The sequence below is a fragment of the Diaphorina citri genome, unplaced genomic scaffold (assembly GCF_000475195.1).
Source record: "Diaphorina citri unplaced genomic scaffold, Diaci psyllid genome assembly version 1.1 scaffold391, whole genome shotgun sequence".
NCBI lineage: Eukaryota > Metazoa > Arthropoda > Insecta > Hemiptera > Psyllidae > Diaphorina > Diaphorina citri.
The window spans coordinates 1-125,132 of NW_007377826.1; the positions used below are offsets into that span (position 1 = coordinate 1).

General features: G+C 38.1%; 10 protein-coding genes across 11 annotated transcripts; 4 read left to right on the forward strand and 6 right to left on the reverse strand.

The window, feature by feature from the left end:
- Positions 1-232: 232 nt before the first annotated feature.
- LOC103508355 (phenoloxidase-activating factor 2-like) lies at positions 233-5,404 on the reverse strand (the record flags this gene model as incomplete). The annotated part of the gene is made up of 6 exons (XM_026822986.1): positions 4,379-5,404; positions 4,001-4,076; positions 3,644-3,785; positions 2,982-3,084; positions 1,876-2,044; positions 233-396 (listed from the first exon to the last, which is right to left on the reverse strand). Coding segments are annotated over exons 1-6 (1,242 nt in total), but the record flags the coding sequence as incomplete, so codon positions are not given.
- Positions 5,405-8,151: 2,747 nt separating this feature from the next.
- LOC103508357 (putative fatty acyl-CoA reductase CG8306) lies at positions 8,152-9,978 on the reverse strand. Its single transcript, XM_026822982.1, has 4 exons — positions 9,851-9,978; positions 8,920-9,071; positions 8,341-8,483; positions 8,152-8,177 (listed from the first exon to the last, which is right to left on the reverse strand). The coding sequence occupies exons 2-4, from the start codon at positions 9,063-9,065 to the stop codon at positions 8,152-8,154; spliced, it is 315 nt and encodes a 104-aa protein (XP_026678783.1). The 5' UTR covers positions 9,066-9,071; positions 9,851-9,978.
- Positions 9,979-10,754: 776 nt separating this feature from the next.
- Positions 10,755-23,572, forward strand: LOC103508358 (nose resistant to fluoxetine protein 6-like). Its single transcript, XM_026822987.1, has 8 exons — positions 10,755-11,003; positions 18,675-18,775; positions 19,190-19,383; positions 20,071-20,231; positions 20,659-20,827; positions 21,545-21,747; positions 23,013-23,139; positions 23,354-23,572. Exons 1-8 carry the CDS (start codon positions 10,804-10,806, stop codon positions 23,555-23,557), a joined length of 1,359 nt encoding a protein of 452 aa, XP_026678788.1. The 5' UTR covers positions 10,755-10,803; the 3' UTR covers positions 23,558-23,572.
- A 397-nt stretch (positions 23,573-23,969) lies between these two features.
- On the reverse strand, positions 23,970-31,113 carry LOC103508360 (fatty acyl-CoA reductase wat-like). Its single transcript, XM_017443732.2, has 9 exons — positions 30,780-31,113; positions 27,695-27,799; positions 27,309-27,388; positions 26,823-26,974; positions 26,311-26,420; positions 25,681-25,870; positions 25,036-25,290; positions 24,490-24,753; positions 23,970-24,182 (listed from the first exon to the last, which is right to left on the reverse strand). Exons 1-9 carry the CDS (start codon positions 31,111-31,113, stop codon positions 24,089-24,091), a joined length of 1,584 nt encoding a protein of 527 aa, XP_017299221.2. The 3' UTR covers positions 23,970-24,088.
- A 6,073-nt stretch (positions 31,114-37,186) lies between these two features.
- On the reverse strand, positions 37,187-75,384 carry LOC103508361 (protein Skeletor, isoforms B/C). Its single transcript, XM_026822983.1, has 13 exons — positions 74,971-75,384; positions 56,537-56,774; positions 53,886-53,997; positions 48,149-48,186; positions 47,544-47,724; positions 46,176-46,196; positions 44,400-44,578; positions 40,341-40,350; positions 39,973-40,211; positions 39,616-39,692; positions 39,064-39,339; positions 37,843-37,998; positions 37,187-37,443 (listed from the first exon to the last, which is right to left on the reverse strand). Exons 1-13 carry the CDS (start codon positions 75,065-75,067, stop codon positions 37,271-37,273), a joined length of 1,797 nt encoding a protein of 598 aa, XP_026678784.1. The 5' UTR covers positions 75,068-75,384; the 3' UTR covers positions 37,187-37,270.
- Positions 75,385-82,845: 7,461 nt separating this feature from the next.
- On the forward strand, positions 82,846-88,143 carry LOC103508352 (pyridine nucleotide-disulfide oxidoreductase domain-containing protein 2-like). Its single transcript, XM_008472899.3, has 9 exons — positions 82,846-83,024; positions 83,526-83,713; positions 84,085-84,237; positions 84,649-84,808; positions 85,144-85,454; positions 85,757-85,961; positions 86,369-86,525; positions 87,014-87,275; positions 87,780-88,143. The coding sequence occupies exons 1-9, from the start codon at positions 82,979-82,981 to the stop codon at positions 87,972-87,974; spliced, it is 1,677 nt and encodes a 558-aa protein (XP_008471121.1). The 5' UTR covers positions 82,846-82,978; the 3' UTR covers positions 87,975-88,143.
- Positions 88,144-88,624: 481 nt separating this feature from the next.
- Positions 88,625-96,950, reverse strand: LOC103508362 (mini-chromosome maintenance complex-binding protein). Its single transcript, XM_017443733.2, has 11 exons — positions 96,754-96,950; positions 96,072-96,254; positions 94,284-94,369; positions 93,137-93,193; positions 92,652-92,737; positions 91,862-91,979; positions 91,272-91,457; positions 90,658-90,901; positions 90,002-90,169; positions 89,471-89,556; positions 88,625-89,003 (listed from the first exon to the last, which is right to left on the reverse strand). The coding sequence occupies exons 1-11, from the start codon at positions 96,835-96,837 to the stop codon at positions 88,913-88,915; spliced, it is 1,389 nt and encodes a 462-aa protein (XP_017299222.2). The 5' UTR covers positions 96,838-96,950; the 3' UTR covers positions 88,625-88,912.
- Positions 96,951-98,189: 1,239 nt separating this feature from the next.
- LOC103508363 lies at positions 98,190-101,728 on the reverse strand. The gene is made up of 4 exons (XM_026822984.1): positions 101,621-101,728; positions 100,383-100,608; positions 99,806-100,040; positions 98,190-98,597 (listed from the first exon to the last, which is right to left on the reverse strand). Exons 2-4 carry the CDS (start codon positions 100,565-100,567, stop codon positions 98,190-98,192), a joined length of 828 nt encoding a protein of 275 aa, XP_026678785.1. The 5' UTR covers positions 100,568-100,608; positions 101,621-101,728.
- Positions 101,729-101,893: 165 nt separating this feature from the next.
- Positions 101,894-104,610, forward strand: LOC103508353 (trafficking protein particle complex subunit 6B). The gene is made up of 3 exons (XM_008472900.3): positions 101,894-102,126; positions 103,335-103,594; positions 103,948-104,610. The coding sequence occupies exons 1-3, from the start codon at positions 102,021-102,023 to the stop codon at positions 104,077-104,079; spliced, it is 498 nt and encodes a 165-aa protein (XP_008471122.1). The 5' UTR covers positions 101,894-102,020; the 3' UTR covers positions 104,080-104,610.
- Positions 104,611-105,057: 447 nt separating this feature from the next.
- On the forward strand, positions 105,058-110,928 carry LOC103508354 (pinin). Of its 2 annotated transcripts, none has more exons than XM_017443734.2 (8): positions 105,058-105,247; positions 105,624-105,878; positions 106,294-106,354; positions 107,510-107,607; positions 107,928-108,003; positions 108,494-108,788; positions 109,300-109,431; positions 109,823-110,928. In XM_017443734.2, the coding sequence occupies exons 1-8, from the start codon at positions 105,111-105,113 to the stop codon at positions 110,479-110,481; spliced, it is 1,713 nt and encodes a 570-aa protein (XP_017299223.1). In that variant the 5' UTR covers positions 105,058-105,110; the 3' UTR covers positions 110,482-110,928. The 2 variants fall into 2 exon arrangements, with proteins under 2 accessions (XP_017299223.1, XP_008471123.1); XM_008472901.3 differs by having other exon boundaries at positions 105,061-105,247; positions 109,300-109,434.
- Positions 110,929-125,132: the final 14,204 nt, after the last annotated feature.

The following is a 125,132-nucleotide window of genomic DNA, read 5'->3' on the forward strand; positions in this document are numbered from 1 at the left end:
ATAAAATTGACCAATAGGTACACACCCGAAACATAATGCTAAGGTCTTGTCGTCCCAAAATCTAAGAGAGAATTAGAATAGGACAGGAAAAAGCCAGCCGCTCCGAGAACGAACATCATCCGTTCAGGACAAAATATGCCCCGGACGGGAATTGAATCCGTGGCCTAGCGCTTACAAGGCAGACGCACTACCAACCAAGCTAACTTGGCTGACGAAAGTTTATTTAACTAACCTTACAGGAGTTTATTTCGGAGCTCCCATTCCAGGCACAAATGTAGCCGTGTATAATTTCATAGTATTGTCCTAGACTAGATTGTCTTAATATGTTCTGGCACTCATCTCGTGGTAATAAATTCAAACCAACCTGGCGAAGATATTGGTTGTACGACTTGTCATCTGCAATCAAAAGGATTTAAGGGTAGTATTCAGTGAATCAGTAAAGAAAGAAAAGCATCTCTTAAGTTTCAAGGCTGGTATCACACTGCACGCGTAGACGAGTGACTTTGAGTAGCGCCTAGTCGGCTGCAAAATAAAACCTATGAAAATGATATACCTAGACGCAATAGAGGTTAGAGGGTCTATATCATTTTCATAGGTTTGGTTTTGTAGCCGACTACGCGCAACTCAAAGTCGCGTGTACCTTACCGCCTGACTCCTTATCTTACCGCCGGGTTCTAACAGGCCTTGTGGTCCCAGGACCTCCAGAAAACAGCTTTTTCCACTCCACCCCGTCCTGACTTCGCGATACCAAAAGTCACGTGACTCCCCTTCTGATATGCGGGAGACCTAATCGGCCCTAATAATAATTACCTGCACTATCTCTGCCCCATCCCGTGATGACACAGTTCTCACTGTCATATGTCACGTTCCAGTCTGGTAGACATATCGGATGAATGTAATCATCGAAGTCAATGTTTGAAGACAGTTTGAGAAGAGCGATATTGTTCTCCAGTGTTTCCGTGGAATAATTCGGATGTATTCGAACGTCAAGCACATCACGTCGCTGTTCTTCTTCCAGTTCTTCTTCTACGATACCATTGATGAACCATTCGCCTGCTGCGACCGAGTACGTGACATCATACCTGAAACGAAAAGAGGTGGAAGAAATTTAGAGCATGTGAAAAGCAAAGCATTGGCAGTGCAAAAGTCCAATCCGAGAGTGTCCGAAACTAGACACTCTCGGATGGAATTTTTTTTTAGGGAAAACACGAAAAACTCATACAAGCAGCCGATCTAAAGGAATCTGTTGGTATACATAAATGATATTTCTGGCAATGTTGACATTAATTAGATAAAAATATTTATTAAGGTCAAAGTTCCGAGATGTCCAGTCTAGGCACCACAAAATCGACTAGTCCCCTTTAGGAACTGGGCTACTCAGGTATTGAAGGTGTCTTCTGAAATCCAAGATAAGATTTGAGTTATCTGAAATTGATAAAGATAAGTTTTGAATAATCTAAAATCCCAGACAACTTGGATTATCTGAAATCAAAGATTAATTTCGAATTAGCTGAAAGTCGGATTGTCTGAAAACTAAGAGGGAGAAAGAAAGATATTAAGGTGTGGATTAAGACTTTTCGGAGTGTAAATCCCTCCCATCAATGCCTGAACGGTCAAAAAACCAGACCACCAACCTACCAAATGCGAACATTACTGGTCTTTCTTTAGAACAAAAATTATATCAATGCTTCAGTGAGCACCAAAGTTGTGATAAAATAAACACAAAGAAACGGCATTTATTTATAATATTACCTGCACTATCTCTGCCCCATCCTGTGAGTCTTTCTTTAGAACAAAAATTATATCAATGCTGCAGTGAGCACCAAAGTTGTGATAAAATAAACACAAAGAAACGGCATTTATTTATAATATTACCTGCACTATCTCTGCCCCATCCTGTGACGATACAGTTGTCACTATCATATTCCACGTTCCAGTCTGGTAGACATATGGGTCGTATATGATCATCGTAGTCAATGTTTGAAGATAGTTTGAGAAGAGCGATATTGTTCTCCAGAGTTTTTGTAGAGAAGTCTGGATGGATTTCTTTAGAGTGTCCGCTTAGAGACCGACTGGTTTTGGCTAGACAAAATTTTCCGAGTGCATGCCCTTCGCACTCAACCTTCGCTATTGATATCGCATAAGGAAATTTGGACTAGTCTACTCCCTGTTTATAGTCCCCTAGCTAGACGCTGATCTACTCTCTGTTTATAGTACCTCAGCCAGACAGGCAATGGAAACCGCTGGCACCGAAAAGTATGATAAATAGGAACAGAAAAGTTTGATCAGAAAATGTTCCTCCCAGCTGGTATTCGAACAGAGCACCTCTGAGTTGAGAGTCAATGCACTTGGCTATAGGAAGTCTTACCTTGTTTCCTGCACCACCAACTCTCACTACCTCATCAGGTTTCATTGCATCCAGTACTGCTTGTACCACGCTTGTATTGTGAGATCTGCAAAACAATAGATAGGAGTTTTCATTGTTTTGAAGAAGTTTGATAGAAAGAACCGTGAGCGGAAATGCCAATCAATACCGTCACGTGACTATTGCACTCAGAGGAAACTGTAACAATTGACAAAGAAGAGAGAAATAGGACAAGATAAGACAAAGTTAGTCGTTCTAAGAACAAACCCCATCTGTTAAGGATAAAGTTCTCCACGGACGGGAGGAACTGTACATTACATTACATAGAAATGGGGAGACCCCCAGTCTTTTCTTACGAAATTCCTGAGTGAGAAGTTCAGTATGTAGGACTATTGCACTCAGAGGAAACTGTAACAATTGACAATGAAGAGAGAAATAGGACAAGATAAGACAAAGTTAGTCGTTCTAAGAACAAACCCCATCTGTTAAGGATAAAGTTCTCCACGGACGGGACCAGACATATGGGACGGATATGATCATCGTAGTCAATGTTTGAAGATAGTTTGAGAAGAGCGATATTGTTCTCCAGAGTTTTTGTAGAGAAGTCTGGGTGGATTTTGATGGCAGCCACGTCTCGCTCTTGGGGAGGGAGGTATTCTTTCTTCAGATTACCGTCCAAGTACCAGTCACCCGCGCGAACGGAGTACAGAAGTCCATACCTGTTCAGATCAAATACATTCGAAGTTAATAGTCTGGGAGCTAGCGTCAATATTACCTCGACACAAAATTTTCGACCATATACCAGTAAAGGATCTAAAATCGATGCATTTGAAGTTAATAGTCTGGGAGCTAGCGATGTCAATTTTACGTTCACCTCATAAGGTACATAATGTTCGACCAGTATACCAGTAAAGGATCTATTGTAGACGGTTTTGGTGGATGTTTCAAATTTAAGGCGCTAAAGTTCATGAATGCTCGAATGAACTTTAATTTCAAGTAGGTTATTCCCTGGTGTTCTTCTGTTGAACTTCATTGTTTCTCTTGTCTCTTCGCCTGTCACACGAATGTTAAACAAATGATATGTCACAGACTCACAAATTTCAACAGGTAGCTGTGTTAAGGTGTACCGGTGTACCCACTCATAGTAGACCGGCCATCGATCGATGTTGACTGACACGTCCACACTGCCTCGACAACATAGATTTACCTCGTCGATCGACGGCCGGTCGACTATGTTTGGACACACCTTAGAACTGCAAAAAGTAGCGCAGGACTTACTGAAGGTTGACACAGTGGGCTGCGGTCAACGCCACATCAGGGGCAATCAGGGAGGCGCCACATTTGAGAGCATTGTCATTGCTTTTGTTGAAGTAGAGGAGGACCAGCATCCAGGGAAATTCGCCGAAGTAAGTGTTGATACCTTGGAAGGTTAGTTGAAGAGGAATTAGTTAGAATTATTTATTGATAAAATGAGTAAATTCAATTCGAGTGGATTTGGATTGAAACACATCACATGCCTTCAGGCACACTCCATTTGTCAAGAGTCTAGATTTTCCTTGTTCTTGGGATCAATTTAATTTGAACCATTTACCGATGAAAATTTGTAATGAAACAATAAGTTGAAAAGAAGCTTACCTTCGTCGGGAGACTTTGTAGTGTTGTATGGATTTTCTATGATACGTCGCCTTCCACATTGATAGTCTGCATTTATCTCAGGTGTCAATGTTGGTACTGTAGCTTGACTTGGTTTGGTAGGGAGTGGAAGAACCCTGCCACTTAAGAGAAAGCCTTTAAAAAATGTTGGGGAGTTTAAACAAATTACTAAAACTACAGAACCAAATAAATTTAAAAGTATCTTTGAGACTGAACAAATGAATAACAAGAGAGAGATAGAAAGAAAAGAAAGAGAGATGGGAAGGAGGAGGAGGGATTTTTCTATTCGTAAGGAGACTTTGTAGTGTTGTATGGATTTTCAATGATACGTCGCCTTCCACATTGATAGTCTGCATTTATCTCAGGTGTCAATGTTGGTACTGTAGCTTGACTTGGTTTGGTAGGGAGTGCACTCGGTTTCATTGAAACTGGACTGGATGGAAGTTCAGGACTGCTGATCTGCGCAGGTGTTTTGGTGGTGCTGACAACATCTGGTACAGGACTAGTTTCTCCTTGGTCAGGAATGACAGGGGAAGTACCTCTGGTCCGAGTGGAAGTATGTTCCGGGTCTGAGTTTCCAGAGACATTCGGTTTCTTAAAGATCTTCATATGCAGTTTTCGAAACATATTCTTCTGCGGCCTTTCAGTTGAAATCGCAGTTCCATTTCCATCGGCAGTTTCATAATAAGGGTTCGGATTATTGGAAACATCTTGAGGCAACATATAGGAATTGTTTTCAGGAGAGGTATCCGTGTTGGGACTGATGTCGTCATATACGAAGGATACAAGGACGGACACAAGGAAGCAAATGATTAGAAAGCACATCAAAAGTAAGCAGTAAATTTTAGTCTTCGAGTAATTCAAAGACCTTAGCTTACGATAGTCTATGTTAGATGGTTCACCTCCATCATCTAGTTCAAATTTGTACATGGTGTTGATTTGTTCCATCACATTTACTGTTCATGAGTCACATTCTATCTATTGATTACAAAAAGCACTGTTTTTACGACTTTGTAAAGCCGCCATACACATGGTTTTAAAGACATCTTTGTTAGAGGTTAAGATTACGTACCTAGAACTAATTAAAGTCGTACAAATGAATTATTTTTAGCTTTGAACTTCAAAAAGAAACTATTAAAGAATTTATTCAAGGTTACTTTAATGATTACGTGCGTATCTAGCTAACCTGTATTTTATACATGTTGATATATCACCGGTAAATAAATTATAGGTAGATACGTAGGTACACTATGTTACTCCTATGCACCAGCACTTCCTTATAGGTATAAATAATAACCCGCAACTTTAGTTCTTACGTTGAACACTGAAAAAAATAAAGTTAGTTCTGAATTTCTGATGAGAGGTAGGCACCATTTATCTTGGTGCGTTGTGGATAACTACCGGGACTATAGTGCTCATTTGCCCCTCAGTGTTTATAATACGATAATGAGGAGCACCGTATACTGGACATGCTACGTGGTTTGCAAGCAATTTTCATTAATTATCCAAGATAAGTTGTACCTCACTACGTCGGGAAGGCGGGTCTTCACAATGAATATTTTTTCCCTAATTCCTCGTTCCTGATATAACGAAGGGAACTGTGCAACTTTCTATTATACATACTAGGGAACTGTGAATGCGGGACTCAGTTTAGATAGGGTGATAGGGGCTTACCACGTTGGATTAACTTGGCAGTAGTTCCAGATACATCGGAGTATTGGGTACTGTCCGACTGTCGATTATCATAAAACTCGGGGTAATCCCCATTGGTAAGACCCGACCTTGATGTTGTTCTACTTCTTAGTGCCTAAATGTTAGAATCCTTCAACATTATCGAACATATTCAGCAAAAGTAGGTATAATATTTACAAAAAAAGTAAAAGCTGGAACACAATATGTAGCTTAATTTTCTGATATCCAGCAACCCAGCTATAAATAATGCTTGGGGTACAAATCAAAAATGGTACCCAGGTAAGTAAAAAACTGAAATTTATAAAATAAATAAGCAGTGCTTTTGGATTTTTTTTAGAATATTTTACATTTTACAAAGTAAACACCCTGATTATTATTATTATTATTATTATTATTTTAAAAAAAGGAATGATAATAATAAAACAATAGTACCTAGGTGACTATGAAAGTTAGTGTTTTTCCAAGAAACAACAAAAACATCAAAACTAGGTATTATGTACCTACATGCTATAAGTGGTATGCCCACAAATTTGCCGACATATCCATCAAATGAAACAAAAATATCAAATTATTGGAAGAACTTTTTGTTCAATTATATTTCTCGTCTTCGTATTTAACAAATAAAAATATTACGGTTTCCATTCTTAAAGATTACAATATGGCTAAGGTTCCCTGTTTGTTCAAAGATAATACGAGTACCCACAACTCAACTGATATTAAAGAAATGCTAAAAAGGAAATTAACAAAAGTGAAAATAAAATAGGAAGCACTTTTGACTAGAAGTAGTCACAGAATTATAAACGTACAGAATCATAAACATAAAGTGTGTGCGAGAGAAAGAAAGAGAGAAGAAATCACTTAGTTTAACTGGACATTATAAATGACTTTTTTCTGACTGATTTTTATGCCGCTTCTGGGGTTTTTATGCCACTTCTGGAGTTTTTATGCCACTTCTGCCACATAGACATGTGTTATTGGAAGAAGCCAACTGTTAAAGTTAGCCCTGAGCCCTGTATGTTGTGAATCTTATGAATGGCCCTGATCTCTATGTGAGTATGTAGTAAGATTTGAAAAAGGCACCTCTATTTAAGAGAACCTCTCCATAAAAAAAGTGCCACTCCCTTAGATATTATCTATTGGACTGTATACCAATATATTCACCAAGTAGTTCTACATAAAAGAATAACTTCATCATCATTTTGCACATGCATAATTATTATTGATGAAGAAATATGTAACTGATAGAGCTTGAACCATAAAGTAACTGACCTATATGTTATTAATGCAACACAAAGGCTCTGAGCTGATTGTGCAATGTGATATGAAGATCAGTTTTGAATACCTATCACACCTAATAAGCATTGTATTGATTATGTAATCCAAATTCCTCTATAGCTCTACAAAACATACCTCTACAAATTTTCTAGATTTACTTGACAAGGTCTCTGGCACATATTAGACATGTGTTGGCTATTGCAATCATTGCATAGGACTGTTTGCAAGAAAGAGAAAGAAAGAACAAAAAAAGTGCAATACATAAAAAAGAGGGAAAATGAGAGACAGAGAAGGAGATGGAGGGTGAGTTGGATAATAAAATACACAAACATGGTGGCACATATTACAATGTACCACATACTGTGTGTCAAAGAACATGGTCTATACAAGGTAATATGGATAATAGGTACCACATGCTGTGACTTAAAGACAGAAGTAACTAAAAAAACTTTTCTGAGTACTTTGGTAAGTTAGAGTTGTTGATTGACAAATCAAGGGGCAAACCCCATATAGTTCCACCTTGCTTAAATAAATATCCAAATATGTAGGTATCCACATTTTTCAGGATTTGAAGATTCATATCAGCCTCTCTTCTTATCTTAGAGTGTAGCATGTAGCTTGCCTGTGTTGTAAGTGCTAGGCTACAGGTTTGATGCTAATCCAGGGCAAGCTTTACCCTAATCCTAAACATTCTCCTAAAGGCTGGCTTTCTCTTCTCCTGTCTTCACTCTCTTTGATTTTGGTGTGTAGCTTGCCTGTGTTGTAAGTGCTAGGCTACAGGTTTGATTCTAATCCAGGGCAAGCTTTACCCTAATCCTAAACATTCTCCTAAAGGCTGGCTTTCTCTTCTCCTGTCTTCACTCTCTTTGATTTTGGTGTACATTAAGACCTCCAGTGATCCAGTTCCCTGTTCAAAAATTCTAAAAAATATTTAACACACTTTCTTACCTTATAAACAATGCTCAATTCACCTTTTGCCATTACATCACGGATTATTTTCCCAGCTTGATTGGCAATCATAACAGATGAAGCCACCAGCCTCAAAATTAAAGGTGGACTCGAAGCCATGATTCAAATTCTACACAAACTATTTCAGAATAGGTAGCTATCGAAGAATGTGAGATGGGAATTAATTACTGGAACTTCTGATTCTACTAAACACCGGTTTAACTCTGTACAAGATTGCTGATTGCTGATAAGAAGATGAGTTTTCTGTACAATACAAAATTACAAAGTAGGTAAAGTCAGACCGCAGATAATAAGGCAGATTTGGCACTTTGGCAGAAATTAGGGATGGGTAAATATTCTCTGAGTCGATTCAAAGAGTCGAATATTTCAAAAGAATCGTGAATCGCGATTCTTAAATTCAAAGGTTTCGGAAAACTCACCAATGCTGGGTCTAAATATTGCGGCAGGAATGTCCTTTGCTTCTTCATGGATCATCTGTTCTGCAGCAGCCTTGGTCATCGTGTAGGTGTTGATGTTCTCCTCGAATAAACTGGGGATATAAAAGAAATTTATTACATGTTTTGTAAATTATAAGTATTATCGCTTTATCACCAATAAATCCATAGTAAACCGTTTTAGGGAAAAGCGTCTGGTTAGACACATACACATTGGGCTGGCTTATCGGAGGGGCACTTGTTACTTCTGAGTAATGTTGATGTGTGATCCTGGGAGTTCTCAGGCAACTTTTTACCTTGTATTCTTCATAAAAAAAAGTATTCTTCTTCTTTTACTGCACCTTTTCTCAATCATGTATTTGGGGTCGGCGTTACCCTCTTTTACCCTACTCCTCCATATAAAAGTACCTATTCCACATGGTAAAATGGGTTAACCTACATACTTTTTCATTCTATTATTCTGAATTATGAGTGAGTTGGGTTAACCTACATACTTTTTCATTCTATTATTCTGAATTATGAGTGAGTTACCTTTTGACGGCGGATTCATAGGTGTGTTTCTCATCATCCCCCAATTGAGTGAGACTTATCAAGTAGGAGTAGTGAGAGGGTGGGGAGTATATTTTCTCATCTATTGTTTTCAGATAGGCGTTGGAGAAGGCAGTCGAAACGTACATGAACAGCTTAAAAAAAAAATAATAATAAACATAATTTTTTCATGGAAATCGATGTTAAAAAAAGCTTTTTCTCTCAATCAGTGAAATCATTTTGAATCTCTTTTTAACGGACTAATGAGTAAATACAATAAATATTTATTATTATTTTTACGTGAAGGACAACCGGACCCTTTTATTAACTTAATTTTTATTTCGTGTACGAAGAAACATTATCTGCATTATCTGCGAAAAGATTACAATCCGTGTGAGAACTGCCAAAGTTTGGTTTGACTTTTTCTTCCGTATTGGCACAAGGTTTAGGCTTGAATAATTTATCCAAACTCTATTTATACAGTTTAATAAGTATTACGTGATGGACTTGATAAGGAATAACAAAAGTGTTAATTATGTTTTTGTTTATGAGATACATAATTTACACTTATGATTGTTAATTTTGATGCATAGTAAACACCTTAAAAGTTTTCCCATCATTATGATTATGAATTTGATCCTTGGCTTTAAGCATCCAATTTATTAATTATTATTATTATTATGAATGCTGAATAGTTTGTCTAGGATTGGTTGCTCTTCTGTTGGGGATTTCCTTGAAGAAATTAAATAAATTATACCTAGGTAATATTGTAATAAATATTCTCTTTTCTTCTTTTTCTGTGTGTGTAGAATTGTAGATTAAATAGATGAATAATAAAAGTGGAATAAAATTATCCTAGACAGGGTTGGAACCAGGTAAACCTTGAACGTCAAATTTGTTTATGGTGAAGCTCTATAGTTTAGTAGGTACTTACCCTCAAATGGGGGCATTGTTTGGCCAACTTGACCACAGTTTGTGTTGCGCAGATGTTGGTACGAATGGCAATTTTAAGCTCTTCATCAAAGCGTAGTGTTGCTGCACAGTGAAATATAATGTTGATATTGGAAGGAAATAAAGAAATGAACAGGTATGTTCCTCAACAAAAAACATCTATGCCACTTTTCCAGAAAGAAAAACTGGTTCAAACGATTTGCGAAATTTTCTGCAAGTCAATTAAAATATCGAATACCTAGATAAGTCAGGTAAAAACAAGAACAAGATTAATCACAATCCCTCATCTTACGATCACTCGTTGGTAATAATGTTTTAATTTACATTATAATTATAGATATCTACGAGCTACCTACATGATAAACTTGTTACATAAATTACATATTACGTACGTAAACTTACCTAAGGTTACGTACGCTATATTACGTACGCTTTTTGGTAAAATCGTCCAGAGTTATTGATTTCTTTTTATACACTACACTAGTGGTTGACCCGTCCTTTGTACGAGACCACCACACACACGCACACCACCACACCCACCCATCACACCACACACATAAACCCATCACACACACACACACACACACCACACCACACCACACATCCATCACACACACACACTCATCACACCACACACCACACATCCATCACACCACACACACACCCATCACACCACACACACACAGGCACACACACACACACACGGTCGCGCTACGCGCTCCCTGACATGTCCCACAGTGCAGCATAATAGGCATAACTTTGAACCGCCGCCATTAATCCTCATTCTGCACTGTACCCAAGTACCTCCTAACTTTTTTTTTCCTTTCTTCATTTTGCCATCACCATTCGACTACAGCTGAAGCCGCTACAAACAACAACAACCTCCCCAACTAACAATTTGCAAATTTTGTCCTCCGGCAGCTGGAAAGCCCGTACATGGTATCGACAACTTCCATATCTCGCGGTATATGCGTCCCAGGATCCTGTGATTACCAGGACGTTCTTCATCTCCTGGAAACCAGTCTACAGGAATACAATTCTTCTGGTCTCACGACCCGGGTACATGTGGATGAGCATTCCTGTTACAGGAAACAGGACCTGGTGGAAATGGATGCTTCGAATCGAATACATACATTGTAAGTGTCATCTTTTGTGAAAAAAGGTCTAACGAGGTCGCAGTGACAAAGGGCATTTATTAAAGCCGATGGCCCTACCTATACAAATAAAAGTGTGATCTTCTTCTTCATCGCCTTTTTCGGCGTTTTTCGTCAGCCTCTCAATCAGCCCTAGCTAGGGTGATTGCTTTGGGCTGACATATGATCTAACGAGGTCGCAGTGACAAAGGGCATTTATTAAAGCCGATGGCCCTACCTATACAAATAAAAGTATGATCTTCTTCTTCATCGCCTTTTTCGGCGTTTTTCGTCAGCCTCTCAATCAGCCCTAGCTAGGGTGATTGCTTTGGGCTGACATATGTTCTCCACGTATCGTAATTCTGAGGAGCTTTTCCGAACAAGTTCTTAATTGAGTTACTGTTCTAATCTTGTAGAGTGGTACGTCTAGTTTTAGATAATGGGAATCTTCCTCCGGACTAGTTTGAATGGCCAGGTTCTTGTATAATGTACTATAGGTGGACAATTCTATTCTTCTGTTATCTTCTTCCCTATTTGAATCTTGGATATTTTTCATAATTGGGTCTATTTGCTTTCTGGATTCTGGGTCACAGAAAGCAAATAGACCCAATTATGAAAAAAATCACATTATTGGGTCTATAATGTGATTTATGTGATTTTTTTAATCGGGGATGCATAAGGAGTAAGAATAACTAAAAATTTAACGATTGTAAGCAATGTACAGACAAATCTACAATTTTATTCATATAGATGTCGCTATTCGATCACTTAAAAAATAGAAAGTAACAGTGTATCTTAACATGAATGGGTACTTAAATGAAGTGAGAACCAAATAATAGATACGCGTATTAAGTAAGAATAATAACAACAACATAAAACACAGACCAAATCCATGGCCATATTATCACTGGATTTATTGAATCGTCTTGAAAGTTGACCTATGTTCCATTGTATATAAATTAATCTAATAAAAAAAGGTATGATTGTCGGCTTCATTTGCCAAAGCCAGCCTAGTTAGCTTAGTTGGTAGTGCGTCTGCCTTGTAAGCGCTAGGCCGTGGGTTCGATTCCCGCCCGGGGCGGATTTTAGCCCAGGTTGTTCTGCTCAATGTTTCCCTGGAGAACTTTGATTTTGGACTTGAATTCTGGCACTTCTTTTCGCATTTTTTCGAAAAGCTGGCGGGAAGAAATGGAAAATGACCATTAGTACCGTTCTTTAGGAAAACAATTAGGATGGCATATTTAGGGATATGTCCAAAATAGTACCTAAAATAAGTCATGCAACTTGGACCCAACTTGTAACTAGTGATGTCACCCAAACTTATACTTGGATAGGTACACAATACACGCATGCATTTAGACGCGTGCCATTCGTTTCTTCACAAATAAAAATTCCCTTGGTCCTCATTTTTCCTGCTCTATGACTTTGAAACACCACCCAAGTAAGCGCAACTGATCTATTGAAATTATCATAACTCATAACAGAAGGCCGCGGTTTTTTTTCTAAGAAGACGAAGAAAAGGACGGCTAAGAAATTATTATGCATCTAGGTACTCGTATCTGAGCGCATGGCAGTGCGCCAGGCCAAGTTTTATTAAGCACGCCTGTTTATCTTTACACAAACCGATTCGGCAGGGGTTTCTCACCTTCAAAGGTAAACCACCTCTGAAGGTAAACTTTTGAAATTCAGGGCATATAGGTAAGGTAAAAAAAATTAAATCTGTACCCTACACAAATGGAGCCCTGAAGGCATGTTTAATATTTGCTAGCTCTATTAGTATGCCGCTGTGTATAAATGAGTTGAGATAGGTGTAGATACTTAGATAGATACAACGTACAATTTATTAATACCAGATCATTGTTAATCAGAAGCAAAATCTCAAGACAGGAAAGAAAAAAAAGTTTAATATTTGCTTGCTCCTAGCTCTGTTATTATCCCGCTGTGTATAAATGAGTTGAGATAGGTGTAGATACTTATAGATAGGTAGATACAATGTACAATTTATTAATACCAGATCATTGTTAATCAGAAGCAAAATCTCAAGACAGGAAAGAAAAAAAAACATGTTTCAAGAATTTTCCACTTGATGCATTTTTTTTTTTTTTTTTTGCTTTGTATAAATAGGTAGGTAGGTATGTAGGTGCTTTGTATAAATAGGTAGGTAGGTATCTAGATATACTTATCTTAGCAGATGATAAAACAACTCAAACGTATGAGGCGATTATTTTAAAAGGGGTGCCACTTTGAATGCCATATGCCCATATGTGAGGGAAAAGAGCCAATAATAAATTACGGATTTTCTTTACAAGGTGTACCTACTTTGTAGAATTAATCAATACTCATATTCCAAAAAGTTTGATTTATTGGGATGTAAAGTCCTTTTTTTTTTTTTTTTTTTTTTTTTTAAAGGGTTTTCGATGAGTGGACCTAAAAGAGAATAAAATAGTAAAAAAGTTGGTAATTCTTTGATTTTAATTGCGGTTATTTGGGTAATATGTCATAACTTTTGCATTATATGTGGGATGGTCCTTAAAGTACGAGTACGTAAAACAGTTGTAAACTTGTGAAAACGGATAACAGAAAACTAGGAAGATACCTAGAAAAATAAAGCGGATACGTTGTGTTTTCAGTCTTACCAAATTTGCAAAGTCCTTGAAGATGGGTCCCTATTTTTCGGTTCAACATTTGCTCTGTTGTTTTTGTTGTAAGCACAATTCACTTACCTCATTGTCCAACATCTTTTCTATCCTCTCTTGAGGTGACACGCCTTTCCTCTCTCGAACCAGAATATAAATCGAATGAATACTGGGAAATCTTCGGAGTAGAGTATCGAGGAGAACTTTGCCCATGAAACCCGTGCCTCCAGTTAGAAATATAACTCCGTCCTTGTAGAAATCCTCCACGGTGGGGTAGAACTCCATGGTTAATGAGTGGACCTAAACGAGAATAAAATAGTAAAAAAGTAGGTAATTCTTTGATTTTAATTGCGGTTTTTTGGGTAATAATATATGTCATAACTTTTGCATTATATGTGGGATGGTCCTTAAAGTACGAGTACGTAAAACAGTTGTCAACTTGTGAAAACGGATAACAGAAAACTAGGAAGATACCTAGAAAAATAAAGCGGATACGTTGTGTTTTCAGTCTTACCAAATTTGCAACAGGAAAAAATTTGCTGGCCAATCAAATTTTGCCACTCGAGAATATTTGTATTAAATATCCCCTTTTCTACCACTGACAGTGGATAGTGAAGGAGATCTATAGGCTAGGCCCTCGGCAGTGCGCCAGGCCAAGTTCCGGCCTCAGCACGCCCAGTTGAATTATACTAGAAATTGGATAAGTGAATTCGTAGAACCCAATCAGAAAAAGATGCCTAGTGCAGCCTAGTTGCCTAGTATCCCCACGAGCTCTCAAGTTTCACATGGTAGCAAAAATCTCACGAGTTAATTTCGTTCAAGTGTTGAAAATTTAAACATTTTTACCAAATTCCACCAAAATTATAGATTTCTCAAATAAAACAAAAATATGAAAAAACGTCGAGTTGAAATTTATAAAGAAAATGAAATTCACTTCGTTGGTTTAATTAAATTAATTAGAATGGTAATATTAGGTATCGTAATGGTAATAAATAGGTAATATCGTAATACTTCCGGGAGAAAATTGACCGAGATCCACGAACGACAGTCTCTAGTGGAGCAACCTCTTTGTCTCTAGTGGGGCAACCTCTTTGTCAGCCACCAACATCCATAACTTTCTTTATATATATATATTTAACTTTTCCATCTTTGTAATGTCAAAACCTTTGTTGTATTATTATTGATGTTAATAAATGAGGCCTTTTTAAACTGTTGGCATAATGGGACTTTTTAGTCTTAGCCGACAGTATAAATAAGGTATATTAAATAAGACTTATCACTTCAAACTTTACACTTTTTACTCGTAAGTCGTAAGGTACTCCTTGCCCAAGAAAACGTTAGTGGTACTTTGTTACGTAAGGCGAAAAGAACTCTCTGGAATTGATCTCTGGCTATTAAAAGAAGGAGGTAGTTATGTATAAGGTAGGAAGTAGGAACCTACTCAGTTACTCACCATTTTCCGAGTTGTGTCTCGATGATCTTGATCGTTGACACTGAGCAACTTAAGGTAGGAACCTACTCAGTTACTCACCATTTTCCGAGTTGTGTCTCGATGATCTTGATCGTTGACACTGAGCAACTTTAAAAAACGAGATTATAAGGTAGGAAGTAGGAACCTACTCAGTTACTCACCATTTTCCGAGTTGTGTCTCGATGATCTTGATCGTTGACACTGAGCAACTTTAAAAAACGAGATTTTATTTGTTTGTTTAGGTAGGTAATTAGTTGTTAGGTATTTTAAAAATATAATAAAAACAACAACAACAGAAATAAAGAATTTTTTTCCCATTCGGATGTATGCATTTTGACGTATTTCTTCTTTACTCATTATTTATTACCTTTAATATTTTTTTACCTTACCTTCTTCTCAGGGAATAAAATGTTGAGAAAATTGATAATTTATTGACCATGTTAGTTGTTTATACCTACATATTTTACGTTAGATAGGACGTACCTTACGAGAGTATAATAAAACCGAGCTACTGAGCAAACTTGTTCAGTTTTATAGCTACGAATACTTATACTTAATTTTAAGTATACTTTTGTCTAATGTATAAAAAAATATTTAGAAAGTAATAGTGAACGAAATGGAAAAAATAACCTTTCAATTTTTTCTGGTTGTTTTTTGTGTGTCAACTTTTCATTGTACATTAATAGGTAAGTCCTGTACCCAAGAAACTATTTGGTACTTTGCACATGATCTTGTACCTACTTATCTATCCGACTAGCCGAGTGTGGAAAATGGACCCATCAGATTGAAGAAAGAAGAAAATTTGTGCAAAATGCAAATTGTTAAGTGTAGCGTAACTAGCTTTGTGACCCCCTGCTCTATTTTTTTTCTCTCTATTATTTTCATTATTATAATTGTTATTATTAATTTTTTTCCAATGATTCCAGTTGGTTCCAAATTACCTCCAGTGACTTACAATTTTCTCCTCCCTGGTTTTAGGTTCTCCTGATGGCAATGGACTGAAGTCTTATGAAAAGAACATGGTGTATGAATTTCTGACCAACTTTCCCAGCGTGAATTATGACACCAAGTCGGACTTGATTAATGCAAACTGTAGACATGATTTGAACAGATTATCAGTAGAGAGCAAGCAGCTGCATCTTTGGGCATTGAAAAGTAAGTAGCAGTTCCTATGTAAATAAATAAATATTTGGCGAGGGGGGCACACGATAGGGTCCATAGGTCAGTTTGGTTAAAATTGTTTGTAATTGTTGGTAGCGCGTCTGCCTTGTAAGCGCTAGGTTGCGGGTTTGATTTCCGCCAGGGGCGTATTTTATCCTGAACGGATGAGATTCGTTCTCGGAACGGCTGTCTCTCTCCTATCCTGTCCTTCTTCTCTCTTCACTTTTGGGACAAGACCTTAGCAGTTACAGTACCCTTTATCAAACATCTTTAAAAAGAGAAAAGAAATATAAATTGTTTTGTTGTGATATCAGTGCTGGATGCATCAAGTAAGCCCGGGGGATCTGGTATACTCAACGGCAATATCAATTATCTGGGCAGCCTCAACCAATGTGTCAATGTTGGTATCGAGTCCTCCACTGCTAACAGTAATGTCACGGGGAACTATTGTATAGCTACCCTGTATGTGGAACCTGAACAGGAAGTTCTGGCCAATGAAACCGTGAGGCATTTGTTCGACCTGGTATTCGCTTATCATTCCTCCAAAAGTTCTTATCACAAGGTAAGAAAAACCCGTATATTTCCACTCATTTCCCGATTCTGAAAATCAGGACCGAATGCTTTTTCATTGCCTTGTACCTACTTGCCTCGGTGGTGTAGTGGTCAAGACGCTCGCCTGGTAAATAGGAGGGCGTGGATTCAATCTCAGCCGAGGTATGGACTTTTATCCTCAATTTAATTTGAGAATTTCACCACAGTAATAATAGTAGCCTACTCTTTTTATGAAAAAAAAAATCCTCATTAACCGGGACCTCCGGTGTACAAGCCTAGTATGATACCCACTCGGCCACGGAGGTTGCTCGACAATGAGCATTCTATTATAAAAGTGAGGAATAAGAGTGGTTCATAAAAATGGTAAAATAATCAATTCATCTTTCTTTTAAAAATATAGGATGATTAAAAATTCTCCCATTAGTGAAATCTCTCATAGGTCATTGGTGAAATTCACTACAGTTTTGAGTCTTTTTCCAGCGTTTTCGTCTAAATCATTGATGAATTGGGAACCTTTCTGTTCGCAGTGTTATCCCATAACTCATGAATCGGAAACTTTTCTGTTCTCAGTGTTATCCTGTAACTCACTCATTGGCGACCGACATGCAACATTACCTGGTGGCTCCCATCATTCTCACGTTGCTAAAAAAGATGTCTTTTCTTTACTCTGCCAACACCATTCGGCGAAAGCTAAGGCCGCTACACCAACAACAACAGAATAGATCAGGTGCGCTTACTTGGGTGATGTTTCAAAGTCATAGGGCAGGAAAAATGAGGACCAACGGAATTTTTCTTTTTCTTCTACGACTTCATCAGTTGCGCTTACTTGGGTGATGTTTCAAAGTCATAGGGGAGGAAAAATGAGGACCAACGGAATTTTTCTTTTTCTTCTACGACTTCTAGAGCCCGAGATAAATCGATTTAAAAAATACCGGTAAATCTGTAGCCTAATATGTTACCCGGAGTACTTTTCTTAACCCCAAAAAATTTCATCAAAATCGATTGAGCCGTTTTTGCGTGAAAAGAGGACAACCAATGGTCTATTTAGCGTAACAGACAGACAGAAATTTTTCTAATGTTTTTTTTTTTATTTATTTATTTTTTTATTTATTTGTATTAACAGTGTTTTACAAAGATTGGCAATACTTATGTCTAGTTACTAATAAGAAGTTATAATATACTATATGTATATACAATACTAATAATAATTAAATGACAATCTATCCTGAGAGATACAATGAATAGTAAGCAAAATAAGTAGGTATTAGTAATAAAATTAAACTTGAATTTTCTTTTTATAGGTACCTTTTCTCGAAATATTAAAATCCAGTTACAAGTATATCCAGTCAGATTATAAGTACCTGATTTTACCTGGGATACTTGTTTCGATGTTTTATTAAAAGCCTATGTAATAAAACTAATTAGACTATGCTTTTTTATTCTTACTTTTTATTTTCCCACTATACCTTGTTTATCCTACCTAAAAAGGTCTGAACACATGAAATCAAATTTAATTGTATTCATTTATTATTATATCGATTTTTTAAGCATATTTCAGCAAAATTGTATAGATCATTCAATTTTTCTATAGAATTAATATGAAGTAAGTTGATGAGCTGAGACTGGAAGGATACATGAGAACTGATATATTTGTTCAAGTAATGTCTTCGATTTCCTCTGTAGATAGGGCATTCTAATAAGAAGTGTTCGAGTGATTCTTCTTTTGTCAGATTGCAGAGAGTACAGATATTTTCCCTGACATATGATTTTGGCTACAGAAAAAAAAAGAAAAAAAAAAAAAATGAGTGGAAGCCCTTCGCACTCAACCTTTACTATTTTTGTTTCTGCCCCCAGTGTTACTCTTGGGGTATTTACGTCTATCATTATCATCGCTACACTGATCGATTCTTCATATCGGGGCAAAATCAAACGAGAAGCCGTTGATAAAGTAAGAGGTAAACCATAGAAAATTTCTGTCTTAACCTTCGTTTTAATGTGACTTCCGTTTTAGTTTCTAGTCTGTCTAGTTAGCTTGGAGGCTAGCGCTTGCCTTGTAAGTGCTAGGACGCGGGTTCGATTACCGCCCGGGGTGAACTTTATCCTAAACAGATGAGGTTCGTTCTCGGAACGGCTGCCTTTCTCCTATCCTGTTTTTCTTCTCTCTTCGATTTTGGGACGATAAGACCTCTGTTGTTACCCGTTCCCTCTCTAAAGCCTCTTAAAATTATAATCTTCTTCTTCCTAGCCTTTTCCTATTTAAATAGGGTCGGCGTAAATTAAAATAAAATTATGATAGTAAACATAAAGAAATAAACAATAATTAAATGATTTAAATATCATAAATAATAATGTATTTTATTTTTTATCAGAGCCTCCCAAGTCGATTCTCCTGGCGTTTTCACTGTACAGAACTTGGCCTCAACTTTGGGACACTTCCCTTCAACCGGGGGAAATCACTTGTGTTCACGGGGTTCGATTCTTGGCCGTGATTTTCATTTATGTTCAGCACAAACTTTTCTTCGGAATGTTCAATATGATTTGTAACAGAACGGATATGCTCGTGGTAAGTATCTAGGAGGGCTACTTTTGTTGTATTTGATGTTGTATTCGAATACTTTTGTTGTATTTGATTTTGTGAAATAAAAGTCAGTCAAACATGGCTGAACCAATGAGATTCCGCCTTGGACGTAAACACAGTAACAGAACGGATATGCTCGTAGTAAGTATCTAGGAGGGCTCGAATACTTTTGTTGTATTTGATTTTGTGAAATAAAAGTCAGTCAAACATGGCTGAACCAATGAGATTCCGCCTTGGACGTAAACACATTGAAATCTCACAATCTCATTGGTTAAGCCATGTTTGAGTGACTTTTATTTCACACAATCAAATACAACTCTTTATCTTGTTGGAATAAGATTGAAAAGTCCCTTTACCCCCGCAGTCTAACGACAGTCTTATACAAGGTGAACATCAAAAACGTTAACAAAATCCTACGGTAGATTCCTGAGGTCATTTCGTACAAAAAATATCTGAGACATTTTGTTTTTTCTTTGAAATACACGACCTTCCCTTAAGAAACCGGTCACAACTTTTTCCAATTAAACAGAGAGAAAAATAGTTTTCCCCATTAAAATCTACAGTGAAATTATCTTTTTTTTTTCAAGGATGCTCCAAATTTTTGGAGTCCGACCTATAGTAACCCCCTCGGACTTGTTCACCTACTTAGAATTTTTTTCGTAACTTTAACAGGGAACATTCGAGGAATCTATGGCACCGTTACGTTCCTTGAACATGGGTATTGACGTCCTTGTATTTATATCAGGATGTCTGACATCTTACCATGCCACCCAGAAATTAGCCGCCCATGGCAAACTGGATTACATGAAAATGTATGTCACCAGATATATCAAGTACGTATCAAATATTGCCTTTGATTTTATTAGTTTATATGATGTATATTGCATTTTTTGAAAATGAATTTACTAAAAAAACTTGTTGAATCTGAATTGAACCTTTTGTATGAAAAGAAAGAGGAAGAATGGTAATTTCAGATCTTTGCCTTACTTTTAGTTTTTGAAGATCACATCTGCAGCAACTGTGGGGAATATATCTGGAAGTGCATAACCTTTTTTTACCCTCAATACTAGATACATATCTAACAAATGAAACCGCTTCAGAAAGCGTACATTTCAATTAAAAATCATTCAAACACACTAAAACACATCTTCTCTTTGATCAAACGGGGACCGCTCTCTTCATCTAGTCTCCCACCAGGACACTCCATCTTCGTATCCGAAGAGACTCTCTCCCGAAATAAATCCTGAATCTTTATTTCAGAATTACTCCCATGGTGACAGTAATATGTTGGTTGTTCCGAAATCTGAACGTTCATATGACAGGCGCATATTTTCGGATCTCTAATGCCTTCATTCGATCCTGCCGCGACAATTCCAAGTTTTTGAGAAACGTGTTCCATGTTCAGAACACATTAATAGTAGAGGAAATGGTAAGACTTCAAAGTCAAATTGGTATAAGTAGGGCCATCAACTTTAATAAACGCCCTTGGTCACTGCGACTTGGTTGAAAGAAAAATACTGAATTTGGTTTAAAAAACACCAAAGATAGCGTCTTCCCAACCCGAAAATTTCTGCGTTGGGAATCGGAAAACTTCGACAATGAAAAAACCGATCGTGCTGCAATCAAATTCAGTTGACAGCTAACCACTATGAAGCGTGCCGGGAGGTGCGCGACACGATTCTAAACGTCACACCCCACCGCCCGGTCTACGAAACACATGGTGGGTTTCACCAATGACTTAATGAAAGATTTGACTAATGGAAGAATTTTTAATGATCCAAAAAGGAGTTTTTAATTATCCAAAAAAGGAGTTTTTAATGGTCCCAAAAGGAGGAGTTTTTGCTCCTGTTTGGACCATTAAAAACTCTTTTTTTTTAGGATGATTAAAAATTCTCCCATTAGTGAAATCTCTCATAGGTCATTGGTGAAATTCACTACAGTTTTGAGTCTTTTTCCAGCTTCCTCATTCTGCACTGTAGTACCCAAGTACCTCCCAACTTTTTTTTTCCTTTCTTCATTTTGCCATCACCATTCGACTACAGCTGAAGCCGCTATACAAACAACAACAACCTCCCCAACTAACAATTTGCAAATTTTGTCCTCCGGCAGCTGGAAAGCCCGTACATGGTATCGACAACTTCCTCAGTGTTATCCTGTAACTCACTCATTGGCGACCGACATGCAACATTACCTGGTGGCTCCCATCATTCTCACGTTGCTATGGAAACTCAGACGTAATACGTTGACCTTGGGTCTCCTGTTAGGTGTATCCCTGCTTGGTTTGACCCTGTACAAAGGTTACGTGGTGTACACATACAACATGTCTACTTTCTCCTACTTTGGATACGAGTGAGTGAGTTTGGTTTGTGGTATTGTTATAAGGATAAGTAGGGGCATCGGCTATAATACACGCCCTATGGCACTGCGACCTGGTTAGACTTTTTGTGACTTTCCCTTTTTACTTTCCTTATATATAAGTATACATAAGTAGGGGCATCGGCTATAATACACGCCCTATGGCACTGCGACCTGGTTAGACTTTTTGTGACTTTCCCTTTTTACTTTCCTTATCCTTTAGGAAGGAAAGTAATGTAATCGGGTCAAATTTTCGATGGTGAGTTTTTAGTGTCAAAACACGTTTTGAGGTCCCTAGAGCCTAAATCCAAAGTTTCAGCCATTGGTCCGTGTGTGTGTCATTTTTAGTGCCAAAACACGTTTTGAGGTCCCTAGAGCCTAAATCCAAAGTTTCAGCCATTGGTCCGTGTGTGTGTCTGTCTGTCTGTGTGTGTGTCTGTAAACAAAATATCTCGAGAACGGTGAGAGCTAGAAACTGTATGTAGCTGGTATGTAGCTGTCAAATGTGACAAGGATGCGACACGAAACTTTTGGTTAAGACCGGTGCAACGGTTGGCGGCATTCATCTTTCTTTTAAAAATATTGGTGAGGTAGGACTTTATTTTAAAACTCCTTCAATTAAATAAATAAATAACAAAAAGATAATAGTTTTTACAATAAATTAATGTACCTACGCTGCCCTCCTTAATGAAAAGGCAGTATATCCAAATTCCTAACTTTTCAGGAAACGTCATTGAAGTTTTTGGCAGTCATTTCTGAGGGTTTAGTTTGCGGTTCAAAATGAAAATAGACCTGGGCCACACTTTTAGATAATCAATAATTAATGTTGTTAATCAATCAATAAGAATGCAGCATTTTAAACAAAAGTTTACTCCAGAGCTTAGGTTTAGGGCCTCTGAGTAAAATTTTGCTATTTTTGGATGAAAAAATTCCAAGAATTAAAGAGTCTGTCTCTCATATCGAAGGAGATGTTTTTGTGGGTAATCACACTAATCACCATGGAATATGCTTTCACAGTCAGGGTGTTGAAGATGACAATTTTATTAATATCTCCTTGGTGGATTAAAAAAAAAAAAGTAACAATTTTTTTTTTTTAACAAATACTTTATTTTTATTTGAACATACATATGTACATATAAAATGTTAATAATTAAATAAAGTTATCCATAACCAATTTGTAATTTTTAATGATACTTTATTTATTTGTAATAACACCAAGAAGCTATAAAGTACAATGTCCCAACTATGTCTCATTACAGAGTTAAGGATTGTCTCGATAGTATGAACAACTTCCATATCGGTCCTATACATCAGTTTACTACTTATTTGCTGGGTCTGGTACTTGGTGCTATACTTCAATCTGGAAAACGAATCATACTAACTCCTGTAAGTAGAATCTTTCTTCTCTCCGTGTCTTCTTTGTCATTAAATCTTTCATTCCCAGAAATTTGAGACGTAGATTGCCCTCTCATTTTGCCGCAAGGAGTATGTCCTCTCCATTTGGCCGCATAATAGGAGATGTTCAGTGCAGAAGTTTTATCGAAAAACATTCCTAATTATCTCACTCAACTTTCCCCTCCAATTCTCTCCAATTTTTCAGTTCCAAAAATTGATCGGCTGGCTGTTAGTCACCTGTTGTGTTTACTACACATGTTATCGTCTGAGCCATGTGTTACTCCTGGGCTACAAGTACAATGTTATCGAGCACACGGAATACACCATTGTGAGGCCATTGGTGTGGAGTTTCGCCTTGGCCTATCTCATTTATATGTGTCACACGGGACAGGCAGGTGAGTTGATTTAGTAAAGAAATTTTTAATTGTGTTTAACATACTTAAATGCTTGTCACAACTATCGTTCCCCAATTATTACACCTTGATAATTTTTATGACTTGGCTTGGACTCGAACCACCAACCTCCAGATCCAAAGTCCAACGCGTTAACCACTGTAGAACTGAGGTTGGTGGGTTGATTTAGTAATGATGACATGGGGAAAAATAGGAACTTGCATTTATATAGGAATTTACATGATTGTCTTGCTCAGAAATGAATGCTGACCATCTCTGTGTGCCCAGAATTGGGTGGTTAAGGTTAGCTATTCTCCTCCCTGTTTATAGTCCCACAGCCTAGCTAGCTGGCAGTTTCAAAGGGTTCTCCCTGCTTTTAAAGAATAAGCACAAGTCCTCACGATGGTTGACTGCGGTTCAGGAATATCCATGTTTAATTATCTGGTCTCGTGAACCCGTTGGGAATTGAACCCTGAACCACTCATGTACAAGTCTTGTGTGATAACCACCCGGCCATCACCGGGGTAATTTGTCACATAAAATTATTTTCAAAGAAGTTTTAAACTTTTAGCTAAAATCCACAAAAAGAGGAACACCAACAGGTACAGCAATGCTTGAAAAGTATAATGAGCCACTTGTAATCTGAAAAGGAAAGAAGATAATAGAATGTGAAAATGTAGGTTCATCGCCAGCCTAGTTAGCTCGTCTGCCTTGTAAGAGCTAGATTGCGGGTTCGATTTCCGCCTAGGATGAACACAGATAAGGTTCGTTTTCAGAACGTAAAATGGAGGTTTAGTTTTAGAGAAAAGAGAACACGTAGATAGTTTTTTATACTACCTAGTAAAAGTCGACTGTCACTTGATTACAAACCGGTGCTGCGCGGTAGTGGAGTACCCAAATAATATTCAATTGTTTACATAAAAAAATAATATGAAACTAGAAAACTTACCGTTTAAATCGGCGTAGTGCATATTTTCGTGTTTCAGGATCCATTTCATCATGTAGAAGGTGCACTAGAACGCCTTTGACATAAGTCTCTACGTATTCATCCCAATCTAGATCTCGTATGTTGAATGGAAACTTGGCTTGTTCTTGTGGAGATAAACTGTTCCACATTGTATGGACATTCTCGTTGATGAAGGTCCATTCATTTGTACTGAACGGTTCGAGGACCCTCATCACTTTGTCCATTCGTTCATATAGTGGGACCAGTCTGGAAAAGAAATGCTAGCTCTAAATTATTCTATGCAGGTTGCCAGCGTAGTTAGCTTGGCTGGTAGCGCGTCTGTATTTTATGCACTAGGCCGCTCGTTCCATTTCCGCCCGGGGCGGATTTTATCGTTAACTCATAATGTTCGTTCTCGAAACGGCTGTCTTTCTCCTACCCTGTCTTCCTTCTCTCTTCGATTTTGGGACGATATGACCTTAGCAGTTGCAATTCCCTCTATCAAAACTCTTTTTCTTAATAATAATAAAATTAAAAAAAACTACTAACCTGAGCTTGGTCCTAGTGATGGGCGCGAAGAAATCCAAAATATAGCCAAACAAATAGTGGTAGAACAAGCTCTGAATGGCATACGCGGTTTTGTCCCCAACCAAATGATAGCAGTACCACCACATTGTTCGGGAGAAGGGCATTCTAGCGCCTGCTTTGAATACTTTACCGAAGAACTCCACCATAGTAATGGGATTGTCTGTTGAGCTCACATAGTTGAATATGGGGATGGCAGGCCTGGTTTTCTGATGGTATCTGCAGAAGATAGTTTAATAAAGATCGGAACATGATCAGAAGAGCAATAATTATCATGAACGCTGAATGACACATCACTCACTCAATAATAAAGTAGGTAACTAGGTATTAGGTTACTCGTTCATACATAAGTACAACCTATCTGGAGATTAAAAGTTCGATTCTTCATTTTGATATCGGGGCAAAATTAAAGGCAAAATAGTTGGTAAGAGGTAAACATAGAAAAATTTCCATCTTAACTTTCGTTTTAGTTTCTGGTCAGTCTAGTTAGTGTGGAGGGTAGATAAAGAAAACCTGTAACCTCCAGCAAACAATGACTTAAAAGATAGATGCGAATAATTTTTATAAGTAGGCAGAAATCTGTAATATAAAGGAATTAAATAATCTCACCTATTAGCACTATACCAAGCAGAGCAGATCAAAGCATTGATTACCATGTCTGCAGGAACAATGTGCGCTGCTAAAATCGGATTACAATAGATAGACCGGATAATACCAGCAAGACCTGCGGATATCAAACCAGTTGGACCGTAGTAGTTATCGATCCAGCCGGGAGTTGGTCCTTTGCTTGTGGATAATACTGAAATTAAATTAGAAAATGGAATTAGATGCGACTGCCCAGATGATCACCCATCCGGATACCAATCACAGGAAACGTTGCTTAACTTAATGGGGAACTAGTATTTAATGTACAATCTCGCCGCTGCTGGCTTACTTTGTTAGTGGATGTGCAGTTAGCTCGAGTTTGTATGCGCGCCGTGGAATACCAGTGTGTACGCAATGTGCTAAGCTTAAAATTCCATCAGAATATCTACGGACTTTTAAGCCCGCCATTCATCGGATGCGATGATCTCATCAGTCCATCGCATGCGATTGAACTCATCGTGAGTGAGGGATTTTTTTTTTACTTTTTTATAGAATTTATTTTAAGAGGGGACTAACATCTTAGGTCTTTGCCCCTTAGGGATAATTTCTATCCAATAAGCTCGACTGATCTGATGTAATATTTGTTAAGCTTACCACAGCTGGGTCTGAATATTCCTACAGGAATGTCCTTCGCTTCTTCATGGATCATTTGCTCTGCAGCACACTTGCTCAGGGCATAAGTATTGACATTTTCCTTGGCTAAACTGGAGATAGGAAAATAGAATGAGAGTGCATTATTACATGTACACAGGTGGATGCTCCAAAATTCCGAGCCTGGTCTATAGTAAAGGATAAAAATTGAGCTTGAGGGGGGGGGGAGCCCGGGGCCCCTTGCCAAACCCAAACCCTCAATACGGCCCTGCAAAGGATAGTAACTTTTCTAACGAATGAGGAGTTCTGACCCATTGACTACTAATACTCGTCCTGTAAGGGTAGGGGCCTACTTTTGTAGTTCTCTTTTCGTTAGGTACCTACATCATTCATTTTATGATGAGGGTTATCTGCTCCTGCTACCTATCATTTATGTCAAATTGTTTTGACTTGGCGGGGCGGAGAGCTACCGCGCTCCATAATAATAATAATCATCATCATCAAGAGTGTGTTACCTTCTGACGGCGGATTCATAGGTGTGTTTCTCATCATCCCCCAATTGAGTGAGACTTATCAAGTAGGAGTAGTGAGTGGGTGGGGAGTATATTTTCTCATCTATTGTTTTCAGATAGGCGTTGGAGAAGGCAGTCGAAACGTACATGAATAGCTTGAAGAAAACAAGAAGAGAATTACTTGGTGAAGATATGACCATTACACAAGTTTCTATCACGAAGTTGGGCTAAAGAAAGTCGTATTTTTTTTTATTTTGATAATATGATAATATTGTGCTTTTTGCGATACTATTTGCCGTTTATGAGTTTAAAAAAATCCCTGGTAATTTAGGTAGGTATGTAGTTAGGTACCTACCTATAAAAAAAATGTACCGTTCTGCAAATGAACCTCTTTTCAGAGATATATTGCCATTGCACCTATCTACTTATAACATCGGCACCTACAGACCAATTGCTTAAAATCACTTCTCGGACACAGAAGGAACTTACCCTCAAATGGGGGCATTGTTTGGCCAACTTGACCACAGTTGAACTAGTATTTAATGTACAATCTCGCCGCTGCTGGCTTACTTTGTTAGTGGATGTGCAGTTAGCTCGAGTTTGTATGCGCGCCGTGGAATACCAGTGTGTACGCAATGTGCTAAGCTTAAAATTCCATCAGAATATCTACGGACTTTTAAGCCCGCCATTCATCGGATGCGATGATCTCATCAGTCCATCGCATGCGATTGAACTCATCGTGAGTGAGGGATTTTTTTTTTACTTTTTTATAGAATTTATTTTAAGAGGGGACTAACATCTTAGGTCTTTGCCCCTTAGGGATAATTTCTATCCAATAAGCTCGACTGATCTGATGTAATATTTGTTAAGCTTACCACAGCTGGGTCTGAATATTCCTACAGGAATGTCCTTCGCTTCTTCATGGATCATTTGCTCTGCAGCACACTTGCTCAGGGCATAAGTATTGACATTTTCCTTGGCTAAACTGGAGATAGGAAAATAGAATGAGAGTGCATTATTAGTTGTGAATGAGAGTGCATGTATTTAGGTACCTATAAAAAAAAAATGTACACAGGTGGATGCTCCAAAATTCCGAGCCTGGTCTATATTAGTAAAGGAGAAAAATTGAGCTTGAGGGGGGGGCCCGAGGCCCCTTGCCAAACCCTAAATACGGCCCTGCAAAGGATAGTAACTTTTCTAACGAATGAGGAGTACTGACCCATTGACTACTAATACTCGTCCTGTAAGGGTAAGGGCCTACTTTTGTAGTTCTATTTTCGTTGGGTACCTACATCATTCATTTTATGATGATGATGAGGGTTATCTGCTCCTGCTACCTATCATTTATGTCAAATTGTTTTGACTTGGCGGGGCGGAGAGCTACCGCGCTCCATAATAGTACTAAGAACTAAAACCCCTGGCTGAGAAAGAACCTTCGCCCTGATGTTTACGGGGCGAGCATCTTGACCGCAATACCACCTAGGCAGGTAATGGTGTTAGATACCTAGAAGGAAAAGTGCTTCCATTACTTTGAATAAGTTCCCTATACTTAAAGTACTTTTATAACTATTAATGAATTTATTTAATTTTGACATCTTTTGTAAATACTATTTTACCTAGGTTATTTATGAAAATGGATACTTACGAGTTGGTTATTTATCCCGACTCGGAGTTTCGTCTATTTTCATAGACATAGACAAGTTTCCCTTGAAAATGTCTATGAAATAGACGAAACTCCGAGTCGGGATAAATAACCAACTCGTAAGTATCCATATTCATAAATAACCTAAGTAAAATACCTAGTACTTTTATAACGGAAAGTAATAAGTAAAATGCCTATTTACATAAATTTACACATTTAGAAGAATAATGACTTAATTATTAAAATCAAATACAATATTTCCAAAATACATTACGTAAATCTAAAACTAAATAAATTTATTGTCATTATTTCTTTCAAGACCAAAGAGTTTGACAGTTTGACTTATTAATGAGATAAGTACCTACCTAATTAAATATTTACGTAGGTGATTTATATGTATTACCTACCAACCTAAAACGAAAATTAAATGCTTAGAACAAGAAAAATAAATAATAAATTTTAAATTTAATTACAATGTAATTAATTAATTATTTACTTATGTAGGTACTCATTTTGCCTTTTGCTATCAAAATATGATCGTGGGGAAAACGCAGAGCGGGTTCGTAACTACCTACGTATTTTTCTTGTTCGTAAAATAAAGTAATAGGTACCTACAAAACTAAACATGTGTTAAATCTACCTTATTATTTATAGATGGTTGTAAATCGACAAAAATTCCTTTAATAAATTATATTTAACATTAAAATAAACTAGAAGGACCATGATCAGTGATTTTTATCATGAGAAGTTTCTTGCAGTACGGGCCAGCAAGGTCACATGACCAGACAAGTACCACGGTCAACGTTGGTTAACATGGGTGATCCTGATCACACAATATGTTTCTAACGTCCGTCATAAAAAAAATACTGACCACAGTGATTTTTCTTAAGCCTAATCCTTAGAATTTAATTTCTATTCGAAGTCCAAAATTTAGATAGCACATTTGTAATACCTAGCAGCGTTCCGCCTCACCAAATCGAAATGCGAAACCTCTCTCGTAGGTACGAAGTAAAAGAAGATAATAAGTTGGTAACCTAATAAAATAAATTTCTACTCTACTAAAAAATAAAATAACTAATTGATAACAGGAGAAGAGAAGGTAAATGATAACGAAAAACAATTGACTGAGGTGATAATAGAAATAGAATTATTCTAGGTACCTATCTACAACAATAAAATTTATCAGTATTGTCTTTTGTCTACTTATAATAAAAATTGATATTCTATGTCAGGTAACTACCAAAATAATAAAACAATCTATTGAGTAAATAAATACCATCATACCGAGGTAAAATAAAATGTAAAGTATTATTGTCTGAAATTCCGAATAGATACCACTTTAAGTAGATACGTCTTGTCTAATAGCCGAAATAAGTAATATTTGGTACCTATCTACACGTATTAGAGCGAAATTATTATAATAGTAATTTTTATTATGTACCTATAACGAATTATTCAAATTGAACGTAAATCTAAATTAATTGTTCCCACTCTGCACGACACGATTTTTTTCCGAACGACAAATGACAACTACGTACATAGGTAAGTATGTAGAATGCATAATGGAATTTTAAGCTTAGCACATTGCATACACACTTGTATTTTACGGCGCACATAAAAACTGGAGCAAACTGCACATCCACTAACAAGATAAGCCAGCAGCGAGATTGAATACACCAGTTCCCAATGATCACTGAAGTCAAGCAACGTTTATCTAAATTATTGTCTTACATTACTATCTTTTTCATTAAATGAGGAGTAAAAATATCTCAGTGAATAAAACGTAAATTAAAAATGAAATTACCTTACCACTAAAGTGAAAATTATTGTCAGTTTCACATTTTAAAATTACCTAAATAAAAAGATTATTGTCAATATAATATGTTTTTAAAAAAGGGAGGGCAATAATAATAATAAATTTAATCATATAAAACTTAAATAGTTACTGAAGTGAAAATTATTGTCAGTTTCACCAGTGGCGTAGCGTGGTCTAAATTCAAGTGTAAGGCGTGTAGGGTACTAATTTCCATCATCCATGCTCTTCATGGATTGGCATAAATTAAGTACAGCAAAAGTCTTCTTCTTCGACCACATCTGTGGCTGAGTGGTCAAGAGCACTGACTCTCAACCTGGAGGTGCTGGGTTCGAATCCCGGCCAGGGCGGAAATTTTCTCACCGAACTTTTCCGTTCTTGGATCGGCATGGATGTAAATAAGAATGTGGCTTAAAGTAATGCGAAAGCGTTGCCAAGGTACAATCTTTTTTTAAACTCTTCTAAAAAATAAAAAAAAGGCATTCCAGAATATCGTTACACTCACCCACTGTTTTGTCCGGGATCGCGTGGGCGTTCGCCTCTTTCCGCGAGTTCAGCGGACCAATGGCGGCGATCACCGAAGTCTCCCGATCCAAAGGGATGGGTCTATCGTTCACCGGTTCGTTTGTCTGCAGCGGGCGTTTGTACGTGACCGTCGTAATGCCGTTCCGACGTTCCCCCGAGACGAGAATGACGTCGTTTTTGCCGCCAATCCGTTCGTCGGGACACACGCCGTTGGCGCCGTCACATTGGGAGGTGGCAGACATGTAGTAGTCGTCCGCGTGGAAGGTGCGCGTCTCGGAGTTGTAGTAGGCGACTACCACGTCGCCACCCACCATGTTCACTCTGGGGAGAATAGAATGGAATTTCAGGAATTATCAGGGGGGCCGAAGTCTGGCTGAGGGACCATAACAGGGAGTAGATCAGCGTCTAGCTAGGGGACTATAAACAGGGAGTAGACAAGTCCAAATTTCCTTATGCTATATCAATAGCGTAAAATTTGTACCCAAAACCAAATGTCAGCCCAAAGCAATCACCCTAGTCAGGGCTGATTCAGAGGCTGACGAAAAACGCCGCGCCGACCCCGTCTGTACACGGGAAAAGGCGAAGAAAAAGAAGATCAAGTATCCTTCATGATACACTAACTCGTTCAGCATAATTAGTAATACTTGGTTGTGTTCAGTAGATTGTCCTATGCCATCTATTTGACTTCCGTCTTCTCCATGGCTATCATTTGGTCTTCAATGGAGAACAGTACTCCCATTAACTCGACTTTTGGCGCGGTAAGACTATTTGACACCTTATAGGCATACTATGGGATGGACATGCTACGACACAGACCACATGCGTCTAATGTAGCACTTTTTTCTTTTCTACTAAATAAAACGGCGCGGTGACGGTAAAACACTCCTCTTTCTTTTCTTCTTTTTTTATATATATAGAGTAGTCGTATTTTTCTTTCGGAAATTGAGACGATTTGCCCTCCTCCTAAACTCATTTGCCTCTTTTGGCGTGGTAGGGCCTATACTTAACTTTCAATAAATTCAATCACGATTCCCTTCTTCCTGGGAACGATTCAATTATGTATTTAGGTACCTTACGAAAACTCTTTTCTACTTAACTTTCAATAAATTCAATCACGATTCCCTTCTTCCTGGGAACGATTCAATTATGTATTTAGGTACCTTACGAAAACTCTTTTTTTACAGCTGATTGATCTCAATGAGCTGGGTATCACGTTCATTTCCTCGGTCTATTTCACTCTCCTACTTCTCATGCCACTCAATTACAGCTGATTGATCTCAATGAGCTGGGTATCACGTTCATTTCCTCGGTCTATTTCACTCTCCTACTTCTCATGCCACTCAAAGATCTTGTCCCTCTTATTCTTGGAGTGAAGGAGACGAACAGGAAGAACGAATAATATGAACAGACAAAATAAAAGGAAAGAGAGAGAGGAGAAGGAGAAAATTCTCGAGTGGAAGGTAACCACTAGGTGAGGTTAACGCCGGAGGCGTTCTCTACCACCTAACCCTTAGAGCTTCATTATTATATGGTCAAATTATCAAGTAAATGAGGATGAAATTCCATGCCTCGCTCGGTTGGAATCGAACCCACGCCTTCCTGTTTACCAGGCGAGCGTCTTGACCACTACCTACGGATTTATTTTGACGTCAATCGGCTCAGTGAAACTGGCTTAGAAGTTCCTTTCAATAGATATTTGACGCATACCTACTTAATTGTTTATGTACTTACAAAACTCCGTAAACAGATGTTCCTACATAAAGAAATAAATCTATGTACTTTATTTTTATTTTTAGCAGATCGACCATGATTTTATTTATTGCTGTCTTACGTAGTAGGTATGTACAATGTACATAGGTATTATGTCATACCGTTATTTTTTTTTATATATATATATTTTTTTCAACGAATTTCTTTTTCACCACTTTTGTTGATATCACAGCACTGGTCGCTACTCGATTAAAGGAGCTACTGATTTGTCCTCACGAGGCCGAGTGCACCCCGAACTCCAAGCAAAGAGCCGAAAAAACTTCGACCCAGCCGGGATTCTACACCGGGACCTCCGGAGTACAAGCCTAGTATGATACCCACTTGGCCACGGAGGTTGCTTGACAATGAGCATTCTATTATAAAAGTGAGGAATAAGAGTGGTTCATAAAAATGGTAAAATAATCAATTCATCTTTCTTTTAAAAATATGCTCCAGTTAGAAATATAACGCCGTCCTTATAGAAATCCTCCACGGTGGGGTAGAACTCCATGGCCAGCTTCTGGTGCTAATTCTAACAAACTGCACGTAAAAATAAGGAAAATTAAAGGAAAACTTAGAAAGTCACGTAGAAATAAATCTTAACTAGAATTTGTTTTCGAATTATTTTCGGAAACCAGGATATTTTATCACTCGCAATCCAGCCAGGTAATGCGTTGAGCACTGGAAGAACAATGCCTTTAAATTTCCATGAAGATATCAGCAGCGTGGCGTGAGATTTCAAAAGGGGAAGCTAAAAACCCACATAGGTACGTATCGAATCGGGATAGAAGAAGATGAATATTTCCATGAAGATATCAGCAGCGTGGCGTGAGATTTCAAAAGGGGAAGCTAAAAACCCATATAGGTACGTATCGAATCGGGATAGAACCCGGATACAGAATCGGATAATCCAATCCTATCCTCTTTTCTACCCCGATACTATCTGGGTTCTACCCGGATAGAATCCTATTTTGGTTCTTTGGGACACTATGCCAAACTGCTGTTCTTAGAATCCAGGTTGAAAGATTACTTCATCACTTACTACTAAGTGGTAAACACGGGGGTTGAGGAATACCCGCCCTTAAAGAGTAAGGGAAGCGGAGGTTCCCTATAGCTTCCAAGTATTTTACGCCACTAGTAGATAGATATGTATAAATATTTATTTGTACAAGTAGGTAACAAGCTAACAAGAAGGTAATGAATTAACCCTGACAGCCTGAGAACCAACTTTGAGTTTAACGACTCGGATCATAAGATAAGTTAGTATGTTTTATGGCAGGAAGTATGTACGTTGTGCCTATTTACTAGGTGTGCATGAGCTTATATCTGCATAAAAGTTTGAAGTGGTAAACACGGGGTATGAGGAATACCCGCCCTTAAAGAGTAAGGGAAGCGGAGGTTCCCTATAGCTTCCAAGTATTTTACGCCACTGGTAGATAGATATGTATAAATAGGTACTTATTTGTACAAGTAGGTAACAAGCTAACAAGTAGGTAATGAATTAACCCTGACAGCCTGAGAACCAACTTTGAGTTTAAAGACTCGGATCACAAGATAAGTTAGTATGTTTTATGGCAGGAAGTATGTACGTTGTGCCTATTTACTAGGTGTGCATGAGCTTATATCTGCATAAAAGTTTTGATTGATGGAATTTATGTAGGCACGAGTGTACATGATTGAGCATAACCTTCAAGCATTATTCTTGAGGGCTACTATAACTAGATAACTACCATTCTGGTTTACGTATATTATTTTATGTATTTCCAACCGCTCTCCTCGCATCAGGTAGTAGGTAAAGCTGTATGAAGAAAAGTACAAAGAAAAAGGTCCAGTCTTTTGAATAATATTCCGGTCAGTTTATTAAATCAAGAATGGAGAGGCATCAGTAATGATTAAAATTGGTAAATGAATAATAAACAATGGAAATAATTGTAACATCTAAAAGTTTGTTGAAAGAAGATAAGGGAGAAGAAGAAAATCAGTGAGATAGGTACTAGAGATTCTCAACCGGGGGTATGATGGTGGTGGGGGTTCGTGAGATTGAACCCGGGTACCCAAGGGGTATGCGTACCTCCGGTTGAGAATCGCTGTACTAGAGGATATGTAATCTATAGGGTGGGGGGGGGGGGGGGTATATAATAAACCATTGAAATAAGCTGCTGAATCTCTCTTGAGTGAGGACTTGACTTCCAGAATTGAATTTCTTCAATAAATGGGTCATTCGGGCATTCCGAGCTGGTGTATTTAGAAATGAGTGATGTAGTTTGATCTTGCTCATTCAGAAATTATCTCTTCATGTCAACATGAGTACGGGAACCTCTACATTTTGGACTTCTCATAGTGAAAATGATATGTTTGTTAAACACGATATTCGTAGTTGGTTTATTTAAAACTACTGATGTAATAGATATTTCGCTAAAAAGTTAAAATAATTTAAATCTCTAAAATTAATAAATACCTACATTATTATTTCAATCGAAAACAGTTTTACTATGAACTTTTTCAGGTCAACTTTGAAATGAACCCCGCACACCTTGTATGGACCAATGAAACTGTCAGGTGTCAGGATAATATTGTTTGTGAACATACGTTTCTAGCATCAATCTTTCACTAGATGTCTATTGAACAGTTAGTTTTTTTTACTTTCTATTACTACAGTATAGCGGAGCTATACTAGTAATGAAAGTATTGTTTCTTTTCGGTTTAGAAAACATTTCTCATGATATGAAAGCGAACCTACTAAAGTAAGTCTTTCAGGTATGTAGGTATCTACTCAATTGTTATTATACATAGATTCTACCTTATAACAAATCATTAAAATTTTAAAAATATAAACATAATACGTAAGTACCTACGTCTAACTTATTTACGTAAATACCTATAATATATACAACCTATGAGACGAATTGAAGATATTACACGGGGATGTGTATAGGATACGTATAGGTAACTAATAAAATTGAGAGAAATAGATGTGCGTAAGGAGTTGCAAAAAGGGCACCATAAAATGAAACAGAATATAATATATGTAAATGCAGTTTCTTTGTGTTATTATGTCACAACTTTGGTGTTCACTGCAGCATTGTATTTTCCCAATATCTCAATAAGCCTAAAATCCAATGTTTACCTACCATGCTGGCACCGATCGCTATGCGCATTTATATGTCATAGCTACTCATTTTCTATGTAAATGTAAATGCAGTTTCTTTGTGTTATTATGTCACAACTTTGGTGTTCACTGCAGCATTGTAGGATTTTCCCAATCATATCTCAATAAGCCTAAAATCCAATGTTTACCTACCATGCTGGCACCGATCGCTATGCGCATTTATATGTCATAGCTACTCATTTTCCATGTGAATGTAAATGCAGTTTCTTTGTGTTATTATGTCACAACTTTTTGTCTGGCTGGGGGACGTTAAACAGGGAGTAGACCAGCCTGAATTTCCCTTGCTAAAGAAATAGCAAAGGTTGAGAGGGAAGGGTATCCACTCGTAAAATTTGTAGCCAAAACCAAATGTCAGCCCAAAGCGATCACCCTGGTTAGGGCTGATAGAGGCTGACGAAAAACGCCGACCCCGTCTGTACACGGGAAAAGGTGAAGAAAAAGAAGAAGATTATGTCACAACTTTGGTGTTCACTGCAGCATTGTAGGATTTTCCCAATATCTCAATAAGCCTAAAATCCAATGTTTACCTACCATGCTGGCACCGGTCGTTTTGCGCATTTATATGTCATAGCTACTCATTTTCCTCACGAGGCTGAGTGGGCCCCGCAACAGCCAGTCACGGAATCAAAAACTAAACATGTGTTAAATCTACCTTATTATTTATAGATGGTTGTAAATCGACAAAAATTCCTTTAATAAATTATATTTAACATTAAAATAAACTAGAAGGACCATGATCAGTGATTTTTATCATGAGAAGTTTCTTGCAGTACGGGCCAGCAAGGTCACATGACCAGACAAGTACCACGGTCAACGTTGGTTAACATGGGTGATCCTGATCACACAATATGTTTCTAACGTCCGTCATAAAAAAAATACTGACCACAGTGATTTTTCTTAAGCCTAATAAGTACTTAGAATTTAATTTCTATTCGAAGTCCAAAATTTAGATAGCACATTTGTAATCACCAAATCGAAATGCGAAACCTCTCTCGTAGGTACGAAGTAAAAGAAGATAATAAGTTGGTAACCTAATAAAATGAATTTCTACTCTACTAAAAAATAAAATAACTAATTGATAACAGGAGAAGAGAAGGTAAATAAATGATAACGAAAAACAATTGACTGAGGTGATAAATAATAGAAATAGAATTATTCCAGGTACCTACCTATCTACAACAATAAAATTTATCATTATTGTCTATTTTTTTTTATAAACAATTATAAAAATTGATATTCTATGTCAGGTAACTACCAAAATAATAAAACAATCTATTGAGAAAATAAATACCATCATACCGAGGTAAAATAAAATGTAAAGTATTATTGTCTGAAATTCCGAATAGATACCACTACACGTATTAGAGCGAAATTATTATAATAGTAATTTTTATTATGTACCTATAACGAATTATTCAAATTGAACGTAAATCTAAATTAAAAACGATTACAATTTTTTTGTCAATGGTGGGGATCGAACCTGGGAAATTCTATATGGCAAGCTAGCGAGTTACCACCGGGCTAACCGTGCCCTCACTTAACAGTGACATTGGTTATCTTACCTGATAGTATACCAAGTCTGGTGTCTCCTGAGCCACAGTCCAGTTCAAGTAGGCAGGTTCTCCAGGCTGACAGTCCAGGCGTAACGTGAGGAAGTAATCCTCGAATGAAGCGGTCTCTGAGGAGCGGTCGATTGTCTTGTGAACCCACTCGCAATAGCGACCCGCTGAAAAAGTGTTCATAAGGACATAATAATGATAATCATAGAAAAAAATCACAGGAAAAAAAAACGAGGTTGAAAGCCTAGTCAACTTGTTTGGTAGCGCGTCTGCTTTATAAGCGCTGGGCCGCGGGTTCGATTCCCGTCCGAGGTGGATTTTATCCTGAACGGATAATGTTCATTCTCCGAACGACTGGTTTTCTTCTATCATGTCTTTCTTCTCCCTTCGATTCCGGAACGATAAGACCTTTACAGTTATAGCTCCCTCTATCAAACCTCTTAAAAAAAAAACTACTAACTGAGGTTGATCTAACATTCCAATACTGTTTTTTAGGTTCTGTTGATGAGATACAAAAGCTCGAAATATCTGCCCACTGTCCAGAGATGTTCTAACCCAATAGTTACCTGCTGAAGGGAAGGGATAGCCTTCGGAGTCAAAGTTGACTCCTGCAAACACTCGCTGCTGACGTTGTTCTGTCTCTGACTTCTGACCGTAACCTCCTTCAGAGCTATCCGTGATATAGAATGGGTGATACCTGGCCGGTTGAGCTGGCTCGTTGCCTGGAATTAATAATTATTCATTTAAGTTCAATAGAAAAATGGCCTTATGGTCAAAGATCCTAACATTTGCAACATACCTACATACACATTAATTTTTAATAACTTAATGGACCTAGCGTAGTGCAGCTTTGCGACATTAACAAACTAGCGCAGCACTGACAGCTACGTGAAAGTCCCGTTCCCATTTGTCGTGAGTTTCATCCGATTTTTTTTCGAATGTCCTGTAGGTAATGTAATTTAAAACGAGATTGTTCCCACTCTGCACGACACGATTTTTTCCGAACGACAAATGACAACTACGTAAGTATGTAGAATGCATCATGGAATTTTAAGCTTAGCACATTGCATACACACTTGTATTTCACGGCGCACATAAAAACTCGAGCAAACTGCACAGTGCACATCCACTAACAAGATAAGCCAGCAGCGAGATTGAATACATCAGTTCCCAATGATCACTGAAGTCAAGCAACGTTTCACGTGGTTAGTATTCGGATGAGTGACGTATGGACGCACTTAGGTTCAATGGGGGTTCAATAGAAAAATGGCTTAATGGTCAAAGATCCTGACATTTGCAACATACCTATGTACATACTACATACACATTAATTTTTAATAACTTAATGGACCTAGCGTAGCGCAGCTTTGCGACATTAACAAACTAGCCCAGCACTGACAGCTACGTGAAGGTCCGTTCCCATTTGTCGTGAGTTTCATCCGATTTTTTTCCGAATGTCCTGTAGGTAATGTAATTTAAAATGAGATTGTTCCCACTCCCACTCTGCACGACACGATTTTTTTCCGAACGACAAATGATAACTACGTACATAAGTATGTAGAATGCATCATGGAATTTTAAGCTTAGCACATTGCATACACACTCTTGTATTTCACGGCGCACATAAAAACTCGAGCAAACTGCACATCCACTAACAAGATAAGCCAGCAGCGAGATTGAATACACCAGTTCCCAATGATCACTGAAGTCAAGCAACGTTTCACGTGGTTAGTATTCGGATGAGTGACGTATGGACGCACTTAGGTTCAATGGGGGCAGTAACTCACCTCCTTCAACAACAAAAGTGTACGTCTGTCCCCTCTCAACGTAGATCTCGGGGATGAGCATATCATTAATATACCAAGCAATCCCCCAGGAGGGATGTCCAGTAATAGGGGTATAACCTCGCTTTCCCCCTGTAGGGCCAATGCGAGCTGTAAACATGGTTTCATGGGTGATGACTGCAGGGGTCCAAGGCTCTAGAGAAGGGTCCTCAGGAACGTCAGTGAGAGAGACCACACAGGAATGGTCGTTCGTAGAGCTGAAGTCGATTTTGATGTCCTCTGTGAGAGAAAAGACACATTAGGTACAGCAAAAGTCTTCTTCTTCAACCACATCTGTGGCTGAGTGGTCAAGCACTGACTCTCAACCTGGAGGTGCTGGGTTCGAATGCCGGCCAGGGCGGAAATTTGCTGACCGAACTTTTCCGTTCTTGGATCGGCATGGATGTAAATAAGAATGTGCCTTAAAGTAATGCGAAAGCGGTTCCAAGGTACAATCTTTTTTTAAACTCTTCTAAAAAATAAAAAAAAGGCATTCCAGAATCTCGTTACACTCACCCACTGTTTTGTCCGGGATCGCGTGGGCGTTCGCCTCTTTCCGCGAGTTCAGCGGACCAATGGCGGCGATCACCGTTTACAGGCTATTCGTACTGGTATTGTTTGCACTTCTTGGATTCACGTCCGATGGAATCTGATCTGGCATAAGGCGAAATGAATGGTGATGCGATATTTTCAGTATTTTAATTTTTTTTTAATCTTATATTCATGTGATTTATTAGTTATTATTATTACTACCAATTAAATATACATACCTATAGGTAAGACCTTGTTCAGACTACGGGAGTAAAGGGACTTGTCAGTCCTATGCTGGCAGTATAAGCAAGGTATATATTCTATTCTATTTTCTCGTCTTACCTGCCGATTTCGTTGGGGACCTTGATGCCTAGTGGAGAGGGCTCGGACCCGTTCCCAACCCAGAAGTACGCGTCGGGGCCTGCCCCGTCGTAGTGAAGGTTGGGAATATAGAAGGTCCGAGCATCCAGGATTGTGATGTTGCCAGAGCGGAGGCCATGGGCCAATCGTTTAAACTCGGGTAGAACTCGGGGCCGGGGAACGTCCAGATTTGGGGGGATGAAGATGTCACCGAAGTTGACCTGAAACAGAAATGATAATGAAAACCGATGAGGTATAGAAACCTTACCCTGCTCCTTCCACCACAGTGAGATAGGTGCTATGCTCATCTCACGGACACAAAAAGTAAGTAAGTCCAATAGAAATGTCACCAAAGTTGACCTGAAACAGAAATGGTAATGAGAACCGATAAGATATAGAAACCTTACCCTGCTCCTTCCACCACAGTGAGATAGGTGCTATGCTCATCTCACGGACACAAAAAGTAAGTAAGTCCAATAGACATTTATTTTAACAAAACTTATGTGACCAACAAACAAAAAGAAGCAATGTCAATGGAGAGCTGGAAACTTGTAAATAATTTACTTTATTAAGCCTCAACTTTTCATGATAAAATTATAAAAGAGGGAAAAATACATTTTAAATAAATTGCGAGCTATTCATATAAAAAAGACATTGAAGCAATGTCAATGGAGAGCTGGAAACTTGTAAATTAAGCCTCAACTTTTCATGATAAAATTATAAAAGAGGGAAAAATACATTTTAAATAAATTGCGAGCTATTCATATAAAAAAGACATCTAGGTATTCATAATACCTACATATTCCGATTTATTGATATTAATAAGGTAACTAGATTGCTGAAACCATAAATTGAAAATTCGTCGAAATACTGTAGAAACTCTTTTGAAATTAACACCAATGACAGGTTCCAAAGTGGAGTTGAAATTCAGCTTATTCATAAAATAAGTTCAACATTGTAAACCGAGATTGACGAGATTTTTCATTTAATTTCATCATAATATTAATAATTATGGTATGTACATAGGTAGATATTCCCATTAATTCTCCCCTTCAATTGGTAAAACTACCTTTTAGTCCTATTCCAGCAGGACAAACAAAAGCTTCATTCTATTCTATTTGAAAAGCTAGACATGAAATTCTAAGAAGCCGTATTCCCATTCCCAGACCTAGATTTGAAACATAGATGCAATTGTGGGAAAATATACGGAAAAACCACCACACCATATCCACATATAAGGGAGTTGAAAATTAGACTGGTTCGGTCCCAGGGTGTTTGGGAGGGTTTTGAGCGGAATTTTTTTCGTCTTTATTATAAATTTATCATGAAAAAAATAAAGCCTTCATCTGTGGGAAAATAGACGGAAAAACCACCACACCATATCGGAAAAACCAGAAAAAAACAAAGCCTTCATCATAAATTCTTCTTGAGCGGCAATAGAATGGCGATTTATTATTAATTAGGACCAACTTTTATTTCAAGTCTTTTGCTGTTTTTTAAGACAATTGAAGACCATGTACACTACTACTTAAGAACGTGTTTGGATCGTGAGTAGGTAAATGTTGAGTGTAGTAGAGTTGAAAATGGTAGATCAGTACAGCTTCTAGTGTCGGGCTTACTGTATACCTACTGCATAAGGAAAAGAAAATATGTAGAGCAGTAGGTACGACTCGTAAATACATATCTTTATAATATGAAAAATTTGTGAAAAGAAACAAAAGGGGAAAAAATTGGTATTTCCTTTACCAAAGAGAAGAAATTCAAAGGGTTGTAACGAAAAGAAGCTTCAAACAAATAGGTTTTTAAAAAAGGGAGGGCAATAATAATAATAAATTTAATCATATAAAACTTAAATGAGTAACTACTGAAGTGAAAATTATTGTCAGTTTCACATATTTAACCTAAATAAAAAATATTATTGTCCATATGTATTCAGGAGGGAGGGAAAATAATAAATAATATATATTCAATAAATAAAAATCACATACCTATTTAACCTAAATAAAAAATATTATTGTCCATATGTATTCAGGAGGGAGGGAAAATAATAAATAATATATATTCAATAAATAAAAATATAAAAGACAAATGAGTAATTTTATGTTGACGAGGCAGAACTTTTCTTTAGCGAAGAAGTTCACTATAACTAAATCGCCTGTCACATGATCCTCAGATGGATGGCAAAGAATATATCTCCGAAACTCCGAGAAGATTGGCCAAAATAGCACCAAACCTTTCACAGCATAATTAATTAATATTATTATTATTATTATTATGAAACAGAATATTACTGCCTGCAGAGTCTAGGTCTACCGACAATTAAATAAAATATGTAAAATATTTTGCCCAAATAGGAATGAAAAGTCTCTTTATTCCAGTTCAACCAAGGACTGTAGGACTGCTTTATAGGAAAATATGAATTATGGGATTAGAAAAACAAAAAAGAAATGGGCGTTGAAATAGAGGTTAGTGATGGTTGTTATTGATTGATTCTTATAGAGGACATTTAGGATCATCTATTTCTTAAGAAATGGGCGTTGAAATAGAGGTTAGTGATGGTTGTTATTGATTGATTCTTATAGAGGACATTTAGGATCATCTATTTCTTATAAGGTCCGGGATTTGGGGACTTACCGAGTTGGTAATACCAAGATTACCAATCCGACTTAACAAGGATTTGAAAATTTTAAAAGCTAAGAATTTCCTACTCTAGATTTGGAAAGGAGATTTTTTATACACAGAGTGAAGATTTTTATTTACATGACTATCACAAAGGTTTTCTCAATTACAAAAAGTACCTATCATTGGTTTTCGCATTAATTTCATCTCAGCATAACATAAACCAAAACGAATATCGAACCAAACACAACGCTACTATGAGAAGAACACAAGGTAGAGGCCACACCGTTTGGGCTTTTCTTTTGGCCCAAAATGGTTTTCAACGAATCCCCCGGATTCACAACGTGAATCTTCCAGCCCAAATTGTTGTGAGAATAGCACTGGAAAAGAAAGGGGAAGGATAAAGAAAGTTAATAAGTAATTTTCTGTGCTTAAAACTATTTATTTGTAAAATAGAAAAGAAATAAGGAAGAAAAAAAAAAAAAAAAAAAAAAAAAAAAAAAAATTAAAAACAAAGCTTCACAAAGTTACCGAGTCCATGATAATGCACAGCATGTGACGACTTCCAAAAACAACTCTGCAGTGCGCACAAAGTTGAAGTGGGACAATCCCAGGTTGAAGTGGGACGATCCCAGGTTTTCTGAAAGCTGCTGAATCTCTCTTGAGTGAGGACTTGACTTCCAGAAGTGAATTTCTTCAATAAATGGGTCATTCGGGCATTGCGAGGTAGTGTATTTAGAACTGAGTGATGTAGTTTGATCTTGCTCATTCGGAAATTATCTCTTCATGTCAACATGAGTACGGGAACCTCTACATTTTGGACTTCTCATAGTGCAAATGATATGTTTGTTAAACACGATAGACTATAACAGGGAGTAGATCAGCGTCTAGCTAGGGGACTATAAACAGGGAGTAGAGAAGTCCAAATTTCCTTATGCTATATCAATAGCGTAAAATTTGTACCCAAAACCAAATGTCAGCCCAAAGCAATCACCTTAGTCAGGGCTGATTCAGAGGCTGACGAAAAACGCCGTGCCGACCCCGTCTGTACACGGGAAAAGGCGAAGAAAAAGAAGATCAAGTATCCTTCATGATACACTAACTCGTTCAGCATAATTAGTAATGAATTTTTACAAAAATGAACTTAGACTGAATATTATTAAAGAACACTAGGGTTGTGAAGCTTGTGATGAATTTTCCTGGAAATGTCTTGCAATTTCATTCAGCCTTTTTCTCAGTATTGGGTACTCCTACGATTGTTATTAGGATATTGTTTTCTTGCTTTATTATGTAGGTACCTAGCCTGTATTGGTATGAGTGATGGATATCTGCCCACACGAAAGATTACCTGTAAGGCAGGGATTCTCTATCAGGAATAAATAGGTACATTATACACTACATACCTACTCCAAAAAATGATTGACGACCCTACCATTTTGCTACAAAAGTAACTAAATACTGATTCAAATGAATGTTCCCCAGGTACCTAACTGCCCTTGAGGGGGGGGGGGGGGCCTATTCTCAAGAATTTGGTATCCACTTTCGAGAAAAGTCTTGCTAAGACCTAAAAAACACAACCCCGACCCAAAGTGGGGACTTTCGTCAGAAATAAACAGCTTATCCCTAAAGAGGATTTTAACTAATAAAAAAAGCCTAGGTCCAAACTGCTTAACTCCATACACAAAAAGCCCACTCCGAGGCTTAGGTGTAGGGGCAAACAGCCCTAAAGGATGGGTTAAGCTTCTACGAATTTACGAGGTCCAAACTGACTTCCAATTTAACCCACTCACCTCCCTTCCTCACCACTCAGACCGAAGGCCATATACTGATCATCTCGGATGACTGCTGACAGTTTGATTTGCACATAGTCCTCCTTGAGGGACCACTGGACTTGCATTCTCTCGTTGAGGAACTCTCGACAGTTGGTCACTTGGTCCAAATCTTCCGGAGTTTCCGTGGTGCTACTTGTCTGGAACAGTAGTAATGTACATGTACCAGTTATCGTCACCTTGTTCTAATCATCGTCACCTTTTTCGATTTTCTTCAATTTAGTAGCATTTTTTCCCTAATAATTTAGATGCTTAGCGTGCATATAAATAAGTACAAAGGCCCGTTCTGTAACGTACATGTACCAGTTATCGTCACCTTGTTCTAATCATCGTCAACTTTTTCGATTTTCTTCAATTTAGTAGCATTTTTTCCCTAATAATTTAGATGCTTAGCGTGCATATAAATAAGTACAAAGGCCCGTTCCCACTTGTTGTTCAAGGAGGGGGGGATCATGTCGTGCGTAGTGGGAACACTCTCATTTAACTTACATTGCCTACAGGACATTCGGAAAAAAATCTGATGAAACTCACGACAAGTGGGAACGGGCTTTTAGATGTCCGATTATGGTAATCGTTTAACCCACGAGTATTTGCGGGTTTGACAGAAAAGGGAAGAAAAATGGCCTTACACCAGGAAAATCAAGCAGTTATGAAAATACAGTTAGGTAGGTACACAAAAGTATTATACAAAGGTGGGTACTCCAATTGGTTATCTAGTGATACCAAGGTAGGTATTGTGAAAGTACAGAAGATATTGTAAGCTTAAAACAAATGCGGGACTAAGTGCCTACAACTAAGACAAATTCCATTTGATAAAATTGTTAGGAATATTTTCTTTAACAAACAATTTTTTACTCATACAAAATTTGTCAGGCATTGTTATTGTTACGTCAAATAAATACGAAACAAATTACGACATCCAAGAGCTAGAGTTATCTACATATGTACTTCATTATTATGTGTTTGCTCATAAATTCAAACTTCACCGATATGTAGGTAGCTGCGGACATATGTACCTACATCTATTTTATACTCAACACTACTGGCTTTCCCAAAATTTTCAAACAATTAGTTATCTAGATATCTAGTGATACCAAGGTAGGTATTGTGAAAGTACAGAAGATATTGTAAGCTTAAAACAAATGCGGAACTAAGTGCCTACAACTACGACAAATTACATTTGATAAAATTGTTAGGAATATTTTCTTTAACAAACAATTTTTTACTCATACAAAATTTGTCAGGTATTGTTATTGTTACGTCAAATAAATACGAAACAAATTACGACATCCAAGAGCTAGAGTTATCTACTTCATTATTATGTGTTTGCTCATAAATTCAAACTTCACCGATATGTAGGTAGCTACGGACATATGTATCTACATCTATTTTATACTCAACACTACTGGCTTTCCCAAAATTTTCAAACAAAACCACAAACAAATACATGGATTACATGTGGGTAAAGATATTACCTACATAGGTATAGATAATACCTCTATTAGTTTCCGCTAAAAAAAAAAGCAAACAAATTGAAAATTCAACTTACAGGTTTGTACCACCAGGGCGGCTGAAGTCCGGGAAATTTTTTATCGAAAGCGTGAGCAGAAGAAGAAAATTTAGACACAAAACATTAGACGGAAATAAGACCTTGACTGCTGGCTTCTTTTAGGGGTATAGATAATATCTCTATTAGTTTCCACTAAAAAAAGCAAACAAATTGAAAATTCAACTTACAGGTTTGTACCACCAGGGCGGCTGAAGTCCGGGAAATTTTTTTATCGAAAGCGTGAGCAGAAGAAGAAAATTTAGACACAAAACATTAGACGGAAATAAGACCTTGACTGCTGGCTTCGTTTAGGTACAAGATGAAATAGACTTAATTGCGGGACGATAAGACCTTAGCAGTTATAGTGCCCTCTATCAAACTTTTTTTTTTTTATTCTAAACACATGGGATCAAACTTCTAGGTCCTCGTTAGATCTGATTTTTCAAGGGATTCGTCTTTTAGTCCCACGAAACTACCTATTAACGTTCCCGAGTGATTTACCACCATTAGCCTAATTGCTCTACATTTAGAGCTGCTGGAAATTTCAGTGTTGCTGTTCTTTATAACTCCTTAAAGGTGCTATTAGGAAGCCAGAAAAATTCACTAGAGCATAATTAGCAACTTATTTTTTCCAAGGTTCATAGAAAAGGTAAAAAACTACCTAATTACAGTTCTCAAAACCAAAATTTCGATGCTCGCAAATTAAGAAAATGAAAAGGCAAAGAGGATTAAACAAAATATAAAAAGGAACAGCTTTTAAAACTATATTTATAATCAACAGAAAAGAAAAACAAACATGTGATTGAGTGAAGAGGAAGTGGGTCTTGGATTTGTCTGTAGTTGACAGTCATCAAAACAAGGAGATTTAATAAATAACTTCTTTTCAAATCTCCTTGGATCAAAATTGTAGAAAACTGAATTACTGAACATGACAAAAAAAAAGTAGATTTAGATTTTAAGGTAACTTATATGCAACGTTCAGTCTGAATGTAGTCTTCTCTTATATAAAATGCATTTCATACACCTATAGGCTATAGAAAGTAGATTTTAAGGTAACTTATATGCAACGTTCAGTCTGAATGTAGTCTTCTCTTATATAAAATGCATTTCATACACCTATAGTAGATTTTAAGGTAACTTATATGCAACGTTCAGTCTGAATGTAGTCTTCTCTTATATAAAATGCATTTCATACACCTATAGGCTATAGGCACTTTTATGTAAGTAGATAAAAAATCAAACTTTTTATTTGCAAAATGGAAGGATTATAAAAAGTATACAGTGTGATTCAAAAGGAGTAAAAAGACCCAAGGGTCAATAAAAATGTCATGGATACGATACCCTTCCCTTACGTATTCGCTAGAGCATATTCATATTATTCCGCATATTTACTAGAAGCATATTTACTATTATCATATTTACTAGAAGGTTTTCTTCGGTGAACGACTTTTATCTAATTTCAACTTTACTCATTATCCACCAAACAGGTTGGCATACCAAGGTTTGGTGGGTTTCTTTTTATGCGGTCGGCTCGGGGAAGTGGTTTGTTGACTTACGGTTATTTTCGTCTGTCCCAGAGCGGGCGGGACGTCCAAATCCCGCGGGATCATAACGTGGCCAAAGTTATGTCGATATTGAACGCACCACATTGCCAGCCAGTCGATGTCGTAGACAGTGAGATTGCCGGGGAGCTGGATTTCAATATCTTCGCCCTGGTAGCCTTTGAGCGGCTCCAAACTGTGGACACGAGATTTGTGGGATTAGAAATGAGCCTGAGTTGGGTTGAAACTGGGAAAATTAGCTTGGTATCCAAACATAGTCGACCGACCATCGACGTCACTCCAAATCGATTGTTCATCGATCGACGGCCGTCGACTATGTGTGACACACCTTTAAAGGGCTTCTATATCTTAGAACTTTCGTACTGATTTTTTATCCATATTACCATCGTTCATCACACAATAATTATGGAGAAAATAAAAATACGAAATGAATAGCTCACCCCTAAAGGGGATTTAGCTAATAATTAGTGGATGTGCCAAATTTGCCAGTCTTTCAAATACATAATACATTACTAATACTAATAATAATATACCTACCGACGTAGAATCAGGAATAAAGTAAGAAAGTGCAATCAATAAGTAGGTAGATGCGTACCTACCTACTTATGTAGGGATCTATTTGTTCAGCATAAATCCTCTGGGGAAATACAGCAAAACTTTTACGCTGATACGTAGTAGTACCTAGACACATGCGACGTCGCTCCAAATCGATGGTTCATCCATCGACGGCCGTCGACTATGTGTGACACACCTTTAAAGGGCTTCTATATCTTAGAACTTTCGTACTGATTCTTTAGCCATATTACCCTCGTTCATCACAAAATAATTATACAGAAAATAAAAATACGAAATGAATAGCTGACCCCTAAAGGGATTTAGCTAATAATTGGTGGATGTGCCAAATTTGCCAGTCTTTCAAATACATAATACATGACTAATAATAATATACCTACCGACGTAGAATCAGGAATAAAGTAAGAAAGTTCAATCAATAAGTAGGTAGATGCGTACCTACCTACTTATATATGTATGTAGGGATCTATTTGTTCAGCATAAATCCTCTGGGGAAATACAGCAAAACTTTTACGCTGATACGTAGTAGTACCTAGACACATGTTTGGCCTACATCTCTTGACATTTGTACACAATAATCCCTTGCATAAAAGGCTCATCATATTCACATAGTACCTATTATATTACGTAGGTAGTATAATATACCTACCTGAGGTCATATTGTACCTATCGCTCATAGTAGGGATTAAAAATCCATATTTTCACGAAGTACTCGAAGGTACCATGAAACTACTAGTCAGCTATAGGTAACGAAACGATGAAATATACATAAGTGGATTACCGATTTTTTTCGTCTTTATTATAAATTTATCATGAAAAAAAACAAAGCCTTCATCATAAATTCTTCTTGAGCGGCAATAGAAAGGCGATTTATTATTAATTAGGACCAACTTTTTATTTCAAGTCTTTTGCTGTTTTTTAAGACAATTGAAGACCATGTGCATTACTACTTAAGAACGTATTTGGATCGTGTGTAGGTAAATGTGGAGTGTAGTAGAGTTGAAAATGGTAGATCAGTACAGCTTCTAGTGTCGGGCTTACTGTATACCTACTGCATAAGGAAAAGAAAATATGTAGAAAATATGTAGAGTAGGTACAACTCGTAAATACATATCTTCATAAGATGAGAAATTTGTGAAGAGAAACAAAAGGGGAAAAAATTGGTATTTCCTTTACCAAAGAGAAGAAATTCAAAGGGTTGTAACGAAAAGAAGCTTCAAACAAATAGCCATCAAACTGAAGAGGGCGCAAAACATACGTACACACCAAAACGTAAATGTGTGCGCTTAGAAAATAATATAGCGTATTTCATATTTCCGACCAATGGAAATGCACGAGTCCCAAGTCATGCGGCATCGACCAATCAAATTGCGAGGGACCGCTTTTCCGAATTGCGCAAAAGTGGATCGATGCGAGAAATGCTCATATAACTTGGAAATATACGTTCATATATTATACAAGTCCGCTGAAGAAAAGAGAAATATACGGTGCTCCGCTTTGGGGGGGGATAACTAAACAGATGAGAGACGAAATGTCCCCAACAAGGGGGTTTCTAAGAGAGCAAGGGGGTTTCTGAGAAAATGAATACTGGTAGGGAAGCATCGTGGCTGCATTGTTTCTTTAGAATTTATTTCAAGAAGAAAAAAGTGGGTACCTACAGAAACTTTTAAGAAAAGGGAAGAAAAATGGCCTTACACCAGGAAAATCAAGCAGTTATGAAAATACAGTTAGATAGGTATACAAAAGTATTATCCAAAGGTGGGTACTCCAATTAGTTATCTAGTGATACCAAGGTAGGTATTGTGAAAGTACAGAAGATATTGGAAGCTTAAAACAAATGCGGGACTAAGTGCCTACAACTACGACAAATTACATTTGATAAAATTGTTAGGAATATTTTCTTTAACAAACAATTTTTTACTCATACAAAATAATGAAGAAACTAGCGGAAAACTTCAGAGTGTTCTCAAACAATTTTGATTTAATAAAGATGCTTCTTGCAGTGTCTTTGATTTTTCTTTTCTTTGACTGAAAATTATTATTAACAAGTTTCCATTTATTTTTGATCGATAAAAAACTCAGAAGATACATTTTTTTATAAATGGTATACCCATCCGTATAAGCAGAGCTTGTGCCACGGATGGGGAAGCTTGTGCCACGGATGGGGACGATTTTTGTTTCACGTCAGAGTGATGCAGAGTTTTATTTATGAGTTGTTGCACGTTAGTTTCACGTTTCATAATGTACCTAATGCTCTATGTTTCTGGTGCTAGTATGGGTGAACTCTATACCTGCTCAGCTTATCTTACGCCGCGGAATGATGATGCTGCAGGCTGTAGAGTATCTTTTGGAAATCAAGGTAATTTAGTTAAGTCCGAATTACAGTCGACGATGAATGCAGATGATTGTGTGTGTTTTTTTTTTAAATTTAATCACCAAAAGAGGACCAATATACTCTTCCTTCATTCTGACTCATGGACACTGAAGTTAAGCATCATTGAGCGTGGTGGGAACTTGGCATATATTACACATCGATGACGACGGATTGTGCTGGTTTATACCCAAGCAAAGTCCGATATGACCTTAGTACATGAAAGGGTTATCCTGCACATGAAAAACAATGCAGATTTCCTCATTTTATTTGACTCAGACAATTTATCAAACAAAGTAGGTATTGTTTGCTTTTCCCTGCCTACTGCCTATATTTGATTACTTCTCGAAGCCTATATTTGATTACTACAAAAATAACATCCCATCACACTCAAATCCTTCAGCTTTAAAGTGCCTGGATCTAGATTAACATTATCAACAAATAGGTACCTAACACCTACATAACCTACTCATCCTACGCAATTGTAGCACTCTTGAAATACAATACCTATGCACCTATTGCCATTGAAGCTTGATTACTGAAAAACAATGTAGTCATTTCCTCATTTTATTTGACTCAGACAATGTATCAAACAAAGTAGGTATTGTTTGTTTTTCCCTGCCTATATCTGATTACTTCTCGAAGCCTATATTTGATTACTACAAAAATAACATCCCATCATACTCAAATCCTTCATCTTTAAAGTGCCTGGATCTAGATTAACATTATTAACAAATACCCAACACCTACATAACCTACTCATCCTACGCAATTGTAGCACTCTTGAAATACAATACCTATGCACCTATTGCCATTGAAGCTTGATTACTTCGTTTAGGTACAAGATGAAATAGACTTAATTGCGGGACGATAAGACCTTAGCAGTTATAGTGCCCTCTATCAAACTTTTTTTTTTTTATTCTAAACACATGGGATCAAACTTCTAGGTCCTCGTTAGATCTGATTTTTCAAGGGATTCGTCTTTTAGTCCCACGTAACAAATACCTACTCCTCCTACGCAACAAATACCTACTCATCCTACGCAATTGTAGCACTCTTGAAATACAATACCTATGCACCTATTGCCATTGAAGCTTGATTACGTCAGAACAGTATACACCTACACTTTACAGTCTCTTTTCTTCTTAGAACGAACAAGCTGGGTCCGTCCCTCCGGGAATTTTTTACTCGATCGTGGTTAAAGAAAATTAGTACCTATGTACTTACCTATTTTGTTTAATATTCAGTTTATTATTATTAATGAGGTTGCGTATACGGTCGCGCTGCGCGCTCCCGGGGCTTCGCGGGTTTGAGTTTAGGGTCGCGCTTCGCGCTCCCTTTTTTACGGTCGCCCTGCGCGCTCCCGGGGCTTCGCGGGTTTGAGCATAGGGTCGTGCTTCGCGCTCCGTTGTTTACGGTCGCGCTGCGCGCTTTGAGTTCATAGGTCGTCGCGACAAATTTTAAGATCAGAGCTCATTTGTATAAGAAAATGTGAAAAGAAATCCCCCAAAAAACAGATTTTTTTGGCTTTTTGGTTTCCTGGGAAAAAAATTGCACCACCACTTTCGTGTTCCTGGTAAAAAGACCTTTAATTTGATATATAGGTCGACCAGGTTTGGATAAGTCCTTCTATGGGAACAGACACACAGACAGACACCGAGGCGAATACAACAGCCCTATACCTTTTATTATTACTATTGTAATTTAATAAAGGCAGCCCACCGAAGCGAATACAACAGCCCTATACCTTTTATTATTACTATTGTAATTTAATAAAGGAAGGACGGACTAAAAAGCTATTTTGTCTTTGCTATGGCGAATACAACAGCCCTATACCTTTTATTATTACTATTGTAATTTAATAAAGGAAGGACGGACTAAAAAGCTATTTTGGATTCAAATGTTTTACTGGTAAACAACAAAAAATAAACAAGATTATCTAGGTGGATTTTAGTACCTAATAGGTAGATCTACCTACATTCAAACAAACGAGAAGTAAAAAATTTAAGATGGTAGGTACCTTTCTATGTAGTATTTTTTAATTTTTTTTCGGAAGTAAGTAATTCATATTTCAGACGTTATAGTATACCTACCTAAGTGAGTAAAAAGAAGTAAAGGCTCATATTACGACACATGAAGCACAGACAGTTAAATATGAATAATTTCTTTCCCCTGTCTTTCCTTTTCCCTCCCTCTTTTTTTCTCTATTTCTTCCCCTCCGAAAAACATCCCCCACTTTTTCTTATCACAAACTGCTCAAGTGGAGTGTGTTTTACACTGATAAGTGTACACAAGAGCTCAAAAATGATATTAATACGCTGTTTATGCTGCCAAAGTTCCGTCAGTGATAAAAAAAAAAAAACAGTATATAGTCTGTTGCGTTCGTCTACCTTTCTAATCTATTATGGCCACACATTTTTGTCCCGTTTTTCGATTCTCACTCGGAATGTTGTCCCATTTTCGGGTCCCACTCAGTTATGCAGACATATCCACTAAACTTAATATGATAATAAAATGAATATCATGTCTCAGTTTTATACGTTATAACACTTACTCGTATGTATAACGCACTCAACACATTACACAGTTATATACCTACCTATGTTATGTAGAAAGACATAAAAAAAATCCCCCAAAAGCTCTGTCACACATCACCAATTTTCGATCACAAAAATACAAAAATTTAATAAAGTGTAATTTTTATGAAGACGATAACAAATGAAAGGAAATAGGAAAGGGTGGGGGCAAATCACCTCGGGGGTAACATGATGCATGACCGGGCACCCCACTTGCTAATCAAGATGGGCACGTGCAACCCGGAACTCCAACACATAAAGCCCCTGATAATATACCGGAGAAACCTTTCAGCCACGTGCGTGCAACACTGGATCATCACGGGGCTTTTACCCATTTTGTTTCACGTCAGAGTGATGCAGAGTTTTATTTATGAGTTGTTGCATGTTAGTTTCACGTTTCATAATGTAATGCTCTATGTTTCTGGTGCTAGTATGGGTGAACTCTATACCTGCTCAGCTTATCTTACGCCGCGGAATAATGATGCTGCAGGCTGTAGAGTATCTTTTGGAAATCAAGGTAATTTAGTTAAGTCCAATGCTGTAGGCTGCAGAGAAAATTTTGGAAGTCAAGTTAATTTAGATAAGCTTAATGGATTAGTTTCTATTAGGTAAAGAGGTACTATTTCACAAAATTTCTCAGCGAAATTTCAAAAAATTCGCTGGAAAAATTTTGTTTTATTATCTTGCTGAGAAATTTCGAAGTCTTTGGTATCATTTAATTGATTTAATCACCCATACGGAGTGAGGATATGACGAACTGATAGTGATACAAGTACCTAATTAAAATTTAATAACTATGTTAAGAGGAAAACTTACAGTAAATCTCCTACACCACACGGACAGCCACTTGATGTCTTTGATTCGCATTCCATTGGGCAGCTTGAAAATGATGTCTGCCTTCTGATATGCTTTCAACACTGGAGGATCCCTGTGAAAAATCAAACGCAAGTTTATTTCAGTGTTCGATCATTTGTATAGGCAGAAATATCTAGTCTGCCTAGTTAGCTTAGAATGTAGCGCGCCTGCCACCCAGTAGGTCGGGGGTTCGATTCCCGCCCGGGACGAACTTTATCCTAAATAAGCACAGTGCAATATAGTCCCAAAAAATGGACGCGGCACAGAAGGGATCTAGAAGGAAGGGATAGGTGGTAATCCTAAATAGGCAAGGTATGTTCTCGGAACGGCTGGCTTTCTCCTATCCTGTCCTCTCTTCGATTTCAGAACGATAAGACCTCCGTTTCTACAGTTCCCTCTATCAAATCCCTTGAAAAAAGACCATGTAGGTAATTCCGAATTCGACAACCCAGGTTTTACTCGGCTACTAGATACATATTCTCAAAGAATAAATGAGGCAACTCGATCTCCAACTGGATTTACAGTGAAAAGGGGATGAAATATTTAAAATCCGAAATTAGAATAGTATATCTTTTAAGAGAGTAATTTAGAGAAGACAAAACAAAGCTAATAAAAGTAAAGAGACGACAACAAGAAATGAGAGAAAAGGGAAGGGTAATGAGGAGGAGAAGAAGGAGGAGGAGAGGAGAAGGAGGAGGGGGAGGAGAGGGTAAGGAGGAGGAAGAGGAGGAGGAGATCTGATGAGTATGAAGGGATTTACATTTTAAAATAAATAAAGGAGAGACACAATTTCATTTCAGGGCCAGATGAACAATTTGGAAATCTGCATTTAGCATAAATATGAGGAATTCGAGAATTAGAGGATGAGTGAATATGTAATTCCACGAGATCATTGGAAACGCATAATATTGAGTAAGATTTAAAGCGATTCTCTTTTGGAAACGATTACGAGTCTTTAAAACCTCCTCCGCACGACCAGGCTGACAAGGGCTTTTGTAGAAGTTATAGGCTTTAAGTGGACAAGGGAGCATTACTCTAATACAATCTACATTGATTTGGATCAAATATTCAGACAAGCCAATATACTCAAATGCTCATAGTAGCACCTAGCATAGTGTACCTCTGTGAGTTTGTAAATGCTCATAATATGTGCCTGCTTCCATGGCAAAAGGTCAACCTCTCAAATGTTTCATACCTATTTTTCCCCCTACCCAAAATTTCATTTATCCTCTGAAATCATCCCCTGAATTCAGAATCAATAACTATACGCTTTTAAAATAAATAAAGGAGAGACACAACTTCATTTCAGGGCCAGACGAAGAATTTGGAAATCTGCATTTAGCATAAATATGAGGAATTCGAGAATTAGAGAAAGAGTGAATATGTAATTCCACGAGATCATTGGAACCGCATAATATTGAGTAAAATTTAAAGCGATTCTCTTTTGGAAACGATTACGAGTCTTTAAAACCTCCGCACGACCAGGCGGACAAGGGCTTTTGTAGAAGTTATAGGCTTTAAGTGGACAAGGGAGCATTACTCTAACTCTAATACAATATACATTGATTTGGATCAAATATTCAGACAAGCCAATATACTCAAATGCTCATAGTAGCACCTAGCATAGTGCACCTCTGTGAGTTTGTAAATGCTCATAATATGTGCCCGCTTCCATGGCAAAAGGTCAACCTCAAAAAATGTTTCATACCTATTTTTCCCCCTACCCAAAATTTCATCTATCCTCTGAAATCATCCCCTGAATTCAGAATCAATAACTATACGCACTCTTCTCTCCTTTCCTCTCTTTTTTTTCCTTCTGTTTTTGCGGATTTGATTGAAAATTCGAAATGAAATTTTCGAACATCCACGCTCTGACGTGACGTGAGCTCAATTTCAAATTGAATTCTATTTCTGTTTCCAGTTTATTGTCCTGGGTTCATTATCCGCAGATTCTATGGGAACCTTGGTTATATCTCGCTGTTGGACTCACGTACGGGGAATTAGATTTCACCAAGGAAAATCCTTTAAGGGATGTTTTCATTGTCTGTGTTCTTTTCCTTCATTGATACCCTATTTCGATGATTTCAGTGAAAAAGTGATTTTTACTCTGCGCTGCCAGGTGAAAGTAGGGCTTTCGTCCGGACATTTTGCAGTTATACCTATAAGTATAAGTAGTGCTTTATTTAGACTGTCAGCTTAGAACAAGTTGTTCCATTTATCTGTCCCCTATATAGTCCCTTTAATGCTGTAATTTGGACCTGACAGGAATGATATTTGACACGACTACATACCTTCTTACCTCTAAGGCCCATTTATATTTTTGAAATTTGCCACATAAATACTATTTAAAATTTGTTTCCCACAGTTGTAAACACTTTTTTTTAAAGAGGTTTGGTATAGAGGGAACTGTAACTGATGCTAAGGTCTGATCGTCCCGAAATCCAAAAGAAAAGGAAGACAGGATAGGAGAAAGCCAGCTGTTCCGAGAACGATCCGTATCCCTTCAGGATAAAATCCGCCCCGGGCGGGAATCGAACCCGTGGCCTAGCGCCTACAAGGCAGGCGCGCTACCAACCAAGCTAACTAGGCTGGTAAAAGATCTTTAATCTTACCTCTGATAGTTTCCCTCCGGGTAAGGTACAATGATTCCCTCCGGTGAAGGTCGGGCGGACTTGCCCACCCAGAAGTACGCATCCGGCCCTGTTCCATCGTATGAGAAGCTCTTGATAAACAGGGTGTTCTCATCAGTGGCGTACACCGTACCCCGGATATTATGGGCGTAGTCTTTGAGCGTCCCTATGAGGCGGCCATAGTATTGCTTATCTGCACTGGGATTGATGCGGCCCTGCCCTGTGAACAAGATGAAAGATTCTGGTTAACACATTATTGGGGATTTTTTTTTTTTTACAAATTAGGGGTAGGTATTTTTCAACTTATTAATAATTTCATTACAACTTACCTATTTCTAGGGGTATTTTTCAACTACTTATTAATAATTTCATTACAACTTACCTATTTCATTGCAAATTTTCATCAGTACCTAAATGGTTTCTTCAAACTATTAGAGTTAAAAGAAAGATGACTGCTGGGGTAAAGTCGGTAAAGGGACTTTGTAGTCCTATGCCAACAAGATAAAATACATACTCGTAGTATGTTTTATTCTATTAAGTAGTATTGAGAATTTGGTCATTTTAGCACATCCACCAAAAAATTTAAATCCTTTCTCGAATTTTTCCTTCTCTTCTATTTCTATAGGTATAGAAGTTATGTAGGCACCTACGTACCTTCAATGTACATATTATTTAACCCACTGATTCATCGATTAAAAATAAGCTATTTAATTCACTCAAATCTGCAAAAGGTATTGAAAGGGGTTCTTTCTCTTTTTCGGAAAATTGCTGACAATGCTTTTTCCCTTTCCCTCCGAAGTTCCTCATATTATATCCCCTCTGATATCTTCTTTTCATTGCAGTTTATCCCTTAAGTCTCTCGGGCTCTCCCCTCATATCTTTCGAGCTTACGGTTGTTTCGTCTGTCATTCAAGATCATCAGTTTTCTGCTTCACAATTCTCGAGGGAGAACACGAAATGATGATGAAAAATAAGTTAAACATTGGAGATTTTTGTTTTGACAGGAGGAAAAAACCAGGGTGTTCTAAAGAGGTAATGGAAACGGTAGCTTACAGATATTTTTGGTCATTTCTTAAGAGATCTCCTTTGAAATAGAATGTCTTTCTTTTAGAAAAAAAGGGTGTCGAGCTTTTATCAAGTTCTGTAAGCTACCATTCTGTAAACAGATACAGAGCTTAAGAGATCTCCTTTGAAATAGAATGCGTTTCTTTTAGAAAAAAAAGGGTGTCGAGCTTTTATCAAGTTCTGTAAGCTACCATTCTGTAAACAGATACAGAAAAAAGTTTCATACTCTTGGTTACAATGTATTTTTACATAAATTTTTATGAGAACATTGCGAACCGATTTTCACAGATTTCTGTTAGATACAGAAAAAAGTTTCATATACTCTTGGTTACAATGTATTTTTACATAAATTTTTATGAGAACATTGCGAACCGATTTTCACAGATGATTGGGTTTTATTTCAATTAAATTTAAAGATGAGCATAGCGATAGATAGGTATTGTAGGTAACAAAAGTCCGATTTGGCTTCAGGTATATCTAATACCTAAAGACTATTTAATTATTATTATTTTTAATTTATTTAATAGGCACTAGGTGGTCTCATTAACAGGTTCGGTAGTCTCAAAAAGCACAATAGTCATCATACGAACTACATAAGAATTTTACTACCCATAATTAAATGCCCAAAAAATACCACTTCGTGGCATAAAAAAAGCCCCGCCAAGTCGTTTATCCTAAAATGTAATCATCACCATTCTATCTAAACTTTGACATTCAGATCAGGATAAGTACCTGGGGAAGTTTTTTTTTTTTTAAGCAACATCATCACAGTTCCATCACACCCACACAATTTTTAGCACTTTTTCATTCATGTCAAGTCTGAGTTTAATTTCCCCGTATTTTTTCATTTTATTAATACAATACACCCACTGTTTTTTTTTTTCCATAAAATATCTATTTTGGGTCGCTTTCTTTTATGTTACAGATACCTACTTCTTGAATACAGGTTGCATACCTGCTTCCTACTCAAGTTTTGTACTTCTTTAAACGTTCCCTTTTTCCTACGGAATTCCTTTCTTTAATAAGTTACTATTTCCTAACCATAAATATTTCTCTCTTCCTTTCTTTATTTTCTCTTTCTCTCTTCTCTCTCTCTCTCTCTTTCATTTGTTTGTATTTTTAGCAATTACAATTAAGTCTTTATCAAATCTCTCCCTTCCTTCCTCCACCTCCTTTCTTTCTACTTATTCCTTGGATGGCAGGCTTGATTTTCAAAACAAAGTGTTTCCAGGCACCAACATTAGATTACCTACCAGCTACCCTAAAGTGAAGGGTATTGTGCCTTAGACCTATCCTGAATTCCTGGCCTGCACTGAACAAATATAGGACTGAAAAGTCCCTTTACTCCAGCAGTAGGCTACTACTTTTACTGTGGTCAAATCTTCAAATTATATTGAGGATAAAATTCCATAACTCGGCTGAGATTGAACCCACGCCCTCCTGTTTACCAGGCGAGCGCCTTGACCACTACACCACCGAGGCAGGTTGGTATTTTGTTGTTTGTAAACTTATGATTTTCCATGTTTGGAACAAATTGACCCTTTTGAGTCCCAAGGGGTCACCTCCGGACTAATATGGGCCCTGACCCTGTCATCTTGTTTTCACTTTCATGGGGAAAGCTTTTAACATAATGAGTGTGTTAAAATCTTTTCCACTGAAGGGGTGGAATGTAGCGCGCCCACCCAGTAGGTCGCGGGTTCAATTCCCGCCCGGGACGAACTTTATCCTAAATAGGCACAGTGCAATATAGTCCCAAAAAATGGACGAGGCACAGAAGGGATCTAGAAGGAAGGGATAGGTGGTAATCCTAAATAGGCAAGGTATGTTCTCGGAACGGCTTGCTTTCTCCTATTCTGTCCTCTCTTCGATTTCAGAACGATAAGACCTCCGTTTCTACGGTTCCCTCTATCAAATCCCTTGAAAAAAGACCATGTAGGTAATTCCGAATTCGACAACCCAGGTTTTACTCGGCTACTAGATACATATTCTCAAAGAATAAATGAGGCAACTCGATCTCCAACTGGATTTACAGTGAAAAGGGGGATGAAATATTTAAAATCCGAAATTAGAATAATATATCTTTCAAGAGAGTAATTTAGAGAAGACAAAACAAAGCTAATAAAAGTAAAGAGACGACAACAAGAAATGAGAGAAAAGGGAAGGGTAATGAGGTGCGACATATTGGAACGCTGTGTGATGACAGTGGCGGCTTTGGTCGCTCAGGGTCGATACTTTGGTCTCTACTGGCTAATAATAATAAGAATGCTTATTTTTATACTGCTCGCATAGGACTGAAAAATCCCTTTAGGTACTCCAGCAGTAGGCTACTGATATTATTGTGGTCAAATTCTCAGATTATATTGAGGATAAAATTTCATAGAATGTAGCGCGCCTGCCACCCAGTAGGTCGGGGGTTCGATTCCCGCCCGGGACGAACTTTATCCTAAATAAGCACAGTGCAATATAGTCCCAAAAAATGGACGCGGCACAGAAGGGATCTAGAAGGAAGGGATAGGTGGTAATCCTAAATAGGCAAGGTATGTTCTCGGAACGGCTGGCTTTCTCCTATCCTGTCCTCTCTTCGATTTCAGAACGATAAGACCTCCGTTTCTACAGTTCCCTCTATCAAATCCCTTGAAAAAAGACCATGTAGGTAATAAAATTTCATACCTCGACTGGGATTGAACACAAGCAATTCCGTTTACCAGGCAAGCAGGCTAACTGCAAGGTTAGTACCCAGTCAGTCCAGCTATTGGCTTTATTATAAGATTGCCTACAACTACAAGGACATATTGTGTCGTTCGGAAAAAAAATCGTGTCGTGTGTATGAGATTATATTAAGGATAAAATTCCATACCTCGACTGGGATCGAACACAAGCAATTCCGTTTACCAGGCAAGCAGGCTAACTGCAAGGTTAGTACCCACTCAGTCCAGCTATTGGCTTTATTATAACATTGCCTACAAGGACATTTTGTGTCGCTCGGAAAAAAAATCGTGTCGTGCGTAGTGCGTACACTCTCAATTTCACCTACAGGACATTCGAAAAAAATCAGATGAAACTCACGACAAGTGTGAACTCTGTGAACAGGCTCTTAGAGAAGGGCAAAAACACAAGCCACTACTTCAGAAAGGAGCTGAAGGATTGACAAGAGGAGGGGGGAGGGAGAATAGGGGGGTATGTCATTTGATATATCTCTAGAGAGCCCCCTCCCCTTTTCCTACCCATTACTTACCACTAAGTATAATATACAAAAAGGTACATAGGAGAAAGGGGGGAAGAAAAGTCCTTTAAACCCATTATTCCCCCGTACTTCCCCTGGAAGGGAACTTGAGACAGCTTAATTTACACGGCAAAATATTTCTTTTGATATGTAAAATTTCCCGATCAAATATTGAGAGATGAGGTAAGCGTGACATAGACCTTTTCAGACGGTACCACGTGACTCTGGTGTGGGTAAATGTAGGAGATTCAGGTGGGGTAGACCCAGAAGTTTTTTTGGGCTAGGTACAGAGGTATATTTTCGAGGTATAAATTAATCCCAAGGGCAAGGTAAACCTAGGCTCTTGACAAATGGAGTGTGCCTGAAAGCACGTGCATATTTTGGGTTTAAGGTGCGTCCACATTACAGTTGACCGACCTCTTCTGGAACCCATATAAGAGATCAATGAATTTTAATGTAGTGTAAACGCTACGCTACTTTAAATCCGTTTTATTAAAAAAAAAAAAAAAACTTATCCTATAGGAAGGAAAGTAAAAATCACAAAAATCCAGTTAAACTCATTTCAAGTGATTCCGATTTTCCTCAATGATCAACCTGGTTGTTGTTGAGTGACGCAATGGACAAATACGGACCGGTTGCATAGGTAGTTGAACACAGTGATCTAATAAACCGGGAGAGGATACTCAGACAGAAAATATAATCGCAGGAAATGGAAACTCAAGCAGCGATGACGACTGTTTTGTCATCTAGTGTTGATTCGTACAATTGTAATGGTACTTCGAAATAAATGATTAGATTAGATACCTCTATAACTGCCTTGGTGGTGTACTGGTCAAGACGCTTGCCTGGTAAGCAGGAGGGCGTGGGTTTAATCCCGGCCGAGATACGGAATTTTATCCTCAACATTCTTTGAGAATTTGACCACAGTAATAGTAGTAGCCTACTGCTGGGTAAAAGGGACTCTTTATTTCTATCCGAGCAGTATAAACAAGCAACTATCCTTATACCTAACCTCTGTGAATATGAAAATCACAAAGCTATTTGTACATTACATTTGTAAATAGGTATTTGTACATATGTATGTATGTAGGTATAAAAATGAATTTGTACATTTCATAATGAAAATCTATTTGACAGAAATTAAAACGAGGGAATAAAAGTTGTTAATGGTTAACCAACATTCTTTGAGAATTTGACCACAATAATAGTAGTAGCCTACTGCTGGGTAAAAGGGACTCTTTATTTCTATCCGAGCAGTATAAACAAGCACTATCCTTATACCTACCTCTGTGAATATGAAAATCACAAAGCTATTTGTACATTACATTTGTAAATAGGTATTTGTACATATGTATTTAGGTATAAAAATGAATTTGTACATTTCATAATGAAAATCTATTTGACAGAAATTAAAACGAGGGAATAAAAGTTGTTAATGGTTAACGCATTATGGTTTCTAATATCTTTATTAGGTTCACCCCAGTATTAGAGATGGAAATTCAATTTAAAATTACATTAATCACGCAATGGTAAATGGTAGAACCCACACCCTTCATCCTAGGTGGGTTTACATTAGAGGAGGAGAATTATCGATAGCACTATTGATAACTATCGATAGTTTTGACTATCGAACGCTATCGATTCTCCTCCTCTAGTTTACATGCTCAAGTCATTTGCACAAACTGATGGCATGCGCAAGCCGGTTTGCACAAGCGAATCGTAGCGTGTGAACGCAGGTTTGAAGTTTGCACAAGCTAGCCAAGGTTCCTTTCACAGTTTTGTGCACAACGAACAAACCAGCATGCGCAAGCCAGTTTGTGCAAATGGCTTGAGCGTGTAAACCCACCTTTTAGTTACTGTGGAGCATATCGGGACGGGTAATGGCTTGAGCGTGTAAACCCACCTTTTAGTTACTGATGTGGAGCATATCGGGACGGGTGACCGTTCTACTCTTTGGCATAGTTTGTTTGAGTGATATGACCTTTGGGACTGAACAGGCACATAAATGACAAAATAATGTAGGCTTCAGAACTTAAGGAGATAAGTTTATTAAATCGATTTACGTGAAAATGTTACTCGAAAGCTGATTTGATGTGGAAAATATTTTATAAATTTCATGACATGTATATTACGTACCTATATGAATCCTGTGCGTATATTTTATTCTTGCTTCAGGGTATTTATTAACAGGCTGAGGGACTGAAGCTTAAAAACTGAAAGCTTTTTTCTCTAGGTAATACGAGTATGTGTGTATGTAGATATGTATTACGTACATAATATGTAGGTGTCTTGTTCACTATGTGGCTAGAAAACTGTTCAATTTTAGCCCCACTTGAGTAATCGATATATTGTTTTTTCTCCTTTCTAATCAGAGATAAAAAATCTCCTAGAATCAATGAATTGGATCGAATTCCCAGAAAGAGTAGGTAACTAGGTAGGTATCAAGAGTCAAGAGTACATACATACTTGGTATGAATGAAAAGTACATCACAATCCGTTGAATTAAATCAAACCATCTCTTAGTACCTCTAGAAAGAGTACCACGAATAAAACAGGCCCTGTGAGGAGCTTTCAGCGTGAAAACGAGCCAGTTTGTGCAAATGGCTTGAGCGTGTAAACCCACCTTTTAGTTACTGATGTGGAGCATATCGGGACGGGTGACCGTTCTACTCTTTGGCATAGTTTGTTTGAGTGATATGACCTTTGGGACTGAACAGGCACATAAATGACAAAATAATGTAGGCTTCAGAACTTAAGGAGATAAGTTTATTAAATCGATTTACGTGAAAATGTTACTCGAAAGCTGATTTGATGTGGAAAATATTTTATAAATTTCATGATATGTATGTTATGTACCTATATGAATCCTGTGCGTATATTTTATTCTTGCTTCAGGGTATTTAACAGGCTGAGGGACTGAAGCTTAAAAACTGAAAGCTTTTTTTCTAGGTAATACGAGTATGTGTGTATGTATGTATTACATATGTAGGCATCTTGTTCACTATATGGCTAGAAAACTGTTCAATTTCAGCCCCACTTGAGTAATCGATATATTATTTTCTTTTTCTCCTTTCTAATCTAATCAGAGATAAAAAAATCTCCTAGAATCAATGAATTGGATCGAATTCCCAGAAAGAGTAGGTAACTAGGTAGGTACCAAGAGTCAAGAGTACATACTTGGCATGAATGAAAATTTCATCACAATCCCTTGAATTAAATCAAACCATCTCTTAGTACCTCTAGAAAGAGTACCACGAATAAAACAGGCCCTGTGAGGAGCTTTCAGCGTGAAAACGATATAAACGTGTCTTCTAAAAACGCCCCTTCCCCCGCAAAGGATAGGCCACACCTTCGTGCAATAAAGAAAATTCTATTAGGAAAATATGAAAAGTTCGAGGAGAACTTTTTTCTCGCAGAGAGAGAGAGAGAGAGATAGGTAGGTATCGAACTTTCTACTTTCAAAGGAAAGAGAAGGGGATAGGGAAAGAGAGAGAGAGAGAGAGAGAGAGAGAGAGAGAGTAGCGGAAAAGAAGAAGGATGAAGAGAGGGAGATTAAAGAGAGGAGAGATGTAGGGGTATAGGAGGTATTATTGAAAGAAAACTTTTTCTAACATCCTAATACCAAAGCATGTGTGTCATACAAGCTGATGTGTGCAAGCCGAGATTTTTTTACCGGTCAAGCATGAGATAGCAAGGGGCAGGGGAGTAGAAATCTAGGAGGTATTTTAAGTGAGGGAAAGGGGAATAGTACGTATATATCTAGGAGGTATTTTAGGTAGGGGAAAGAAGAGTATAGTTAGAAAATCGAGTAAATGGCAGAAGGGAAGGGCAGTAGAAATTGAAGAAGTGAAGAGAGGTAGGAGGGAAGAGAAACCGTAATGCAATAAATTCCCAGACCAGAAGATAACTAAGGGATAGGTAGGGGAAAACTGTGGAGATAAAATGGGACATAGAGGGAAAAAGACGAAGATGGAGAGAAAAGGGACGTAAAGAGGAAAGAAGATTGCATTGATATTGATGGCTTGGTTTTCAGATTACTTTCAAAGGTCAGACCTTCTGAAATCTTGAAAAATTTATATCTCCATTTCATACTCTTCTTACTTTCCCTTTTTGACCTGCACATGCAGAGAGACTACTGTGCCTGATTTTATCGCAGAAATCTGATTAAGTAAAACCGTAACGTAATCATGAATCCGTCATTCGAAGTGTGTAACTGTGGGTGACAATTGACCACAGGGAAATTCGGCCCTGAAGTTTTACTTCATGGAATATGCCATTCGTTATTCAATTAGTACATCCGAGACACCAGAACATTTTACATTAATTGACAAGCAGATCTAATGAACTAGAAAAATTCCTAATTATACACGACATCGTGTACGGTAATGGAGATATCCAATACAAGGTACCTAAGGTGTGCATCCAGCGTACAGGGTGGCTCAGTTCAGTACCATCTTATGGCCCGATCTTTTATCACAGAGATGTTTAATCCAGAGTTCAAGAAATAGGGGTCTGTGTAAATCAAATGGGTGACGTCAAAGAAAAGCCTAAAAACCGTGATTTCAGTGGTAAGATCGGCCATAAGTGGCGTAGTGGTCAAGACGCTCGCCTGTAGGTGGGCGAGGGTTTGATTCCCGCTCGGGACAGATTTTATCCTAAACGGGTAATGTTCGTTCTCGGAACGGCTGGCTTTTTTCTATCCTGTCTTCTTTTTCTCTTCGATTTCAGGACAATAAGACCTGCTTAGCAGTTACAGTTCCCTCTTTCAAACCTCTAAAAAAAAATGTATGTGGTTTTTTTTTTGTGTTTTGTGTGTGTGTGTGATTTTTTTTTTTTTTTTTTTGGTGCGTACAGGGAGGCTCAGTTCAGTACCATCTTATGGCCCGATCTTTTATCACAGAGATGTTTAATCCAAAGTTCAAGAAATACGGATCTGTGTAAATCAAATGGGTGACGTCAAAGAAAAGCCTAAAAACCGTGATCTCAGTGGTAAGATCGGCCATAAGTGGCGTAGTGGTCAAGACGCTCGCCTGTAGGTGGGCGAGGGTTTGATTCCCGCTCGGGACAGATTTTATCCTAAAAGGGTAATGTTCGTTCTCGGAACGGCTGGCTTTTTTTCTATCCTGTCTTCCTTTTCTCTTCGATTTCAGGACAATAAGACCTGCTTAGCAGTTACAGTTCCCTCTTTCAAACCTCTAAAAAAAATGTATGTAGTTTTTTAATGTGTTTTGTGTGTGTTTGATTTTTTTTTTGTGGTATCACCTTGTATACAAGCTAACATCTCCGATTGTACTTGATGATTAATGATTGGCCAGGTAGGTATTACCTCCAGTGGCAACTGTCACTTCAAATCACCTTCGAATAAATCGCCACAGGATACAAGGTAATCTTTTGTGCTGATGACAGTCATCCATCTGTCATTGCTCTGGTTTAAGTCTCCTACCTTATGATAGGTAGAAAACTGTGGAGATAAAATGGGACATAGAGGGAAAAAGACGAAGATGGAGAGAAAAGGGACGTAAAGAGGAAAGAAGATTGCATTGATATTGATGGCTTGGTTTTCAGATTAACTTTCGAAGGTCAGACCTTCTGAAATCTTGATAAATTTATATCTCCATTTCATACTCTTTTTACTTCCCCTTTTTGACCTGCACATGCAGAGAGACTACTGTGCCTGATTTTATCGCAGAAATCTGATTAAGTAAAACCGTAACGTAATCATGAATCCGTCATTCGAAGTGTGTAACTGTGGGTGACAATTGACCACAGGGAAATTCGGCCCTGAAGTTTTACTTCATGGAATATGCCATTCGTTATTCAATTAGTACATCCGAGACACCAGAACATTTTACATTAATTGACAAGCAGATCTAATGAACTAGAAAAATTCCTAATTATACACGACATCGTGTACGGTAATGGAGATATCCAATACAAGGTACCTAAGGTGTGCATCCAGCGTACAGGGTGGCTCAGTTCAGTACCATCTTATGGCCCGATCTTTTATCACAGAGATGTTTAATCCAAAGTTCAAGAAATACGGCGCCACAGGATACAAGGTAATCTTTTGTGCTGATGACAGTCATCCATCTGTCATTGCTCTGGTTTAAGTCTCCTACCTTATGATAGGTACTGACTGAAATTATTTGCTAGCTACATATCTATTCATGACTGTTTTTCTTGCTCTGGTGTAGGCTCCCGCCTTGTGATAGGTGACTGAGACTGTTTGCTATAGCTATCTATTCATGACTGTTTTTCTTAGTCTGCTTTCGTATCTTAATATTCTTAATTTGTGATATTAGGTTATGATTATAACCGAACCCATTTTCCATTTTACTATTTCCTGTATTTACCTACAAACGAGACGATTGATAAAACTATCCAACCTCAATTCACTGGGATTCCAACAACATTGTTCTTGTGACCACAGTACTTATTAGGTACCTACCTTTACTATTTACCTACCTACCTGTATATTTTTCAACAGTTTTTACCTATTATGTAGGTAAATTTAAAATTTCACCGAAAGATGACAAGTAGGTACACATGAGAGTCTACCGGTGATAGGTACTGACTGAAATCATTTGCTAGCTATCTATTCATGACTGTTTTTCTTGCTCTGGTGTAGGCTCCCGCCTTGTGATAGGTGACTGAAATCATTTGCTAACTATCTATTCATGACTGTTTTTCTTGCTCTGGTGTAGGCTCCCGCCTTGTGATAGGTGACTGAGACCGTTTGCTAGCTATATCTATTCATGACTGTTTTTCTTAGTCTGCTTTCGTATATTAATATTCTTAATTTGTGATATTAGGTTATGATTATAACCGAACCCATTTTCCATTTTACTATTTCTTGTATTTACCTACAAACGAGACGATTGATAAAACTATCCAACCTCAATTCACTGGGATTCCAACAACATTGTTCTTGTGACCACAGTACTTAATAGGAACCTACCTTTACTATTTACCTACCTACCTATATATTTTTCAACAGTTTTTACCTATTATGTAGGTAAATTTAAAATTTCACCGAAAGATGACAAGTAGGTACACATGAGAGTCTACCGTTACAATACATTAAAGAGATCTTTGACATCTTCAACTTCGATGTAGGTGTGAGAAGAAGGAAGTAAAGCCTGTAGAAGTCACATTCTCATACATAATTATATGAATGACACCTAAAGACTCACATGAATTTCACATTGATTGTATGGGACTGCAGATTTGAATGTTCAAGATAATTATGAGAATATCATAAAAAGGATACATGTTTCAGTGAAAAAAAAAAAGAAAAAAAAATCATGTATAGAAGATATGTTGGAATGTTTTATACCTATAGGTACTTCGTCCAATCACGGTATAGGCAGAAATGAAAGTTTCTCATATTGTACCTACCTATAAGAATTTGAGATTTTTTTCAACTTTAAAAAATATTAAAATTCCTTACTATATAGAATATGATGACGTTTGCTGAGGACGGGACTAGATTTAAGTCGATATCATACAAAACCTACATATACTCGTACATAGTTTGTTCGAATTACCAAAAACTTGACATGAAAAAGAGATGACTGGATGAGACAAGGCAAATGCTAGAACTTTAATTCTAAATAAATAATAATTTATTTAAATCCATGACCCAAGAAAGCCGTCGCAAAACTTTCCTACCAGCCTATGGTCAGGCGTGTATGGTCAAATCGGAATTCTTCTTTACTTTCACTCAGACAAAGTTTACGTGCATCATCTTGGATTACAAACTTTACACGACCAATTGGATTAACGTGATTGAGAAGAATACTTGATATTATCTACCTGCCTCGGTGGTGTCGTGGTCAAGATGCTTGCCTGATAATCACGAGGACGTGGGTTCAATCCCTGGCAAGGTGTGCAATTTTATCCCCAGCATTGGTAGAGAATGGGACCACTAATAGTAGGGAGTGGACTATTGGTAGGGTAAATGGACTTTTTAGTTCTATTGGAGAAGTAACTACCTAATTTAGCTCTACCATATTTACCTTGTTAAATTGATAGGTACCTTGTGTAATTTTTTAGGAATATTGTGATAGGTACATATAATTAACTAGGTACCAATTATTTCCCAAAAAAGCAGTTATTTTACACAACAAGGTAAATTCTAAAAGATCTAATGTTGTACCATCCAACCACTAACGACAGAACGGCACTAACCCTATCCTTAGGTAATCTAACATTATTCTACGATGACTTGAGAAAGAAAAGACTAGGTTTGTGAAAGAACAGGCCATCTTATCACGTTTTAATTAAAACTCGGAGCTTTTTAAAAATAAATAATTAAATTACACCACTAGACATCCTCTTCAAGCCTTGAAATTCTTGCGAGGAGAGAATGACTTTTTTTGGAACGGCTTTTGCATTATTTCAAGGCACATTCTTCAAGGGAAACGAAAATATTGTTTTTTTTTTTTTTTTTAAGAAAAATCTGCCCTTGAATTCGAACTTACATTGTAACGATTTTAAGCTCATTTGTATTTTGAAGTATATTAGGACTAAATTGTAATGAAATATATGGAGACGCTAGTTTCCTTAACCAGTCAATTTTAAAAGATGTAGGTTTTTCATAAAAGTACCTACCTACTTCAGGACTGAAGAGGTTCAAATTGTTTTCATAGTTTGAAAACACTTTACCTTCATTTATACCATGCTCTCCCTCTCTCTTTCTCCCTCCCTCCTCTCTCTCCCTCCCTCCCCTCTCTCTCTCTTCCTCCCTCTCTCTCTCTTCCTCCCTCCCTCTCTGTCTCCCGTTTAGTAATTTTATTTTCTACAGTGGGGAAAAAAGAAAACAATTGAATTTTAAAATAGGCTTTGAAAAGAAAAAAAAAAAAAAAATAGAAAGTAAAAAAATCCCTCTTGTAAGGTCCTTTTCTACCTTTGTTCTCTCTCTTTCTTTCTCTCTCTAGTTAGCATTCACACACATAATAAATCTTAGCAAAGCAGCATATAAATATCTGAATGGTGTACTTTAGGGTTTTATACCCACATCTTGTAAACAACAACAACAGAAGGCAAAATAAAGCTCTATTAATAGATGCACCTTTTAGCAGGGAATCTACATAGTAGAGTTTTGGACATAAAAGTAGAAAATATGAAATGTACATACGTATAATTATGATTCATATTCCTATCTCAGACATATTTACCAAGATAAAAGAGGTGCCTATACTGAATTTTGAATATGAACAAGAAGACATCTATGTATAACTCTAAAGGTATCTCTATTTACTAAGATCTTAATTAAGAATATGAACAAAGTAAAATATGCACGTATCTCTTTGTAGGTACTTACGAGAAAAAAAATATACTGAAACTGAAATTTGCCCAAAATGTCAAAAGTCAAGATCCCTCTTCTCGAGAAGAGAGAGAGAGAGAGAGAGGGAGGGAGAGAGAGAGAGAGAGAGAGAGAGAGAGAGAGAGAGAGAGAGGAAGAGAGAGAGGAAGAGAGAGAGCAAGGAAGAGAGAGGGAGGAAGAGAGAGGGAGGAAGAGAAAGGGAGGAAGAGAAAGGGAGGAAGAGAGAGAGAGGAAGAGAGAGGGAGGAAGAGAGAGAGAGGGAGAAAGAGAGAGAGGGGGAGGAGGAGAGAGGGAGGAGAGAGAGAGAGAAAGAGAGAGAGAGAGAGAAAGAGAGAGAGGGAGGGAGGGAGAGACAGAAAAAAATGAAATAATAAGTTTCGTGGTAAGTTAAGTGTAAATAATGCGAAAAAGAGGATGGGAGAGAAAACAAGAAAATCTAAAACCATTGGAAACAAGTCATGGGTTCTTTCTTATTTTTCTAAACTATAGTAATAAATGTAATAATAATAACAATAGTAAAGGACTTGGAGTTTGAAAAAACATGGAGTAGAGAGAGAAATGATTCCTTACACACAACATCAGTTATTCATTTCCTCTGAAGAATAATATCTCTGTGAATCAAAAGCTTTACCAGAAACAAGCTATCGATATCGGTCAGACCAAAACAAAACTGGATCTACTATTAATCTTAAAGAGGTCTTTTGCATAGCAGAATATTTCATGAAATTGCAAGTATGTATTTCATTATTTATACCTACTCCACAATAGAATAGAATAGAATATACCTTGTTTATACTTTATACTACCAGCATAGGACTGAAAAGTCCCTTTACTCTCGACTCTCGCAGTCTAAACAAGGTCTTATATATTCGATTGGTAATAACCTAATAACATTACATTTTATGGAACAATAATCAAGACCTGTTTAAATTAAAAAAAAAAAAAAAAAAAACAAAAAAAAAAAAAAAAAAAAACCTTTTTAAAAAAAAAAAAAAAAAAAAAAAAAAACAAATGTAGGTACAGTAGAACCTCGATTATTTCAACTTCCATTATTATGTTAACTCCAAATTCCATTGGTTTTCTTTTTTTTTTCTTTCAAAGGATATCCTATCTTATCAGAGGAAAAGATCATAGAAAGTGATTATTTCAACCTCGATCATTGCAACTACCCCCGGTCCCAATTAGTTGAAATAATCGAGGTTCTATAACAACAACAACAACAACAACACACGTTGTTATAGTATTACACACACGCTGTGTTACCACACATTCTGGACAGTTACTTTCCCATAGACGAACTTTCTACTTTCAAAGAAAAGAAAAGGGGAGAGGGAAAGAAAGAGGGAGAGAGGGAAAGAGAGAGAAAGAGAGGACAGGGAGAGAGAGAGAGAGGGCTAGAGAGAGAGAGAGAGGAAGAGATAGCGGAAAAGAAGAAGGATGAAGAGAGGGAGATTAAAGAGAGGAGAGATGTAGGGGTATAGGAGGTATTATTGAAAGAAAACTTTTTCTAACATCCTAATACCAAAGCATGTGTGTCATACAAGCTGATGTGTGCAAGCCGAGATTTTTTTACCGGTCAAGCATGAGATAGCAAGGGGCAGGGGAGTAGAAATCTAGGAGGTATTTTAAGTGAGGGAAAGGGGAATAGTACGTATATATATCTAGGAGGTATTTTAAGTGAGGGAAAGGGGAATAGTACGTATATATCTAGGAGGTATTTTAGGTAGGGGAAAGAAGAGTATAGTTAGAAAATCGAGTAAATGGCAGAAGGGAAGGGCAGTAGAAATTGAAGAAGTGAAGAGAGGTAGGAGGGAAGAGAAACCGTAATGCAATAAATTCCCAGACCAGAAGATAGGTAACTAAAAGGGTAAAACTGTGGAGATAAAATGGGAGATAGAGGGAAAAGGACGAAGATGGAGAGAAAAGGGACGTAAAGAGGAAAGAAGATTGCATTGATATTGATGGCTTGGTTTTCAGATTACTTTCGAAGGTCATAAAACTGTGGAGATAAAATGGGAGATAGAGGGAAAAAGACGAAGATGGAGAGAAAAGGGACGTAAAGAGGAAAGAAGATTGCATTGATATTGATGGCTTGGTTTTCAGATTACTTTCAAAGGTCAGACCTTCTGAAATCTTGAAAAATTTATATCTCCATTTCATACTCTTCTTACTTTCCCTTTTTGACCTGCACATGCAGAGAGACTACTGTGCCTGATTTTATCGCAGAAATCTGATTAAGTAAAACCGTAACGTAATCATGAAACACACGTTGTTATAGTATTACACACACGCTGTGTTACCACACATTCTGGACAGTTACTTTCCCATAGAAGTCATAGAACTGATGGTCTTCATGCTAAAGGCAAGATCTACTATTATGACACATGCAATACTGGGGGGGCAAGTTTGATTGAGATGGACCAGAGACCTTAGAAGGTCTGGTATTCCGTGGTTAATGGTCATATATTCAATATCACCGTAACTAACTAGTTCCTAACATACCTACTTGGATAGAGATAAGTGAATGATCTTGGGTCAGGGTTGGGCAATGGAATTAAAGTCATTAAGATTAAGAATCGTGCATTGAAGATCAAAATTCCATACTACTTAGGTTGGTGGATGAAAAATTATGCTTATTTATACTGTTCGAACTGGATATAAAAGTCCTTTAACCCCAATAGTCGGCCAATACTAGGCATTATTGTGGTCAAATTCTCAAACAATGTTGAGGATGAATTTCCACACCTCGGTCTGGGATTGAACCCACGTTCTCGTGATTACACACATGAGATACGCACGTTCGTATAATTTCATATCTCCCATTGAATATACGAGTACTTGTATACGCTTGTACCTATACGTTGTTTTGAATCAAACTAAGGTGAAATTACCGTACCTACACCGTACATTCTTTGATGAAAAGACCAGGAAATTTCCTTGAGAATTCAAGATGTGATCGCACAACTCAAGATTAATGTTCCTTTGACCTTTTCAATATTTCATAGCCAGATATGAGATATAAAAGATCCAGTATAGAATTGCAACAATTTGATGCAAGGCCAACTCCCAGCATTGAAATCAGAAAACTTCCCATGAACCGTGTATGAACCATAATCTACATATTAACAAACATAACTGAAGGGTATTGCCTAATCTCATTGAAGTACAAATACAAACCGACTAGCCTACTCTAAGTGCCTAAACTACTTTCAGTATCCAGCTATGGCTCGGAGTATTATGATACCCCATTTTGACTGTTAAACAACTACCTAGTGTTGGGGTAAAGGGTCTCATTCGAGCAGTATAAATAACTACCATTAGGATAATACTCGTATGATCACCTTTGTCTATCCATCTCTTTGCCTTCTCTACCTCTATCTCTCCCTCGCCTCCTATTCTTCCCCTTCGCCTATCCATTTCTTTTCCTCCTCGCCCTCCATCTCTTTCCCTCTTCTCCCTCTATTTCTCACCCTCCTCTCCTTCTATCTCTTTCCCTCTATTCTTCCCCTTCTCTTCCTCTTCTTCTATCTCTTTCCCTCGTCTCCTTCTATCTCTTTCCCTCCTCTCCTTCTATCTCTTTCCCTCTTCTCTTTCTATCTCTTCCCCTTCTTTTCCTCTCCTATCTCTTTCCCTCCTCTCCTTCTATCTCTTCCCCTTCTCTTCCTCTCCTTCTATCTCTTCCCCTTCGCGTCCTCTCCTTCTATCTCTTTCCCTCTTCTCCATCTATCTCTTCTCCTGTATTATGTCTCTTCCCTCCGTGAAGGTTTTCGCTTCAAGTTCATTATTTTCACATCCTTGCAATTCACTGCTGATGGGGTGTTTCCAGGCAACGCAACAGGTACAATGTTTCTCGCAGCATTGAAATCAGAAAACTTCCCATGAACCGTGTATGAACCATAATCTACATAACATAACTGAAGGGTATTGCCTAATCTCATTGAAGTACAAATACAAACCCACTAGCCTACTCTAGGTACCTAAACTACTTTCAGTATTTACTTTGAATAATGTTATGCTCAGGATTTAAGTAATACCTATGTTACTTACGAGTGTGTTAAATTACTAATAGATTGTTTATTGTAATTAGGCTTCACTGTGAGCGGTTGCGTTACAGATACTCTTCGTTGCAGATTTTATCTACAATATATAGGTATATGATGTTTAAAATTTACCTGTATAAAATTCATTGATACCTACTTAGTTACTTACTAGGTATATTAAACCTGTAGCTTGCTGATTATGTCCGAGTAGGTAAGTTAACCAATTTTCGGATGGCTACCTCGCAACTTCCTCTCTAACGTAATGTCTGATGATAACAAGATAAAATCTTGAAGAGTAGGTATACCTACCGACGCATCAGGTGAAGATTATTTTATATATACCAGTAGATAGGAATTAATTTTAATTATCACCTACTTTTACATTAATTATTTAGTTTCCGTACTTAGTTTGAATTTTTGGCAATTTCTTTTATTAGTGGATGTGTCCTTTTCGCAGAATATTTGTAGTATGGTTCAAAAACATCCACCAATCAAAACACGCGCTCATCTGAGTTCTCAATACCTATTAGCTCTTAGCGTTTGATAGTACAGAATTTCAGTTCCTCTGAATTCAGAATTTCAGAATTTAAACATAGGAGCTTCCTATGTGACTTTTAAAACCAGGTAAGAAATTTGACGCGTTTCGCGCTTCTTGTTATTCGAGTGGTCATCTGGTCATGTAGGCATTTACAAAGAATAATGGGTAAATAGAAACATATGTCGGTATGTAGGTACATAATTATTATGTGGACAAGCTTACCTCTGGAAACACAAAGAGCCAACAATACCACACCACTGATCAGGCATTTCACATTGTTACAATTGAATTGATTTAAATTTAATTTAAAAAATAACATAATGGAAAGACGCAATATTCTTTGCAAACAAAAACGCAACTTAAATTCTTCATAAATAACAAATTAAACGCACACACTTTTGTCTACCCGAGTTTGGCTATTTTTCCTGGCAATTTCAGGCTATTTTTTATCTCCACTAGGCAAAAAACTCGCATCTCCGGCGAAGCTTTTAGGATGAGTTTTAGTAATGTACTAAAACAACTTTGGCAGGAGAGACGCGAGGTATATTATGTAGCGAACTGTGCAGTACAGACTTGCACTTGCGCTACGAAATTCTCAACTTTCACTTTGTCTTGTAGCCGAGGTGCCATGCTATAGTATGACGAGACACTGGTGATGTATTGATGGTGGCAGAGATGAGATCGGTTTGGAGAAGCAAGGAGGAGAGGGAGAGAGTGGTGGGGAGGAGGGGGAAAAGACTTTTTTGGCGGAAAATCCTTGGCAACGTGATGCGACGTTGAATGCATTTTCCGACGGATCACTGAAGGTATAAGCAACGTTGCTCGTAGTTGGTATTTGAGAGGGTGAAATACCTACCTAGGTTTGATCATACCTATAAGGTAAAATCTATCCTCTTTCCACGGATCGTCAGAGTCAGTGGTGTTCACCTACATACCTATATTTAGAAAAACAAGTAGGTTCCAAAGCTTGAACAGATCAAAGGTGCAAAAAGTTTGTAAGATCCAATCATAAATAAAAAGGAAAAAAAAAATAATAATGAGATGCAACCTGATATTCTTGATAAGCGGCTTTATGAATGAATATGACGTAAAGAGGAACTCGAGAGAATTGTGAATATAGAGAGAGTGGGAAAGAGAAGCATCCACAGGAGAGAACAAAGGAAATATAATTATTAGGAATGAAAAACTCAGAGGCGGCCATCGAAAACGGGACTTTCGGTTACTTACTAGGGAATTCCATTTTTTTGCCAAGTTTCTCTAGCTGCAGCACGTAATGCTGGGTTCTACACATTCCTGAGTCCCGGATTCGCGAACTTGAGTTGACAACAAAAAAATGCATTAATGTATGGCACATTAGCGCTCTGGGTTCGAAAAAAAAGAGTCCTTTTGAAACTAAGGGCAAATCCGGGGTTGCCATATGCATTTGTGTTTTATATCGAAAAAGCCCACTCCGAGGCTTAGGTGTAGGGGTAAACAGCCCTAAAGGATGGGTTAAGCCTCTATGAAGGACTTTGGTCCTTAAATTTTGAACTCGTTCCGGACCCAAAAGGGCCGTTTTTCTGATTGAGTTCAGTTCACTGTTAACTCTACGCACTACACGATATCCCCCCCCCCCCCCCCCCCCCCGCCGGGGGGGAACAACAAAAAAGGAGGGGCCGAACACAGAGCACCCCCCCCCGAGGGGGGGGGGGATACAACAACAAGTGGGAACGGGCCTTAACATAGGACCATGTTCTGAATCCCCCATAACCGCCACTGGTCGTAATAATTGAACAACAGACTACAAGAGGCTCCCTCTTCATATTTTTTCAAATCCCCTATGTCAATACACACAGCTTCGTACTTTTATGAAAGTCTATTTCCGTGATATGTTTATGAAAATTAAATGATTAAATGAAATCATTATTATTGTTGTTGTTGCTGTTGTTGGGGATGGAGGGTCTTTAGACTTCACATCTTGGTGTATTGTTCCGTTTTCGAACCATTTAAATGAAGGGAGGTATCTGGGGAGACTGTTGATACGATAAATGAAGAAAGGGAGAGGTAGACAGAAAGAAGGAGAGAGACAGAGAGAGCGAGAGGGAGAGAGATCGTTTTGGGAGAACATGAAAAATCTTTTCCGAGGTAAGGAATTAGGTAAGAACGCAAAAAGAAGCCAAAGGAATTGAGTCTGAGAGCTACCTAAGTATGAAATAAAGGAAGGAGAGAAAAAGGAGGGATATTCTAATTAACAAAAGTTACAAAATGGACTGTGGAACATGATGATGATAATTTTCGGACAAAAGCTTGGAACAAGCTCCCTCTACTGTCTCGGTAAAAATATACAAGGTGACTCAATAGTCTCACGAAATAATAGTTTGAAAGAGTAGCGACCGGGGGCGGTCGGTCGCTCTGCTTTCAAAATACTCAAGTATGCTCACGAGGCTACACCCCAAATTTCAAATACTAGAAAAATCACCGCATTTCTTACAAGTCAGTATTGACTTGGGAAAACACTTGTGTGTATCTGTTATTTATTGATTAAAAACATATAAATAAATTGGTAAATTTGAAAAAGAAAAAAATGAAAATTGAAAAACGCTGCCGGGAATAGAACCCTTCCGGACATCGCTTCAAGTGATTCCAGGAATACGCCTCGTATTTCTCACTTTGAAACCACCCTGTACCTAAAGTTCGACCTAAATTGTACAGTTCCCAATTTGGTTCTCTTTCATCTTTGAAAATCTGGAACGTCCCACCCATGATGTTCTAAAACTGTGTGACCTTCACCGAGAAAGAGAGGGAGGGAGGGAGAGAGAGGGCGGAAGGGAGAGGAAGGGAGAGAGGGAGACAGGAAGGGGGGAGAGAGAGGGGAGAGGAAGGGAAGAAAGAGAGGAAGGGAAAGGGTGTGTACATTATGTAAAAGGTAACCTACATTAAAAGTTCTGAAAGATTTTCTGAGAAAAAATCGCAATTAGGTAAAAAAACGTACCTAGACATACCAACAAACAGCGAGTTAGGAGAGAGGAGAAAGAGGGAGAGCGATCATGTCAGTGGGCAGTGACGGTTCAAATATGTGTTACAGACGTAATAAAATTGACCCCCAACATCATATTTTTGACAGCATGAGGAGAGAGAGAGGAGGGTGAGAGAGCAAGGGGATAGATTTCTTCACATACATTAAATGCTCCCCCAACATCTCGACAATTCCTGGTGGCATTTTTACTATCAGCAAAAACACATAAGAAGGGCGAAGTTAAAATTAAAATCCACTAATGTGTGGGGGAAGTGAAATCTACTGATGGGAAATCACTTATCACTCTGCTGCGAGCATTTTTCTCTCATTATTTCCAATCGGATTTTCCCTCCTCGAGAAAAGTCTCGAAAACATGAAATTTATTATTGGAGGAGAAAACTTTGGAACATATTGAGGAAATTCAATATACGCGGGGTTTCGTGTTCCTAAAACTGATTCGAGAGTAATTGAATAGAGTCGGGACTCGGTAGAGAAGAGGGGTGAAGACATAGGGAGGAAAAGAGAAAAGATCTCTTTTAGTTTAGGTACATATAGTTCCAAACCAACTAACTCTCTTTGTACTTGATTTTGACGGATTTTGGCAAAAATTCAGGGCCCTTTTTTCGGGACTTCAAATTCCAGCTATTGCTCGGAGTATTATGATACGTCATGTTGACTGATACTGTTAGGATAAAGAGAGGTAGCTACTGCTTCAGTTTCATTGGAGCAGTATAAAATATCTACCATTATGACCACCAGTGCACCAGTCCCTTTCCCTTCGTCTATTCATCTCTTCGCCTCCTTTCCCTCCATTTCTTCCCCTTCACCTCCTCTCCATATATCTCTGCCCCTCTATTCGTCCCCTTCGCCCCCTCTCCTTCTATTTCTTTCCCTCCTCTCCTTCTATCTCTTTCCCTCCGCTCCTTCCATCTCTCTCCCTCTTCTCCCTCTATTCTTCCCCTTCGCCTCCTATCTATCTCTTTCCCTCCGCTCCTCCGCTCCTTCTATCTCTCTCCCTCTTCTCCCTCTATTCTTCCCCTTCGCCTCCTATCCATTTCTTTCCCTCCTCTCTCTCCTCTCCTTCTATCTCTTCCCCTTCGCCTATCAATTTCTTTCCCTCTTCTCCATCTATCTCTTCTCCTGTATTATGTCTCTTCGCTCCGTGAAGGTTTTTCGCTTCAAGTTCATTATTTTCACATCCTTGCAATTCACTGCTGATGGGGTGTTTCCAGGCAACGCAACAGGTACAATGTTTCTCCCATGGTTTCAACTTTTCCTCCTACCACCCTGTCTTTCCTCCTTCATTTATTCACCCCCACCCTATTCCCTATCATTTTGTATCGAGTTATGAATGTGATCATTAAACTCCAGGCATGGATGGGGCCGATGTCAAGATATGTACGGTTTTACCGCTACAGCACTTGAGACTATTATTTTAAAAAGGCTTAAAAAACAGATTACATTTCTCAGGACTTTAGATTTCGGCCCAAAGCGCTCAAAATTTGCAGAGAGATGTGGTGAAATATGTGTATTAAAATGTTCCTGGGGTGTGTTTTCAGAAATGTACGGTTCGGCCGTTATTCAGGGCCAAAGTTTCGCTATTTAAGGCTAAACAATAGAAAAAGCTCAAAAGGAATGAATGGTTCTCAGGCCTTTACCTTTTACTTCAGCTCGCTCAAAATTTCCAGAGAAATTCGATAAATTGTGTAGATCAAAAGGTTCCAGTTTCAAGATATGTACGGTTTGGCAGGTATTCAAGAAAATAATTAATAGAAAATACAAAGGCTCAAAAACAGTTCGAATTTCTGAGGACTTTAGATTTCAGCCTAAGGCGAGTTTTTCTTTTTGTCACATCTGGAATTGAATAGAAGGTATTTTTGAGACCTTTAAAGTACGAATAGACCTCTAACAATTGTCCCTGTCTCAAAAAATATCTCTAGTCTCCTAATATCATACTGGTTCAGACCACCCCTGGTCGCAAAACTTTTACTTCCTTGTTAGTTCCGGAAAAACATTTTATACCTACGACTTTTTGTCAAATTTTCATATTTCTTTCTCTGCCTCCCTCTATTCCTACGCCCGCACAAAAAAATGGGGATAATAATAATAAAACGAAATAATAATAAATAAAGCTCATCCTTCTCCTCCCACAGACTTCTCACCCTCTTCATTCAACAATCTTTTCTAATGTAATGGAAATTAAATTACGTTTCCTTCGCTCTTCCTTGTTGCTTGTCTTTGGCAATGAATAGATCAGTTGTGCTTACTTGGGTGATGTTTCAAAGTCATAGAGCAGGAAAAATGAGGACCAACGGAATTTTTCTTTTTCTCCTACGACTTCTAGATCCCGAGATAAATCGATTAAAAAATGCCGGTAAATCTTGAACTTTAACGTCACGGCATACGCTTCCGTAGGCGATGACGTCATGTCAAATGTCCCGAGCAAAGCTCCCTCACAGGCAACGCATTAATGTGTTTGTCCGCATACGTTTCTGCGCAATTATTTCTGCTCCTCCGCTAGCGCGCTTGCATAGTGGCGCTACCAAACGGACGAAAAAAACAACTGCGTAAAGTCTGACCTCACACTTATTTGAACTCTTTCATTAGAACGGAAAATAAAAGTTGAATTTTCGACCTTTTACAGTTATTTTTTCGGAGTTTTGACCTCAGATTTGGATTTTTCCCAACTTTTTACATAGGGAATCGACCATTTATTCATAATTTTTACCCATTTTCAACTGCTCCATTCTGCTGTCGTTATATTGTTATGTTGTTAATTTTGATTACGACTGTGATGAGTAGGTAGTTCGGCAGGTATACCTACACGTTTTTCCGGAAAGGATGTGCCTCCAACGCAATGAATGGAGACAAATGTAGCTGGGTATTACCTGGTAGGTGTATTAGTGTAGGTCTGTAAGTCTGTAGGTGGATGAGATAATGTTGAAATCTTTGAATATTTTCTCATCACTACATCTAGGTCTGTAAAAAATAAATGGTAAGGTAAGTAAACACATCCATTCAGTGGAGGGTTTTTTGTCCTTATAACGTTTCCGCACTTGGTGTTGAAGACTTTGACCATGTTTTCGCACTCATATGAATTTCCTTTTCACATTTCCCAATAAAACACAATTTTTGGTCTGTGATATTAAAATATGTAATATAATTTACAACAAAAAGTCCAAAAGCGAAGAGAAGTACAAAATTCCTCTTTTGTTTATTTCCAAAAAATTTGTCAAGCTAAAATTCATTTCCAAGCACTCTTCTGTTTGAAATTGAAAAAAAAAACCTTCGAGTCCATTGGAAAGTTAGATCTCGATTCCAGGAAGTATTCTCTGGAAAAGTTTCATCATTTGTTTACCTTCAATCCCTCCACGTATCTCTGAGCTCTCAGTAGTCCCCTTTTATTTCCAATCTTTAGAAGTTGCAAAATAAGCAGAACTTACCCCTCCGTGTCTTTTCACGGATGAAGATTGGAAAATCAGATTCTCCCCCTCTCAATCACTTCTTTCCCTATTCTCATTTCTCATACAGGGACTTTTCACGGGGGTAAAAAACCCCATCCTCTCAATCACTTCTTTCTCTCTTCTCATACAGGGACTTTTCACGGGGGTAACAAGCTGGGTCCGTCCCTCCGGGAATTTTTTGTGCATATGGTCGCGCTTCGCGCTCCCTCGTTTACGGTTGCGCGCTCCCAGGGCTTCGCGTGTTTGAGCATAGGGTTGCGCTTCGCGTTCCCAATTTACGGTCGCGCTGCGCGCTCCCAGGGCTTCGCACGATTGTACATGCGGTCGCGCTTCGCGCTCCCTATTACTACATAATATATGTACCTACCTATGTATATACTTTCATGTAATGATTTAAAATCAAGACTAGAGCCCGTTTTTCCTTTATTCCTTTTAATGTTTCCTAATAACTACCAATATAATGCTTAAGTCATCCATCCATTATTGGCCTTGCTCGGCGTAGCTTAACATAGATGACGCTGAAACCCGTCTTAAATTAACGACTGAAGTGTTATCTAAAACTTTCGCGTTTTGAGTTCATAGGTCGTCGCGATGAATTTCAAGATCAGAGCTCATTTGTGTGAGGAAATGTAAAAAAAATCCCCCCAAAAACCAATTTTTTTGGCTTTATGGTTTTCTGAACAAAATTTGCACCACCACTTTCGTGTTTAATTTGATATATAAATTAAGCAACGTTATGCATGTTTGGTATTTGACTCTCTACTTCAGAAAGAGAGAGGGAGGGTGGGCGAGAAAGAAGAAGAAAAGAGAGAGACAGAGGACAAAGAGAAAGAAAGAAGGAGAGAAAGGAAAAAAAGAGAAGAAAGAGGAAGAGAGACAAAACAGGAACAAAAACCGACACACGCTTTTCACCCTTTTTGCTTTCATCTTTTTCCCCCTACTTTGAATATTCTAAATATTTTCTAGGGGTAGGGGAGAAGGAGAGGGGGGGGGATTGATTAAGTCATCAGATTCTATAATGTTTATAGTCTTCCTTGTCAGATAAAAGAGGGATGAGAAAGATGGATAAGGGGGGGACTAACGAGGAAGGGAGGACAAGGAGGGGGAAGAAGACTGAGAGGAGAAAGATAGGGGAGGGGACAGAGGAGAAGGGAGGAGGAGGGGAGAGAGGAGGGTAGGAGAGGTAGATAGGAGGGTGAGAGTTTGTGGGGAGGAAGAACATTTAGATATGTATAGGTAATCTTCTGTTTTATCTCCCCATTCCTCCCATTGTTTTACCCTAAATTCTCTAACTGACCGCTCGAATCTAAATTGTAAAGTGGTTGGTGTAATCTGCTCACAGTAACCGATACCTGCTCAATCTGCTCATATGAGTAGGTAAACCGCGATTAGCAGATTAGTAAATGCCCTATTTCTGGCTCTAACCCACAGGTAAACCTTAAAATTAACTCACTTGAGCCAGTAAACCGATACCGGCTCAATCTGCTCATATGTACATGTAATCCGCGATTAACAGATTAGAATGAAACCTTAAACTTCGGGCCTGACAAGACCTTTACTAAAGGTCACCACATTATCACACTCTATTCCCTCGGCCATTATCAAAAATAAACAAAATTTCTATAAAATAAGTAGGAAGCAGGTGAGAATACAAGTTGATTGATAGAGATAGGAGATGTGTGTGTGTTTTCTTCATTAGTGTGTTAATATTAAGTGTGTTAAGTTGCTAAGTGGTCTCATATTGTGTATGTCAATGGAGTAAAGTGGAAGAATGGCGGCTTTGAAAACGGCATATGATGTCGTGATTGTAGGTGGAGGTACGTAGAAATTAAAGCACTTCTTGCTGTTGGTTAGGTCTTCTCAAAGTATGGTCCCTTGAGCTCTTTCAAGGAAGGAATTTTGATTCTGTTCAGTATGATTGCTTGCCCCAAATATTTTGCGATTCCTGCAATCACCCCCGTATGAACACTTCTGGCGTCCAGTAAAATTGCATTGTAGTTTGTAGGTCATGGTCACAATTGGATTTGTAGGAGTACAGAAGGGTATTTTATCCGACTGGACTGGAATGTTAGGTCAGTAATATTTATACAAGTCCAGTAGCTGGACTGCCTACTGACGTCATTAAATTTAGCCATAAGAACAGTAATTTCTCACACAAATAACGCATGACATAGGTATTTTGGGGTCGAGTGGATTGGAACACATTACATGCCTTCAGGCACACTCCATTTTTCAAGGGTCTGAGTTTACCTTGCCCTAGGGATCAGTTTGAAGAAACCATTTACTGATGAAAATTTGTAATGAATTCCCAATTCCAGGACACAATGGCCTAGTATCAGCTGCTTATTTGGCCCGGGCTGGTTTATCCGTGGCTGTCCTAGAGAGGAGACATGTCCTAGGCGGGGCTGCGGTTACAGAGGAGATAATTCCAGGGTTCCAGTTCTCCAGAGCTTCCTATCTGCTGAGTCTCCTTAGACCTCATATTTACAAGGACTTGGAATTGAAGGTGAGACATCAAATGACTTGAATTGAATAGAAAGTATTTGTACTCCGGCGTGCAAACCTAGTGTGATAACCACTCGGAGGTTGCTCTTACAACTGCGTATTCCTGGAAAGCTGGGATGCATTTGTGTATTCTCGATTGCTCCCTTTAACTATGGGTTGCACCTAGTCTTTCTTCTTTCCAGACAAGTAATTTGTCTTTTAAATTATTGACCCCGCCGGGGATCGAACTCCAATTTCTTACGTGACTTGTCAAATAATATCTAGATCTAATGGGCAATATTAATTCTACCTGGAAAGGAACTTTTACACCCCAGGTAGACTTTTACGCCTGAGTTAAACTTTTCATGATTTTTCCTTTCTGATTGTTTTCAGAAACACGGACTCAAGCTACTTACCCGAGATCCTCGCTCTTATACGCCTCTAAGTCCAGACAAGTGGACTAACAAAGCCAAGTCTCTCACTCTAGGATTGGACCCGCAGAAGAACTACGAACAGATAGCTAGATTCTCCGTTAAAGATGCACAGGTTTGACGATCCTGCCTTCAAAGGTCTGGATAAGAGATAGATAGGGACAGTGAAAAGTTACAATTTGACATACCTAGCAATAGCAACATTAAGGTGTGTCCACCAGCCATGGATCGACTGAAACGCACACTGCCTTGACAACATAGATTCACCTCGTCGATCGACGGCCAGTCATGTGAATTTCTTGACTGACTTCCCGAAGTTTGAGCAAAGTACGATATTATTATAAGTGGATTAATAAGGGGGGGAGGGAATATTTTTTAGGGGGAAAAATTATAACTACGATTTCATTGTGTTAGGTATCATGAAACTCTAAACACCGACCTTCAGTTCAGATTTGGAGTCCCGTTCAAATTTAATGTAAGCACCAAAAACCAAATATTAATGAATATTAAATGTTGATTTCTTCAGAATTTCGAGAAGTACGACCATCATATCGAAGAAATTACAAACCTTTTGGATCCCCTGTTCGATATTGCACCTCATGATTTCGGCAACCTCCTCAGTAAGAAAGTGAGCCTTCGGGAAAAGCTTGCCTTGCTGTATGGGAATAGACACATTCGCCAATATGGTAAGTGGTTTGGCAAGCAGTCATCTTGCACGTTGGGGTTACAGGTTTCAGAACCTTTGAGAAGTTTGAGAAAACCAATGCTATAAGGCCAGCCACTCACTATCAGGTAGACCTGACAGACGGACCTGATCAGGTGTGCCTGATAGTGAGTGGCTAGCCTAAATGGGGAAGAGTACAGTAGCAAAGATACTTTATCCCATTTGTATTAATTTATGTTAACCCGCTGAGTTAAATGTTTTACGAGTACTAATGTGGTCGATATTAAAGAAAGAAGGAAATGTTATGCTTATACAAAATTTTTACCAGAGAGGCTCCTCGTTATCTTCGCTTTCCAGTGTACAACCTATTCACACGTCGCGGGGAAATGAAAGACGTCTACTCCCTTCTCACCTGTTCGGCCTTCAGTATCCTCAACGACTGGTTTGAGTCTGAACCTCTGAAGGCCACTCTACTCACTGACGGCCTCATAGGGGCCATGGTATCCCCTCACTCACCCTCCACTAGTTATGTTCTCCTGCACCACGTCATGGGTGGGGCAGAAGGAGTGAAAGGAGCTTGGGCATATCCAGAGGGAGGTATGGGGGCAGTTAGTCAGGCACTGGCTAGGAGCGCCCAGGCGAGCGGGGCACAGTTGTTTACTAGTCAGGTAAGAAGAAGGCATTCCTAATTAGTTTTTTCTTTGGGCCCTGTTTTCACAAGGTACGGTTCGGCCGTTATTCCGGACCAAAGTTCCACTAGCGCTTCTCACGACTTTACCTTTAGCCACAGGCCGCTCAAATTTTGCAGACAGCTTCCATAATTATTAATTAATGATGATCAAAAGTGTCCGTGGGCCGGACCTCGATAAATGTACGGTTCGGCCGCTATTTAACGCCAAATCTTTGAAAAAGCTCAAAAAGAGTTTAAAAAATCTTCAAAGAATCCAATCTCTTGCTTTCTTCCTCCTAGACAGTTACGGAAATAACGCTGGATTCAGACAAGAGAGCGAGTGGCGTAGTGACCAATGGGTTAGAAATCAAAGCTAAGTATGTCCTGTCCAATACCACTGCTAAGTGTACTCTCCTGGATTTGATACCTAAAGGCAATCTCGATGAGAGAACAACACAGGCTGTGCAATCCATTGACTATGCTTCCCCTGTAACCAAGATCAATGGTAAGTTAACGGGAGTAATAAGAGAAGAAATAGCATTCTGATTCTGATCCTTTGTGGTTATTACAGGAGTAAAAATGATATGGGTATTATAGAAGATAAATCTTCTGATCCTTTCGTCAAAATTTGAAAATAACTATCCTGCAAATGGCATCGTGAGAGAAGAAAACTCAGACATGGTATTAAACCTTTACGAAAAATGAAAAGGACTGAAGACAGTGCTCAAAATTAGATTGAGGGGTGAAGAAGACAATCGGTAGACATAATAGGCCTTTCAAGACAGGGTTTCAGGACCAACACTGTTACAAGAGATCTATAAAGGTGGCAGTGATAACTGCACACTTCTCTCAAGAAGGTACATAAGGATCAACACTAATCAGTAATCAAAAACAATATCATTTAATTTCCAGTGGCACTCAAATCCATACCAAACTTCTTAGCTGATCCAAACCCCAGTGAGAATACAGTACAACCTCACCATCATGGTAGTATTCATCTCAACTGTGAGGATATGCAACAAGTGTTTGATGCCTATCAAGATGCAACACAAGGGATACCCAGCACAAGGTAATACATGTTTTCCTAGCTTTCTTCTTTACCTACGTTAGTAGTTAGCGAGCGAGCTCACCGGATAATGTACCCCCGCAGTTGACCACTACTACCTAGTATTATTGTGGTCAAATTCTCAACAATGTTAAGGACAAAATTCCATACCTTGGCTGGCATTGAACCCACATCCTCCTGATTACCAGAAGGTAATACATGTTCTCCTGGCTTTCTTCTTTACCTACGTTAGTAGTTAGCGAGCGAGCTCACCGGATAATGTACCCCCGCAGTTGACCACTACTACATAGTATTATTGTGGTCAAATTCTCAACAATGTTAAGGACAAAATTCCATACCTTGGCTGGCATTGAACCCACATCCTCCTGATTACCAGGCGAGCACCTTGACCACTACATCACCGAGACAGTTTTTAAAGAGCAGAGAATTCCGAGTAGGTACTATTTACACAGGTATTCTATGTCATGACTCTATGCTTTAATATTTTTCAGACCCATGATAGAAATGGTTCTACCATCCAGTCTAGACAACACGCTCAGTCCCCCGGGCCATCACGTATGTCTTCTATTCACCCAGTTTACACCCTACAAGCTAGCCGGTGACAGAGACTGGACCGAAGAGGACAAAGCAAACTATGCCACCAATGTGTTCAGTAGTATTGAGCAGTATTGTCCGGGGTTTACTCAGGACATTGTCGGCTATGAGATACTCACGCCGCCTGATTTGGAGAAAGAGTTTGGGCTCACTGGAGGGGTAAGAATTGAATTTCACTCCTTTTCTCTTATTCTTCATCTTCTCCTTTTTTAGGGGGAGCTGTAACTGAGGTATTAACATACCGAAATCAAAGAGAGGAGGATAGGAGAAAGCCCTGGACGGGAATCTGCCTTGTAAGCGCTAGGTCGCGGGTTCGATTCCCGCCCGGGGCGGATTTTATCCTGAACGGGTAAGGTTCGTTCTCGGATCCATTCTCTCTTCGCCTTCGGGACGATAAGATCTTAGCAGTTACAGACAGCTGGCTTTCTCCTATCCTGTCTTCCTTCTCTCTTCGCTTTCGGGACGATAAGACCTTGGCAGTTAGGCCAGCCACTTCCTATCAGGTACGGCTGAAAAGGTCCGCTTGTCAAGTCTACCTGATACCTGATGAGCACACACACACTATCAGGTAGACCTGACAGGCGGACCTAATTAGGTGTACCGTTCAGGTCTACCTGAAGTGAAAAATAGTAATAAAGATTCTGAATTGTGACTTCCTTTCAGAACATATTCCACGGTGCTCTCTCACTCAACCAACTCCTCTTCAATCGCCCGCTCCCCATCCAGGGCCCTTCTTCCCCATTCACTCTCATTCCCCACCTACTACTGTGTGGGTCAGGGGCACATCCAGGGGGTGGCGTGTGTGGGGCCCCTGGGTATATTGCGGCCCAGATGGTCAACAGACTCATGAGGAAATGAAGAAGGATTTCATAGGACGAACGGATGAAAAAAGAAAAGAAAAAAATTGACCCGATGACATTACTTTCCTTCCTAAAGGATAAGGAAATTGAAAAAAAGGGCGGGAAACGTTTAAGAAAAATTACTTTAGTTATAAGAAGTAAAAAAAAAAAAAAAAAAAAAAAAAAAATCAGATAGTGGTCCATCCGGATACTAACCACGAGCAATGTTGCTTAGCTTCAGTGAACTGGTGTATTCAGGTGGTGGTTATACACACGGCTAGGCTTGAAAAATAGGAAAAAATTACGAAAAATCGATTTGCTTCGTATACTAAAGTACTTACTTACCTGAACATTTTCTTCTTCTAATTTTCTCAAGCCTAGCCTAGGTCTGTGTATAACCACCAACGCAATGTGCTATCGCCACAGGCTAGATCACTGTGTTGCTAATAACTCCATGTGTTAAGGGTTTATTTTCATAAGATAAATGATTGGATAAGATAAGGCATATCTTATCCAATGAAATACGAAAGAGTGCAATGAAAAAATACATTTTTTAACGTTCTCCGTTTATTAACAAAACATAAAAAAAAAATAAAAATATGTATATTCTTTAAAACAAGAGAATATTGAATTTTTAACTGGAACAGAATAGGGATAAGAAAAAGTCCACTGCGAGACTTGGGTGTACAGGCAAACAGCCCGGAAGGATGGGTTAAGCTTCTACGAATCCTCTTCTAATTAGGCCGAAGATAACGTTTTACATCGAAAACAGTTCGATCGAAAATTTCTGGTGTGAACGAAATAATTTTCCAGGATTTAATCCTTAAAAAATAATGATAATAAAGAAAAAAAAAATCCGTTCTCTCTCATATCCACGGGTGAGAAAATGCATCCTTTTGATCCTTTTCCATTTCCTTCATTGAGCAATGATAAACGTACAACGAGACATGGAGGTTTTTACCTTGACTTCCTCTCTTTCTCCATTGCCAGGGCCACCTTCCACATGTCTTCGGTGAGCTCAGAGTGTCCATGACTCAGGGACATTAACCTGAAGGAAGACAATAGGGATTCATATGTCAGGTTATAGGTACAGGATGTCTACTAAAATGAAAAAAGAAAAAAAAAATCAAATACCCTGACTTTTCCCAGTCTACTTTTTTAGGGCCACACACTCAGGTAGGCCTGAAACGTGGACCTGATGAGGTCTACCTGATAGTGAGTGGCTGGCCTAAGCCTAAGATGTTCCAACCTAATACCCACAGATGAAATATACAAAGTCCATACTACATACCACGTAAATTATGTTTTCTGCCCCGCAGGCGATTTTTTTCCAAACTGAACATACCTGGCTAGAACGATGAGTGTGTGTAAATCATTGCGTGGACCTGATAGTGAGTGGCTGGCCTAAGATGTTCTAACCTAATACCCACAGATGAAATACACAAAGTCCATACTACGTTCCACGTAAATTATGTTTTCTGCCCCGCAGGCGATTTTTTTCCAAACTGAACATACCTGGCTAGAACGATGAGTGTGTGTAAATCATTGGCATCCGTCTTCTTGTTTTCCTTTCTCATCTCCACGAAATCTTTCTGAACAATCTGTGTGGACAAGAGATAAAATCATGCATAATTATATTGGTCATGTAAATTGAACAAGTCAGTCAATGAGTCAGGTCTTAACTTTCTTTACCAATAGGGAGTTGAAAGGTGAATTACATGATTTTGGATCTAACTCATTGACTGAATAGTTCTAAATGAGAAGATTTGGTCTTTTTATAACTCTCTCACTCTTTACATTTTTTTTTCTCTTGATAGAGGTAACTGTAACTGCTAAGGTCTTATCGTCCCGAAATCGAAGAGAGAAGGGACACAGGATAGCAGAAAGCCAGCAGTTCCGAGAAAGAACATTATCCCTTCAGGATGAAATCCGCCCCGGGTGGGAATCGAACCTGCGGAATAGCGCTTACAAGGTAGACGCGCTACCAACCAAGCTAACTAGGCTGGCTCGCTTTTCTTTCTGTCTCGTATCTAACCAGAAACTTACCTCAGTTAAATTTTCAGGGATATCAAAGCCCCTGTTCTGAATCCAGGAAATATAGGTTCGAATCTTATTGAGGAGCTCAGGTTTCAGGTACTGATGTGCAGCGCTGAATGTTTCTCGTATGACTGAACTACAGGAGGGATCAGGCTTGAGCTTTATATGACAATCACTCTGCAATAAAATGACATAAGTAGGGTTACATCGGAGAGCTGGAGGTATCATGTTTACCCCTTTTTTATGGAAAATGACAGGTAGCCTGAGACCTATTCGGTTATTCATGTAGCAATATTTTTTATTCTGAACATGATGACAATATAATAGCGAAGATTTTGTTTTTAGATGGAACAAAGGGGGATATCTAATATCATTTTTCAAGCAGTACCTACAGCTACATATTTGCCTATATATAAAAAAAATCAAAGGTTTTATGAGCGAAATTACTTGGAATAAGAAATTAATATACATAATATTGTTTAAACACTTTCAAGTATTGTATAGTGTTTTTGTTAAGTTCTCACTTGGTTAAAATTTACACCTATTTTGTACCAAATAGATAGGACCTTGTTTAGACTGCGGGAGTAAAGGGACTTTTCAGTCTCATTCTGGCAGTATAAACAGGGTATATTCTATTCTATTCTATCACAATATTTAACACTTACAGGTAACATGGACTTCGTATCCGACAACGAAAGCACGGGAATATCCGTGGGGAATGTTCCATCGTAGAACTGAAAGTCGTAGCTCATGCGTTGATTATTCACTACAGAGGATAAGGCTTTCACATTGAGGCAGCCCGTATTGTTCAACTGTCCGGGTTGTAGATGGATCTCATCCAGGATCAGATAGGTACTTGAGGATAACTGGAGAAGGCCACTTTTCAGTCTGTTCGTGTTGTAGTCCTTCCTGAAATACCAAGAGATAATATTGGGAAAACGATGAGAAATAAGGACCCAGGACTTGGGGCCAAAAAAAAAGTTCACCCAGTGATAAGGGATCGTCTGGGTTCACTAGAAAAAATTGAAGATTTTTAGTCGCGCCTCGCGCTCCCGTGAGTTTGACAGAATTAGCGCGGCGTTAGAGGTATGACTTTGAAGCGCCGCCATTTTGAAACAGGATTGCATGTGACAAATGTAGGTAGCCTATGTAAGCCTCAGTACTCTTCTTAACAACCTCAAAAAATTTCATCAAAATCTGTCGAGCCGTTTTCTCTTCAAAAGAGGACAAAAACAAGTCGATCAGCGTGGCCATTCTAAAGTGAGGAGACATGACCTACCTGGGTATCATGGTGGTTTCATTGAGTGACTTGACGTTCAGCTCAAAGTAATGACTCTTGCATACCAATAGCTTCAATATGTCGTACAGCATCTGAGCATAGTCACTACAGCTAGTGGCGAGATCTCTGTGGAAAATGTTCAAACTGAACTTGCCCAGGGCAAAGCCCACCTCGTCTCGACAGTATCTGAATTAATAGGAGGGGGAAAATTAATTAATATCATTAATAAATTCACACTAAACATTTTTTTCCTTATTTATTTTAAGCGAACTGTATCGTCCCAAAATTTAATAGAGGAGGGCAGGATAGGAGAAAGTCAAACTTTCTTCTGCCATCACCATTCGGCTAGAGCTGAAGCCGCTACAACGACAACAACAAAGCCATACGTTCCGAGAACGAACCTTACCTGTTTAGGATAAAATTCGCCCTGGATATCAATCGAGCCCGCGACCTAGCGCTTAAAAGGCCGGCGCGCTACCTGCCAAGATAGCTAGCTCCATTTTAATGATTTGCACGAAAATTTCCAATTTCCTATGTAATTACAGATTTACACCCTATTCCTTCAACTAAATATTACAAAATTAACTTACACTCTGGACAGTAGATAACAAATGAGATAGTCAGCTGCTACGTCATCCCCCATCAACAACTGAGTTAACAACAGTTTCAAATCCTTGCGTGTACTGGCGATTTCTTCACTGGAGATATCTGAAATAAATAGTGTAGGTGTCCAAAGGTAAGGCCAGCCACTCATTAGGTATACCTGACACCTGATGAGCACACATACTATCAGGTAGACCTGACAGATACGGCTGAAAAGGTCCGTCTGTTAGGTATACCTACCTGATGAGCACACACACTATCAGGTATACCTGACACATGATCGTACTTAAAAAAGAACTAACCGAGTTTTAAATCTAAAAGTATTTATTTGAATTAGGTACGAAAAAAAAAAGTTGACAATGAACTGCATCTAAGATGGAATACTTTCTTTCCGGTTCCGAGCCGAACCCGTACTCACACGTATCTGAACCAGGTTAAAAAAATAAGGGCTTCGATTCCCAAGGGGCAGATTTAATCCTAAACTAAACAGATTCCCGGAATGGCTGCCTTTCTCCTATCATGTCTTTCTTCTCTCTTCACTTTTGGGACGATAAGACCTTAACAGTTACAGCTCCCTCTATCCAACCTCTTGAAAGGCGTGTCCTAACATAGGCGACCGGCCGTCGATCGACATCGATGAGGTAAATCCATGTTGTCGAAGCAGTGTCGACGGTTCATGACATCGACTGAACCTAAGTGCGGGCACATTTTTAAAAATAATAAGTTACTTTTTATCCAGCAGAATCCGATACGCTTGAAAGTCTCCTATCTTCTTGCCGTTCACATAGTTGTACTTTTTAAAGCAATCGTCACATAGGGTATTCACATCAAACACCAATCTCTCAGTACCACGCACGATCCACCTGAAATCAAAAGAGGTTATTTGTCAATCACGCCAGCCTAGTTAGCTTGGTTGGTAGCGCGTCTGCCTTGTCAGGCACAAGGCCGCAGGTTCGATTTCCGCCCGGGGCGGATTTCATTCCTGAAGGGATAATGTTCGTTCTCGAAACGGCTGGCTTTCTCCTATGCTGTCTTCCTTCTCTCTTCGCCTTTGGGGGGATAAGACCTTAGCAGTTACAGTTCCCTCTGTTCCCACAGGCCCCGCGGCATGAGGGTGGCGGGAATTCAGGGGCAACTAAGTAAATTAAAAATGTCTGCCTATAATTTGGAGCACTCACCACCAACCATCAATGCGTCACGGACAAAAGGGCCCAACCGGCCCAGGAACATTTTTGATACTAGTGAATTATGTTTGATCTTACCGAGCAAAGAATTTTCCACAGATGTAACACTTGTGGAAATTGGGATCTTCCAAATCTCTGACAATTGGATAAAAGGTAGTGATGGATTCATCTGAGTCGTCTAGAAATCTGAAAAAAAAAAAAAAAAAAAAAAAAAAAGAGAAAGTTTTAAATTCATACAAACAAATCGATAAATCATTACCCACATTACAAGTAAACAAAACTTTTATATAGTCCTTTTTGCTTTCAAGGCCTTCCATTTTGTCTAAGAATGACATAGCATTTGAACTGTTCACATTGGCCTAAGTAACTAACAATGACTGTGATGAAATTTGTTCTTCCACTTTTCATATTTGCGTACAATTTCGTCTCGGTAATAGGAGCAAGTGCTACAGAATGTTCCCCATATCAAGGTAAGCTTACAACGCACCTATGTAAGTAGGTTACAAAAGTCCAAAGTGGCCATAAGAATACATACATATGTTCACAGCTATAAGTACCTAACGCATGAGTATTTTTCGCGAGAGCCAAAGCTGAATTTACTCTCGAGTATAAAGTCTCAGGTTAAAAGCTTCTTCGCTTGCGGAGATACCGCGAAAACAAAATTCTTTATAATCTTAACATGCCGCGAAACCATACAGCGATTGGTTATCAAATCATTTCTAAATTTTCTATCAGCATTAGGTAATTATTGTAATTAAAATTATTGTAATAACAATACCTTTTAAGGACACTGTACTGGATACCTACATATAAATAAAAGGTCACATGTTTTTTCTCATTTTTATAGCCAGATCTATCTACTGTTATGAATGCGATAGTTGGAAAGATCGCCGGTGTTTAGACCCATTCAATTATTCCGTCCTACCAATTCATCAACCTGCTCTTAATCCTTGCAATGGATGTTGTGTCAAAATGGTGCGAAACTCGAAAACAGGTAATGAGCAACCTTTAGGCCTTTAATTTTTCCCTCGTCACTCCAAATATGAGCCTATTCACACCTTTTTGTGTATATCACAGCATTACTGTGCTTCCTTTGCAACCAAGTACCCTTTTCACTATCTTATTATACTTTTAGTGGTAATTCCATGACTGGTCGCTCTACTCTATTGTTCTCACAAGGCTGAAAGCACCCCGAACCCCAAGTGCCAAAAAACTTCGACACCACCGGGTATCGAACCCGATGTCTCCATTGTGCAAGCCTAGTATGATACCCATTCGGGCACGGAGGTTGCTTCTAAAATGAAAGCCATTCTAACAATGCCTCATGTCATAATTTAGAGTTAAGTTAAATTGACTTTGTAAGATACCTTCTGGTTTATTTACAAAAGAACTATTTTATTCTATGTCCAGAGTTCGAGAGTGTCCGACGAACCTGTACATCCAAGCTAGACATATCTCTCTTCATGGTGGACCATGTGTGTATGTACGAGGGTTCTGGACGTGGTCATATGTGCTTCTGTGAATCTGACCGGTGTAATTCTGGCCCCCCACCGAGACAGTTTTTAAAGAGCAGAGAACTCCGAGTAGGTACTATTTACACAGGTATTCTATGTCATCACTCTATGCTTTAATATTTTTCAGACCCATGATAGAAATGGTTCTACCATCCAGTCTAGACAACACGCTCAGTCCCCCGGGCCATCACGTATGTCTTCTATTCACCCAGTTTACACCCTACAAGCTAGCCGGTGACAGAGACTGGACCGAAGAGGACAAAGCAAACTATGCCACCAATGTGTTCAGTAGTATTGAGCAGTATTGTCCGGGGTTTACTCAGGACATTGTCGGCTATGAGATACTCACGCCGCCTGATTTGGAGAAAGAGTTTGGGCTCACTGGAGGGGTAAGAATTGAATTTCACTCCTTTTCTCTTATTCTTCATCTTCTCCTTTTTTAGGGGGAGCTGTAACTGAGGTATTAACATACCGAAATCAAAGAGAGGAGGATAGGAGAAAGCCCTGGACGGGAATCTGCCTTGTAAGCGCTAGGTCGCGGGTTCGATTCCCGCCCGGGGCGGATTTTATCCTGAACGGGTAAGGTTCGTTCTCGGATCCATTCTCTCTTCGCCTTCGGGACGATAAGATCTTAGCAGTTACAGACAGCTGGCTTTCTCCTATCCTGTCTTCCTTCTCTCTTCGCTTTCGGGACGATAAGACCTTGGCAGTTAGGCCAGCCACTTCCTATCAGGTACGGCTGAAAAGGTCCGCTTGTCAAGTCTACCTGATACCTGATGAGCACACACACACTATCAGGTAGACCTGACAGGCGGACCTAATTAGGTGTACCGTTCAGGTCTACCTGAAGTGAAAAATAGTAATAAAGATTCTGAATTGTGACTTCCTTTCAGAACATATTCCACGGTGCTCTCTCACTCAACCAACTCCTCTTCAATCGCCCGCTCCCCATCCAGGGCCCTTCTTCCCCATTCACTCTCATTCCCCACCTACTACTGTGTGGGTCAGGGGCACATCCAGGGGGTGGCGTGTGTGGGGCCCCTGGGTATATTGCGGCCCAGATGGTCAACAGACTCATGAGGAAATGAAGAAGGATTTCATAGGACGAACGGATGAAAAAAGAAAAGAAAAAAATTGACCCGATGACATTACTTTCCTTCCTAAAGGATAAGGAAATTGAAAAAAAGGGCGGGAAACGTTTAAGAAAAATTACTTTAGTTATAAGAAGTAAAAAAAAAAAAAAAAAAAAAAAAAAAAAAAAAAAGGGGCCCATCGGAAAAAAAAAAAAATTTACCTATCAGGCACTGTCCATATTTTACAAGGGAAAAAGTGCCCTTTCCCCCAACAAACAAGTCATTTTGTAACATTACTTTCAAGACTTTTCCTCACTAAGAACCTACATAAATTCAAAATATTTTTTGGAAGCAATGATACAAGTATGGGTCACAAAATGAGTGAATGTGTCCCACAAAAATAATAGTAAGTAAATTGATCCTTACTTGACAGAACAATGATTCCTTAAAGCGACCACTGTACATGTGTTTGCTTTGAGTTTTTCTATCAAGGACTTCATATTTATCAAAATAGAAGACAGGGTTCAGCATATCCTGTATCATTCCTGTGTATTTGACAAACATTCCATCCTTTAGCTCACTGCTGGGTATGGAGTTCAAATCTGGAACCTGTAAGGATTTTGTAAGATTGAACAGTAAGTAAATATGATTGAATTCAAAGAAAGAAACCAACAAACAAATTACAAAATGTATGTGTGTTGGTTGGAAGGTAATTATACAGAAGTCACATCCGGGGAAAAGAAAGCTTTTTTTTTGTATTAAATCTAACCCTATAATAACACTGGTCACTGCTCGTTTGTGCCAGTTCCTTTGATAGCAATATTCCACAAATGTGACTTCTGCACAAGTACCGGTTGGAATACCTAATTACCTAACAATTTCCACAGGTATCTCTCCAGTTTCTTCTTTTGTAAGACAAAAGGATTGAGATCTCTGTAGCCAACAAATTCTGCAGGGCTCTCTTGGGTTTGTTCTTGTGTAAGTTAAATTTACAGTGAAAGTACCTACCTACTTTATATTAACATCTAATATTGCCCAAGCTAGCAGCAACTGCAGACTGCAGTACCTACCTGTTGATGGATCTATTTACAAAGACGGAAAAGCTTACCTGATCCCAAGAGTTTTGATCCTTTAGAATGGTCTCACATTCTTGTTCATGTTCTTCCCAGTATTTTGGAGTCCAGTATTCCATGATTAATGAGTACAGAGACTATAGAGATCCAGGAAAACTGGAAAACCTTTCTTGAAGTCTTTTTTGTACTTTGTAGTTGTAGGTTTAATTTTCTTTCTTCTTTCCTGTTTTTCTCTTTTCTAACCTCAAGAAATCCCGCCAAAGAAATTACAGTGTTGTCAGATCGTCAAGTGATTAAAAAACCTCTTTCTCGAAAAAAAAACCTCTCTTATCATTTCTCGTTTCCATACTCCTTATCACTTTGCAATGTACCTACGATAACAAATTTAAATTAAATACCTAATAATAATAAAAAAAATGAAGAGGAAAAAAAACATAATTTTACAATGGGTAGAAAAATAATCAAGCCTTTATTGGTCTACCATTAAACCTATAGAGTAATTATCACAGACAAGTTTTATTACTAAGCAAAATGAAAAAAAAAAAAAAAAAAAAAAAAAAAAAAAAAAACTTCCTGGAAACACCGTTCATGGTTGGCGAACTACAAGAAGCAATCAAAATGATGAAAAGCAACAAAGCAACAGGTATAGACGATATCAGAATGGAACAGATAAACAGAAACTTTGAAATGGGTTACATCGCTTATCAACAATTGTGTGTCGTCATTACAAATACCGAGACTGGCGAAAAGCCCACATAATTGCACTTTTGAAGCCGGGCAAAGATCCTGATGACCCCAAAAGCTATAGACCCGTCTCCCTACTCTGTCACCTTTTCAAAGTAATGGAAAAAATGGTTCTCAACAGAATAACTGAACACGTTGATGCAAATCTAATCCCTCAACAAGCAGGATTCCGACCCGGGAAGTCCTGCTGAGCGCAGATTTTAATGCGGAGCAACCCAAGACGAGACCCATCTCTTGTCCTGTCCCAATCTACCAGAACCGTGCACTTTAGAGGACCTGCAAACGCCAAAGAAGTGGCCGTGGCCACCTACTGGAGACAAAAGATCTGAAAATATGGTGATCCGGACACGGAAAGTAAGTAAGTAATATTTTAATATTAATGCATCAATATTTTGCGTCACAGATAAGCTGGGTAGTGATGCATTGAACATCTTCGTCTCGTAATCTAGGTAAGGTCCAAGGTCTCAACAGGGTGAGTATATGACCCAATCAACTAATTCGCGAATCCCAGTTCTATAATCTCATGTTATAGTCACAAGTTAGCTCTGATAATGATTGGAGACTGCTTGGTCGTCTCCGAGCATGATCAGAAAAAAACTCGGACTCGAAACCTAAATCAGTTTTAGGCTCGAAACTTAATTTTATCACATCGGAGCAAAATTTCCGTCCATATTTCGAAGTGAAATTCGTCCAGAGAAAATGTAGAAATATGTACTTGGTCGAGTAACTAGTCAATTTTCAAAGGCTGGGGACTTGGGGAGCCCTTTATTAACAGTCTATCTAAAGCTGTGTCCACACATAGTCGACCCCGTCGGTCGACGTCTTCACCTCGTCGATCGACGCGGTCGACTATGCTTGGACACACCTTAATGGTCACATTTACCTCCAATGTAGTGGTGGCCGGTGCTGTCAAACAGTCGCTCACATCTCCCGCCGTGTCTATATAATTATTTATACATCGGATCCGTTCAGCTAGCGCCGTCAAAGGTTGTGAACCCAGGACTTGGATCATCTGGTTACACTGACGGGGAGCCCAGGATTCCGAGTGAGGAATGGTGGTGAATAATTGCACCTCGAGAAGTACATCCGCGTACGGAGTGACTGATAGGACTTTGGGGCTACGACGGTGGTTGACCTGAGGCGAGCAAAATGGAAATTTTAGGTGTACATGAAAAGAAAACTGATTAGCCTAAGGCCAGCCAGCCACTCACTACCAGGTAGACCTGATCAGGTGTCATGTATGCCTGATATAGTCAGTTCTTTCTGATAGTGTGTGTCCTCATCAGGTATCAGGTAGACCTGACATTCGGACCTTTTCAGTCGTACCTGCCTGGTCTACCTGATAGTGTGTGTGTGCTTATCAGGTATCAGGTAGACCTGTCAGGTCTACCTGATGGTGAATGACTGGCCTAAGAAATGAATAGAAAACAAAGGAAAATTTAGGTGTGTATGAAAAGAAAAACATTGTTGGAATTCGAATCCACGTTAACTTGTTAGTTGCTATCACGTCTGCCTTGTAAGCGCTAGGTCGCGGGTTCGATTCCCGCCCGAGGCGGATTTTATCCTGAACGTATAATGTTCGTTTCTCCTATCCTGTCTTCCTTCTCTCTTCGATTTCGGAACGATAATACCTTAGCAGTTATAGTTCCCTCTATCAAACCTCTTGAAAAAAATCCAACTTTCAACTCTTAATTTGAGAACTTTGAAATTTTAAATACCTGGCTTCAGTGAAGACCACCGTATGTTCACAGCTACCGAGATGTTGATAGACGTACGGGTAATTCAGTCTAACTTTCAGATCTTTGAAACAGGTGTTACTCATTTGATAGGTTTCACCCAGATCAAGCTTCTTCCTTTTGGCCCAAGCTTTGACAATTTTACTGTAGTCCTTCTCACCATGGACGTAGAAACTATTGCCCAAATAGAACATAGAAGATGTGATAACGTCCTGAAAACAGAAACGGGTTCATGTAGAAACACACTACCATCACGTCACGTGAGTTCATGGGGATTCAGAAAGATATAGTTCATAATTTCCCATAATATTGTAGGTAATTGCGTTCAGGACACGTGAGTTCATGGGGATTCAGAAAGATATAGTTCATAATTTCCCATAATATTGTAGGTAATTGCGTTCAGGACAGCCACATTCTGGCCCCAGTCTGACTGGACGAAGCTTATATCTTTCTTTCTTCGTTGCTGGATTTTTATGTTTAATACTCAGATAGGAAAGGAAAAAAATCGAGAGATTAGAAGATGAGAAGAAAGGAGAGAGTTTCAAGCTTTCAAATGCTTGTTAGGTATGTAATTTTTTTCAAGTAATTATTAGGTAAAACTACTTACATTCATGTAGTCTTCATACTTCAAGAAGTTAGACATCTTCAGTCGAAGTCGGTTGTATTGATCTTTCTGAGCTTTATTTGTTCTCCTGAAAACGGACTTGACACATTCTGATTGAAATTCATACCTCCGATTAGTCACAAAGGATTTTTGTAGATTTGCCACATCAAGGGAAGGTGTTTCTAATTTTGGAAACATTGAATATAAACTAACAGCATTTGAACTTTTTAGACATTTTCTGAAAAACAAAGAGAAATAGGTAAAAGTAAATAAGAAAAGAAAAAAAAATCTTCCACTATTCCTGATTTATTTTGTGATTAATTTGGTTCACATAAAAGTGTAGAAGTACCACACTGAGCACTTCTTGCAATAAAAAAAAAAAAAAAAATAAATAAATAAATAAATAAAAAAAAAACAATGGTCTGATTTGTAATTTGAGGGTAAGATAGGTACTACCTACCCTGAGAAAAAATTAACTAATCTAATTGTATGGAGTTATGTATGAAATAAAACTGACCAATCTTGGATTACCTGTACCTAGAAGTATTTTGTACATTGTCCTTGTTAGAACTTAACTTACTTTTTCTTCTCCAAAAAGGCATTTTCTTCTTCTTGATTGTTCAGGTTTAGTTTCTTCTTGGAATCATCATTATCTTCTTTCAGGATCTCATTTAAAATTGACTTGCATTCATTGAAGTAAGAACCAATTTGGATTTCTTCTTCAGATGCCCAGTTTGAGTTCTCTTGAAAGTAGATGTGCTCCATAGTTCAACTCTTGGTTCAAACCAATTTATTTGTCTGAAATTCTGAAAGCCCAAAGCAACCCAAATGAATTTATTTCATTTAGATATCAATGAGAGAGAGAGAGAGAGAGAGAGAGAGAGAGAGAGAGAGAGAGAGAGAGAGAGAGAGAGAGAGAGAGAGAGAGAAAGCTCTGCTTCAAAGAATTTGAGATTTGATTTGATTTGATTTGAGTGAGTTGAATGTGAAAGGTTAACATTTAAAACTTACTTCTACTGTTCATTTCTATTTCTATGTTCTAACCACAAAGAATTTGAGATTTGATTTGATTTGAGTGAGTTGAATGTGAAAGGTTAACATTTAAAACTTACTTCTACTGTTCATTTCTATTTCTATGTTCTAACCAACCTCAGTGGTGCAGTGGTTAGGACGGAGGACTTTGAAGCTGGAGGTTGGTAGTTCGAGTCCAGGTCAAGCTATAAAATTTAGCGTAGTATATTGAGCGGGGAACAACATTTGTTACAAGCGTTTATGCTTAACACAATTGAAATTTCTATTTCCAGGTTCTACTGGTAACGAGCAAGCGTTATTCATGCGGCTTCATCTACTCCAAGGCATAGTGGCATATCATCAAAGCAAAATACCATGTATTTCATGGGTTTAACATGGTACAAGGTACAATACATAATTGTTACAATAGACCTTGCTGCTTAATTATATATAAAAAAAATATCCCAAATTTCAATAACAGCTTACAATAACTACTATTTATAGCCAGCATAGTTAGCTCGTCACTGGTGTGATTCCCTTCCGGGGTGGATTGTATTCTCAATTCTTAACAGATAAGGTTTGTTCTCAGAACTGCTTTCTCCTACAGACCCACACTGTCTTCCTTCTCACTTCTCTTTTGGAATGATGAGACCTCCACTGTTACAATTCCCTATATCGAACCTCAGTAGCTTGAATTTCATTTTGGCTTTGAGCCATAACTCTGTAAACCAATTCTTGTGTCCAACTTATTTTAAGTACATGGTGATCTATATTTTGGTGACAAACTGCTTACTTTATTACATTTACCTCAAATAGCCTAAATGGGTCCGGGGAAAGACAGCAGCATGCGATTGCCAAAAGTCCATCCAACAGAATACCAACTACGCTTGACGTTGCTTAACTTTACTGATTTTTATCCCACCAAAAAAAAAGAAATATTTTTAAAATTTTAAAATTTCCCGCTCGCTGTAAAATCGACAACACAACGGTAGAAATCGCGAAGGTTTTGTACAGTGTTGCATTTTTGAGAGGTTTTTTTTTGTAGAATTCGTGAAGGGAAGGAAAACTTAAAAAAAAATCCAAATGTAAAATTGTAAAAGTCCAAACTGCAAATACCTACCAAAAAATTGAAGTTATTTTCTTATCAACTTACAGTATGTTTTAAGATTTTTTTTTCTCTTAACTCAAGTGAATAGAAAATCTGAAAATGACCCAGACATCAGTAGCTGATGAAATTCTGCTGGATCTGATACATGCAGAAATTGTTTCATATGCAAGCCACTCTGATTCAAATGAGAAGAAGGTATGTTTATTGACTCCGGTCTGTGGTCGGTTTAATGGGGGTTTTACATCAATTTATCTTCTCACTACAGTGGTTTCACCCTCAACACTACCTACCTCCTCACATTTACATCACCCAGCCTGAGTGATTCTCTTTAGAGCCAGTAACATAACAAAGGCTCAAGTCTACTGAAATGTGTGTTCTTTATGTTACAGGATACAGATTATTCCAAAATAGAATTGATGGAGGTCTACCTGATAGTGTGTGTGTGCTTATCAGGTGTCAGGTATACCTGTCAGGTCTACCTGATGGTGAATGACTGACCTAAGAAATGAATAGAAAACAAAGGAAAATTTAGGTGTGTATGAAAAGAAAAACATTGTTGGAATTCGAATCCACGCTCTCCCGCTCACCAGCTATGAGCCTTAACCATTACGCTACCTAGACAGGATCTAGTAACAAAGTCATTAACATATGGAAGGTCAAAATATTTCTCAATTCCAAGTTAAAATCATCACATTGCTCCAGCGGCTACAACACAAAAAACTCTACCATTCATATAATTATGGACTTGGTTTGGCAGCGGTTCAAAAATATACCTCCTAAAAGAAAGAAAAAAACGCAACGTATAGGTATTCTATACTTGATCCCCGACATAAAAATCTCACGAAAATAAACAAAAGTTGACGGGAATACAGATTTAGCACGATTTTTTTCCCTTCTACCTATTTCTCGAGAATTATACTTATCAGTGGTATAAGTTATCAGAGTTGAATGAGTTCACAGTGTATATGTTAATATTTCTCTCTTCAGTGTTTGTTGTTTCCTATTACAAACATTTGTAAATAAATAATGGTGAAAATTAATGACTATAATATTTACGGTTGTTTCCAGAGGATTTAATTGACAATATTACCTGTTTCGTCTAGTTAATTTTGGGACACCTAATCCATAATCAAGTATACTGTCATTTTAATTTTAAAACTTTAAATTCATACAAACAAATCGACAAATCATTACCCACATTACGAGTAAACAAAACTTTTATATAGGTCTTTTTGCTTTCAAGGCCTTCCATTTTGTCTAAGAATGACATAGCATTTGAACTGTTCACATTGGCCTAAGTAACTAACAATGACTGTGTTCCAAAATTCCTTTCTTCCGAGTGAATTATACAGTTCTTAGAGCCAATACTGTATATCACAAGAGAGGCCTTGAAGCCTTTTTATTAATATTTTGCTGTAATTCCACAGATAAAATTTTTACTTAAATATAAGAACTTGTGTCTTTGTTTCAGGTTAACCAAAGACTGGACCAGATTTAAAGATGAATTAGATACAATGAAATTTATATGCACAGAGTTATGGATTGCTATTTACAAGAAACAAATAGATAACCTTAGGACAAACTATCAAGGCACTTATCTATTGCAAGACAATTCATTCAGATTTCTGAGTAAAATGTCCACTGGGAGTCAGTACTTGGAGTCTGCAGGAAAGGTAAACTTGATGATATACAGAACTTTCAAACTTGTCATTGTATGTAAATTTAAAAGCATACTGTAGAGTCCCTAGACCAAACCTTACTAACTCCAGTGAGTATCACAAAAAGAATATGAAATTCTTGAAGGGTGCTTGAAGTACATTTGAACATGTCTTTGAAATGTTATTCAGAATTCAAAATATAAGAACACATTTAATTTTTATTAAATTCTTCCTTTTATAAATTGCAACAAAATGTAGTTTAATAGATACAGTATTTTCAGTTTGAGATTTCTTGCTTTACTCATGCAACTTTTAATGATATCAGAATGTACCATAAATAAATAAAATAAACTCTGTCTTGTTTTCAGTATGTTATCTTCACCTGTGGTCTGATCAGGGGTGCCCTCTCTAATTTGGGAATCAATGCAATAGTGAGCACTGAGATCAACACTATGCCTGTGGTCAAGTTTCATATTCAAGTGCCTCAACCCCATAACTAAAGACATCAAAAAGGGTTGAGTGAAAACATGCCTTCAGGCACACTCCATTTGTCAAGGTTCCAGGCTTACCTTGCCCTTGTGCTCAATTCAATAATAATAATAAAAACATTTATCCCCAGGAATATTTCTAACCAGTGACAATAGCATGTTGAATGCACCAGTTCTAGTGGATCACTGAAGTTAAGCAATGCTGAGCATGGTTGGTGCCCAGACAGGTGAACAGCTAGGACATGGGCTGTTGGTTATTTTTCAGGATGCTCTGAGCCTTTTAAGGGCATAAATCCCAGTGAAAAAGGGAAGAAGGCTTTAGCTGCCTCTCCCATGTAAAAAAAGTCTTTCATTCCTATGCATTCAACATGATCACCTATGACTGTGAAATTATTTTAACTTGAAGGCAGGAGGTTTTGGTTCTCCTTATACTTTATCTATGATCTAATATGTATTTGCTAGTTATTTTATAGTGTACATAAATAAATAAAATTATTGTAAATATTAAATATAAAATACCTACCCACATAATTACCTATTTAATTAAAGATATCATCCTTCTCTCTAATAATCCTCTGTAGCAGGCACTTGACTTCTACTTTAGGCCAGGGTCTCAAAGACAGCCTTGGGACTTGTTAATAAACGAGAGGAAATACCTTTCAGGCAGTTTGATGGGATTGGTTTGAAACTTTGATTGCATTTGATTCCCAAATTATTGAACTCAAGTGTAGAGTGACCACTAGGTCAAGTTATTACTAGAGGCATTCTCTACCACCTACCACTCGACCCTTGAAGTTCTATACATGATAAAAATGCCTTAGCTAGGTTAGAACCCACAACTCTCCAGTTTACCAGTCATTCGCCTCCTCGACCACAACCACCCGGTATGGTAACACATCACCACCGTGCATCGTGTGAAATCGCCTTTATTTTTTTTCTGTGCGAAGTGCGACTGCGTGCGATTTTTCTCTGTTGTGTTTATCAAGGAAAAATGAAAAAATCATGAGCAAAAAATGCAGTGAGCACTAGCACAAACCAAAACCATGGAATCCCTGTACGGAAAATGTTACGATTCTCTTCAGGAAAAATTGGAAAAAGAAAAGGAAAACCTCAAACATGTCGAGGAAAACATAAAGAAAATAATAGGCCGGAATGTGGTGGACTCAGGGAGACAAGTTCGGTAAGAAAACACCTTGTATTTACAAAGATATCATCTGATGTTTGAGGGGCATATTCTAGGATGGGCAAGGAAAATTAATTCACACTTTTAAGACCAAAAGCTTATTATTATTTAGCCGAAGTACTATAGAATTATTCATTAAGGGTTAGGCTGAACAGCCTTGGTTTGATCAGCAAATAAAACATGCACAGAAATATGACTAAGCTCTGGAACAAACCTTTGACCAGAGAAAACACTCCGTTAGCTTTAGTCCTGAACTACTAATCCTCACAGGGTGAAAAAGGGTAGAATTTGAGCATTGGGCCTCAGGAGTAGCCTCAAAATATTCTATCAGAATAGCCATCTATTGGTGTGAATAATTTGGTTTCTTTTTCAGTATTGGTCAGAAGAGGAATTCAAATTTCCTTGAACCTCCACCAGTAACCAACTCCAATGCAGACCTCTGGAAGTCAGCACTGGACACACCAGGCAGAAAGCCATGGGGTAGAGCTGACAAAGTTCCCTCATTGGACAGGACAGAGAGGAGACATAGAGCATCTGATGATTTTGACCCGAGAGAATCCAGAGGTGGACCTCCTGCTAAAAGAAAAAGTACAAATAGTTTTGATCAGCCAAAAACTGTGTTCAGTAGGTAAGGAAAAGCATTAAATTGATTTTTTTTTTTTATAAGGATCTACCATCACTGTATTGCTGTTGCTGCCAAGTATTTCAGTGATGGTCATCCATCCAGATACCAACTATACTCAACATTGCTTAACTTCAGTGATCCATTATTAACTGGTGCTTTAACTAGGCTATTTCCATTAAAATAATTGACTTGGACTAAAATTATTGAACAGACTAGCATTGTAGTGATAGTATTTTTTTTTTTTATTATTATTATTTTTTTTTTTTTCAATTACCTAACTCCATACACTTGGGAAACCACTCAGATGCTTAGGTGAAGGGGCAAACAGCTCTAAAGGATGGGTTGAGCTTCTACAAAGGCCTTGGTAAGTCAACCCATGATAAATGTACTGACAAACTTATTTTGGATCATTTTTCAGGTTGTCAGGACCTGTAAGGGACCCAGATACAGATACTACCAACAATTATTCTGCCCGTAGAGTAAGCTTACCATTATTATTTTTATATTATTTTGCATCATATTTAATTAATCTAACATCATAATAATTACTGTTTTTTATTTAGGTATTGCTAACCTTGAGCCTATAAAAACCTTATAACAAACAGTCTGATATAAATCTGACATCAAAAAATTTGATTTGGTGGAGGTGTAATGGTTAAGACACTCCTCTGGCATAGAGAATGGCATACTGGACTAAAGTACTCTCTGTTTAACGTCCCCTAGCCAGACAACTACCTACGGGTATACAGAGTTAGCATCTGACTCATTCACTGAGTAGTCTTCTGAAGGAGAGGTTTCCTACATGGTCAGTTTGTCACGTTGGAATGTTGTTCACGTATTTGGCTTAATAGGTACGGGTACGAGGGTTCGAATCCTTGAATTTTCATAATTTATTATTATCAGATTATGTAGTTTCTGCTTAAAGGGTAACATTCATGCAATACAATTTTGCGGAAAAAAAACCTTTTTAGGTGAAGTCTTGGCAAGAGCATCCATATGAGAGGTACAGCAGTTTCTCTCACGATTTTTTCTCCTATGACGATTTTCTTTTACCAAATTTGGATGAACCCAGGCTGCCCAGACTAAATTGTATTTCATGAATGCCGCCACGTTTTATAAAATACTTACTGGCTTTTTTTATTATTTCAATACTGTTTTATGATAATTTCCATGTGGCAATAATCCTTGTAAAAAAATAACCAACATAAATTCAATTCCCTAAATTGTGGTCAAATTCTCAAATTATATTGAGGATAAAATTCCAAACCTCGGCTGGGATTGAACCCACGCCCTCCTGTTTATGGCATACTTGACTAAAGTAAAAATTTAACCCAGCAATAATGGCTTATTGCTGGGTTAAAGGGGCTTTCAAATCCTATTCAAGCAATATAAAAAAGTACTATTACTTCACTAACCAATAAGCAAACAATTTCTTTCTTGTCTTCAGCATACTCTGTCGTCTCAGATAATTGTCACTCCTGTAGAAATACCATCTCGGGACTAAAGTAAAAATTTAACCCAGCAATAATGACTTATTGCTGGGTTAAAGGGGCTTTTAAATCCTATTCAAGCAATATAAAAAAGTACTATTACTTTACTAACCAATAAGCAAACAATTTCTTTCTTGTCTTCAGCATACTCTGTCGTCTCAGATAATTGTCACTCCTGTAGAAATACCATCTCGTTCTGAAGCCTTGGCAGTACAGAGGAAGGATCCCAATAATAAAGAAAGGTTTGTAATATTTAAACATTGTTTCAATTGGGTCAATTGGTTGTTTGCAAGAAAAGGCATTCTATATGTAGCTGAGTGGAAGACTATGGAAAGCAGAATTTTATAACCACATGGTAACCCAAATAATAATCTACCTATCAATAAACCACATGGAAATCCTTGAAATCAAGTGCAAGTGCTGGTTAATATGGACATGAAAATATTGAAGATGATGATGGTGATGAACCTCTTTGAACACTAACCTAATGAGAAACTTACCCATAGGTTACTATTGTCAATAAACCTCAGTACTAAAAGTTTTTTTTTTTTTTTTCTTGCAGAAACAAGCGAATGTTTGGAGCTCTTCTTGGAACTCTGAGAAAATTCAAACAAGATGAAACCAAGTTGAAAGATAGAGTAAGTTATTATTACCATAGGCTCCAATAAATGTTAAGCAGTGTCTACTCCATGGTTAGTCAACATTGCCTGAACCACATCCACATTCCACCAAATCCTTTGATCTTACCTACTTGATATGATTCCAGTCAATATAGAGTAGACAGGTGGCAAAAAAAGAAAATGGGACTCAAATCCCAGCCCTTTAGATTACGAGTCCAACCTCTGATGAGGCATTTTGACTTAATTGAAGGTTCATTTTTACTTAGTTATTTTCCAGGAAAAATTACCCAATAGTCAACTCTGAGCTTTAGAAAACAACAACTTATTTATTTCAACCATTTTATCACCTTCCTCACTTTTCAAACAGGAAAACAAGAAAGCTCTCATTGAAGTTCATTTTTACTTAGTTATTTTCCAGGAAAAATTACCCAATAGTCAACTCCGAGCTTTAGAAAACAACAACTTATTTATTTCAACCATTTTATCACCTTCCTCACTTTTCAAACAGGAAAACAAGAAAGCTCTCATTGAGAAAAAACTTGAGGAGGCTGCCATCAAGGAAAAACAACAACTGAGACACGAGCGAGAATCTCTGTTCAAAGAGAGGAAACTCAAGTACATCGAAATTCGAAACATAGAGCTCAAGCTGGCGCGAATCAAAGAGCAAGAGGAATGGGAAGCTACACAGCGCCCCCTGGTGAACTTTATTCGAACTAAAACCTCACCACATATCTTCTACCTGCCCAAAGTTCTCAATGGTGACACAAAGAAGTTACTAGCCAACACGAAGGCGTATATTACCAGTAAGTTATTTTTCTTGAGGATTTTTTTTAGATCGTATCTCGGTTCCGCTTTTGCACTACTTCAAGGCACATTCTTTTACATCCATGCCTATCCAAGAACGGAAAAGTCTGGTAAGAAAATTTCCACCCTGGTCGGGATTCGAACCCAGCAGCTCCGGGTTGACTGTCAGTGCTCTTGACCACATAACAGAGGTGTTATCCTAGATTTCTCTTCTTCTGAAGGCATTATTTCTCTTTTTAGCCCTTCTCTTTAAAAATAAAATGTGTAATTTATATGCAGAAGTTAAAACTAGGTTGTGGCGCTTGTACCTAGTTAGGTACCTACCTGCATATACAAAATCATGGCAGTTTTTTTTTTTTTTTTTTTTTTTTAATACCCACTAACGAAGCAAATAATAAAAATACCCTTTAAACTAAGGAAGAATACCGAGGAGGACGTGAAACCAAAAATCGATAAAAAGAAAAAAATATCTTCTCAACATGCTGTATATAACTTATTTGTTTTTGACAGATATGATCGAGGAGAAGAACAAGCTGGTAGAGAAGCAAGTGGAAGAGATATTGAAGCAAGGACTGGATGGACATGATATGGATATGCATGAGGAGGATGTGGATCAAGATTTAGAGGACGCTTATAATCAAGGTGGTAAGTTGTAGACAACAATTAATGGCCAGGACCACAATTTGCATTTAAACTGGGTTTAATTTAACTCTAGGGTCAAGCAAATTGCAATCTTTTTGAAGTTAAATCAAGTTTAAACCCAGATTGTGGTCCTGATCATGAAAAGGTTAATTATTTATATTTAACATTTTTTAGCTGTGTCAAGTAAATGGAAATTCTTTTCACTAATGTTGTTCCTCAATGTATGCTCTATGCTAAATTTTATAAATTGGACTCGAACTGTTAACTTCCAGATCCCTAGTCGACGAGTTAATTTCTAAATTACTGAAGTTGGTGTTTTATTTGTCTTAGTTTCTCTTTAATTTAGATACAGCACACCTGGCACTAATTTCTCTTCCTTTCTCCCCCGCAGGTAAACTCAGGGAACCCGCCAGTCACGTGGAAGACAATACGGGACGTGACGAGTTTGGTCGTGACACTTCACGACGTGATGGCGTGGAAAAACAAACTCACGTACTCACCTCCAACGATACACCCAACTCACGTGACAAGAAACACAAGTCACGCGTACAAATCAAACAAGAAAAAGTCGACAGTAAGAAACGAAAACTAGCGAAGAATGGCGAAGAGGAACGGAAACTAGCGAAGAATGGCGAGGAGGAACGGAAACTAACGAAGAATAACGAAGAGGACGTGAAACCGAAAATCGACAAAAAGAAAAAGCACAGTTCTTCCTCTTCTTCTTCGTCTTCTAGTAGCTCGTCCAGTGAGGAAATAACGGAGGAAGAAGATTCCGAGCATTATGATGAACACAAGGAGATTAAAAAGGAGAAAGTGGATCGGAAAGTTAAAGAGGAGAAAGGCGAGAAACGAGGTGAAAAGGAATCCGCTGTGTCTCGTGATGATAAACTCAGCAATGGTAAAGAGTCCCAAAACAAAAACTCTGAAGAAGTAGGGGCTAATCACACGAACGAGGTCCCTATAAGTGAGGTGGGCAGTTCATATTCTACCACTGGAGAGACTGCCACGGAGCCAGTAGATTTGAACAGCATTAGTTTGCCCGGGGAATGAAATGAACTGCCCGGCCTGACTGCCGGGCTTACTGTTAGGATACCCTTGTATATTCTACACGGTAGTGCCAGTGGTCCGACCCCTGTCAGTAAATCCTAGAGGCTCAGAGAATCAGACCTGTGAGTGCTCTGTATTTTATTTATTTAAATTGCCCTGCCGTGGAAGCTAGCAGTGATATTGTAGGAAAATATTGGGACGCGCGTAGGAAAATGGCCTAATAGCCAATTCCTTTGCATTTGTAAATAAAAACATAAATTTACCCTTTGTCCATACATAGACTAGAGATTTGTAAAGAGTGAGTTGTACATATGAACTACTCTTTTCAGTGGACTACTGAGTCAAGGAGTCAGATCTTGAAGCATGCTTCTTTGACTGCCTATGGGTGTAGGGAGTGCTGTGTCCACACATAGTCGATCGACGAGGTGAATCTATGTTGTTGAGGTAGCGTACAGTTTCGGTCGACGTCGACCGACGGGGTCGACTGTGTGTGGACACACAGCTTTTGGATCTCACTCAGAACTGGTCTTTTCACAGGTCTACTCAGTCAATGAGTCAGGTCCTAAAACATGCAACTCACTCTTCAGCTCCCTATGTTGTTGTTGTTGTTGCGGCCCTTTGGCAGTTTATTGTTAAGAAAAAATATCTTTAAAGATCCACCTAATATAGTTAGAAAGCTTTAATAGTGGTAGGGCTATTATGTCGACCTTCCCCTTTGTGTGCTTTGTACCAATAGAATTTTTTTTTTTTTTCAGCAATTTCATTGAAACCGTTGGAAATAAACATTGTCCAAGATAGGTTAAATACCTATCAGGTACCTACACAATATGTATTTTATGTTAGCAAGCTACTAAAGTTCTCCTTAAGTTCCGAATGGGAGTTGCGAAACAGAGGGTTAGAAGCATTGCAGTGGAAGAATTAAGTGCCTACTTAAAAATAAAATAAAACAAACTGTAAATCGTTAAATATAAAAAATAAATATGGGGAAAGGAGAGAAAAAAAAAGTCGGTTTCCTGCTTATAATTAATTTGTGAACAAGAGTGACTTGTGAGATGCAGTTTGAAATGTATGCACGTATCCTGTTCAGTGTTCCAAGTCCTTGGTTAGAAGAGATGATAATAAAGATCTAAAAAATTACCTTTTTTTTAATACGTTTGATAGAGGGAATTGTAACTGCTAAGGTCTTATCCTCCCGAAGTCGAAGAGAGTAGGAAGACAGGATAAGATCAAGTCCTTGGTTAGAAGAGATGATAATAAAGATCTAAAAAAATAGCTTTTTTTTAATACGTTTGATAGAGGGAATTGTAACTGCTAAGGTCTTATCCTCCCGAAGTCGAAGAGAGTAGGAAGACAGGATAAGAGAAAGCCAGCCGTTCCGAGACCGAACATTATCCGTTCAGGATAAAATCCGTCCCGGGCGGGAATCGAACCCGCGGCCTAGCGCTTACAAGGTAGACGCGCTACCAACCAAGCTATGTAACTAGGCTGGTAAGAGGAGGGGAGGTAAATTAGATGGTCCTAACCTAAAGTCGACTTTGTTTGTTAATCTAAGATCTGAAGAGTCTAAAATGAGAGCATACCTACACTTCCACACATAGGAACATAAATATACGGGGTTGTCCAGAAGGGGACCAAAAAGCTTCCTATGTCACACTTCAGCGTAAGCACCTCGTAGCAACCGCTTTTTTCTCGACTACCCGGTAAATGAGTGTGCCCTCTGATCCTCCATTTTTAATTATTTTATTTTGTACCTACCTACCTACCTACCCATCTCGTAGCTACTTCGTCAGAATACATTTTGTCGAAAGGTTTTTTTTTTTGGGGGGGGGGGGGGCAGACTTTTAAACTGTTAATCCTCCATAAAATTAGTCTCCTATGCTATAGATATAGGTAGTCTTTGCTAATAAAGTTAGATAGAGATACTTTAATGACAAGAAAAGATAATTCTATGGGTCTACTTCGTGATTGGGCTTAACAATCACGTACATGTAGGTATATCTCAAAATGTTAGTCAGTACAGCTATATCAAGTTGATTATTTTCCGAGGAACTCTGCAAGCGAAAGGTACGGACTGTAGGTGTGAAGAGAGGTAAAAACTCATTGATAAACTTTCAAGTGAACTTTCGTATCAAAACAAAAACAAATAGATGGGCTCGGAGTCGGCGTTTCCTTTGCAATTCATAATAAGTATTACCTAAGTAGTAGGTACTTTCTCTTTTTTTCTCTCTCGTTATTATTTTTTATTATTAAATCAGTTTTTTTTTTTTCCCCTGATATATGGAAACTATCTCTTTCCATCATGTAGGCCTCCTAGCCAGCATGGCTTGTGTTGTTATACAGCGTTCTGATTAGGTGATTAGTTGATTAATAGGTACTCGAACAAAGCGTCGGTCCCAGATAAAAGCTAAGTAATCCATACCTATGTTAAGCCCTTTAAGTCCATCCAGCACAACTTGAACTTTTATACCCATACTTGGTATACCCTAAATATTACATGATCTCATCTTATGATATGATAAATGAAAACGTAATTTAAATCGACAAAAAAATTTGCACACCTATTTTGATTGGAAATAGTTCAATAGGTTAGGTTTAGGTAGGTCTGGTGTTCTAGTGTTTAGTTATTAGTCGAGCCCTTTTATCGACACTTGAACTTTTAGACCAGGGTCTATTAAAAAAATTCAAACTTTTAAATCTCCCTTATATACCTACCTATACACCTACAAGAAGCTTTAAACACCTATACCTACCTAATAAAAATAGAAATCGGTATTCAATTAGAAAATCAAATAGCACGACCTTCCCACCTTGATAATTCAAACTTTTAATTCTCCCTTATATACCTACCTATACACCTACACGAAGCTTTAAACACCTATACCTACCTAATAAAAATAGAAATCGGTATTCAATTAGAAAATCAAATAGCACGACCTTCCCACCTTGATATTGGCGGTGCGGCCATTTTCCCTTTGATCTTTCGGTAGGAAAGTTTCAGGTGATAAAATGATATCAAATCAAATGCACTTGCATAAAAGCCGACCTTATCATAGCGGAAAAATTACTTCACTTCCTTTATCATATCGTTGCAAAATAGGTCTACGAGTATTATTCTGGAAAGAAGTAGAGATTTTTTTTTTTTTTTAAGAGGTTTGACAGAGGGAACTGTAACTGCTATGGTCTTATCGTCCCGAAATCGAAGAGAGAAGGAAGACAGGATAGGAGAAACCCAGCCGTTCCGAGAACGAACATTATCCCATCAGCTTAGTTGGTAGGATAAAATCCGCCCGGGCGGATTTTATCCTACCAACTAAGCTAACTAGGCTGGCAAAAAGACCAAGTAAACAACCTAGCCCCCTAGCCAAGGGCCGTAAGTAGGTAGACAATCTGGCTAACTAGGCTGGCTGGGTAGAGATTACATTAGGCGATAAAGTCGCCGTTTGTAATTTCTGATAATTTGTGTGCAATAACGCATAGCAGTTTCCGACGCATCCCTGAGGTTAAGCAGCGTTATGCGTGGTTGATATTTGGACGGGTGACCGTCTGGGACATCATGCGCTACGCGCTATTTCGGCGCGTATTCACGTGACGTGGATTCAATTATTATAATTCAATGTACAGAATTATGTACAAGAAGCTATAATCATTGCGAAATTATTGCCAAGCCTAGGACCATTCAACCCCGACAATACCAGTTGAAAAAAAATTTATTTATTTTATTTATTTATTACACATTTAGCAATTAATTATCAGCCATTAGTGGATTTAAGAAAAAAAGGTTACATATGTTTTAGAAAGTTGTTCCGTTTCAGGAATCTCATCAGGGATGAAATGGAGTCGGGATTGTCTGACAGGATATTAGAAAAGTTTATTCCGACTTCACATACACATGCTTTATGAATATAATCAAAGTTTTGTAGGCAACTCACTGATGTGATAAGTCTTGCCGACAAGAGTGTGATCTTTCAACTTAATACAGTGAAGTTTCTGAGACCGGCCTAGCTAGGGAAATAGTTCAATAGGTTAGGTTTAGGTAGGTCTGGTGGTCTAGTGTTTAGTTATTAGTCGAGCCCTTTTATCGACACTTGAACTTTTAGACCAGGGTCTACCTGCCTCGGTGGCGTAGTGGTCAAGACGCTCGCCTGGTAATCAGGAGGGCGTGGGTTCGATCCCAGCCGAGGTATGGAATTTTGGCCTAGCTAGGCGTTTACCTAGGCCCCTAGAAGCTTGTTGGTAAGGCTTTCCATATTATGTTACAGGCGCGACCTTACGAATGTGCCTTTGAAATCTAGGAAAAAGTGACCTACCAAACTTACCTACCATAATATTTCATAATATTACCGTAATATGCCTAAAATATCCAAGGTTTAAACTTTAAAGGCACGATTTTGTTACGAATATTCCTTTGAAATCTAGGAAAAAAGGAAAGGCGCGACCTTACGAATGTGCCTTTGAAATCTAGGAAAAAGTGACCTACCAAACTTACCTACCATAATATTTTATAATATCATAATATACCGTAATATGCCTAAAATATCCAAGGTTTAAACTTTAAAGGCACGATTTTGTTACGAATATTCCTTTGAAATCTAGGAAAAAAGGAATTTACCAAACTTATCTTTAAATTTAAATCTGATACCTGTTACCTACCATATTCATGCAATATGCCTTACTGATCTCCATTTTTTCTGCATCATATTTATCTTTGACATTTTGAATTGCTTTTTTCTTGGTGATGTATTGTCAACACGCTCGTCTGGTAATCAGGAGGGCTTGGGTTCAATCCCGTCCGAGGCATAGTATTTCGTCCTCGAAGTTTTTTTTTTCCGGCCGGTCGGGACCTTCAATTCGAGAGCGAAAACATTTTTAACCACTGCTTCACAGAGTAGATTGATTGATTAATAAATCAACGAGTAAACGAGTCAACGAGTAAAACCCATGTATACTACTTTCCCTCCGCCTCTGGTGTGGTGTTGTGGTTCTAACGTGTAAAAAGGTTATCAGAGGCGACTACCCGTAGGTATACTTTGATTTTAAACACTATTAGTTCTTACAAGGGTCAAATGGTAACTGGATATCACGGCTTTGTAAACAATAGTACAAACTTTGTTATTCGTACTGCTTCTGGAATGCATGAAAAGGTACCTTGTTAAAATTTGATTTGGTTGCTAAAATGGCTGGATTAAGTTCATGAGATCAGTATATTCATTAGGCGTCTTGTAACATTCCAGTCTTGTTCAACTGAATGTCAAAATGCACATCTATACAACTAGAAACTGAGTTTAACAGTCCAACTAGACTGTGGGTAGTTACTGGACACCAGTGGTGTTTACACAAGCTCAGTAGCGAAACTACTTTTGAGATGAGCCTAGGGAAATTTGAATATAATCACCTACCATTTAGTTGTTCTCGGCATAGAGAGGGTTAAGCGTGGTTATTTTAGTACGGACAGTACGTGTTGCTTTTATCACTGACTTTTTTTACGCCTTATTTCTCCTTAACGAGTGATAAAATCGTTGATTATTCGGTCTTTATTTTTGGAACTTTTATCACTAGGTAGCTAGAGGTAGCTACTTACGACTATGGCCCGATGATTAGTGGAGTCCGATTATCACCGCAGCGCGCTGATTAGCAGCGTCAGACTGTCTGACCGGTTTCAAAAATGAACACATAGAAAGCGAGTCCAAACTCAGTTACGCTGGTAAAATTGTAGCAAAGTAGAACTGCGGTTTGGTAAATCGAAACCCTCATCGGGTATTGGGTACCGTGGGTGTTGAGCACCGTGTACCCAATGTCGCAAAGTCGCTTTCTTTCTTTCATTCATTCCTACCAAACCTTGGACCTCCCTTCCAATGTTCATTCCTTTAGGACTGGTTAGGGACGTTTTTACGATTTGAAAACACAACACCTGATGTGTAACTTTTTATGTCCTTGCTGATTCTTTCTTCGACTGTGTTAAGCATGCTTTTATGTTCTGCATTTCTATGCTAAACGTTGTTGGTATTTCAAAACTCTTGCTCAAAAAATGTAGCACATTGGAGAAAAAAAAACCTTATTCTTATATCCTTTGGCAGTTTATTGTTAAGAAAAAATATCTTTAAAGATCCACCTAATATAGTTAGAAAGCTTTAATAGTGGTAGGGCTATTAAAAAAAAAATTGATATCTGAAAAACTTTTCTGTCGAAATGCTCAAGTTAAAAGTTCACAAAAGCTTCTTTTGTAGGTCAAAGTACATGTGGGTTTGTTTACATTTCAAGTAAAGTACAAAGGAGCAACAAATTACCTACCTAACACTTGACTGATCACTGGACGGACTTTACGGAAATAAATGTTCCAAGGTTTTCCCAATAATTGCACCCAACCCCCTTTTGCAACAAAGTGCCGACAACATACAAAGACTAGAATGACGTCATTATTCAGAAATTGCTAGTTTTTTCCTTTTTTATTCTTGTTATTTATAATTGAAACCTCTGTCGTTATTTTGCATCAATAAGATAAGTCAGTGTTATTATTATGGCCCATATTTTCACGCCCATACAATCGTAAGAACGGCAGACACTACCCATCTATCCGGGAACAAACAATGTTCATAAGGATAGGTGGGTTGGAAATTTTGAACAGCCGTAATTGACATTTTTCTTGGAGTCAGCCGTCTTGAGGGCCATGTTGTCGTGGACTTTATGGTAGTCTCTTGACGGAGGAAATGGATTACTATTATCCCGCATTTCTTTATCTATCAAATATCAAATCGTTTGAATTTTTACTTTCTATTATTTTACATTCTGATGTTCAGATCGAGAATCGAACCGGTTCCCCTTGGATAAAAAGTCAAGTCTACCACGATCAGAAATACTGTCAAACTTATTTCGTCGTCCGTAAAAAGTAGAGACATTTGTTGGTAGGTAGGTACCATTTGTTGACATTTGTTGGTAGGTACGTAATAAAGATAGGATTTTAAAGGTCGTGCCTCCTTTTTCTGAGGCATTCTTTTTTATGAGCTGTACCTATTACGAACGCAATTTTTTGGTTTCATAAAATTTAATTAGGTAAAATTCTAGAGGGCTGCGTGTCCCATTTCAAAGGGACCCGAAAATTTAGGGACGAAAAAAGGAGCATGTCTGATACTAATTAAAAAATACAAAAAATCTTCAAGTCCCCTCCAAAGGAAGAATTGGCTTTTTAGTCTCATTTATAAGCGGTACTTACATCTTTTTGCTTTTTTTTTTATATATATTTCTTTTCGCAGAAATTGTTAACTAATATCTCACCAACAGGATTTGTTTTATGACTTTATTTATTTGTTTACCCTTGCCGTGTTCTGTAGAATGTGCAAGCTTTGTTTCAATGTGTGCAAATATTTGCATATGGCTGTAATCTTCTGTGGCATATACCTACTTATAACTAAACGGTCTACATTTTTTTTATTTATTATTATTATTATTTTAATAATGGAAGTCACATTGGTGGTCAATGGTAACTTAAAACATAGGTATGTTTTACCTACAGATGGGCATTTTCCCCCCTAAAAATAAATCTAAAGGCCGTGACCTAATAAGCAAATCAGGAGTTTGAAAATATTATTAGAAATTTGTATAAGCATCTAAATATTGATTAATTGAAAGCACCTAAATATTGATTTAATTGAAAGCACCTCAACTCTGAACTTATCACACTTGAGATTTTGTGTAAATATGATGTAGGTATTCCAACTAGTTAGGTTTAATTAGGTACAGCTAATAGTTAATGGGTGGGTTACTGGTAGTTTGGACCAAAATTAATAATCCTATTAAAAGTTACACGTATAATTTGTTTCAACTCAAGTATAAGGTAACGGACCTTTTTATCATATCAATTTCATGGACTGATGGTCATTTTTCTGAGAAATCGGCCAACTTGAACAAAAGATTAGCGAAGGCTCACGCGCACCCATTAATTATTCTACGTTTTCTTATATCAATTCGTGAATAAAAAATCATTTTCTGCTAATTAGTTTTCCTTTTGGTTCCACCTTTATTGATCTTCATTCATGTATTGCAAAATAATCAGCGTGATTGGAAGGAAAACATCTTGAGTCCTCTAATGTCTTTTCGCCAAACCAGAATTTCAAACACTAGACGTTTCAAAAAGCTAATTTTCACCTGACAACCTCGCCTAATATCTGTAATAACAAACGCGCAAAAATATTTATAGGTCAAATCATAACCATAGGAGATTAAACTTGGTTTAATAAATGAATTGAACATGGCCTAAAGTTTGAAATAAAACAGATAGCTCAATCCAAGAGTTAAATTCAAAGTCCGATTTTCCTGATGGGATAATGTTCGTTCTCGGAACGGCTGGCTTTCTCCTATCCTGTCTTCCTTCTCTCTTCGATTTCGGGACGATAATGGTACCTCAACATCAATGATAAGTGCAAAGGAAACTCAATTTGTCAAGTGCTATGTATCTACATTAACCATCTGTTATTTGATAGGATCTGTAGCCAAACTGTAGTTTTCAATGACTAGCTTGTTTTTTCCTTATCCTATAGGAAGGAAAGTAATGTATATTTTATGGCTTCTTGCGATCACCATAAGGAAGGTGTTAAAGTGTTTATTGAGAGGTCGTGGGTTCAAAGCAGAGTGCCTACTTTGTTATATAATTGAATTACCTACCAATCACTATCACCTGTTTTTTTTTAACTCTCCAACTCTATCATTGAAGGATTTTAAACAAATGTATGGCTGGGGGACGTAGACCAGCCTGAATTTTCCTTGCTAAAGAAATAGCGAAGGTTGAGTGCGAAGGGCATCCGCTCGTTAAATTTGTAACCAAAGCCAAATATCAGCGTATCAGCCCAAAGCAATCACCCTAGTTAGGCCTGATTGAGAGGCTGACGAATAACGCGACCCCGTCTGAACACGGGAAAAGGCGAAGAAGAAGAAGGAGATTGAAATTAATTACCTATGTACGTATTTAATGAATTTTGAATTTCAATCATTTTGGTGTCAGGGAGATCTGGGTACCAAACTAAAACCTGAAGACTTATCCCAAGAAGACCTCAACAAGTTGATTTTAAATAAAAGTTATAGGTAATCAGATTATGATTAATTGATTATTCAATCTCTCTCTCTAAACCGATTATCTCTTGACCACCGAGAAGACGTCAAACCCGCAACCTTCGAAGTAGAAAACGAGGTCGTCACCCGTTCTCTTATCAAAATCCTTACTTATCAGATAATCCTGATAGGTACTTACCTACCTGACTCTGAACCGTTCTTGGACCGTTTAGTTTGAAAGCCTCCAGGGTAATAATGGGATTTTTAATTAATTAATAATGTTTAAACAAATAGTTAAAGCGTCTAACGGAAAAAAGAAACATTAATTTTTTTAAAACAAATTAAAAGAAAATCTGTTTTTAATGTAGGTACCTAGTTTCAAATTTGTAGGTAATCATGAAATCATAATTAAGGGGGGGAAAAAGGGGGAGGAGAAATAGAATTAAAAAAACAAAGGAAAGTAAAAATTATAATAAAAAGACACTTAAATGAAAGAATAACAATCCAAGAATTAATCATCCAAATTTATTTGAACCCCAGTAAAATTTGGGAGGTCTCAAAAACATACCTAAATAAAGAAAGTAAAATGAGTAAGCTACCTAATGTAATTTTAATCTACTCAAGTAGTCAATCTCAATTTAAGTCATAAATAATTTTATTAATATGAGCGCCATGGTTGTACATTTCAGTCCGATGATATCAGAATAATATCCGGATAGTTAAATGAAAAAAACACCCTCTATCCCCTGATGGCGTTTGTTCTAAAACACATTATAAATTTCGGAAATTATTATGTATTAAAACTAGGTACCTACATATACCTAGACATTAGCCACTGGCTATGTAGAGATACCTTTCAGCAGTTTGAACAGACTGTTCCTATTTGACTGTAATTAAACCCATAGGTAACAACAACTAACACAACCTACCTACATAATATATAATCTCTAGTGCTATTTCGTATTTGCCCATCTGCTATTTGGCGTTGAACGTTGAATATCAGTGAATTTCCGAAATAAATTGTAATTAGCAAAACACGTAGGTAATCGGTAGGTACCTACTTATTTAGAACCAATTACCAATGTAGCTATAGATATCTATGTAGTCAATAGTTCCCTCAGAGACAGCCAGCCTAGTTAGCTTAGTTGGTAGTACGTCTGCCTTGTAAGCGCTAGGCCGCGGGTTCGATTCCCGCGCGGGGCGGATTTTATCCTGATGGGATAATGTTCGTTCTCGGAACGGTAAAACTTTGATTATATTCATACAGCATGTGTATGTGAAGTCGGAATAAACTTTCATTGGAACATAGAATGAGGTACACATTTTAAAAAATCATCAAGAAATTACGAAAATTTCGGGGTTGAGTAGAAAGGAAGATCTCGGGTACCTGCTCTGCAACAAAGAAAGAAAATGGATTTATATTATTTTTTAAATTACTAGACCTAATAAAAATTAAATGCTCTGCAAGAGAGAGAGAAAAAAAAATTGACGCGGTTTTAACTTTACACGTTTTCTTCTTCATTCTTCTCTACTTTTTTCAAACAATTCTATTTCAGTATGGACAAACTTCAAAATTTAATGAGCATAATCCATCCTATAATTTCTGTTCACGATCTTTCTGAAACACCCTGTATATGACAGATACAGGGTGGCTCAACTCATTTCGAAATCTCAATACACCCTGGTCACCCTGTATAGATAACAAAATTCATGTGGCTACCGAAATTCGTCTCTCTGGACCAATGGAAATAAACAAGGCGGAAAATTCAATATGAACTCAAATAATTTAGTTTTATACACGTACAGTATTAATATGATTCTGTATAGGTAGGGAGAGAGAAAAGTTCCTATCACAAATAAAGCTGTATTTTATTAAGTGACTTTTTACTTTTTTTTTTATTGTCAACATGACTGAACCAATGAGATTCCGCTTCGGACGTCCACACTTGCTCCACAAAGTGGAATCTCACAATCTCATTGGTTCAGCCATGTTGACTATAAAATAGCTCACCCCTAAAGGGGATTTAGCTAAAAGGTCACATAATAAAATATAGCTTAAGTCTACCCACAAAAATTAACACAATTTCAGTACCTATTAGGGAATTGAATTTATGTTGGTTATTTTTTTACAAGGATTATTGCCATTCACGGTTCCTTTAACGTTTACTATTCAGGGAATGGTGTAGCGACCACTCCAATAGGTACATTAAGATCAGCAAATTCGTCAAATGAGGTCGTTCTTGTAACGAGAATTCGGTTTCTGAAAACAGAAGATTTAATTGGGGCGTGAGAATCGGAGAAAAGGGGATTGTTACAGAAACACCTGATAGTGAGACACCTGATGAAAGACGGGGGGGGGGGGGAACAGGAAACACTTAATTTTTATCTCAATTTCCCCTCCCCCCCCCCAGTACAATGTCGGAATGGAGGCTCGTGTTTTGGCTCACGTTCATAATTCTGGCGGTCACCAATCTATTCTATCTCGTGTTCGGCTCGGCCGAAATACAACCCTGGAACGACCCCAACCCTGTAGTACAAAAGCCGCCCCCCCGAAGTGAAATAGAAATCGGCCCAGAACCCGAATAGAGTGCCCCAAAACCCGAATAGAGTGCCCCAGAACCCAAATAGGGGGATGCTTGTAGATTGAGTACGAATAGACTATCTTTGGACAAGCAACCACACTAGTAGATCATTGATGGCCGAGGCCACAAGTGAGCGTATTTGGATTAACTTCGGATCAAGCAATCTGATTGGGGTTGATTTCAAAAAATTCCGCCCGGGGCGGATTTTATCCTGATGGGATAATGTTCGTTCTCGGAACGGCTGGGTTTCTCCTATCCTGTCTTCCTTCTCTCTTCGATTTCGGGACGATAAGACCATTGCAGTTACAGTTCCCTCTGTCAAACCTCTTAAAGAAAAAAATCTCTTTTGGAAACTGCACTATATTCACTATAAACCATAGGAAATCAAAGATCATGCTCCATCGGAATTGGTTCCGTTTCTGAAAGCTAGGAATCGACCATTTATTTATAATTTTTACCCATTTGCAACTGCTCCATTACTACTAGATCAGTACTAGGTCCTTGGCTATCTATTCAAATAGAAAGCAAACTAACTAATCAAATTATCTACTTGCCAGCCTGGTTAGCTTAGTTGGTAGTGCGTCTGCCTTGTGAGCGCTAGGCCGCGGGTTCGATTCCCGCCCGGGGTGGATTTTATCCTGATGGGATAATGTTCGTTCTCGGAACGGCTGGCTTTTTCCTATCCTGTCTTCCTTCTCTCTTCGATTTCGGGACGATAAGACCATAGCAGTTACAGTTCCCTCTGTCAAACTTCTTTAAAAAAAAAATCCCTCAGAGACTGCGGGAGAGAAATGTTCCGCTCTCGACCAACATGAGTTTCGTTTATATTACTTTTTTTTAGTTTGATAACTATGTAGCTAATAGGGAGCGCGCAGAGCGACCGCATTTTTATTATTTTCTACAAGTTCGGCCATGCCTTTTCTACAATCTTGGCCATGCCTCGGGATGAACTAGCGGGGTTCCGGAGCGAAGCGACGGAATTCAGCTAGTTTTGTTATATATGTACCATGTTATTTAACCCATAAGATACATGAGACCTTGTTTAGACTGCTGGGGCTGGGGTAAAGGGACTTTTTAGTCTCATTCGAGCAGGATAAACAAGGTATATTCTATTCTATGTATTCTATTCAATACTTAGAAAGATGACCCTACATTTGGATAGAATGACCTAATATTGATCCTAAACATATGGGATCTATTATGCTTAGGTCAGTTAGGTGTCTTATTGATGGGCAGGAAGTTCCTGATGAGACTACCCCTATGCCCACCACATGGCAAAACCCAGAGATCATAAATTTAGGATGAACTAATAAGAACACACATCAGGGGGGAAATATCTACAAAATAATAAACAGGAGACCAATAAATTAATGGAGGACCTGCTAGAAAACCTAACCAAATTGGAGAGAAGTACCGGAAAGAGCCCCATATAAGGGCTTTTCGGGGGGTAAACGTTAAACGAACTTTTCAGACTCTCCTAACATAAAATAAATGAGGTTGAAATGAGAATCGAACGCCTAAACTCTTGCAACATCGCGAGGTAGCAGTGGTAGGTATCACGCCTTGTAAACGCTAGGTGGCGGGTTCGATTTCCGTCCGGGGTGAACTTTATCTTAAACAGATAAGGTTTGTTCTCGGAACGGCTGGCTTTCTTCTCTCCTCTCTCCCTCTCTTCGATTTCGGGACGATAAGACCTCAGCAGTTACAGGTCCTTCTATCAAACCTAAAAAAAAAAAAAAAAAAAAAAAAAAAAAAAAAAAAAAAAAGTGGAGTTTTGTTAGTTGCTACTTGTGATTGTTTGTGGGAAAAAATATTTTTTGATACCTACGCAGTTCATTTTTATTGTCACATGTTGTTAGTTGTTACTCCAATGTGAAAGTTCATGTTTCTTTGAACAAGATTCAGGACGTAAGCAGTAGCATCTTGCGACTTGCTACTTGCGACGTGTTACCTCAGTGCGAAACGCGCCTTAATAAAAAATAGTTGGGTAGCATCGAGGGTTAACTGTTCTGAGATGGTAGGTATTTAGGTTGATATTTAAAAGGTATTTGAATTGTTTTTTATGGATTACCTACTTCCTGAGCAAGTTGGAAATTCTTCTGGAGGGTGATGACAGTTACCAGTAGCAAGTGACATCCTTAAAATTGTGTCATCCGGGCTACTAACTGTTCTTCCGGAGATAAATATCCTTCTTGAGGGTGGTGTTAAATGTCAGACATAGTATCCTTGTATCCTTTAGGGGGGAACATTGTACATGGGTTAGGGGGAACTTGTATCCTTTATTTTAACATTAACGAGGGGATGTTAGGTGGGTACTCGTAAGTACATTATATATAGAGGAAGTACATTATAGTAGAGGAAGAAGAAGAAAATGAACAAATCATGATATGATATAAGAAACTAAAATGTTCCTGAAAAGTACAAATATTATGTACTTATTCACAGATGGCAACCGACTGAAGTGTTTTCTCCATTTACATTTAAAACACTCGAAAACCATTTCCTATTTAAAACCGGATAACAATGTGTTTTAGAGAATCGAACCCAAAACTTAACGTAGACTTGTCTATCTTTAAATTCCAATGTTCATTGGTACGTAATTTAACTCAACTACATTTCAACACCTGTGAGTCTATGAAACAACTACATATTACAAAAATTACATACCTTTGATATGTTTGCCCTGGGTGGCAATAGAGCCCGCGATCTAGCGGTTAGAGGCGCGATAGTAATATTAGTGAGACTTTTTCAAAGGATTTAATGTCCCTGTATGGAAGTATGGATAAGGTTCGTTCTTGGAACGGCTGGCTTTTTCCTATCCTGTCTTCCTTCTCTCTTCACTTTCGGGACGATAAGACCCTAGCAGTGACAGTTCCCTCTGTCACAGAGGGAACTGTCCTCTGTCAAACCTCAAACTCACTGTATAACACCCAACCACCTCTCTCTCTCTCTCTCTCTGGCTCTCACTCTCTCTCTGTCTCTCTCCTCTCTCTCTCTCTGTCTCTCTCTCTCTCTGTCTCTCTCTCTCTCTCT

Excerpts from the sequence above, each read along its gene's own strand:
- LOC103508354 (XM_008472901.3), top strand. The coding sequence starts at position 105,111 with ATGGAATCCCTGTACGGAAAATGTTACGATTCTCTTCAGGAAAAATTG. Across the intron at positions 106,355-107,509 it reads ACAATTATTCTGCCCGTAGA|CATACTCTGTCGTCTCAGAT; the intron begins GTAAGCTTACCA and ends TCTTGTCTTCAG. Across the intron at positions 108,789-109,299 it reads CACGAAGGCGTATATTACCA|ATATGATCGAGGAGAAGAAC; the intron begins GTAAGTTATTTT and ends TGTTTTTGACAG.
- LOC103508352 (XM_008472899.3), top strand. The coding sequence starts at position 82,979 with ATGGCGGCTTTGAAAACGGCATATGATGTCGTGATTGTAGGTGGAG. Across the intron at positions 84,238-84,648 it reads TCTCCGTTAAAGATGCACAG|AATTTCGAGAAGTACGACCA; the intron begins GTTTGACGATCC and ends TGATTTCTTCAG. Across the intron at positions 87,276-87,779 it reads AGTTTGGGCTCACTGGAGGG|AACATATTCCACGGTGCTCT; the intron begins GTAAGAATTGAA and ends ACTTCCTTTCAG.
- LOC103508353 (XM_008472900.3), top strand. The coding sequence starts at position 102,021 with ATGACCCAGACATCAGTAGCTGATGAAATTCTGCTGGATCTGATACAT. Across the intron at positions 102,127-103,334 it reads TGAGAAGAAGGTATGTTTAT|CTGTAATTCCACAGATAAAA; the intron begins TGACTCCGGTCT and ends ATTAATATTTTG. Across the intron at positions 103,595-103,947 it reads ACTTGGAGTCTGCAGGAAAG|TATGTTATCTTCACCTGTGG; the intron begins GTAAACTTGATG and ends TCTTGTTTTCAG.
- LOC103508362 (XM_017443733.2), bottom strand. The coding sequence starts at position 96,837 with ATGGAATACTGGACTCCAAAATACTGGGAAGAACATGAACAAGAATGT. Across the intron at positions 93,194-94,283 it reads GACATCGGGTTCGATACCCG|AGATTTGGAAGATCCCAATT; the intron begins GTGGTGTCGAAG and ends TCCAATTGTCAG. Across the intron at positions 89,004-89,470 it reads ACACTCATCGTTCTAGCCAG|GTTAATGTCCCTGAGTCATG; the intron begins GTATGTTCAGTT and ends GTCTTCCTTCAG.
- LOC103508358 (XM_026822987.1), top strand. The coding sequence starts at position 10,804 with ATGGTATCGACAACTTCCATATCTCGCGGTATATGCGTCCCAGGATCC. Across the intron at positions 19,384-20,070 it reads ACAGAACGGATATGCTCGTG|GGAACATTCGAGGAATCTAT; the intron begins GTAAGTATCTAG and ends TAACTTTAACAG. Across the intron at positions 23,140-23,353 it reads AACGAATCATACTAACTCCT|TTCCAAAAATTGATCGGCTG; the intron begins GTAAGTAGAATC and ends CCAATTTTTCAG.
- LOC103508363 (XM_026822984.1), bottom strand. The coding sequence starts at position 100,567 with ATGGAGCACATCTACTTTCAAGAGAACTCAAACTGGGCATCTGAAGAA. Across the intron at positions 100,041-100,382 it reads GCCTTTTTGGAGAAGAAAAA|AAAATGTCTAAAAAGTTCAA; the intron begins GTAAGTTAAGTT and ends TTTGTTTTTCAG. Across the intron at positions 98,598-99,805 it reads AGTATGAAGACTACATGAAT|GTCAACCACCGTCGTAGCCC; the intron begins GTAAGTAGTTTT and ends TGCTCGCCTCAG.
- LOC103508357 (XM_026822982.1), bottom strand. The coding sequence starts at position 9,065 with ATGTACGTTTCGACTGCCTTCTCCAACGCCTATCTGAAAACAATAGAT. Across the intron at positions 8,484-8,919 it reads TATGAATCCGCCGTCAAAAG|TTTATTCGAGGAGAACATCA; the intron begins GTAACTCACTCA and ends TTATATCCCCAG. Across the intron at positions 8,178-8,340 it reads AACCTTTGAATTTAAGAATC|CAATCAGCAATCTTGTACAG; the intron begins GCGATTCACGAT and ends TCTTCTTATCAG.
- LOC103508361 (XM_026822983.1), bottom strand. The coding sequence starts at position 75,067 with ATGTTATTTTTTAAATTAAATTTAAATCAATTCAATTGTAACAATGTG. Across the intron at positions 47,725-48,148 it reads ATAGATCCCTACATAAGTAG|TTTGGAGCCGCTCAAAGGCT; the intron begins GTAGGTACGCAT and ends TCGTGTCCACAG. Across the intron at positions 37,999-39,063 it reads CACTTTTGTTGTTGAAGGAG|GCAACGAGCCAGCTCAACCG; the intron begins GTGAGTTACTGC and ends TATTAATTCCAG.
- LOC103508360 (XM_017443732.2), bottom strand. The coding sequence starts at position 31,113 with ATGGTGGGTGGCGACGTGGTAGTCGCCTACTACAACTCCGAGACGCGC. Across the intron at positions 26,421-26,822 it reads TATGAATCCGCCGTCAGAAG|TTTAGCCAAGGAAAATGTCA; the intron begins GTAACACACTCT and ends TCCTATCTCCAG. Across the intron at positions 24,754-25,035 it reads ATCACTAGGACCAAGCTCAG|ACTGGTCCCACTATATGAAC; the intron begins GTTAGTAGTTTT and ends TTTCTTTTCCAG.